Source organism: Drosophila simulans, chromosome 4 (assembly GCF_016746395.2).
Source record: "Drosophila simulans strain w501 chromosome 4, Prin_Dsim_3.1, whole genome shotgun sequence".
Taxonomy (NCBI): Eukaryota; Metazoa; Arthropoda; class Insecta; order Diptera; family Drosophilidae; genus Drosophila; species Drosophila simulans.
The window spans coordinates 1-115398 of NC_052524.2; the positions used below are offsets into that span (position 1 = coordinate 1).

At 33.0% G+C, this 115398-nt stretch overlaps 7 protein-coding genes and 1 long non-coding RNA gene across 47 annotated transcripts; 2 read left to right on the forward strand and 6 right to left on the reverse strand.

The window, feature by feature from the left end:
- Positions 1–1036: 1036 nt before the first annotated feature.
- LOC6724685 (plexin-B) lies at positions 1037–11412 on the reverse strand. Its single transcript, XM_039296147.2, has 5 exons — positions 10514–11412; positions 3222–7976; positions 2583–3166; positions 1422–1604; positions 1037–1356 (listed from the first exon to the last, which is right to left on the reverse strand). The coding sequence occupies exons 1-5, from the start codon at positions 11022–11024 to the stop codon at positions 1249–1251; spliced, it is 6141 nt and encodes a 2046-aa protein (XP_039152081.1). The 5' UTR covers positions 11025–11412; the 3' UTR covers positions 1037–1248.
- Positions 11413–14092: 2680 nt separating this feature from the next.
- Positions 14093–22030, reverse strand: LOC6740158 (transcriptional activator cubitus interruptus). Of its 3 annotated transcripts, none has more exons than XM_002077000.4 (6): positions 21536–22027; positions 18777–19150; positions 18065–18714; positions 17502–18008; positions 17273–17437; positions 14093–17218 (listed from the first exon to the last, which is right to left on the reverse strand). In XM_002077000.4, the coding sequence occupies exons 1-6, from the start codon at positions 21571–21573 to the stop codon at positions 14744–14746; spliced, it is 4209 nt and encodes a 1402-aa protein (XP_002077036.1). In that variant the 5' UTR covers positions 21574–22027; the 3' UTR covers positions 14093–14743. The 3 variants fall into 3 exon arrangements, with proteins under 3 accessions (XP_002077036.1, XP_039152088.1, XP_016037188.1); XM_039296154.2 differs by having other exon boundaries at positions 17058–17228; XM_016181115.3 differs by having other exon boundaries at positions 17158–17218; positions 17273–17370; positions 21536–22030.
- An 8911-nt stretch (positions 22031–30941) lies between these two features.
- LOC27208340 (40S ribosomal protein S3a) lies at positions 30942–31984 on the reverse strand. The gene is made up of 2 exons (XM_016183933.2): positions 31586–31984; positions 30942–31484 (listed from the first exon to the last, which is right to left on the reverse strand). Exons 1-2 carry the CDS (start codon positions 31924–31926, stop codon positions 31019–31021), a joined length of 807 nt encoding a protein of 268 aa, XP_016037190.1. The 5' UTR covers positions 31927–31984; the 3' UTR covers positions 30942–31018.
- Positions 31985–34249: 2265 nt separating this feature from the next.
- On the forward strand, positions 34250–81229 carry LOC6724686 (protein pangolin, isoforms A/H/I/S). 28 transcript variants are annotated; one of them, XM_039296160.2, is made up of 14 exons: positions 34250–34699; positions 34779–34938; positions 37496–37510; positions 37570–37760; positions 37984–38029; positions 39703–39800; positions 42019–42127; positions 45219–45306; positions 45360–45440; positions 46521–46667; positions 53944–54136; positions 54357–54522; positions 58531–58600; positions 68129–71485. In XM_039296160.2, the coding sequence occupies exons 3-14, from the start codon at positions 37498–37500 to the stop codon at positions 69216–69218; spliced, it is 2292 nt and encodes a 763-aa protein (XP_039152094.1). In that variant the 5' UTR covers positions 34250–34699; positions 34779–34938; positions 37496–37497; the 3' UTR covers positions 69219–71485. The 28 variants fall into 28 exon arrangements, with proteins under 28 accessions (XP_039152094.1, XP_039152096.1, XP_039152095.1 ...); XM_039296162.2 differs by having other exon boundaries at positions 34800–34938; XM_039296161.2 differs by having other exon boundaries at positions 34250–34695.
- On the reverse strand, positions 77609–97700 carry LOC27207714 (ankyrin-3). Of its 5 annotated transcripts, none has more exons than XR_006541997.1 (12): positions 97459–97567; positions 97118–97238; positions 88204–88311; positions 86816–87929; positions 86285–86388; positions 85288–86229; positions 83007–83331; positions 81564–81660; positions 81281–81505; positions 79561–81227; positions 79390–79490; positions 77609–78696 (listed from the first exon to the last, which is right to left on the reverse strand). XR_006541997.1 is itself a non-coding variant. In XM_039296148.2 (10 exons), the coding sequence occupies exons 2-10, from the start codon at positions 97220–97222 to the stop codon at positions 79610–79612; spliced, it is 4638 nt and encodes a 1545-aa protein (XP_039152082.1). In that variant the 5' UTR covers positions 97223–97238; positions 97459–97567; the 3' UTR covers positions 79558–79609. The 5 variants fall into 5 exon arrangements, 1 of the variants encoding a protein (XP_039152082.1); XR_005544448.2 differs by lacking the exons at positions 77609–78696; positions 97459–97567 and adding exons at positions 79126–79334; positions 97587–97700; XR_005544447.2 differs by lacking the exon at positions 77609–78696 and adding an exon at positions 79126–79334.
- A 2403-nt stretch (positions 97701–100103) lies between these two features.
- On the forward strand, positions 100104–111299 carry LOC6724687 (polyamine-transporting ATPase 13A3). 6 transcript variants are annotated; one of them, XM_044923510.1, is made up of 10 exons: positions 100104–100235; positions 101860–101987; positions 102079–103244; positions 104940–105228; positions 105285–105394; positions 105451–105812; positions 105866–106369; positions 106430–106630; positions 108398–110252; positions 110328–111299. In XM_044923510.1, the coding sequence occupies exons 3-10, from the start codon at positions 102800–102802 to the stop codon at positions 110921–110923; spliced, it is 4362 nt and encodes a 1453-aa protein (XP_044779445.1). In that variant the 5' UTR covers positions 100104–100235; positions 101860–101987; positions 102079–102799; the 3' UTR covers positions 110924–111299. The 6 variants fall into 6 exon arrangements, with proteins under 6 accessions (XP_044779445.1, XP_039152085.1, XP_039152084.1 ...); XM_039296150.2 differs by having other exon boundaries at positions 100227–100366; XM_039296151.2 differs by having other exon boundaries at positions 101860–103244.
- LOC120285213 lies at positions 100886–105019 on the reverse strand. The gene is made up of 3 exons (XR_005544453.2): positions 104930–105019; positions 101557–101737; positions 100886–101461 (listed from the first exon to the last, which is right to left on the reverse strand). It is a non-coding gene; the product is annotated as an uncharacterized LOC120285213 (long non-coding RNA).
- A 500-nt stretch (positions 111300–111799) lies between the features above and the next one.
- On the reverse strand, positions 111800–114216 carry LOC120285212 (probable cation-transporting ATPase W08D2.5). 2 transcript variants are annotated; one of them, XM_039296172.2, is made up of 4 exons: positions 113106–114216; positions 112723–113027; positions 112004–112371; positions 111800–111833 (listed from the first exon to the last, which is right to left on the reverse strand). In XM_039296172.2, exons 1-2 carry the CDS (start codon positions 114172–114174, stop codon positions 112819–112821), a joined length of 1278 nt encoding a protein of 425 aa, XP_039152106.1. In that variant the 5' UTR covers positions 114175–114216; the 3' UTR covers positions 111800–111833; positions 112004–112371; positions 112723–112818. The 2 variants fall into 2 exon arrangements, with proteins under 2 accessions (XP_039152106.1, XP_044779450.1); XM_044923515.1 differs by having other exon boundaries at positions 111800–112371.
- Between the last annotated feature and the right edge of the window lie 1182 nt (positions 114217–115398).

A 115398-nucleotide genomic window follows, 5' to 3' on the forward strand; every position in this document is an offset into this window, starting at 1 on the left:
AAACTGGCCACATCCTCACTTTTATAAAATATTTAGATTTTTCTTAGTTTTATTGTTTGTCTTCTCAATTTCTGTCGGTATACAAAACACACTTTGGCAAAGCCCCTCCTTACATATACAAAACCCCCAAACGGTCACGAACACACTTTTGAACATATATATTAATATCGCAGATAAATGATTATATGACTATGAGGGGGAGCTTGACTATAGCATTCTCTCTTGCTTTGACTTCAGCCCTGGTGTCTAATAGACTCATAAAACGGAAAAGCTGCTTTTATACCGCGATCAGAAAATAAATTAATATTCCGAAAACCGCATTGCATTTTACCTTAAAATACGCTTTAATTACTGATTTAATTATTGATTTTAAAAACAACAATGTTGATTATTTCAGGCAAACGCAGTGTCGGTTTTAAATGTAGGATTTGAATAGATGCCAAAAAACTTTTTGCCATGCCCACTCTAACGTCCTAAAGCCGTCAAACCGGTCACTCCCAAATTTTTGAACAATTTCAAAATTTTCCTCATTTTATTCCCCAATAAATACCTATATCCCAGAACAATGATGAAATTTCGCGTTCGCATTCATTTTCCTATTCTATTTTTTATTTCTATTAATTTTATTCTTGAAAAGTATTTTTTAATTTTTTGACAACAAATTTTGAATTTACTTGTTTGAAATCCCACTAGATAAGTGAAGGGTATAAAGAGTTCTCCCTTATTTTCATAATCTGTGGTCGCCAGTTATTCCGTCAGTTCTTCGCTAACGAAGTTCGCTGTTGGCTCGGTATCGACTGTGCAGTGTAGAGACTCCCTTCGATGGTCCTCCTGCTGCGTTTCGTCCTTGCTAAGGGCTTTGCCTTCGCGCTTCGTCAACCATGACCTGATCTGTATGGTTTATTTTGTTTTCATTTGAGGAAGTATAAATACATTTAGCTTGATGTTTATATTTTAGACAGCCGTAACGGATCATGAAATAACGCCTCCATACTCTAGATATAATTTTATCAACAAAGAAGAAGAATTAACCGTATATTGTAATTTGACAAAAATGTTGTATATTTTTCTTCGTAATAAGATCGATAGGGCATAGTTCTTATAATACAAAGCCGGCTTTTCTTACATACGTATAAGTCCTTACAATTTCTTAACTGAAATTTATAATTTTTTTGACAAGTGTAAATAAATTGTTATCTTGGCAAAAAGTAAAAGTTTTACAAAAATTCTAAAAAAATCATATTGATGTCAGCAATTAGATGTGCAATCACCATCTAGTGTAGCAGCAACATTTCCTAATTTTCGTGAAAGATGCATCTTTCGGCAATTAATATCAGTTTCAAGTGATTCCATAATCTTTAAACAAAGGTAAATAAGTTGATTATACACAAAATTACTAAAATTCAAATAATGCAGTTTACCTGATCCTTATATTTAGTTATATAAATGTATAACTCTTTTAATGCAGATATAGTATCAAACTCTTCGTTTTGCCTTACTGATAGCTGTTGCATAGCTGTACTCATTTCCTGGTCGCTTATTTGTGGGAGCCTTGACACATCGCGGTAAAACTCTTTGACCATAATTCTATAGTTTGGAATATCCTGCCATATAAACAAGTTAAATAAATATTAATGATTTTGTTAAAATATTATAATATATAATAATATATTTATTTATTTTTTCTTTATTATTTATAAATATAAAAATTTTTTAGTTATGTATAATTATTATAAAGGTAATCATCTAAGTAATATATATTACCAATATATATGTATATTCCAAAATTTAAAGGCTCACATTTGAAAAAAATGATAGGGAAAAGATGTTAAAGTCTAAATGTATAAAATGTTTTTGCTTTGTTTTATTGTCATTAGAAATAATGCCTCGTTAATAGGTTTTTTGGTTGATTAATTAATTTGATAGACTCCGTATTTACAAGAAAATAACAAAACAGAAGGTTTACCTGGTGCTCAGTTTATACGTTACTTCGGTAAAGCGAATGCGAGATAAATTTTTAAGCGTTGAAGAGGCCGTCTTGGTATTGTATCTTCCATGCTTAATCTCAACATTCTATATTTTCATACGGACGGACAGGGCCAGATCGACTCGGCTATTGGTGCTGATCAAAAATTTTTATAGTTTACATGTTCGGAAAAGCTTCCTTCTGCCTGTTACACACTTTTCAACTGATCTAATATTACCCTTTCCTCTACGAGTAGCGGGTATAATAATTTAAAACAAACATATTTAAAGACTAGCAAAACCCTATCTAAAGTACTACAATTTTATCACATTTTAAAATTTTTTTTGCATTCAAATCTTTGATAACGTTTCGTTAAATTCGGTGTTTCGACTGTTTTTAGAAAAGCTATCATCTGTCTATGTACCCTGAGAAGAGTTTCGATTTGTCATAAATTGAAAACTAAGATGAAACTAAACCCTGCCTTCATTCAAAGAATTTTTGAAGAGCTACATCTTCGAAATTAAAAAAAAAGCTTTCGACATTAGAGTATTGCTAGAATTAATATTCGCTTTGTTGTTTTTTTTCCAAACAAACATAATGGGTATTTTACACTCACCTTAGCAAACAGCAACTTATTCGACGGCGAATCTTTTCCAAGTCTATGCTCTGATGTTGAGCAAGCGTCCATAAATGTTTGTGCAATGACACTTAAACAGGAATCAACGCTGTATGTTTTATTTACATCAAATATAAAATCCGGATTTTTTATAAAATTAACCCAGAATCGAAGAGGCAAACAATTGGACTTCCAAGCGTGCACAATATCAGTATCAGCGATATCATGGCGTCGCGCAGCTTCATCAAGTAAGTCAAAGAGCCATTTAACGGCAGGTGGCAACTCCTCATTAACAGTTAAAATAATTGAGAAAAAATCATCAACAAATTTTTGTATAGTTCCTTTTGTGGCCAAAAGGCGTGTAAGGTAGACTTCTGGTATTGTTTTGTTCACCCTGTCATTACAATTATTTACGACATGCGATTGAAATGCTGGTGATCCTCCGGATAAAACGGAGTTTTTAATGTTCATATAATGATCAGGTATATTGGGCTTAACAAGATGGTAAAGCCGGGGCTGTTGCAAACCTGATTCGATATCATTGTTAATAATAATATGATTTTGCGAATTGTTTATAAAATAAACTGCAAAAAGGTAAAACTGTTAATTAAAATATTAAATATTGAGCTTAGTACTTACAATTGTGGTATGGTGCCGAATTTTGGTTTTTACTGTATGGTATATGATAATTATCATTTTGCCGTGCAATTAGTGACATTACTGCAGATTCTTTGACTCCATAATGAGCTAATGTGTTAAGGCGTTTCCATCCATTAACGGTTTTGGTTGTTAAGTCTTCATCTTGTAATGTAAGATGACCTCCTCGGCCGTGTCTCCATTCTAAGTCTACTTCGTGTACAGATGGCCTCATAGAGAAAGGAGTGTTTTTAAAAATCGCGTCAAGGATTTTAAGCTTAACTTGAGAAATGGTATCCCAATCGTTTACGCGACATTGGACTTTTTCATCAAGATCATCTTGTAAAATATGCAATATTACAACAGAATGGGTAACTTGTTCATGCAGAAGACGCTCTTCTGAAAGTGAGTAACGGGCATCGTTGGTTATTGCGTCCACTAAACCCTTTTCAATTTGATGCTTTATTGCTTTGAAAAGCAAAAATAAATTTGATCCGGCGTACTCTTTAAGGTAATCGTACATACAAATTGCTAGGTAGTTGGTTAACATTTTTTCAACAACGCTTTCAGTACGCCTTAGCATCAGCTGAGGATGTTTACTGGCAAGTGATTTATCTATTAAACGTAATAAAAGGGACTTCAAAATTTCCGTGGCATATTCCATCTTGTTCATTAAAACAACCATTATTAATGAGGCAACGTTAACTCGGTCTCGAATTGAAAATGATGAACGTTGAGCTTCTAATGTTTCTATGAACATTAATAAAAAATATTTATTGCCAATCAATTGTTCAAATTGTACCATAGCTGCGTCGTAGTTAGTCTGTGGGCTACCTTCACGAAATTTTGGAGAATTTAAAATAGGATGATCTGATACACCAGGGAAAAACACCTTCATAATATAGTTCACGTGATCTAAAGTTGGTATGCCTGTGCTCTCCAAATCTGCTGTTAGGTCGGTCATGTCCGTTTGGAGCTCAGCGAATGCCTGTTTACACTCAGAACGTACGTTGCTTTCTAATGTAATCATCTGTATCTGAATTCGTTTATACTCGCGTTCTGCTTGTGTTGATTTCCTTCTGAATATTATGAGTACAATTACAAAAACAACGACCAGAAGTGCTACCGTTAATATGCCGACTAACAAGGCATGGGAGAAAACATAGGGTTTATTTAAATCATACTTAAGATATCCTATTACAAAACGAAGATTTCGACCTACTTTAACGACAACAAGAGGTAAATCAGTCGATTGATCCACACCATTTTCATCAGTTGGAAGTGGTTGTTGCTCCGGCGGAATGCATAAAAGTTGGTTAAGTGCCAGGCTGGTAATATTGCATTGTGAAGTTCCAATAGTTACATTTACATCGTACTCATCAGCTGCCAAGTTTAAAAGCTCGCCTTCTATGACCAAGCTGTCACCCTTGTAGAGTTTAACTCCGTCGTTGGGAAATGGCAAATATTTGGGGTCTGCTAAATAGACAATAGTGCTCCTTATGTCATGAAAATATTTATTCAAGTTTCGAACTAGTTGTACATTGTCCATTACAAAACTTAGTTGTAAGTTTAGTTGAGTTTCATGAACCTTAACGAATGTGGTGTTAACAAAATAGTTGGCCGAAGATCCTTCATTTGTGTATAAGCGAAAGTTGTCTCCAAAGTTGGCTCGCCTCTTTTTTCTTTCATATTCATTTTTATACCTGGTTTCAGCTGGAATCGAAGAATTCTGTAAGTGCAATTCAGTATCCATCTTTCTGTTCGTCTTTTTAAACGTCTCAAATTTGTAATTTACTGGAGGAGATGGACATTCCATTTGATTAGAGTTGATCACCACACAAGATGTTTTATTTACTCGTTCATTGTCATAAAACACTTCTAGTTCAGGTTTTTGAATGGAATTAAGATATATTCCATGAACGGTGAGGACTCGACCACCACTTTTAAAACTACGCAATGGCTTAATTTGCATTATACGCGGGTCCTGTGTATAGTTAAAAATAGAGCAGGGTTGCCGGGGTGGTGAACGGAGATGATAAGAACCAAAACTACTTCGAGTCGGATTTGTATTGGTAATGCTTGGGGCTGAGATCTGACATTCTAACGTTCTGTTAGCACCATCAATAACTAGATGAAGGGACCGTATTGGTTCAGGTTGGGTAGCTTCTGATGTAGTACAACTAACTTGGGATGATGAAGCTTGTGTAACATCTATATGACACTCATACTCATCTAAAAATGCTCGCATAGTTGAGCCAATGTTCAAAAACTTTCCAATTAAAGACAATTGTGTCCCTCCCGACCTAGGGCCAATTGTGGGATATAAACCTGTTAACAGCACATTCTTAAAATGAAACTGAACACTTGATTCAGTAAACCCTGCATCATTTGCAACTTTTATGGGTGCAGACATTTCGTACAATGCTGCCCCAGTCCGGCATTCAATTTTTACCGATATTTGATAGTTTTCTAGTTCACAAGGCACAGAACCAATAAATATTTTGCCACGAACATCTTCCTCTCGTATGCCCAAATTACTTCCTTCAATTGTAATAAGAGTTCCACCCTCGATTGGCCCAGATAATGGTTTAATAATATCAATTCTTGGTAATGGGCACTCGTTTTCTATAGACGATTTAGATCCTGAGCTAATAGAAATTTTATCATCTGTGCATGTTTCATTATATACACATGAGTTGCTGCACCAAGCACATTTGTATTTTGGATCACGAGTTACGCACAAACTGCAATCAGCATGTTCCCGATGAGAGCCCAACACGTCACACTTGTATAATGTAACGATTGCGGTGTCCACATAATGCTGGAAGTTCCATGTAACTACAACCTTCGCCTGATATTCATGTGTATTAGTCTCGTAGAAATATGGTGTTTTTTCGCAAACTACAATTTTGTTTGACTCAACATGAGCAGGGAGTAGCATCTGAGCTGCTTCAATATGTATGGTACATAAAAAACCAGCATGTGCGCTCTTGGGTTTTGGTAAATTTTCAATCTCTAGCCTAATTTCTATTGGCACTCTCACAGGTAGAAGTATTTCCGGATGATTTTTTTTTAAGTGGGGGCAGTGACCAACAGTATTTACAGCATTTTCTATGTTACGGCATTGCAATGATTTGTGAACGCACTTATTGTCAAAAATACACCAGTTGCACCCCCAGGAACTTTGTAAACACTCCTGGCAATTTTCATGATGTGAGCAGTCAAAAAAAGCAAAATTCCTTGATACAAAATCCTTATTTGTCTCCGAACTTCTTACTGACAATGGCACCAAAATATGATCACTGTTTGTTGGTATTAATGGTCTTTCATCTAATGGGGGAGTAGCACATCCGAGTCCGTTTTCCAAAATTTCGGCATCAATGGGGGTGGAATTTCCAAAAACACATCGGTATTTTGCATTAAAAGGTTCGGGCAAAGTTCGAATTATTAAATGCAGGTGCGATAATTCGGAAATTGGTATTTTCTCTGGGATAATAGATTCAAATTCTATGCATTGCTGTCCACTACCTAATGAAAGCCACCTTGATGCAGATGTATCTCGCTGGCATGTTGATCGAACAGTGCACCGCTTCTCCAAGGAACACCATCCACAAAAAGGATCCCGAGACTCTAAGCAAGCGGAACAATTCGTGTAAACAGAACAGTGTTCAATTCTAAGCTTAGTTATTTTTCGTTGAGAAAGTACGTAAAGAAAATCATTTTTTGGCGACATCATTGTATTTGGTAGTATACGATTTCCAGCATCCACAACTATTTCCTCGTACTCGCCTGGACTTTGACCAGATAATAAAACTTTTTTGATCACTCCCATGTTCGTTCCAAGAAATGCAAGAGAATGCTGTTGATCAGTCGTTGAAGTTGCTGTGACTGAAGTAACTGAAACATTATCAAAATGAAAAAGTGCGTGTGCAGTGATTGGGGATACTCCGCTTATTTTAAGTCCCACAGAGCAAAAGTTGTAAATGTTACCGAGCGAACCAACTATTGGACATCTGCCATCATTAATGGTGCCGGATATATAGCCCAAATTTCGATCTTTTGTGGTTCCGTTAAAACACAGATGGATATTTTCAATAAACATGTCTTCAATATCTTTAATGCTATATATACACATAGCAGACATACTTTCTGGCTGATTACTTATTTCTTTTGAGGGAGAAAAAACGGTTATTAAGACATTATCGTCTTTTTTTATGCCCATTTTTTGCGCCAATTTGTGGCTGGCTGGGGTTACTTTCGCATCCCGCACAATATTGTAGTCAACATTGTTTTCAGTTGCAGTGCATTGAACAGTTATTTCAGTATAGCTGTCGTAATTAGGATCTGTAATGCAAATGCGTGCCAAGCGTGTTACATAACCGGCCTCATCAGCTAAATGTGATTTTTTTTGAACAATTATAAAGTACGCATACTCAGAAGAATTAAAGCCGTAAATATAATCGACTAGAAAATGATCCCGATATTTTACATCGATATTTATAATTGACTGCTGTATTGAGAATTCAGCATAGTTTAAATCATCCAGTCGGCGGGACGAAATGGCTGGCACGTCATGGCGATAATCACCAACATTCGTAAATGTTGTCCCCACATATAAAATATCCTCTTCTTTCCATGCATATCTCGCCGGACCTACAAATGCATATGTAGACGCGTTTTCATCGTTAGCAGCCAAAGGAACTGCGAAGAACTGGGGCGTTGCTGGAAAACGTGGCAGGCTATAAATTTCGCAGGCTCCTGAAAATAAAGATTATTTAATTATTATCGCGGAATTTTTTTAAACCTATTTTAAGGACAAAATATAACACCTAAGTCTAACTTGTAAAGTAAAAATGTATACTACATGTAGAAGGGAACGTTTCCGAACCTATAAAGTATTACAAATCTTTATCTTGATGACTAACCGAGTCGATCTACTCATGTCTGTCTGCCTGTCCGTCCATACGAACGCTGAGATCTCAAACTATAAAAGGTGAAAATTTTTGCCCACAAACCGCAGAAATATGTCAAGCCAACAATTTTCATTATACATACAAATATATTTCACATTGTTGCGGCCAGAATTCCACAGGGCGATTACGTAATTGGCGACCAGAAATTAGCTTACATAAATTTGAGACTTTTGATTCTCTTAGCTAGCCCATTTACAGCTGTGTTCAAAAAAATAGCAGTGCGATGGAAACTAAGAAACACAAATGTATTTCTCCATGTCCCTTTTTTGAATCCACTTTTTTTTCACTTATTTTTGTAAAATGGAATGTATAGATATAGAAAAAAAAGAAAATCCCGTCAGTTTTTCATGTTATCCTTTTTTTATTTACATTCTTGAGCAAATTCACCACTTTTAGGCTGTTCATAAGAATAGCAGTCTCTGGTTTTGTCCATCGTAAGGTCTCGAAATGATCAATATTTTCTAAAAAGTGAGTTTGGTTAAGTTAATTCGTATATTTTAAAGGGCAATAAATTAAAAAGAAATTTAAAAAATTGTATTTTAGTGGGTAGAGGACACCACTGCTCCCAGGAGAAAAGAATGTTAATTTTTAAGCTTAGAAAGGAAGGAAAAACATATAAGGACATTCAAAAAACCCTTGAATGCTCTGCCAAAATGGTATCCAATACCATTAAATATGAATGGAAGCCCGAAAACCGTGGTACCATACTTAAAACCACAGATATAGAGGATCGGCGCATAGTTCGTTACAGCAAAGTCTATCCTTTTGCATCCTTTGGGGACATAAAGTCTGAGCTGAACTTGGGAAAAAGCGACGTTACTATTCAGAGATGACTACTGAATCAAAATTTAAGTGCGAGGAGTCCACAAAAGGATCCCCTACTTAGCCCTAGGCACATTAAGGCAAGGTTAAGCTTCCCTAAAACCTACCTAATCTGGCCAGTTTCCAAATGGCATAATATCCTTTGGATTGATGGGTCAAAAGTAGTGCTATTTGGTAGAACTGGTTCACTACAGTATATCTGATGACTATGGCTCAGATTTGGCAAGTTGTGCCGGATGCATGGTCAAAAATACCCCCAAACGTTGCCAGGACCTGGTGGACTCCATGTCGCGTGGTTGTAAGCTGTACTGGCTAACAAAGGCTATCCAACCAAGTATTAGGCCCTAATTAACACATTAAAAAGAAAAACTAAGTTCGTTCTAATTCATGTTGATTTTTTTTTACCATTTTTTCATAGCACTGCTATTTTAGTGAACACCTGAATTTCTGCCTATTATGTTGTTTTGATCTATATTTTCGAAACTATTAAAGAAATGAAAGTGAAACATTTGCTAAATTGTTTGAAATTAAATACCTAACGATATTATAAAAAAAATTTGACCATTAAAATTGTAAATCATAGGAATTTTTTAACTTAAACTCGCAGGTCCCAAGCACTGCTATTTTTTTGAACACAGCTGTATATTTTTTTAGTCGTCAGATGCTATGGTCGTCCGTCATAATATCAGAGAAATCGTACCGAACTTATATTTATGATTATAAAGCCTCGGAGTTTGTGCAACAGTAGAGCGAAAACATTTGAAAAATGATTTAATCTTATTAATTTTATTTGTCTAGCCAATTTCTATATATATTTGTATTATTTGTTATACTTGTAGAGTAAGAGGGATTTGTTTAAAAGTATGTAAAATGCAGAATGAAACGATTTCGACCCTATAAGAATATAAACGTCCACACTTTTGAAAAATGATTAAATATTTTTTAATGATTTAAATGATTTTTTAATGATTTAATTTAAAGATTAAATGATTTAATCTTATTAATTTTATTTGTCTAGCCAATTTCTATATATATTTGTATTATTTGTTATACTTGTAGAGTAAGAGGGATTTGTTTAAAAGTATGTAAAATGCAGAATGAAACGATTTCGACCCTATAAGAATATAAACGTCCACACTTTTGAAAAATGATTAAATATTTTTTAATTTTGTATAAATCTAAATATTTATATATCTTGTACATTTTTTGTTACATATTATTACAGTTTTTCAAATTTCTATCGATATGCCAGAAAAATAATGAAATTGACGATGTTTCATATTTTTTATAATCATATTCCTTCCGCACTTTCGAATAATTACTCATTGTCGATGCTTTTTTATATGGAGCCCAAAAACACTGAGACATTGGTCTACAATGACTACAAATAATGACCAATAACTTCTATAAACCAATACAATATGTCAGGGGTTTCGGTTCCATACGAAGCCAGCGACTTAAGTCTCTTATTTTTATTTTGATATGTGTTTGCCATTTTACCTTGTCGAATGCTTCCACACGCTATGAGTATACCATCGTGCGCGTAGCTTACTACGAGAATTTTGTTGAAGTTATTGACAAGCGATGTCTCAATATCTTCCGGACAGCCTCCTGCGTGACATTGAGGGGAATCATGTAACGGCCCAGTAACAGCCTCAGCCAGCACTCGAAGGTTTTCGTTAAGTTTAAGTATTTTATTTGTAGCACCCGCAAACAAAACATTGTGCATAAAGTCGAAGCTCAAGTGTGTAAAGTAATTTTTAGATTGAGAGTCTATAACACGTTCTATATTGTTACCAATTGATCGATTGCCATAGCTGGAAGCTGTTGATTGAACTGGTATTGATGGCAAGTTAAACTGTGCGACTATGTCATTTAAGGGAGATAACACCTGAGCCGGCAATTCTTCAATGCAGCTAACGCAATAATGCTGAGGACCGAATATGATAATAATACACAGTACATGTAACACATGTATAATGTTTACACAAGACAATTCCTTTCGCAACATATTTATTTTTGGTTTTGTGAATGATCAGCTTGTAGTTGAGTTTGGGCATCAATTCCCCATTTGTCATTTTTATTATTATTTAGCACTACATTCTCTCTCCTTAATAATATAACTTTATAATATCGATTGAATTCAATGCGAATTAATTTTATGTGCCGCTGATTCACTGTTTGTGCATAAATATTTTTAAATTATAAATATCCATTTGGCTATTTTAGGTTTAGCTCATTTTTTTTTTTTAAGTTGTTTAACACAATTAGTCAATTAGTCGATTAGTCAATGTAAACAAATACTTATTAAAAAAAACTTCCTGAGCAACGCTCAAACGTTGTGTGTACACTATCAGTCCTAGAGCAGATTATCAGTATCGGCTGTATCGGCCTATCGAATACATATTGAACTATCGAGCTAGAGGGCATTGTAATGCTGTATTCACACGGAGCATATAAAAGGGAAGTTTACCATTAAAAACCTAGTAAGCATCCATGTAAATATGTAAGTTCCAGTTCCGAATCCACATCCAAGCAACTCACTAATGTTAGAAGAAAGAAAAAGATGAAGGAAGACACAGAAGCCAGCGATGGAGTCGAAGATGTTCCAGAAACATTTTGTTAAAATAATTTCAATGTGCCACAATACTCCGGTTGTTTTTTAGCCTTCTCATAGAGTTTTTCGCGCTGTGAACTATTTAGCAATTTTATAAGTTGCAGAAAATATATTGTTTTGTTTTGTTAAGTATTAAATTATAATATTATAAAATACATAAAACATTAAAATTGTAACTCGGAATAATAACTATTTATATAAAATATTCATTTATGGTATAGTAAATATAATCTCCAAAGAATCTAAATTGATCTCATCTGCTTCCATTCAACATTTGTAGTGCGCGATATTTTTATCTTTGTGTTGTTTTTGATTCGAGTGTTACACAGCCACCTCTCTACCCAAATGATTGGACACAATGACTAAAATGTTATAAAATTATTTTAAAAACTTAACATGTTTAATGTTAAATAATTTCAATGTGGGGTTCTCATGACATGAAGGCTGCAACACCACGTTTAGGACCAGACAATGCTTGAGAGTGTTTGGGAGTATTTAAGTATTAAATTATAATATTATAAAATACATAAAACATTAAAATTGTAACTCGGAATAATAACTATTTATATAAAATATTCATTTATGGTATAGTAAATATAATCTCCAAAGAATCTAAATTGATCTCATCTGCTTCCATTCAACATTTGGAGTGCGCGATATTTTTATCTTTGTGTTGTTTTTGATTCGAGTGTTACACAGCCACTTCTCTACCCAAATGATTGGACACAATGACTAAAATGTTATAAAATTATTTTAAAAACTTAACATGTTTAATGTTAAATAATTTCAATGTGGGGTTCTCATGACATGAAGGCTGCAACACCACGTTTAGGACCAGACAATGCTTGAGAGTGTTTGGGAGTATTTTTTCAACACTTAACTCAACATTACTATGATCAGCTCGTACTAGCTCGGTTTTAGGATATTGACCACTATAAAAATGCTTCATAAATCCATTTGTGTAGTCGCTTTGCAAGGGTTTACATCGATTAACAGACTAAATTTCAAAGCGGCAGTTAATAAAACGTATGCTGCTATCACATTATCTACTCTGGAAAGTCTTTGTGTCATTACTGAAGAACAATCGAGAACATAAATCTTGACAACATCGAATTCGTTTTGGTTTCACACGGAATATTTAGTTTACACATGACAACACATAAAAACTATATACGGGAAACTATGGTTAATCGGCAATATTTGCACTGTGCAATATATACAAGTACGTTAATAGAAACCAAAAAAGTCCCTGAAGCAAGCAAGTGGGACCTGTAATTTAGAAAAAATCGTTTGTACCTATTAGAGTTGGTTTACGTTTTTATCTCGTAATATTGATAGAATAAATCTATTACATCAACAATCCGTTAACAGCCAACGTGAACGAACGAAACTTAACCAGATCTGCCGCAGGAAATGCTATAAACCATCTTTTACCAAAAAGTTAGTTTAATTTGTTTAATCTGGTTGTTTGTTCTCAACCCAAAGGTCAAAAATAAAATATTATTTTCATATTTCAATTATTTTTTGAGGATAGTGTGTAAAATTAAACTTTATATAACCAAAAATCAAATGTAAACAACACATATAAAGACAAACATGGAAATTTTACTTCTCAAAAGATCAATTATGTAGGGCTCCTGCCTTCCACGCTTACATTACGAAAAAGGTTTATGGTAAGCTTAGGGAGTCGCAAACTCTTAAACCTCGCAAATATTTTCGTTTATGTGATAATAAAACAAAGGTCATGTTTAGTACGATATATTGATGTTCGCTGGTTTTAAAAATTGGAATCAATTGAAACCCATCAACTGCTAATACCACACGAGCTGTTGTAGTATTGTCTACCCCAAAATAGGAAAACAATTTAGTTATTCCAGTTATACCTGAAAACTTTTTTTTCCTAATAGTTCGTTCTATATCTCTAAATTTTATGTTACTTTGTAATCTTTTAATTTGTTTGATCAACTTCATTGTAATTAAATAGAGGTCTCATTATGTAACACAGTTTTGGATTAAAAATCGAACACACTAAAGAAATTAGATATTAATAAAAATTTTAGACAAAATAACTTTTATAAGTGAAAACTAAATTTAAAGATCAAGACGAAAAATGTGTTCTTATATTGCACATAATTATATTTATTTATTATAGTCCAATAACCAATATATTTACATTATGAAGAATGTAATAGAAACACAAAGCAATTTACATAGATCAAAATTAAATCGAAAAAAGGTGATTTGAAAACTAAACAACACTCTGACAAAAACCAATTATAATTAAAAAAGCAATGAAATATTAGCTAAATGTGTGCTCTTTTACTACAAATGAAACGTTTAATTGAGTTTTAAACCTTTTATTCTTTTGCTTAATTCCTTAAAAAATATTTCCAAAAATAAAATTAAAATACGCATTTAAAATATACAGGGGTCTCTAAAGGTAATTGAAACAGTAATTGATATATATGTGCCATTTAAGAAATATATTATTTATTAATTCATAATCCGAAATTTCGCCCTCTTACTCCTACTATCTGAGTAACGGATCTGATAGTCGAGGAAATAAGCTATAGCGTTCTGTCTTTTTAGGTTTCGGTAATTGATTGGAATTCTTTTAGAATCTGGAATTACCAATTTAGAATTTGGTTAACATGTTTGTACAAATATGTACGCCCCTTTACCGAATATATAAACCAATATTTTATAATTTTAATTATTCCATATAAATATAAGCCCACGAGTATGCAACGCCTTTTTTTGATGGTAGCGTCATAATTAATATTATTGTGAACCGGTATTAACGGGAAATAAACTCTGTCAAAAGAATTATTTAGTAAGATTATAATTTGCATTTTAATTTCTAAAATAGCTCGGAAGACATTATATTGTTACATGTATTTTAAATAAAATACTCGTTATTGTAGAATAAAATTAGCTCGATTAAAAAACATTTGTATAAAATATTACAGTGCTTAAATAGGATTTTACTGTAATTTTGTTCTGTAATTTTTTTTATTGCGTATATCCTATTGCCTAAAAGTAAATACAAACTAAAAAGAATAAAATAGTTTATTTTGACCTGTTTCTTGTCAGTTTCATCTAGATAACATTATTTACTGCATCATTTGAAGGTATCTATTTTCCTCGAGTAAGGAAGTAAGGGATGTTGTCATATCGTTGATAACCATATTTGTCCCATGATATGGATGTGTAGAGCTGCTAACATCAGGCCACAATGTAGTGTTTACCGGCATTCCCGGGAGGCTTTGTATTTGATTGGTAGATGTGTTGTTCGTCTCCATCCAGTTTTGACAACTTTGTACATATTCCAGAGTACGCTGATATGTGTCTAAATGCATGACTGAAGTATTACTCGCTTGGGTGTCACAAACTATTTTTTGTGGTTCAGGGGGAAATAATTTGGATATTGTTATTGGTTGCATATTTACGGTAGAAAACTGACCATCATTATTAAAATTAGTGGAAGGAGACATTTGAGATTGACTTATAATTCCGCATTGGATTTCATTATCATGCTCTCCGTGTACTTTAAATATATTTTCTGTTTCGTTTCGAGGATATATTGAATCTACATTAAGTTCCGGCAAACTAGTCATCGATGAGTCTATGATTTGATTATAATTTGATTTTTCTGTTTGCCGTTGATAGGCTGACGGTAATGTTGATTGCTGCTTGGAGCCAATGTCAGTGTTTATATATTTTTGAGAATGGTGATGGAAGCTTTCGCATTTGGCATGCCCATGTTCATTTGTTACAGTTAAGGTACTTGATTGTCTTTGACTGAATGAACCCCCGATCGCCGTCATTGCAAATTTGTCTTGTACTGTAGACATTGTTGTATTTGGTTGTATATCAACGTTTGAAGGCGGTGTTAAAATTTGTTTATTGGAGTAATATATATTTGATTGTTCTCGGTAGTGGTTTGAAGCTATAGTTTCGGATACATTTGACCACATAGGTAGAGCTTGATGTTCTTTTTCCAAATGATTTGTGTCGTCTTTTACCAAGTTTAAGTACTGAAGCATTTCATCGGGAAGTATAAGTTCTTCAACTTCGTCCAGATTTATTCTTTCATTTGGATGTTGGTCACCAGTCATTGCCATGTCAGCCTTAATTGAAACAGTGCACAGATCCTTTCTTAAGCTATCCTTATTAATTGACGATTCTATATTATTAGTCTTTCCAACATTAACATCAAAGCTATGCGGTGTTGTACTGAACCGAGGAATATTTGTTAATGGATCTAAGTTTAAGTTTGGCACTGGCTCAGTTTGACGTCGAAGTGTATTATTCGCTATTGCTTTATCAAATTCGTTTTCTCCGACTGGTTTGTTGTTTTTTATGTGTATAGAATGCATATAAGTAGGAATAGAAAATCGTCCGCTAGTGAAATTGTGATTTTCAGAATCTTTCCGCTGTAAGCGCTTCAAGTTTGTTGCAATTAGGTGAGACGATGGAGGCGGGGGTAGACTACTATTGTAAATTCCAACACCCTGAACCCCGAGATTCGGTTTACTAATACATGCATTCAAGCTTTTGTTCGATTCGTTGCTTAATATGGGTAGTCCTGATGTGGAAGTAAACGAATTGCAGTTAGCACCATTTGACATTTGGCTAGAGCGCCGGGAACACCCTGGTGAAATGGGATCATAAAAGGAAGCCGTAGTCGAGTTACACGAGGGTTTCGGTCGCATGGTAGGTATAGAAGACACCTGGGATGATTGACTGCTACGACGACTTTGCATGCTACCGTAATAAGTGCTTGCAGTGGAATTTTGACTATCGCGACGAGACTGCCCTTGCATCGATCCGGAAACAGCTCCCTGCTTATTCAATACTGTATTACGAAAACTTGTTTGGTTTTGTAAAGGGTCTTCCGGATATCCTCCTATGGTCGTATTTGGGGGCATTGGAATTTTAATTTCACGAGCAGCACCTGGCTCCATTTTCAGTTCTGTAATACGCTCATTAAGTTCGCTAATTCCAACAGTACGATTGCTTTCCGGAATGTTACAAAGCATAATCGTACTTGAATTTATACCTTTAGTTTGAAGACGACTTCTAAACCGTTGCCTAGCCAAAACAGCCCCTCCAATAGTCGAGGCGGACGCATTTCCGTTACCAATATTCACCATAGCACGTAACACAATTGGTAGGTCTGCGACGTCCACATCGTCGTCACAATTCCAGCCGTCATCCAAATTAAGATTTTCAGCATGATCATCAGGTGAATATGTTACCAAACTGTCAGATGCTCGAACTCCATTTACTAACTGATGGTTTGATGAGCTTATATCTGATTCAGATTTAATGCTAGGACTAGACGTGCCCAAAATTTTTCCCAAATGTGAGTCTTCACTGCAAGGGCTTGAGTCGATATTGTTCTCTTGAAGATTATGCCGACTGTTGTCTTGTTGTAACCGAGAGTTTGCGTCATTTAGAGGCAACCCCTTATGTTTTTTATTTGCATAAAATTCTGCACCATGGACTGTTTTTACATGTTTTCTCAAAGAGCTTGGGTCGGTGTAACGTTTTGTGCATCCAGGTGCTTTACAAATGTACGGTTTCTAAAAATAGCTATAACTGAAAAATATTATTTTTTATTTAGAGAAAAGACTTACCTCATTACTGTGTGTTCGATTTTGGTGTTTTGCGCGATCACTAGCATTACTAAAAGCTTTGCTACATCCCGGATACTCGCAAGTGTATGGTTTTTCTCCTGTGTGTGATCGTAAATGAGTTTTGAGGTTTTCCAAACGTGAATATGCCTTAAAGCAGCCTTCAAACTAATTTACACATGATTAAAAATGGAACTCATATAATATTTTTTATATAATTTATTAATCTTACCGTGCATTTGTGTGGCTTTTCACCGGTATGACGACGCATATGCACAACAAGCATATACTGCGCTTTAAATGGTTTTTCACCGCGTGTACAATCTTCCCATCGACAGACAAAAGCTTTCTTATTTGTTTGAATATGATCATTATTTATATGTTTAACAAGTTCATCTTGCGTAATAAACTCAATGCGACAGCTACGCCAATGACAATTTGTTTCAATGAAATCTCCAGGTTCATCCTTGATATCCGTTGTGTCAGCATTAGCACAATCATATTCATTTGACGGAATCGAAATTGATCCGCAGTACTCATCCAAACGGCTGTTTACTTTAACGTCACTAGGAACGCTTTTAATATTATTTACCACGCTGTTGTAACAACGGTCAGATAACTGTGAAGAGGCACTGTCGGCCTCTACTTGTGCTACGCCACCAGATGTCGATGAAGGCTGCTCGGGGACAACATCTTTAAAGGGTCCCTTTTTCTGTCTTGCATCATCTAAGTTTTTCAACTAGATAAACGATATATTATAATCATTTTTAATAATTTAAATAAGGTACCAATTACCGAGAATGCTGCAGCTGGGACCTGGCTTAAATCCTTTGTACCAAGCCTGGGACTTGGAGATGTTGTTATCTGGCTAGGTGAATCGCTTAGATTAAGATGTACGTCATTTACTCTCAAAGAAGCAGAGGTTGGCATATGCCCTATAGAAAATCCAGATGCAGCAACTTGTTGTGGTGTCATCGGATTTAACAGACCTGCACTTGCACGCAACAAATGAGCTTGTATCTGTTGCAGACGGGTTGAATGTACATGAGACATGGGATTTAGGGCGGTAGCAGAAATATGACCGTAAGAACCACTAGCCGCGCTGCTTCCTCGAGAACCGTTCATAATTGTGGCTAAAGAGTTTGGCGAAAACCGAATCATTGAATTAATATCAAATGAATCGGAATAAGGCGATGACGAAAGTGCTCGTTTGCGGCTTATGCTGGCACGTATACTTCCTCCTAGCGGTCGAGGGCTACCCAACCGCCTGTTTCCATCCACACTGAAGTGGAAATCAGTACTTGCGAGAGATCCAGCTGCTGCTGCTGCTACAGCCGCATTATGCAGTTCACCCAAAGAGCTCAAACCTCGGCTGCCCAAAAAATCAGCTGATCCCAAACCAAGTCCGGCAAGATGGAATGCTGATGCACAATTGACATAGGGATCTAACAAACAAAAATCCACACTTTTTAAGGTTACTTTTTTAAATATGCAATAAGGTAAATACCGTGATATGATGAAGCTGAATTAGTTCGTTGAAGAGAATACAACTGTTCCATATATCCGGGAATTCTATAGGCCGGGTGAAAGTCATGTGCATGTGGCTGCCCCGTAACATTTATATTGTGAATATGTTGAGGCTGATGATTGTGCTGGTGGCCAGCATTTCCATGAAGGTTGTTTTCATTGCATATTTGTGGTTGAATTGAAGTTTTTATTGAATCTGGTGGTCCACCCGATGGAATCATTGATGGAACTGTTATTGAGCTTGAAACGTCAGTTTGGTGATGTTGGTTTATGCATGGTGATCCTGGTGAAACAGTGGCCGCTGCAGCGACGGCAGCTGCTCTCCTGGACGCTAAAAACTGCAATTCAGAATACCTATAGAAAATAAAATACATTATTTGTTAAATTATTTTTATCATCTATAAGTATTATTTCAACATCTGAGTCTTTAACTTATATAAAGACACTTAAATATTATCAAATATCAAATGAAATAAATCGTCTCTAATCACCTAAAAATATCGTATTTAGGTATACATTTTTGTGGTCATAATTATTACTTAGGGAGAAAGAAACGTTTCAGACTTTTTAGAGTAGGTATCCTTCATCAGTCGATCTAGCCATGATCGTTTTTCCGGCCAAGACCTAAGGAACTATATATATATGCTAGAAGTTTAGATTAATCATGATTTTCTAGTGATGCCTAACCTGCTAAGTTTGTTTCAGAACGCTTCCACACCCAAAAGCCCAAAATAGCACAAAACAAAGAGAGAAAGCTATAGACGAGTTCCCCGACTATCAGATACCCGTTACTCAGCTTGTGTGAATGCGAACGCGAAAATTCATAATTTTTTTGGAATATCAATAGATTGGAGAACACAATGAGAAAATATTTAATAATTGTTCAAATTGTTCACGTGTGGGCGTAACCGGTTTGGCGGCTACAGTGGGCATGCCAAAAAGTTTTTTGGCAAATCGATAGAAATATAAGCGACTAATAAAATTATGAAAAAATATGAAAATAATTTTTCATTTTTTTTATTATGAACAGGGTAGTTATACCCTTTACTCGTAGAGTAAGAGGCAGAAGAAGCCGTTTTCGACTATATAAAGATATATATTCTCGATCAGGATCAAGAGCCGAGTCGATGTGGTCATGTCAGTCTGTTCGTATGGACCATGTTGCAACGCCCACTCTAACGCCCCTAAACCGTCCAAACTACCACGCCCTTACTTTTGCAAAATGTTTTGATTTTTATTAGTTGACTTGTTAGTCTTGTCAATTTGTTGTCCATTTTTATGGTATACCAAAAACACTTCGCCACTCCAACAATTACAAAACACCCAAAATGGCAACGCCCACAATTCTGTAAATTTTTTTATTTTTTCTCATTTTATTTCCCAATATCTATTGATACGTCAGAACAATTATGAAATTTTGGGTTCGCTCTTTCACTAGCTGAGTAACGGGTATGTGATAGTCGGGAAAATTGACTATAGCTGTCGCTCTTTTTTTTCATGTAGTCTTGTAAATTTCTATCTATTGCTATCTATCAAGTGACTTCTCGACCAACCAACAAAAAAATTAGGGTCTCATTTTTTAAAAGTATTTTAATGTATTTACTATTTATTATTAGCTGAGTAAACGCCAAGATAATTTTCTATTGCTAATAATTTCGATGTTAACTTTAGCATTGCCTTTGAATACAGCGTTTTAAATTCGAAAATAGATTACGACTTCTATCGATATTCCAAAAGCATTTTTTCAACGATCGCTCTTAACCGCAAAAACAGGTACGTTCCGCAATTTCACTATAGAGTGCTATAGTCGAGTTCCCCGACTATCAGATACCCGTTACTCAGCTAGCATGAATGCGAAATTGCATAATTTTTCTGGGATATCGATAGATATTTAGGAATAAAATGAGAAAAAATTAAAAAAAAAAATGTTGAAAAGTGTGTGAGTTCAAATCCATAGAAGCTTAAATTTCTAATGAACTAATTAAAAATAAAGTAATCAAATTATGAAAAAAAAATATCTCACAATTTTTTACAAATGTGGACGTAGCAGTTTTTGGGAGGATTTTAGGGCGTTAGAGTGGGCAAGGCAAAACGGTTTCTGCCAATTCGATAGAAATTTTCACGACTAATAAAATAAGGAAAAAATATCAACACATTTTGCAAAAGTGTGGGCATGCCAGTTTTGGACGGTTTTAGGGCGTTGGCAAAAAGTTTTTTTGCAAATCGATAAAAAATGTAAAAGACTAATAAAAATGTGAAAAAACAACACATTTTTGATAAGTGATAGTTTTGTGCTGTTTGTGGGCGTTAGAGTGGGCGTGGCAACATGCTTGCGCTGCTTTGTCTCTAGAATCTGTATGCTGAATCTCAATCTTCTAGATTTTTTTTCTGAGATCTCGACGTTCATACGGACAGACGGACTTAGCCAGATCGACTCGGCTATTGATCCTGATCAATAATATATGTATATACTTTGTGTCTGGTCTAAAACGCTTCCTTCTGCCTGTTACATACGTTTCAGCGATTCCTTTTACTCTACGAGCAACGGGTAAAAAAATGTTTATTATTTTTATTATTATTATAATTATTATAATTATTATAATTATATAATAATAATAGTAATTATAATAATAATAAACATTTTTATACACGTTACTCGTTATTACTATTACTTTTTTATAATTATTATTATTTATCTATTGTGAGGCTTACTTGTCGAATATGCAAATAAAAACTTACGCAAGGGGAAAATATGTTGGTAACGCGTAGGCGTCCATTTCATTAAAGTTAGTCCACAACTACGTCGTTTTATGAATTAAATTATCCTGTTAAATAATATTAACCGTCGGCGTGAACATTTTTGAAAGATTGGTTTTTCAATTAACGGCACGCATAAATTTCCACTTTTGATCAGCAACTTTAACAATTTTAAGGAAACTCTTTGATTAAACAGTTGGTTTTAATTTTAATATTCATATAACTTAAATATTATAATTGTGTGAGCTTATGCGCTCGGCTTCCTAAGTAATGAATGGTATCGCCAAATCTCACACGTATATTCATAAGATTTTCAGTCCCGAAGTAATATATTTATCACTAAATTTTAAGTAGCGAACAATGAAAATCAGTTTTGTAAGACAAGTCCATATTTTTTTAATGCTGCGTCTTATTCCTGCGTTTCTTACGAGTGGACTGAGCGACATTAACACTAGCTGTTGCAATGCTTCGTTAGTTTACATGGAGCAGTTCGGATCTCCTCTCACACACACCGTTGTCCAAACACAGATACTTGTACAGATTCTACATAGATACGTGTAGGTTCACAAACATAAATACAATACAGTAACAAGTGCATTGGTGATTTAAATGCCTATGTGTACCTACGGATCACGAACAGTCGGCGAAGGCGGGCAGATCGAAGATGGCCACACAATACATATACTCGTACGTGAGTCAAGATAATTTTCGGTGCCAGTGCTGTTAACCTAGATATTTTTACGCTAACATGCGATAAAGTGCCTTTCCTTCAGTTTGTGTCTCTCATGCGGGTAAATTTTTGTCCTCGGCTTCACGATATTATTTTTAAGCAAAAAACGCAAAAGCTATTGGCAACGCGTATCTATATATACACTCTCGGATTCAATCTTGATTTTGGCTATCTCCTTTCCATTTGTGGTTTTTGAGAGGCTTGCGTAGCCTTATGAATTAAACCATTTACCGATTATATTGAATATGGAATATCCATATATGTATATGTGTATACATTAAAATATAAACATGTATTTTTACGTTGGATTTATCTATTATTGCCTTGCCCTTGCGAAGAGCATTCTTAATCAAAACATACATAACTGTTTTATATTCTATCAAGACTGTTTTGGTAAGGTTCCAAAGTCCTTCTTTTTTCCAATGTTATTGGTATATTTAGTATACTAGTTAGAATAAATATTATATAATATTCATAGAGTAGTATACTCTATAATCTAAGAGCAAAAATGGATACTAAGTCAAAAATTAAAAAGTTCCCAACCCCATTAAGTATGTGGTAATAGCAATGTTGATGCTTAAATAAATGTTTCTTCTGACAGCGCTTAAACACTTGTTTATAACTTTTAAAATTAATATTTTGATTGCCACACTTCGCCCCTTGGTTCTGTATTCAACAACACTGTCTCGAACCAAATTTGCTTTTATAGTTTCCGAGACGAGAGAACGTACGGACATAACTAGATTGATTCGGCTAGGGTCAATCAATTCCATTTATCTGATATACAGCTTTAATCTAAAAGACATTTTGCGGTCTATAAAGCATGTGGGTGAGTATAACGACAATGTTCTAAACAAATTTATATAACAAAGTATATAAATTCATGTGAATCAATGTTCTACTTTAATGATGGAAAAGCGTCTAATTCCGAACTGTTAGTATTTTTGGCTGTGTTTAACGAAACAGGTATTTAATATTCAAGGCACACACTACTTTAAGAAAAATAAAATTTCTAAGAAATCTAAGAAAAACACGGCTTGAACAATTAAATAACATTTGGCCTAGTAGTCCATTTCAGTTCTGTATGTAGTGTTATATAGTCTACAAGGTAGCTTTGGAAAGCCAAAGTTTTGATAAAGATAATAATTAGTCGTCTAATTTAGTAAAATGTATCGAATTGAATAGAAAAAGAATAATTATTTTCCTTTTATGCCATTAATATTCAATGAATTTGGCTGTCCAAAATTATTCTTATGTACTTTCCGGTGGCATCTGTCGTTTCAGCCCATCATTTAAGGAGTTGGTGTTTTTGAAGAAATAAACTCTATATATATGTAATCCCAAAAAGACGTATTTTGGAAACCTCCAAGGGTTTTGTAATTTGTGATCGTTAGAAGTGGGTATCTGCCTGTTTTTGGTACATAACTTTTAAAAGTGTAGGTGTGACAGTCTTAGGCAGTTTTTGGCCGTTATATACTTTTCAACGTATATATTAATATTTCAATTATTATTATTTCATTATTACTTATTTTAATAATATTAATGCATTTAAAAAAAGTCACATCTTTACTTTTCAAAAATTTTTTAAAAAAGTCACATCCTTACTTTTCAAAAAAATTGTTTTTAATATAAGTATGTGTACAAAATATTATTTATAGCATTATGCGTACGCTCTTCGAATGCCTTTGAACGGTCCTGTATATGTATATACGTATATGTACGTATGTATGTATATCTTACCTACAATAAAATATAAATCTTTCGAAACGTTTTAAGCAAAGAGCTTTAATATGTACAGATGCATGTAAAAGACTTGGAAAGAAATTGCAGCTAACCTAAATTAATTAATAATAAGTCACCATGCTAGTGCTTACATATATATACATAAATATGTATATATGTGCATACATATGTATGTACATTTTGATCAGTCCATTGACGAACATGTATATACATACACGTATGCGCATATATGTCTATACGAAGAAATTTAGTTATTACAGTTACATGGATAACTGCGTTGTACCTGAATTTGCGATCTGAAATTTACATATTTGAAAAAGGGCAGTCAAAAATTTATATTTTACAACAACCGTTGATTAGTCTAGACAATGAATTTCCTAACGATAAAACTACTCTGTACATACATACATATGTAGATGTGTATGGTGTGTATCCTTGTCCGGCATTAAAACAAAAAAATAACATTTTTCCTGCAAGTGCACAGCAGGATTAAATCTGGTATCGTCAGATTCTTTTGATACCCATGCGTTTGTATGTATTTTATATGGATGTATATACATACGTGTGTATGTATGTGCCATGCCTTTTGTAATTTAACGTCTTACTCAAATCTCTCTATGAAAGAAGCGGACACATGCTGTGCTTCTACAGCTTACACATACAAACAAGTCTGTATGCTTGTTTAACGTGCATTTGTGTGATTTTCCAGACCCTTTATGAGTGTAGTATACATATGTGTGTATAAATATCCGCACAAAACAATCGTATTTGCAGGTACGCATGTACACTTCTTTAAGGGTATATATGCACCCATACATAAATGTACATACATACACACATACGTATGTATGTATGTTTGGTGGTCCCATTCCTTTTTTATAAAAACGTTTTGTCGATTCTTGGAAACTACAAAACCAGATATTTTATTATACATACTTGTGAACATAAATACATACATGTATATCTCTAAGTATTGTCATAAAAATAAATACACGTATTCTCAGTTACATATGTACATTTTCTCATCCAAACTCATGTATATGCATATGTACATACATATATGCATATGTACATACATATGTATGTATGTATGTACATACATATGTATGTACATTGTAAATAATTTCAAACAACTTTGCACATCTTCATAACTTGCACAAAACTACTGGATTATGCGTAGATTCGTAATAATACATTGTTACCACTCTATGTATATTTAGTTATGTATGTATTCAATATTTAGTTATGTATGTATTGAAGAAAGTACATAAATACATATGTATATATGTTTGTAGTCTTAAGAAATTCTTAGTGTTGTCTTCATGAATATACATGTACATATATGTATGTATATACAAATTTGATTTATAACTTATTATTTATTAATTAAGTATTATTTATTGGTTATTTGGTTTTAAGAAATTCTTAGTGTTGTCTTCATGAATATACGTGTACATATATGTATGTATATACATATTAGATTTATAACTTATTATTTATTATTTAATTATTATTATTTATTTATTTAATTTTTAAATTAATATACATAATTTATTAAAAAATTATTAAACAAATCGTTAAATATAAAATAGCTCTTCCTGTCTAAAAATAAAACTCAATGACTTTAAAACAGTAATATAAAAAAGGTTCAAAATAATTTTTAATATTTCATATATTTTCTACTTTTTGCTTGCCTGTTACAGCTCTTTAGTCATGCCGTGTACCCAATGACTTTATTATCCTCTTCTCTTTGGTTCAGTAAAAATTTTAAAGGCTTAATTAGTCAGCGGTTCGATGCCGAAAAGGGTGGAGAACGTTTGGTTAAAGCGGTATGCTCGCACACTTGTGTATACATATGTGTATACACACATTGGTCAGTGTTTATATCATATATCTACGTATATATACATATGTACGTACATATATACATTCAAGCCGTTAACGTATAATGTCTTCTTGAATCCAGTTTCTTTTTCGATTAAGACGGAGCAAGCAGGCAGATTGAAGCATCATCATTAGCAAGAAACTGAGCTGAGAAGACCTTTGGAATAATGTTGTCCGACGAAGACAAAAATACATACAAATTTGTACAAACATACCTATAAAAGAAAAACAGACAAAAAAAGGGGCAATAACAAAACAAAGGGAACGCTTTTTGGACCTTTATAGGTACAAATGTATAATATGTGTACATATATTGTATAAATTAGCTATCATTATATATATGTATGTAATGAAATTTAACAATTAAAAGAATTTGTACACTTGGAGCAAATGTTTCTAATATAGGCATTATTTTTTCAAGTATGGTATACATGTGTATGTACATAAAAGCCTTCTGGGTTTTGCCTTTAAACTGGATATTGCGTAGATTCATATGCACAAATGCCTATACAAATGTACGTACATTGTATGTATATTTTCACAAGCGTCAATACACAAACATATGTACGTCTGATAGTTGTATAAACATTTAGAAAAAAGATTCCCAAGAGGCTATGAATGCATACATATGCGTCTGTGAATTAGGGCGGACTTTGGCTATATTCAAAGTCCTGCAGTACCACCTCTTTTTTAATAAAGTAAGAACTTCCATCGATCATAAAAAGCGATATCAACCTTAAATGTACATACAATTTATTCCCGTAATTTGTTTAATTCTGAGGAAAGTAAAGAAATTTCAAATTGTGGCCATAGGTTTAGCGCCTTTACCGGTGGTCTTAGACATGTTACATTTTCGTTTCTTAATAAAGTTATACATTTTTTATTTTGTATATGGAAATAAATAAATATGGAAATAAATAAGTATTGTTAATCAATCACTCGTATCTATGCGCTATTTAATAAGACACGAAGTGTGCTACTCCCGTGGCCAGCACTGTAGATCGAAACAAACTAGAAGACTACGAAATGAAAATACAGTTAGAAAATGTCCTATCTTATTTACATGTTCTATTTAAGGTAGTTACAAAATAAATATTAATATTAATTTATGAGTTTTCATAATTGAAAATTATAAATGCAAAACGACTGTCTCCGTCACTGGGTTTATGGTCAATGAATTATAGTTACTTATAGAATTATCGGGTATACAAGATTCGTTTAAAAGTATCTAACAGATAAAGGGATTCGTATTGGACAATTTTAAGTATACATATTCTTAATCAGGATAAGAATAACTTTAACTTTTTAACTTTTTTTGTTAATAGAAAGGACTTTGTTTTTGGAAATTATTTACACACGTAAAAAAGAAAACAACACGAAAAAATTGAAAGTCCTTTAATTGTCATTCCGCATACTATAATATTATTTACATTTGACATTAAAACAATAACCGTTGCTGCTGCTTGTTAAACCTAAAAATAGTGATTTACTAGAAAAATAGCAATGACTTCATTATGGACTAAAAAGTAAATAAAAAGTTGCCTCTCCAAGTGGTATCCAAAAAAGTTAGGTTAAAGCTACGGAGGACATTCATATTAGTTGAAGCAGCAGGAAAGCTGCGACATCGCCTGTTTAAATGGCACAAGATGGCATTTACTTAATTTGAAGGCCCATTCAAGTGTGTTACATTGAATGGTTAACTAACTATTAAGTATCAACAAAATGTAACAAGACATTGTTATTTATAGGAATAAAAACCAAAACCAACTGCAGTTCGTAAAATAAAAAAGATTATTTTGATTATGAAATGATTATTTGGTTCATAACTTCCTGATCAGGATCACTGGCCGAGTCGATCTGGCCATGTCCATCTGTCCGTATCGCCCTGATCTCGTGAATTATAACAAACTGAGATTAAGCATGCAGATTGGAGAGTTTTGTTTCCAGCTTTTTACAGTTTGGAAAATTTTTTTTTTGATTATTGTCTTGGCGACATTAATCGGTATGCCAAATATTTTTTTGCCACACCCACACTGTAACTCCCAATATCTATCAATATATTAGCAGAATTTGGCACTTTCAACTTTAGTGAAAAAAAGTTATTTTAAAATTAATTTGATAAACTGAAATCATTGCATTCATTAAAATATTTATTTGTTCCTACGTACATTATTTACTGACATAATTAAAAATGGAGTTTTTTTTATCGAGCTATCACCACGGCCACAGCTCCCGCCCAAACGACCGGAGGGTCGCTGTCCGTGTATCGTACGGCTCGATACGCGTTTAGATGCGATACAGAAAGAAGAAAATGTATAAAATTAGTAAGATCTAATTAAGTGATAAAAAGTTAGAATTGATTTCTGTAAGAGCGGGAGAGTAACCACGAATAAGCTCACATATAGTTCTACGGTTAGCTAGAGAAGGTAAATTATTTAACATTAGTCTACTGGAATAGGAAATAAATGTACGTATTGTGGACTCCAAACAAGTGATCAATAATTAAGAAAAAAAACACTAGTGAAACGAATAAGCTTTTGGTCATGTAAGGATCGATCAAATGCCGTTGACCACCTTTTTATAAAACCAAGTTTCAATTGTCGTTGTCATTTTATCTCATGATACTGTAGTTTTCAAAATTAATTTTTTTATCGGTTTAAGAACGATCGAAATTTATAAAAGGTATCAATACCGAACACCGATACCGATGGTGCCGATACCAATAGTGGTTTTATTACAACCTTTCCGCACTAAACTAAAATTCATATTGAAGAAAACGTAAAATGGGAATTCACACTGTGTTAAGACTAATCTTCGAAAAAAAGCAACAAATTTACCGATGAGAAAATATCATTAAATACAATCTATTTGAGCGAACACACTATATTTGTAAATTCTTAAGAATTTTGACCATGTATATAGCTAAATTTTTGATGATAAATTGCAAACGTGAAAATCATACACGCTTTCTAAGTTCTGGCAATTTGTGCACAGGGGGTTGATGCAATCTGTTTTATATTGTAGTCTATTATTTCTATTATATTTATTATTTAATTGCAAAATATTTATCGTATTCTTTTATTTATATATATATTTTTAACACATCGTAAGGTGAGTTAATAGGTGGATACGAAATGATCTAACCCGGCAAAAGCTTTAGACGCAGGAAAAATTTATAATAATTTCTCAGTGTTAATTTTAATATTTGTGGCCCAATTTCATGAAAACATGCTATTAAGTATTTTCGAAAAGTTCACAGTAAAATCAGTGGTGTAAATACAAAAAAAAATAGGATCTAATAAAGTGCCGGTTATTGTGGCCCCCTCGGAATTCCTTGTTTGAAATTATCGCGCAGTTAATGAATTTGTAAAAGTGCTTTCGAGCACTATCCACTGGAATATTTTTAAACCTATAGATAGTTCAGGATAGTTGCAATGGGCTTGGGCATCTATTTGGCGTATCATTAGTGTTTCTAGCCCACACGGAAAATGGTAAATCAAAGAGAGGCTAGTTTTGAACAGACAGCCAAAGTCAAGAAAAGAGAGCAGGAACGGAAACATTTATTTACCTTAAACTCAATTTTCTATCAAAGCAGTTGAATCAACCAGTATAAACTTCAGAGGCTCTTAATAAAGTCCTATTGGACATATTTCAGAGGCTAAAACAACATATACCCGTCACTTAGCTAGTTAATTTTTTTAGTCAATTACAATCTTATGTGAATGTATCATATTTAAAAAATCCTCTTAGCGCCGATAAAAAATTAGGTCAGCGTGATCAATTTTAAGACGAATCTAACATATTTTATAAACATGTTTTAAAATTTCAAATACATAATACAAAACCATAGGCACCGCCTCGTCCGGGGCAATAATTTGCTAATAATGTTGCTTCATTCTTTTAAATGAAAATATGTTGTCCCTTCTGAATTTCTGTGCCCCCAAACGTTTACGACCGTACGATTTTATTCACATAAGTTAGCTTAACTACCTCTACACGGAGCACAGTCATTCGACAAATATAAACAGCTTTATTGTATTAATTTTTAGTGGGAAAATGTTCCTCACCTCATTTATTTTCAATTTTTAACTTTTAACAAAAAATCCTCTTGCGCCGATAAAAAGATTAAGTCTGCGTGATCAATTTTAATACGAGTAATCTTACATACATATGTAAACCAGATATTTTTTAAAATTTTGTTTTTTCTATCATTTGGATTAATTGGACAACCACGCTAATTTTAAATTTGCCTTGTATATATCGTAGTCGTCTTCACACCGTCTTCTGTAGTGTTGGAAATAGAATCCACCAAAGGTTTTGTAATGCTTACATAGTTGGGGTATAGATAGATTTTTATCCAATCGGCATACCTGCAAAATATCAAAGTTTTATAAGTAAAATTATTTCATTTAAAAATTATATTTAAACAAATGTATTTCAGCACTTTAGCTTTCATCATAAATGACAGAGACGAAAAATAACAACATCATATTAAATAATAAAAATGCAATAATATATGCAACAATTTCCTTTTTCTATATTTTGCAACGTTCTTTAAAACCAAGATATTTGTAAGATAAATCTAGTTACAGTTACGTCAAGTCGACTTATATGTAGCCTGTAATATAAAAATACTTTCGTAAAAAAAGGATTAATATTGTAAAGAAAATATAAAAAGTTGTTCTTAAATCTTTTCCAAAAAAAGCTAAAAATGTGTTTTCTTAAGCAAAGCACTCTAAATAATTTTAGTTTAAAGACAAAGAAATTATCAGAAATTGGCTTTTGTATTGCACGTTTCATTCTCATTGGAATTTAAAAATTGAATGTTGAACATACCTGTGAATTTCGCCTTTTTGCATTCACCTCGATAGTTAGGAAACGAAGCCTATATAAGATACAAGTAAGATGAGGCTTAGCACAGAAATATTAGATTTACATACCACATTCAGGACGAAGGGCTGGAACAAACATATGCCTAAAAGACTGAAGACTTCCCAGAGGCCCACAAACTAATATAACAAGCCAAGAAAATAGTTTATGCAATTTATACAGAAATGTATTTTATGTTTGAATGCAATACATTAAAAAATATGCATTTCATATTTAATTTAAACAGCTTCCTGTACTGGGGGCTCATAACCTTCAGGGCGGTCGATTACGGCTCCCTCGGAGGAAACAACGGCTTCCACGGATTTGCCACCGCCATCGCCATGCAATTCCAGAAGCTTTGAGACATCGAAGCGCGGTTTCTTCAATACCTTTACTTTACGAATGTAAACATCATGTAATGGGTAAATGCGCTGACAACTTTTTTCGATATCTTTTGCAATCGAGTCCAAGGCCAGTTTGTTAACAAGCTGCTTTAGATCGGCACCACTAACTTCGTTGGTAATAATGTCGGTCATGCGAGCACGAATCTTTCGGACTTGTGATTGCTGAGCATAACATGTTTTGCGCTGAGACTGCTGGTCCTTGGCAGTAAATCCGATACAAAACACTCGCAAGAGGTACCCATCTATAGTCTTTGCTTCGACAATGGCTTCAATTAGTGTTTGCCACTTTTTAACCATCGACCTAAGCAATATAGAAACGTTAATAAGAATTTACAATTATACATGCAAGTGTACTTATACTAATATAAAGTCGACACTTTTGCATTTTAGACGCTTACTAACCTGTACTTGTCCGTAGTCAAGTCCATGCCGTGAAAGTTACAGAGCACATTTCGGTCTTGAACATCTTCTGCAATAAGACGGAACTTGCGAAAAGAACGTTCTGGATCAATATCCTTTTGCAAGTCCGCTAACGACACTTCAAAAACGCGACCCTTCAAATAATCCGATGCTATTCTTTGACCCTGGGTGCGGTTTACAAGTGTTTTGCCGATTTGACGAGTTTGAAACATATTCGGAGCTTTGACATCGTACCAGTCCTTGCGAGAAAACGGGTCCACCACCTTCTTTTTGCCGCCCTTCTTGCCACCCTTGGAAAGACCTTTATTTTTGCCGACTGCCATGTTCAACGAATAAACCGGAAAAGGTCGAATCACGTTGACGACGTATGTGAATAGAAGGAAACCAGTGGTGGTAAACGCCAAAAGTGTCATTTTATAATTTGAGGCCCTTATGCAGTAAAAAAATGTGTTCGTGTTATATCGGTTTCCCAGGGTGATGCTTTCCGAAAATTTTTTGGCGCAGTGTAGACGTTTACTTTTAGTGAGCGAAAGGATATATCTACAACTTGTATGGGAAATACAACGTACGAAATGCTTGTAAAATATACCTTAAAGGAACAGTTACGCTTGTAGTTTAATAAAATATGAGCGGAAAAGATTAAATTATAATTTTTAGAATGAATTCTATTTTCTATATTATTGCTGAATCCATCCGTCATCAACAAATTTATACCTCTGTAATATATAACAGGAAATACAAAAGCATTAGCCATTTAAGCTTATTTTTGTAGTTTTTGGACTAGCTATTATTTCTATATTATTGGTTTAACTTATTCCTAACCTGGGGTTTTATTTTATTATATTTGACGCCTTGTTTTGTTATTTTTTGTATTGTTACTATTTCTGATACTCGTAATAAAAGAGAATACAAGTTGTATTTTATTATTGATATCGACTTCTCACAACTAATTTCCTTTATAGGCGGTAAAATTATATAAGAGATATATAAACGATGTAAAGTAATGTTTTGGGTAAATTCATGGTTGCATTTTATTAATTTTAATCCTCCATTCCAATTGTTGTATACAATGTACATCTCAATATCATGAAATTATTCGATACGAGCCAAGAAAATCATTTTGTAAAATGTTTTAATTTTGTTTTTTTTTACTATTTTAGCCAATATTTTCGAACCTGTTTATATTTCTTAATATCTTTTAAACGTGAATTTTTTCGGAAATGTGTAATTTTGCTATATTTTATTCGGAAAAACGCACCAAAGAGATTACACAAATCTACATATTTGCTTGGCAAGTTCTTATTTTTTTTAAACGCAGTTGAAAGCATAGAAAGTATTTTGAAATTACTAGCCCAAGGTAATCAGAAGTTATAGGCGTAAGAAATTGAGATATTTATTTATTATATTTTTAACAAATATTTTTAACAAACAGGTTTGACTATTTTCTATTGCCTACATTTTTAGAAGATTTCTGGTTAATGGATGGTTTTTTGGCATGCACACATTATAATCTTAGTAATTTTTCAGTTTAACCTAAATGTTTTATTTCTAATCAAAATCAGTATTACATAAAACTTTTAAACAATAATACAAATAAATTTCGTGAGAGCTATATTACCTTGAGCCAACTTTCAAATTATAGCTACATTTTGATCAAAATTTTATGTTACATTTTATTGTTAGCTTAAGAAATTTTAACTCTCAGCATTTGGTATTTCTATGATTTCGGAGATCTCGACGACGAGATCTGGCCGTGTTGCGGTCAGTTGTTTAGTTGGGTCAAAGGGAAATTTTTACAGTGTGCGTAGCATATGAGGGAAATTGTGTTCCATTATCAATAACATAACAATTAAATTGGAACAGGACATTTTAAATACATTTGTATAATCAAAATGAAGAAAGAGAGATAAATGTTTTTTCTTTTTGTATCGGGGCACCAAATACAAAAAAACTTTAAAAATTTTTGCGAGGATGATAGCCACTCACTAGTTCAGAAACGGTCTTGCATTTCAATTTCGATTATTTTACAAATGACATTTGGAGCGGAGAAATAGGCTTGGCAATGCTGGTAAAGCAATTGCAATGCTTGTTTAATGGGGACATACACATTTACATATCAAGAGTTGCCATCCTGGTTTTTGAACATCTAGGGAGGTGCCTTCTGATTTCTGCACATTTCGAAACCTACCATCCTGATATCTGTACATATCGGGAGCTGCTATACGATTAATGCACATATAGAGAGCTACCATCCTGAATTTTACATATACCGAAAGGTGGAATTTCAGAGTATCATTATGATTTCTGCACATATCAAGAGCAGCCATCTTGAGATGTAATTTGTACACTGTGCATTGACAACCAACATTTAAAATTAGGATGGCAACTCCCGATAAGTTTAAAAATAAATAAATAAATACGCTATTTTGTAATTGTATTGTATGGGTAAAAACTGCAATCTATTTTTAAGCTCAAACCGCTATTAAGAATTGAAATCGACTTTTTGCTTAAGCGAACCAAAATAATAAAAAATGTCATTATTGTGTTTTGACATCTAACAAACATTGAAAAGTTAAAATGAAAAATTTTTGTTTTGATTATTTGTAGATTTAATGCTAATCGAACCATTCGATATAACCAAAATATCGAGAATTGTCGCGGCAGAACATCGATGCACGTCTTCTTATCGACAGTTGCCATCGTCGTTATTCCAGCACTAATTTAAAAAAAATTCGATCAACGCAGACGTGGTACGGCATTTTAAATCTGATAACATTTTGAACCGGGAATTATTTTAGAGTACCATCCTTTATTTTGTGCCTGTTTTAATATAAATTAATTATGCGCCTGATGTAAAGTACAAAATGTGTAAAATGTGCCGTCGCGGGTGCACCCAATTGTGCTTTGATGAATAAACATACATATATACATAACTTCCTGTCTTAGTATAAGTGTATGTCAGCCAAAAACAAATATATATGAGTGTTTATCGGCATTCGTGTGCTGGCAGAGCAGCGATCAAAGCTGTGTTCTGTACTCGTTGACGGGCCCAAGAATGAATTCTCGTGCAAGTGTGTTGATAAAAAGTATACGTATGTATGTATGACATACAAGAATATTGTGTCTGATTAATTAATGCGTGTATGCCTTTAACTGTGAAACCTCTTTCAATTAGTATTTTTCTCACATATAATAGTCTAAAAGAAAAGTTGGCTGGAAATTTGTTAAAACTTAGAGTGCTGGCGGCTTTGTGGATAGCTTTTCAGTAAACTAACGTATAAAGGATTCAAATTTTACTACTCTAATCTCTCGGATTGTTTAACCAAAGTATCACTGTAAGTGCCCCTGCTTAAGTTCAATATAATAACATCAACAGCCATCGGTTAAGTTATACAACAAAGTCAAACGTGCACACTTTTTCGCTCTTCAGGAAACATTTTAATTTCAGATCCGATTTACTGTTTTAATACTTTAATATAAAGTTAACATCGCAATGTCGTGTTCATATAGATACTCATAAGATAGATATATGTATACGTATAACTATGCATGTATATGTAAACACGGGATCGGATCCTCTGCTTCGAATGCAGAGAGCCGACAGTACTCACACACACCCTGATGTTTGTTTATTTATTTGCTGAAAATACAGTTTTCTGTATTCTGTTTTACGCATATATTTTTGTTTAGACTCTGTCGTTTTCGTCTCTACCTGTTGATACACCACAATCTTGTTTTTAAATAGAAACTCGTTGTGTCATTAGTCTTGAGCCGATGCGTATTCTGCTTTGTTTTTGCTATTGCCGCTGTCGTCGTCGACAAAGTTGTTACCTTAAACTAGTATGTAGTTAGCTATTTGCCTCAGCCCGTATTGCCTACCTATCCGTTTAGTTCAAATCTCCGACGGCCCAGTCAGGTAACGAATAAATCGCCCTGCGTCCAAAGCCGAAATGTGACAAATTGCTATGTATGTATGTACATGTTTTCCTTTTTGCTAATCATTTAGTTCTGAGAAAAGTAGGAGAGAATTTGTCCTTGCAGGTCAATACAATAATTATTTTAAATAAAATGTAGGGACAAGGTTATTTTAAACGTTTGTTAAATGAAGACTACGCCATGCGAATCTAGTAACTACAGAAAAGGTGTGAACATGCAGAACACATAAAAAAATGTTTAAAGCCGTATATATATAACATTGTTATGTAAATTGCACAATCCCAAAGAATTAAAAAAAATAATATTATGACAATAACTACATTTTTTATATGTATAGTTATTAGAGTCTTATTAAAATTGTTGCATTACGTTTTTGAAGACACCAAAATTAGTATTCTAATACAACTTTTTCATTTAAAATAATCCGACCAATATTTCATGGTACAGTGTTTAAAATCCTTTAAATACATTGAAATATCCATCAGAATAAAAGTGCTGTTAAGATTGGACTTTAGAAATTGAGTCAAGAGAGGTATTATAACCTCTCTCATACAAGTACAAAAATATCGCACTCATAGATTCCTAGACCTCACCCTTCTGTTGCTATTAATTATCACTGTGCGCGTAATAATATCCACAAATTAATTCACTAATATAATATCCACAAATTTTAAAATGATGAACATGAACATCACTACTACTGGCATGACTTCTTTAGAATAAAAAAGATTAATGCTCTCGTGTTCACTCTGGGATTTCGTTGCTTCCCTATTTCCAAATCCAACTCAACCTCTAACCTATCAATATAATTCTTGTAAGGCTGTATTATATTATTATATATCCCTATTCAGGCTAGTAAGCCGTTGTGACAATGTCCGTGACCGCATGCCTGACCGTCATCGAGATATCGAGATATCAGGAACTATAAGAGCGAGAAAGTTGATCATTCAGATTCTGGAATCTCTCTGTGTTGCCACGCCCACTCTAACGTCAAAACTGCCACGCCCACACTTTTAAAAATGCTTTTTTATATCTTGCTAATTCTATCGTCATTGCGAAAAAGAAATTAATACTTCTAAAAGTATTTTTTTTGGCGTTTAACATTTTGATTTTTTGTTTGTTTTGCCAACTTCTATAGATAATGCCAAAAAAGTTGAAAATTTCGGGTATTTGATAGTCGAGGAACTCGACTATCTTGTTTTACATTATAACTTTTAATTTCTAATAGTCCAACTTAAACTATTTTTAGATCTTAACAAAAATATTGATAAGTGAAATAATTCAAGCGTGAACACGCCGAAATTGTTATATATTTCTTTTGCATATATACTCCCAAAAGGTGTCAATTGAAAATTTTTTAAAAGTTTTTTATTTCACTTTCAAATAAATATCTCCCTATGTTTCCCACTATCTGAGTAATGGATATCTGAAAGTCGTGGAAATCGATTTCGGCTTACCTAATCACCCTGTGGTGATTACCGCATTTGTCCTTTGTTATAATGCACAAACCGCTACATTGTTTAAGCAGTATTTATAAAAATGCAAGCAGCAAAGCTGCTGCATTCGAGATCTAACACGATCTTCACCCAGTGGCAATTAAGCATTTCTACAATTTGGTAGGGCTTACCAAATCTCATTTACAAAACTCTTTTATACATGAACAGATTTTAGTGTTTAGAGCGTTTGTGAGCGTTAAAATGGATGTGAAGACATGTAGTGCGTAGTCGTCACTGGAATACTAACGCTCTTTCTGCCCATGGCGTGCGCTCTGTTAGATTGGCGTGACTAGGAAAACACGGCTATTAAAACACACAAAAGGGATCATTAAAAATGTAAAGAATCTTATTTTCCATTTTAGTCTACGAATACCGGGTGTAATTAATATATACACTATTTTTCACTATTTAAGCTAACAGTTGGCATTTATTAAATTTTACATTTTTAATTTAATTTCAGATATGCTCTTATGGAGTATGGATTATTTTAATATTCTGCAGTGCAAAGAAGTTTATGTAACTTTTGCAATTTAGGTAAATACGACCTAAACGTCAAAAACATGCCTCATACACACAGCAGGCATGGATCATCAGGAGATGATTTATGCAGTACTGATGAAGTGAAGATTTTTAAAGACGAAGGAGATCGCGAGGATGAAAAAATATCGTCTGAGAACTTATTAGTTGAAGAAAAGTCTAGCTTAATAGATTTAACTGAAAGTGAGGTAACGAAAATATTTTAGTATTCATACAAAACTAAACAACTTTTCTTTTGGCTTTAATCAATATGTTTTTGGATTGAAAATGGTTTTTCATATTTGGAAAATATAATTTAAAATGTTTTCTATTAATAAATGTATAATTCCAAGATTTGAATATTGCTAATATGTGTGCTACGTCGTATATGAACATAAATATGGTTTAAATTTGTTTTTTCTTTGTGCATAGGAAAAGGGTCACAAAATTTCAAGGCCGGACCACAGCCCTGTTTTTAGTAAGTATATGTATATTGAGTATAATAGTTAAGACTATTAGGTAAATTTCTAATTAGGAAGAAATATTGATAAAACTTTCCTTTTCCTTTTGACTTCAACACATTTCAAAACGTAAAGGTATTTACATACTTAAAATTAAAAAAAAGGTTATAGATGAAATGTATGATAACATGGCATACTAAAGTTTTCATATAAACAGAGCTTATAAATGTTCGGCCATGCTTTGCTTTTATTACTTTGAGCAATGCATCCAAAGTATACCCGTTTGTCTTCATTTGACTGTGTTAAGGTGCAGAGCGAGCTAAAAGTTAACGTTAAAGAGAGTATGTTGGACTAAGGTAAGAGTGATTGGTAGATTGGTAGAGTATGGTTAAGGTAAGGAGGCGCGTCGGATAAATAACCGGCTTCGTTGACTTATCCTGGCAGCCACCGTTTCATGGTGCTAACAAGGTGATGAAGATCGTTCACCGGCACGCTACTTACCTTGTGTATTGTGTTTATATATGTATGTATATGTGTATGCGTAAAAAGTTCACAAAAACTCGAATATATATATATATATATATATATATATATATATATATATATATGTATGTACAGAATTACTACACAAAGTGTAATGAACCTCCGATAAAAAAATTGATTCCAATTGTACGGATTAAAATTGTTCTATCTGTCAAATTTTGCCCCATTATTTTGTTTGTTTTATCTCCTTCTGGAAAGAAGACTCGAAATTACACTTCGACTTTTCGGGTGTATTAATCGCCAATGGAATTATCACCAGTGAAGACTTTGGCATAGGAATGTCATTGGTATCAAGAAGATGATAAATCACCACAAAATCTTCAACTATAAAATAAAAAGATCGTGCGATAGAGAGAGATGCAGAGTCGGCAAAACCGTCTGTGGTGCAGCCTCATAGTGATAAAGTAGCTTTTACAGTGATCTAAAACAGTGATAAGTAGCGGATCTGCAGCCTATATTTAGATTTTTTCGAAATAATGACATTAATTATAATGGAATGACGTGTTTTTCAAAATACATTATCAAACAAAAAGCATACGAAAAATGTTTATTTTGAAAGTTTCTCTAAACTCTTGTTTTGGAATATTTAAACCTAGCGTCGGCTTTTTACAAGTATTGCACGCGTATTTTTGCTGTTCGTGCTGTTATTATATGTAAATGCACGTTTTGGAGTTGTTTCTTTTCTTATATCTTTATTAAAAAATATTTTAAAAAACTGTTCCTATCCTATGAAATTAATTAAAGCGTTAGCAAATGTTAGAGTAGATTAGTTTTTGTTTTTGCGTTTGCAGATAGACTGGTATGTCTAGATCGACTCTGCTGTTGATACCGAAAATAATACATACTACCTTGAAAACTTTAGAACAACATTACTAAAGTTTACCACAATAGAGTGAAATAATTTTAGAATAACATTAGGATAAATATTTTGAAACCTATAGGATAAATATTTCAAACTTAATAGCGAAAGAAGATGCTTTTGAATTGTTACTCAGCTAAGAGTGCGGGGTTGTTATGTGCGTATTATTACGTCAACCCCAAAGTTCATCAAATTGATTTATTTTCCGATTTAAAGCAGCGCTTCGGAAGAAAAATAGTATAGTTAAAAGTCTCTACATTTTTATAAGAATTTCGTTAAACATTTCAGATAAGCTGGACACCCACGCCCCTAGCTTTAACATGGGTTACTTAGTTTCTCCTTATTCGTATGCCAATGGTACTCCAAGTGGCTTACCGGTAACTATGGTAAGTACTTATATTTTGTATATTTGTATACATATGTATATATTTTTAGTGCATTATAAACTATGCCATCTTGTGTTTAGCAAATAGTATCCTAATAAATCACGATCTTCTAATATTCTTATAACATTGTCCTATACTTTTTATATTTTGTACATACTTTTACACTTTGCGCTTGTGAAATATTTCCGATAATGCCGTTAAAAACAAAAAAATAACATTTATAGTTTTATAGACAATAATCTTTGGATAGCAAAGCTTAAAACATACAAAATTATTATCCAGTATTTTACTCATTACCCGTAGAGTAGAAGGGTACTCCAGATTCTATGAACAGTATGGAACTGGTAAGACAAAGCGTTTCCGGCGCTATAAACTATAAATATTCTCGACTAGTGTCGAGCGATCTGGTCATGTCCTGACGTCTGTCTGTCCGTGTGAGCGCTGTGATAAAAGGTACAAAGCTAACATATACGAAGGGGAAATGCGTTTTAGAAGCAATGTTTTGTACGTAGTCGTATGAAGAAACACCTTTATAGCTCATATAGAAAAGCAGATGTACACGGTCAAATCAAAAAAGCAAGTGATCAGGATCATGAATATATTTTAAAGGTACGGAACGCTTATTTCCATCTGATACATACATTTCAACGAATTAAGTATATCCTCTTACTTTATGAGTAACGGGTGTACAAATTTGGGGTGGCTCTTGAGTATATAACAAAAGACTCTTGGTTTTAGCTTTGGTGGTTGTTCCTATTGTTTTCCTTTAGTTCTGCCATACTTTTCATTACTTAACACATTAAAGAAGCACAGAGAATATGTATATAAGTTATGAGTGCAGTAGAAATACCTGCACCAATTAAATTCTTTTATACGAGAAAAAGGAAGAACCAAATTAAAAACATTACGATTGTAAAAAAAATTCAATTTTTATAGAGACATAGAGTTAGGCATTGTCTTTTACTTAAATTGACATGTTCGCTGTTTTACCATGAACATGACTATAAAAACACAAAATATGAAAATAGCCTTTTCTATATCTGACTTTTTTGTACTTTTAATTAATATTTTGTAAATTGCGTACACGTAAAGTAATTGATAAATAACTACATTGGCGAGTCTTCCACAAATAATTAAATAATACTTAAAATGTTTGGCCTGATGCGAAAATAATAAAACAGCTTGCAAATGTGGGAAGAACTTAAACAAATATGCACCGTTCACATCTGTTTTACCAATGGGGGTAGAAACGCATATAGTGGCGGGCAGCACGTTCTATATACGTTTAGCAGCGGCGACATCAAAGAAATTTTCAGTTTCACTGAATTGTTTGCCGCTGTACTCATCGCAGCTCGTTATTATTATTGGTTGCGTGCTCCTTTAATTCGTCAACTCGTAATAGCACGGCTATTATCAGTGATCAATTGAAAGCCCACCTACACAATTTCAGTATATAAAACAGGGCCGGGGTGAATAATTTGATAGTATTTATTATTATTATTAATTATCCGTGTAAGTTTTGTCTACTATATAAATGAATTTTGAAAGTTTGTTGTGTAGCTAAGAAAACATTTCCAGGGAACTCAACATAGTCGTCGGTCTCTTTATATACCGAATTCAACCTTGGTTTTAACACTATAGAATTAAAATTATGCAATGCAGTTTATGTAAATTACTCTTATATGTAAATGTAAGTTATGAAAATTTTTTCTTTTTTATAATATCCTTGTTTCGTGATTTATGTTAAAAGCGCCCATTGCGTTTATACATTTTAGGGTTTTATTTTTTAAAATAAAAAAAATAAACCTGTGGAAATCGGGGTTTTCATTGAAATTTGTACACTTTAAATACTGTAGATTAAAAACAGTCAAGAATTAAAAATCCCAAGCTCAAAAAAGAAATATGGGATGCTTAATTTTTAAATAATACAAACATGACGGGTGACCAATATCAGTAAAAAATCGTAAAGTTAGTTTCAAAACTTAAACCAAATATCAAGTTTAAAAAATTTAATTAATGAACAATAGCTTAATACACTTTTTTTGAGTATGAGATTATATTTTTCTGAGTTCTTATTTGATCATGATCATAATCTAATAATGTTTTTGGGTACCTCTTGTTCAATGATTCATGTTACACAGAGATATTTTTCATGATTCATTGTCTTCTTTAATTACACTTGATTTATTTGTAGTATCTTTTTCTTTTTGTATACTAGGCCAACAAAATTGGACTGCCTCCGTTTTTTTGTCATAATGCTGATCCGTTATCAACACCACCACCAGCGCATTGCGGAATTCCTCCATATCAACTGGATCCTAAGATGGGTAAGTGCGTATTAATTCCCATAATATAATTATAAAACACGCTTTTGTGGGGTTCTACGATATTTTGGTTATATTTAATTATAACACAAGCCCCTTGTGTATTTTGTGTTGTTTTTAATGAAAAGGAACTGTTACGCATTTTTATTATTATTTATTTTTTTGTTCTATTTTTATTCTATAAAAAATATAAATAATATTCTATAAAAAAACAAATTTAAAAAAAAGCTGCTGCAATTTTTAAATTATTTATTATTTTATCCCTCCTGGTGAACGGTTGTCATAACACATAGAAACCAACAAGCAATACTTTTGAGTTTTATGTTCGCGGTTCGCCAGTGCTTTTGTTCTTTTTTTTATAATGTAACCTCACAAATTATTGACTTTCTCACCCTAGTTATCATAGAGTAAATTCACACAAATTATGAAGTAATAATTGCGTATGATGCGATTTCATTTGTATACATCGTTAATCCTATAGCAATGATTCTGCCAAATTTCCCTCGTTGTTTGTGCACTCTGAATAGAAATTGTGGTGGGTTGAAAGTGAACCCAAGGTAAGGTATAGGGCTGATTTAGTTTGCCGATCAAATGGGAACCAGCGGCGGAAATAAAAGGCGTGCACTTAAGAGGTCCAATGGATTACGCGGCGTTATGAACCTTTACAATGATCAAGTATTCATAATTGAATAATAAAAAAACATGAACGAGGCGGAAGATAGGGCAGAATCTTTCACGGGTATAGACTTACTTACTTGACTGAGTATATTATTTTTTTGGTGCAATGTTATGATGATTAATATTATTATTATTATTATTATTGTTATAATTGTTATTATTGTTATTATTGTTATTATTATTATTATTTTTATTATTATTATTATTATTATTATTATTATTATTATTATTATTATTATTATTATTTTATTATTATTATTATTATTATTATTATTATTATTATTATTGTTATTATTATTATTATTATTATTATTATTATTATTATTATTATTATTATTATTATTATTATTATTATTATTGTTATTATTATTATTATTATTATTATTATTATTATTATTATTATTTTTATTTTTTTTATTTTTAATTTTAATTTTAATTTTAATTTTAATTTTAATTTTAATTTTAATTTTAATTTTAATTTTTATTATTATTATTGTTATTTTTATTTATTTTATTATTTATTTCATTATTATTATTATTATATTTATTATTGTTATTTTTATTTTATCGTTATTGTTATTATTTTTATTCTTAATACTTTTTTTTATTATTTTTAATAGGATATGGTCCACTGTACATAAGCGGTTAATTGCTGAACTAATAGAACAACACAAATAGGGGCGTTTTCCTTTTTTAAGGACTACAGAGAGACCGCCTCTGAGTGAAGTGGTTAAAAGAACTTTGCACATGACCTAAACCTACCCCCATTAATCTTTTTATCAAGCTTTTATACTCCTCAAACCTTATATCAAAAGCTGCAGCGTATTTGGTATTGTCTGCTTTACACTTTACTGGAATCCACACTTTTTCTAAATTAAGAAGAAACTGTTTTTCTTATTTTTAAAGGTTAATTTACGGTTTTACAACTAGGAACATCTTACAAAAATTGAAAGCTCATAGCGCAATAGTAAAAACTCTATAAATGATAAAACTGCGTGTAACCTCTATTAAAATTAAGATACCCTATTTAACTATATAACTAGGGCTTGGTTTTAACAATAATATATGTATATGTATATATAATTTTGAGCGCAGAAGCTGGTTTGCCTTATTTTAATACATCACAAACATAACGTACTATGTAAGCGTATTATTCAGCGTAAGGCATTAGAGTGGTAGTGACAAAAAGTTTTTTCGCAAATCAATAACAAATTACAAGACTATTAAAAAATATAAAAAAAAAACTACAAAATTATTTAAAAGTGAGGGCGTGGCAGTTTTGGGTGGTCTGTGGGCGTGGCAAGATTTAGATAAAAACTTACTCTGCGTCTATGCATCTGAAATCTTCATGCCTAATCACAACTCTCTAGCTTTAATAGTTCCTGAGATCGAGGCGGTTATACGAACAGACGGACAGAGATGGTCAGATCAACTAGGCTGATCCTGATTAGATATAACGCCTTTTAAGGCGTTTTAATCGCTTCTATTACTTTTAGCTTTTAAAAAACTCGCTATAAAATGTCATGTGAAATGGTGTATTTATTGGTGATTGCTCTATCGAGATGTTGCATAGATTATGTTTAGTTAACGTAAGCTTTGTTCAATATACGGCATGATATAAGAGTATTGGCACTTAGAGCTCAAAAATGGTTTCCCTATTGAAATTGATAGTAGTTTGCAAATCCTTTTTAAGGGTTGCGTGACAAACGAGAACAAATTTTAGGGGAGGACATTGCTAATAGGGCATGACCCTTTCAATGGGATATTGTAAGGGAAAAACATAATGCTTAAAAACATGTTGCGCAACCACATAATAATGACATTTTTTCTGTCGATAGATTAATTCATGCTTGCCGTCGTTTTCTATGGGACGCGGTACAGCCCGCGGGTGATTGCAGTAACCGTGTCGTCACCCTTCTTGGTTGTGATTCCTGCTGCAACGCGTAACAATTAAACTTGAAAACGACAACAATAGAACATATTTTAGGGGCAAGAATAAGAGACAACAGTGAAGCATGAAATAGAAAGGCCAACAAAATTTCAATTAAAATAAAAGGTCTAGGGATAGAATCTGAAATTGTTTAATAATCCTATATTTACACATCTACTTTACGGTTGATTAGAGAGCAATTTCTTTTTTCTCCCCGCTGTACAAAATTTTTTAAAAGTCGAACAATGTTAGACAACATGAATTATCATTTTAAAAAGCTCGCAACATTTTTGAATATCATTTAAAAAAGCTTTGGATTAAAACAAAGGTATAATTTAACGCTTAACAAATTAACTTTGTCAGAAATAGCAAGATGAACTCATTGATCAATGTCAAATGAAAGGAATCAAAAATATAAAATTCTTTAAATGTGTTTGAGGAATTTAAAAACTTTTGGCTTATATAATAAAAAAACTTATATTTCAGGCTTAACTCGACCAGCGCTATACCCATTTGCGGGAGGTCAATATCCTTACCCAATGCTAAGTTCAGATATGTCTCAAGTGGCATCATGGTATGTTTTTTATATCGCTCTTTAAGTTGAAATTAATATACATTTATTTTTAGGCACACTCCTTCTGTTTACTCTGCATCTAGTTTTAGAACGCCTTATCCCTCCTCACTACCTATAAATACTACACTTGCAAGGTAATATTATGCTTTTGGGACATTACAAGTGTATTTAGCCACCCATGCTTCAATAAATCTAGGATATATGTCTAGGTTTGGGAAAAAGAGCTTATCCATTTTTTACATTTTGTTTTGATGCAACATACCTACTTGTTACGCTACATGTGGCTTGCTATAAAAACATTTTTATTTTTCCGCTCAACTGTGTCGATTTTTTTAAATTTAAATTTGTATTCCGAAACTATGATCAGATGACGAATTAATCTAGTCATGTACACTTGGAGTTCTTTTCCCAAAGAAACCAAATAGTAAATAAGAAATTATTCAAAAATTGTTTTGATTGTATAATTTCAGAAAAGTGTAATGATAGGAAATTCAGTTTTTTTAAGTTTGCTTTCATTTATTGAATCTTGTCGATAAGGATGTAACAAAAAATGTATAAAATAGGACCTACGATTTTTGTAGAGACTTAAGGATCAGGATTAAGGATTCTGCATTCTATACATTTGGCTCACATACTCTAACTACAAATGGGTATGCTACATCTATTGGAATGGTAGAAAGAAGCTTTTCCGACCACAAAATTTATATATATATATATAAAAGGGCATCATACCCACAGTTTTGATAAATGTTTTAATTTTTATTTGTGATTTATTTTTTTCCCATTGCAAATTATAATGTAACATAATAACGTTCAAAGTAAAGAATTCAAAAAAATTTGTTTAAAACCTATTGTTCCTTAGAAAACTTTATAAAGTATAAATTACAATAATATTTTGAAAAGTATCGGGCGTAGTTATAAAAACGAACAAGACACTTGAGTGTTTGAAATTTTTTTTAATGATAACTAAAGGTAAAACTAGTAAGTTTATGTCCTAAGATATTGTAATTTTTAAGTTAAAACCCGTTTCAACAATAGCTCCCTTAAAATACTTGAACTCGGCAGACCAACTTACGGAATAACCGATTTTCAACCCCTTAAATAAGCTTGTAACATTGTTGTGTGTGGTGGCTAAATTGGCTTTACGTGTCCCATTAAATGTTACATTTCCATAGAATAGAATAGAATACCTATTTTTTACACTTTATTTGCAGTGATTTTCCATTCCGTTTTTCACCCAGCCTTTTACCTTCAGTACATGCCACATCGCACCACGTTATAAATGCTCATACTGCTATTGTGGGGGTTAGCTCTAAACAAGAATGCGGTGTTCAGGACCCAACAACAAATAGATATCCAAGGTAAGCCACTTACAAATTAAAAAAATTAATTAATAGCTCTTTCTTAGAGTTTTATTAAAATTGTGTATAATGTCCAATATCTACGCACATTTACAACTGGTACATTAACAGCAATTTAATTATATAACCGATTGTTAGGCATACCCATTTTATTTGGTTGAAATTATATAAGATCATAAATAATTTAGATTTTGGTATCGAATTTTTTTTAATACGGCGCTTTAAAGTTTTTATTTAGTGGGTGGGAATATTACATCCGCCATCTTTAATTTCTCAATGGCTTTCTTCAATACATATACACACATAAGGTACGAATAGACAGACCTCTAACTATATATAAACTCTCTCATTGGTCCTCTCATGGATATAGCGCCTGCGCATTTACGACCAACCCCTAAAATGAATTTCGAATTTTATTACCCCTTTCTTTTAAAGTTCTGACTCATATAATTTAAAAAATTTACATAAACTTTTGTTACTTAAAGTGAACTAGCATAAAAATAATGTTGTTTTAATAGACAATTTAAAAATAAAGTACCGTATTTTTAATTAAATTAAATTACGCATTTTATTTGCCTTCTGAAAACAACTGCTCCTAAGAAAGTTACTTTTATACTTGAAGATTAGATAAATTATAATTTGAGTGAAACTCTTTCCATCGTTGTTACCTTTGTCTGAAATATACTTTAAGCAATAAACGTAAAACAAGAGCGAAGATACATAAATCGGATCATAGGTCTTTTAGTTGATTTGGTATTCCATTTACTGTTTTACGACATTTTTAAGATTGTGGGCTCAACTGCCCAAAACTTTCACTTCCATATCTTAGAAAAATGTGATCTTACCTATTTTATTTAGTAATTGTCTTGTCAATTTATATTGATATATCAAAAAAATATTGTCCACGCCCATTGCAACGTTCACATTTTTGACAAATGCTTTGAATAATTTCAATGTGTAGTGCGCAAAAATACATAGATCTGCTTAGAATGTTCGATCAGAACCAACTTGATCGAAACGTATGTTAAAACTCTAAAGTGTGTGTGGATGTCCCCTCCTACTAAATCTTAACTTTCATGATGTCACTTTTATTTCATTCAACCGCTTAAGCTAACATTTTTAAAAAATACGCAAGTTTAGTAGAAAGTCGACAACAAAAAGGTTAAGCTACGGAATAATCTATATCTGCTTTTAAAGGTTTTTTTTTTACTGTTTTTTGGCACGGTACCTTTATATAGTTTGTATACAATTTTGGAAATATTTATTAAATATTTATTATATATATTAAATCGATTTGGCTAATTTTTTACCCAGTCTCATATTGTTAATAGATGTTAATTTCAACAAAAAGTGTAACTATTATGATTTCGAAACCTAAAATTTCAAGTTTTTTTTAGTTCCCGGAACTACTCCGCTAGTGATCAGGATATATATATATATTCCTGAAAGGGTTGTAAAGGATTCCTTCTAGCTGTTGCATACTTCTATTTTTATTAATTTTCTTTTATAATATTTGATAATACAGTTTAGATATATATACTAGATTCGTTGAAAAGTATGTAACAGGCAGAAGAAAGCGTTTCCGACTATATAAAGTATATATATTCTTGATCAGGATCAATAGCCGAGTCGATCTAGCCATGCTCGTCTGTCCGTATGAACACCGAGATTTCAGGAACTATAAAAGCTTGAAGGTTGACGTTCAGCATACAGATTCTACAAAGACAGAGAAGCAGCGCATGTTTGTTAACCCATGCTGCCACGCCCACTCTAACGCCAACAAACCGCACAAAATGCCACGACAACACTTTTAAAAAACGTGTTGATATTTTTTCACATTTTTATTAGTCTTGTAAATTTCTATCGATTTTCAGAAAACTTTTTGCCACGCCTACTCTAACCGCCCAAAACTTAAGTTCAACTTTAAAATTATTCTTTGTTTTTTTATAAAATATTATATTTCTGGTATTTACGGTCCGGTATAATGAACATAATAAAAAAGAAAACATTTTCTTATCGGTATAAGTATTTAAATTTAATTTAATAAAATGAAAAAAAATTTTCAAACTTGTGGTCACAGTTACGACCGGCGTTTTGTAGGCATTAGAGTGGAAAAATATGTTTGGCAAATCGATAGAAATTTACAAGACTAATAAAAATATGAAAAATAATCAATCATTTTTCAGAAGCGTAACAAAAAGTTCTTTGGCATATATGTAGATAAAATGTTTCAAGAATACTACAAAAATCAAAAAATTAAAAAAAAACTACATTCTGAAAATACTTTGTTGACAACCGAAAATAAACTTTCTTCAAATACATAATAATATTAAAGAACATATGAATGTGCAAGTAAACAGTTGAAGTCGGCAATTAAGATTAGTGATACGAATTTGTACACATCTTTAAGTAAGAATCAAAATGAAAGTGAAACTTTTTCAACCGTTTAATTTTTAAAAAATAATTTTTTAAATCAAAATGTTAAATTGTTTGAATATAATTGAATCTAAATTGTCAAGTTTAAGATAACATTTTTTATTTTAATATAAATATAAAATTAAGCGTTATTAATATATATATTCAAAAAGTTACTGCATTCCGTTATTGCAGCCCGTATATATATATATATATATTCGTAGATATGATTTGAAAATACATGGCGCCATCTATATCTGAAGGCCCTTGAGTTTTGCATGTGTTATGTTGAAAGGTAAAATCCAAAAAATTTAACATATAAAATGGAAAAAATTAAAAAATGGGTTACTTTTATTTGGAATTATGGATAGAAAAAATTTAAAGGGAAGCAATGTTTACAAATTTTCTATTTATGCATCGAGACGACAGTAAAAGGGGCGTACCATCTTTGGATGCTATGAATATTGTCATGTAAAATATATGTAAAATATACATCATTTTGCGATTTTACTTGTAAAAATGTAAGCTTACGCAGCAGTACACATTACACATTATTACACAGTTCATACATATTTTATAAATATAGATTAAACCATTTTATTATTTCTTGGAAATTAAAAACAACAAATTTAATAGTATGTATAACTTTACAAATTCGTTACAAACAATAATATGTGCTCGATACAAAGTATGTGCGCAATGGTTCTCACGCAGTTATTTTCACTCGAGCCGATGGCTCGTCCTTGTCTCTCTTGTTCGGCTTCGTACACTTTTATCGTTAAGTTTTATTTTTAAAGACCGAAAGAGAGTAAACCAGACAATTGTTGTGGCAGTATATACAATTTTGCGAAAAATCTATCTAAAAGGAATCAATGCCTAAAAATAGTTGAAAAAATTTCGGAAAGAACAATCATATACATACATAATTTAAAAAATAATCTTTTTTCGATTTGTCCATTAGAACACAAGTATAATAATAAAACAAAGTGTATGATAAAATCGAGTGTTTAAACAATATTTATAAATTAAATATAAGTTTTAAAAATTGGATGGCATCTTTTGTTTCCATAATAATACTAATATAGTGTTGAACGATTTAGTCATATAAAGATGTCGAAATAAATGGAGATTGAGATAAATTATTGACCGTATTAACAGTGAACTAATAGTAAAATAATTTTGGTTTCCTCTAATACAATTAAAATTAATAAATCAATAAAACAAAAAAACTTATGGCCTTGCATTGCAACAGTCGAGCAACAGGGTGACGCTAATTAACACTGAGATTTCTATGATTATCAAAAAATAAAGCATAAACGATCAAAAAAAAAATTAAAAAATAAATAGAGCTATCTAAATGGCATTAATATTGCAAGAAAATTGTACAAACGACGAAAAAATTGTTGTACAATGTGTGCTTGAAAAATAAGTAATTTAATTAAATTTTAATCATCCAAGTGAACTAAGATTCTAAAAATTAACAGAAATGTTTAAAATATAGACAGATTAAAGAAAAAATTCTTTTTAAATACAATTTATCCAATAATTAATACACATAAAATATAAAACAAAAAGTTAACGAATGGTTGACACCGAACGGATTTTAACAGTAGGCTCCCACAAATTCCGATAATGCCACACTGTGGAACATCTAATACTGAAATTAATTTAAACTCAAACGAATTAATCAATTACCAGAAAAATAGGAGCAATGAGGATCTACAAAACAAGCACGATAAAAAATATTCAATCAATTTGAAAACGGGACAGGTCACTGATGGTGGGTGCAATGACCAATATACGCAATTAACTGACAACAAAATAGAACAATATAACTGCAATGATTTTGATAAAGTTTGTATTGTACCATCAAGTAGATCAGACGGAATGGAGGCATCGTTATCCGAACTCCTTTTAAGTCCGAATAAATCAATTTCCCAGCCTTGGCAAGCAGCAGAAGAAATAGAAAGTTGGCAAGATGACAGTTTTCGCCATCGAAATGAAATGTTTTCTTGTATATATACGAATAGTATGCTAAATCAGCAGCAATGCTCGCAGCAGCAGCTTTTGGCCACCCAACTTTTATATGCTCGGCTTCTTCGGTCTCAGTTAGCTGAACGGGAATCCCATTCGAATAAATTCAACATGGTTCATTATTCAGGATCTAAAAAGACCATGCTTCGACAAGATGAGCTTCTGTCAACCCCATCTTCGCAGGATAATAATAACAATATTAAGTTAATTCATGATATCGAAAACAGCTTAAGTTGTGTAGATCCCCCTTTGTTTGAATTTTCTAACATTCATCAAAGTCAAAGAGCAGAACAAAAAAATAAACAAGATGACAAAAACTGTTACTCACCAAAATTAAAATCGAACAAGGAAGCCCTAGATGGGTACGACTTACAACACACATGTGATTTTATCAGGGAGCAAAAAAACATTCTTATCGACGTTAAAAAAAAACTAGAAAATCTCTCAGATAGCTCAGGTAAATTTAGGAAAAGTTTAAGTGTGCGTCAAAGTCACATTGAAGTAAATAATGGCTCTAATTCAGCCCTTGAGGAAAGTGTAAGACGACAACTAAATGGAAATCGCAAGTCTATTGAAAACTTACTGGAAGAGGTAAAAAGATTATATAATCAATGGAGCAGCGCTGAGCTCTATTATGTTCGCAGCTTACAACGCTTAGGACTCCCATCAGAGGAAGATGGTGAATATACATCTACACCAACACATACTATTATGGCATTGGCTGCTATAGCTCTGTCTAATGAAAGTGATATTTTGCCACAGAAAACAACTGCAGTGCACTCTAAGATTCCAGATATTGAAAGTGAGTCCGATTTGTTTTTGACCTCAGCAAAACCTAAAACGTTGGTCGAAATAGAGGATATAATATTACAACTCGCATCAGCTGTTAATATGCATCAATCCAGCGCTGCTAGCACCACTCATGAATCCTACAGTGATAGTGTTAAAAGCGATTGCGAAGAATCAAACTCAGCACCCACTTGCATATGGCATTCGACAAGGCAAACCTTTCGCCGCAAAAAAGACGTTGAGCCTTGTAGCACTGCAGCTGAGATTATTTTAGAATATGCTTCATTGTCTTCATCTTCTCCCGCTGAAACCTCCCGCTTGCTTACATCTGCATCAAATTTTACAGATGTTACAGAAAATTATAATGTCACAACGCAATTGCCTATTGTGTTTAATTACAATCGAGAAAGTTCAGCTGTGTCAATCATTACCGATCCCCTAATTCTTCCTGAGTTTTCTACTGCACCTTCAACCCCATCGACTAGTAGTAATAGTGGATGCTCTACTGGAATGGTTACTGGAATTTTCGGGCTAAGTCAAAACCGAAGAAAACAAAGACTTGCAAGGCACATTGAAACTCTGCCTACGAATTCTTTTAAATCGAATGCAATAAGGGGAAATGGTGACAACGAAATCGCTAGTCAGCTAAAAACGTCGCCATCAATTACAGCATCGCCGACTGAAAATGTTTCCCATTTAATTACTAAGACATTGTCTTCGCCTAATGCATCTTTAACAGCGCAGGAACTTTCCATAACTAATCTGTTTAAAGAACGCCTATGCGCTTTACAGGGGAATGCCGGATCAATGAAGACTGAAATTTTTCCAATAATAGATGCCCCATACGACTTAAGTATTGGAAGCAAGACAAAACACATGTAATTTTATATAGCTTAACTTGGTAAAACCCTTTATTTCTTTGTAAAACTGTTGAAGTCGATGCTCACTCCTAATAGTATCTATTTTCTTTAATGAAGTGATGATTATTGCAAGCAACCTGTTGTTGTAAATTATACAAAAACTGTTGTAAGTTATAATAAATTGGTTTCGATTTTTTAAAGGCATAGAATCCACTTCAAAAAAATTATGTAAAACATTTTTTCCCGTTTATATGGAATGTTCAATGTGTAGTCTTTTTATTTTTCCCTCTCCACAGTACTTATACGCTTATATTTGAAAGGTTTTGATAACTACTGATATATTTAATTTTTATATTTAACTACTGAAAATTGAGTCTTTATTTTTGTCGCATAGTATTTAACAGTTTGGAGGAAGCGTTTCCAATGTATATAAATACCTTCTTGTGCAGGATTAAATTAGAGTCTATATAACTATTTCCGTTTGTCCGTCTTTCTTTCCGTATAAGCGTCTATATTATCGAGCATGCAAATAAATGGTCTTACTAAATTCAGTAAAGAGCATATTTGTATCAGGATCACGTATTAATGTCACGAATGTCGCTTACTCCCACGCCCGAAACCGTTTTAATTTTTTTTCATCACTGAGTGCAATAAATTCAACCGCCAAGTAGGAGTAGTGGGTAACCTTCAACCTTCCTCGCACTTTTTACCTGAGTTACGAATAACAGATTGTATTCTGTACATTAAAAAAATGCCATTATATAATGGAATATGCAAGTTTTTCCAAACCATTGTTAGAAAGCGATGCTTTTCCGTTTATGTGAGCTAAACTACTAAACGAAGATAGTATATTTCCACAAGTGTACGCACGTCTTCTCAGCATTCTTGGAAATAAGTGTCAGCGTAGTTTTTGCAGAATCAATTGTAAACAATGTATTTAAAATGAGTGTTGAGTTATCGTGGGTGGTTAAAAGCATGTAAAGATTTAGTAACTTATAACTTATACATTTTTGTAAAAAATAAAAGATTAATACCATGTTTAACAGACTAAAGTAGACCATGTGTTATTAACTACCAAGCAACGCAATTTAAAAATACAAAATTGATTGAAAACGAATTGTTTAGTTTTATAACACAGGGAATAATGATTACAATCATCATTTGGTATTACCTTTTAGGAACCTGGAAGCAAAACACCCATCAAATGCGCAATCAAATGAATCCAAGGAGGCAACAAATGATAAAAAAAAACCCCATATCAAGAAACCACTAAATGCCTTCATGCTCTATATGAAGGAAATGCGTGCTAAGGTTGTTGCCGAATGCACACTAAAGGAATCGGCTGCGATTAATCAGATTTTAGGAAGACGGGTAAGAAATTTAAAAAAAATTTTATTTTGCTTTTGTTGGGTTAGATTCCAATTCTTTCCGATTAGAAAAGTTGTGGGGCTTGTAAATTACCCTTTTCGAGAGGACGACAAATATTATATATTAAAATCATAACAGAGTAGAAATATACGATGCTTAGAAAAAGCATACAAAATATCAATCGTACTTCTAATGGATTAACTTATTAATAATACTTTTGTAGTGGCACGAACTTTCCCGCGAAGAACAAAGCAAATATTACGAAAAAGCTCGACAAGAGCGCCAATTGCATATGGAATTGTATCCGGGGTGGAGCGCACGAGATAACTATGGTTACGTGTCAAAAAAGAAAAAGCGAAAAAAAGACAGATCGACAACGGATTCGGGAGGTACTGCACAAAATTTTCAAAATATTAATCTTCTCTTCTTTTTATTGCATTTCACTTTTATATTATTTCATTTAATCACTAACATACAAAACGTATAGCACACATCTAACATAAACAACTAACCTATTAAAACTAGAAACAACAGTAAATTAAAAATACGTATTTGTAATTTGTGTACATACATAAAACAATAAAATATTGTATGGTTCACAACTAAAAAGAGTACACAAATAGTTCCTCACTTTGAAGTTATAAACTTTAATTTGTAGAATTAAAGATAACTTCGTTGTGTTTAATCATAGTTAGTCACTGTAAAATAGCTTGTAATCTTAAAATTCATATATATCGGCATTTCATCAATTTGATTTAAACTTAGTTAAACATTTAGTTAAGTTTTTACGCAATAAAAATATCGGAAATTTCTTCAGTGTGAGCTTTCTTACATTGCTAAACAATGTTTTTACGCATTGCTTATTAAACTAATATTTTATTTTTGTTTAAATGTTTAAATTGAGTGTTGGCTGAAGGGATGATAATATTAATCGATCAAGATTAGGTTTTTAGTATGACAATATATATATATAAGGACACAAACCACAAACACAATCAACAAATTAACTAATGGATAGTGTTTATTTGAAAAATTCATTATATATAACCAAAGTAAAAAGAGTTTTAACTTTGGTTTTAATTTTTTATTTCAAGTCTTAGTTACTTTCTTTAGAAATAAAATAAATAAATGGTCCCCAGAAGCTCAGATTAGTGTAATTCAATATATTATTTTTTTCTTTTTTCTTTTAAGATTGTAATTTTTATAAATATTTCTTATTAATATTTTTTAAATAGCAAACTACGATCGATTGGCTGTATAATGATGTAATTTTTTAACTAAAAACCAAGACAAACATGTATTTAAACTTAATATTTTCATATTTATTTAGACCAATTTGTTGCTGAATTTTAAAGCAATCAATTGTTAATTATCTTTCTAAGCTATGTGTGGCATCTAAAATAGAATTGGCGAAAGCATGCGCCCGAAACCGTATTAAAGATCGATCAGTCCAAGCTTTTCACATATTGTAAGATCGTCCAATTGCTGACAGCGATTTAAACGAACACATCACTTGGAACTATCCATCTAAGTTAGCATTGGTGTTGTGGAGGGGTGATGCAAGAGAAACTGTAGACAAAAGAAGCAAATGACACAGTAAACTTGTTCAAATAAAAGTAATATATATTTTAATAATTTTGTATATAAAGCAAACGTAACGTGCAATCTTTTTCATATAAAGCAAACGAAACGTGCAATCAAACATAAATCTATATTAGGCTTGTTTTTATTTCTATTTGTATATTGTGTGAGTTTTCGAGGAATGTCAGGATAATATCGCAGTTGTATTGAGGGCTTTTAGTTAAGACTTGCATATGGTTTTGGTTGATAAAATATACAAATTGTAGGGTGACAAGTGAACGATAAGTTTTTACGATCTGGAATACTTATAGAGCGGTCTAGTTTTTACGATCTGGAATACTTATAGAGCGGTCTATAAGAGATTGTTGTCTTTTATTAGGCTCGTGGACTTCTTTATATTGTAGATTTGGGCAAGCAACTTCGGTGCTTTTTGGGGGAAGTATTTAAAATGTAGATTGCGAGTTGATGTGTCAATGTTTGGATGATTGTTATGACCGGGAAACATAGCAAACTAGAGCAGATTACCCAGTAACTGGGACCCTTTTTTGTACCCTTGCAGATTTCTGTCAGAAGTGCGCAACGCAGAATATAATTATTGATTAGTAGTATAAGCTCGGGCGACAATATCAAAGCTATAATTGAAGTAATCAATAATAAGCGGAAAAAAGTACATTTATAGCTCTTGATCCTAAATGCTCTTATATTGTTCACACCAGTTCTTGACAATATAATTATAGCTGTCATACAAACAGTCAGAAAATTACAAATTAGAAGGCTAATTAATGAAAAATAAATAGTAATTTCGTTGTTGGAGAGTACAGAGGAGTAGATTGTCAAGAAACCGGTCTAAAAATGTACGGTTGACCTTACTGAAAGGATGGGCCGTTGAAAGACTATTGCTGCGATTATTTACATGTGTACAAGATGTCTGCATAACATCGTTTTTGATTTTATCGAACTTTACAAAGGAAAGATGTCGAAAAAAATGGGCTTGACTACAGTGGGCTTTGGTAACAGTAATAGCGAAACAAAATTTATTTTATTTAAAAAAATTGTGGGATCAAAAATAGGCAACACAGGCAACTATGTGCTTATTTTTTTTCTATATTATAACTTATTTCTTTTATAATACATATTCTGGAAAATAGCATATTTTTTTGGGATACTCAAGTTCTACTATTCCGTTTTTCGCATCACAGATAGATGGTGCTTAAATTCGTGGTTAAATATATATATGTATATATGTATACTTGAATACTGTTATTATATACTATTTTTCGCGATACATCGCGTTTATCCCACTCCCAGTGGCATGCCTTGGGGCGTGAGGAGCAGGCGAAGTATTACGAGTTGGCGCGAAGGGAGCGACAACTGCACATGCAAATGTATCCTGATTGGAGCTCTCGTACAAATGCCTCTCGTGGCAAAAAACGGAAGCGGAAGCAAGATACCAATGATGGAGGTTAGATACATTCTCTTAAACTAAGCTAAGAACTTAAATCAGTTTAAATGCAGCCAGAAATGATCAATTAAATATAAATTAAGGTCAAATATAAGAAAATTAATAAACTTCGTTAATACATTTAAAGCTTTTTAAATAGTTACAGCAACAATTGCATAAAAAATAAATATAAATATATATATGAATATATATATAAATATATATATGAATATATATATAAATATATATATGAATATATATATAAATATATATATGAATATATATATAAATATATATATGAATATATATATAAATATATATATAAATATATATAAAAATATATATATCAATATATATAAAAATATATATATCAATATATATAAAAATATGTATAAATATATATTAAATATATATACAAATATATATATAAATACATATACAATATACATAATATATATAATATATAATTAATTATATAAAAATAATAATAATAATAAAATAATTATAATGGTAATATATATATATATATTTTATATATATGTATTTACTAGTATCTATATTTATTATATATTTATATATATATTCATATTCATGTATCATACAGATTCAGGCATTCAGATCGGAATAAAATTGTGAAAATTGATTGGGTTAAAGCGATTGGCAAGCCATAAACATAAACAACAAAAATTTATTAAAAATAAATATAGATCTAATAAATTTTTCAATATTATAACATTCATTGACAAAATTTAAATGGCATGGAAAAATGAAAACTTTTTGTCCAAATTAAGTCAATTGCATGAAAGTATTCAAGTAAAAATATGTTCATTAAAATTAACATATTTCGAAGTAGTATATAAGTATTTGCATGAAATTATGATACGTTATTTTAATAAGAACAGTCAAATAATTTTATATACCCGTCACTAGTATATGGTATTCTTTCGAATGTTTGGAAAAGGTCCTTCCAACCGTATATATATATGATCTAGATGGGTCTCAACGACTGTCCGTTTTCTTGTCTGTCCGTCGATCCAAAAAATTTAAACATGCTTATTCTAAGGATACTTTTTTTTTAATTTTGCAACGCATACCTTTAATAATCAATATTTGTTGAAAAAATACAAATAAAAACTTGTAGGGGTTACTTTTACAAAGTAAAGTGCAGTGCGGGTATTAGAAATTTGAGACAGTCCACTATATGTTGTTTTTAAAAATATCGCCATAGATATTTTTTTTATTTATTCTGTAAACATGTATATTCCCATTACCTTTCTATCAACATATGTATATCTAACTAACAAACCATTAACAATGTTTTCAATAATACATATTTTATTAAGTTTGCTTATTATAATTGCCTCTTTTTCCTTAGGTAATAATATGAAAAAATGCCGCGCCCGTTTTGGACTAGATCAACAGAGTCAGTGGTGCAAACCGTGCAGGTATGTTTTACCCCTATTTTTGTTTACAATGCTTTACATTTTATTGCAAATGGATTTACAATATTCACGCAAGAAATTCCAAATTAATTGACAAAAAAATTTTAATTTAATTTTCGCTCTTTTCATAAAAACATTTAAAAAATCCGCGTGGCCCTAAAACATGGCTACTCTGTAACTAGTGAGAACTATATTTATAAGGCATTTTTTCGGTTTGTTTAAATTAATTATTTAAACAATATAGTTTTCTGAGCTATGATTGATGAAGAAGGGTGAAGGGTATAAGAAACCCTAGTTCGTTATCTATCGTAAAATACACTAACATATTCGATAACACGAACGGGGGTTTCTTCAACTATCTAAACAAATTTCGCAAAACTTTTCATCATAATATAAAAATAAATTTAGACAAATTAATTTCTTATGTGACAATCCAATAACAACTTTACATGGACACGAAAAAAAAAACGGTTGGAACATAAATTTTAACCAAAAAATCAAAAAAGGGTTTACGAGCAATTGCATATTTGATCGCAGAATGTAAATGTACACTCAACTCGGCTGTTGATACTGATCAAGAATATATAAATTTTATATGGTCGCAAAGGTTTTCTCTATTACGCTGCAGACTTCAGAATAAGTCAATATATAGTCAGGAAGGGTATGAAAATGTTTTATTTATAATGCAAAAGAATTAGTGGTTTAACAAGAGAGAATTCTATAGTCCAGTTCCCCGTTACTCAGCTAGTAAAAATGAGAGTTTGAAATTGCACAATTTCTCTGGGACATAGATAGATATTGGAAAATAAAATGAAAAACAAATTTTAAAATTTTCAAAAGTGTGGGAGGGACGGTTTCGGGCGTTTTGTAGGTGTAAGGTGGGCCGTGGCCGAATATGAAAAAATCTTTCAAATGTGTGGGCTTGTCGTTTTTGACCGGTTTGTGGGCGTTCGAGTTGGTGTGGTAACATGGGTCTCTAGAATCTGTATGCTAAATTTCAACCTTCTAGCTTTTATAGTTCCAGAGATCTCGACGTTCATACGGACGGAAATTTTTCCAAGCCGTTTGGACATGGCCTCGACTACGCTATTGATCCTGATCAAGAATATATATACTTTATATGGTCGGAAACGGTTCATTATGCCACTTACATACTTTTCAACGAATCTAGTATACCCTTTTACTTTACGAGAAACGGATATAAATATGCGCCCAGTTTAATGCAAAATTTCAAAATTTATTTCTTGAAGCACGACGTGCGGACAGAGACTTTCGAATAGATACTATACTAATAGATACTTTAATGACAATTATTCTAATATAGCAATTTCTAACATTTTTTTATGTGATGTACATGGATTCGGCTATTACTATTTCTATGCTATATTTAAATAATTATAACGTTAAGGCAATGCAAATCAAGAATTTTTTACATGATCAAAAATATTATAGATTTAAAGTTTAAGAAGTCGTAAAGCGTCAAATTTACAATGAACGAGCATATGTGTGCACAAATAACGTTTTCGAATGTCACTTTATGGGTAGAAAAAAAGCTGCTGGCTGTAGAGCTCTCCGCTTTCTGGCACTTGAACAAAAGTTCCGAGAGCTGGAGCCAGTTCTAGAGCCAGCACAAAACAAAGATAAATGTCACGTTAGAGAGCCAGCTGTGCTGTAGCTTGTATTGGGAACCTTAAACGGCTCAGGATAGCTGTATCCTCGGCAAATGTGGATACTGTCAGGCGACGTTGCTGTATAGATGAGGTATAAAGTAGGACCAAGAACGCTGCCTTTGGGGAGTCTAGCCTCAATTCTATGATCAGTGAATGTGGAAATGATGCACCGCACTGAAAAATTACTGTATGACTTAAGAAGTTTGTGAGTTTTTACTTTAAGCATTAGGTCGTCGAGTCAGACTGTCGAATGCTTGGGATACGTCAGTTCTTATTTCAGTTGTTATTCGATTGACCTTCGCAATGGTTCTGTGGCTTTCGTGAAAGCCAAATTGATGTGCCGTGATTTTGTTATGGGCTCTCAGGTGTATATTAAGTCGGGTTAGCAGGTATTTTTCGAATAGTTTTAAAAACATAAGAGTAGACCTATTGGTCTGTAAGATGATGAAACTGTGTGGTCCTTACCAGTCTTTTGAATCATTATGAAGATCGATCTTTTCCATCGGAAGAAACCATGTTTGGTGATGTAATTCAAAAGCTGGGGTATGTAGTGAACTTTAGAATGTGGGGCAGCTCGATGATCATTTTCAAATAACACAGCATATCGGGCTGAGATTGTCTTTCACTAAAAAGTTGCTTCAACATAAAAATTGAAAACAATATAAAAAAAACGCTCTGAACAATTTTGGTGGGTTTTAGTGAAAGTAACACATAAACTATTTTTTGTTGTTTTTTTATTAGGATTACTAGCGACAATATATTTATGTACATGTCCATAATTATTCGCACGGTCACATGGAACTTTTTGGCCAGGTCTCCCACTATTTTTTTTATGCATTTATCAATTTAAATTTTCTTATGCAATCTCAACTACCAAAACTGTTGTCGAAGTCGACTAAAACGTTGGAAAGACAATATTAAGTAACCTATGTTTGTTTGGGTATGCCAATATTTTGGCTTTGCCCACAATCCGTAGTATGTTTAACATTTTTTAATATATTTTTGTAAGATAAAAATATATATGCAGTGAGAGAGACATTTGTGACCATATGATGTATGTATTTTTAAGCAGTATGAACAAATCGATATATCCGTTACTTTCTGGCCGTCCGCCTGTTTCTACTCATGATTTCATCATAATCGAACGTCTATATAAAGTTAAAAGCTGTCATATGAACAATGGGAAAATTACTATATATTAATACATTAGTAATGAATTGTTGTTTTAAATAAAGCTTCATTTTTTATTTTAATAGCACATAAATTGATACCTTAAAATAATACTTAAAAAAAGAAATTAGTAAACAAATTATAAGTAGTTGGCTTTTCACGTATATTCATTCATTCATTATTAAACTTTCATATTACTTTACATTCATTTAAACATAGAACTACAATACCTTCTAAAAATGTGCCGAACCATATTATTTAAAACAAAGATATCCCCCCACTTTTAAAACAACAATTACCGTAATACTGCGATTTTTTATGTCTTGCGTGAATTTTGTTGATATTAACTGATAGATACTCTAATAAAAAAATGATTTTGCACCTGTTAGACCTATTATGAAATCCACATTAAAAAACACTGACCCAAAATCTCAGAAACACCCCATTACATTTACAATACAATGATTAAGTCTTAAAAAGGACTACTATTATTAACTGCACGATATGCAACTTATTTACGATTTATTAACTTATAAGACCGAAAAACTCATGTTTATTTATTATTTAGTTTTTACTTTTCTTAAATATTAGTTATGCGTTTTAAATTTGTGGGAGGCACATTAAATCTAGTTGTAAATATTATAAGTATAGTTTTATTTTAGTCATTTTTATGACATTGCTTTTAGCTTTATTTTCGTGGCACTAGAAAAGTTATTACAATGGCATGTGCTTATAACCAAAGACACTAGAATAACAAGATGCGTAACGGCCATACATTGGTTTGGCACTATGCAGCCACTTTTTTGGTGACGGCCAAAATTGCTCTCTGTCCGCTCGCTTATGCTGAGAGTGTCAGAAATCTAAAAATGGAATTTGCTTGTTTGTATGAGTAAAAACAAAAGACGCATAAATAATAAAAAAATATGTGTGCGTACTTGTGCTACAAGACGATTTTCGGGCCGAAATCAATTCTGATCGAAGAAACGAATTTAAGGCCATTACAATTGTAATGGGGTCCTATATTTATATGACCTTCGAGTTAATTTTGCACTACTTTAGTATTGCAACAATACGACTTAAATTGAATATAATCTCGGTTATATAGCGACAATTTGAAAAAATCGAGGAGCTCTGCGTATAGTCAACTTTAAGCAAACGGAGGGAAATTAAAAGAAAACTAAAAAGTTGGAGCGCTTTTCCTCCCACCGAAAATTGAGCACTTTTTAAAAATATCAAATTCGAATATAACAAAATAATTCAAATGAATCTAATTTGAATGTTAAATAATAAAACTGGACCATTTACATACATTATTATTAAGTCAAATCACTTAAGAAATATACTAAATAATTAAAGCAAATGCATAGGAAATTATTATAACTACTGTAATTTGAAACATAAATTTTCCAAATAGAAGTCATTACATTGAAAAAATATATTTCATTAAAATAAAACGTAGTAGAAAATAAAAATTTATAAAATAAATAAAAATATGAAAACTATTTATTGCAAAAGTCATATCTTAAGGCACGAAGTGCAACAATCATTGCCTTATTAATTTTTCACACGTCGCAAGCCGAATACTCTAATGACAAATATTCTAATATAGTCATTTGTGAAATTTATTTTGGTATATTATGTACATAGATTCGGCTATTACTATTTCTAAGCTATATTTAAATAATAATAATGTTAAGGCAATGCAAAACAAGAATTTTTTTACATTGTGCCAATTGATCAAAAATAATATAGATTTAAAGTCTAAGAACTTCTAAGGTGAAGCGCATATTTTGTTAAATTTACAATGCATGAGCATACGTGCGCACCATACAGTTGTCTGCTATCACTGCATGCGAAGAAAAGAGCTGTTTGCTCTAGCGCTCTTCACTCTCTCGCTCTTGAACAAAAATTCGAGAGAGCCTGGACCCACCTCTAGAGCCACGCCGAAAAAATCATGTGCCAAAAAAATCTTTTGACGTTACGCATCTTGTTATTCTAGTGTCTTTTTTACAAATATCAAAGTTTACGGAATTTACCGTAAAAACAAGAGAAAATGCTATAGTCGAGTTCCCCGACAATTAAACACCCGTTAATTGCCTAGTGCGAACCCGAAATTTCATCAGTTTTCTGGGTACCGATAGATAGTGGGGAATAAAATGAGGAAACAATTAAAAAAATGTTCATAAGTGTGGGCGTGACCGGCTTGTACAGTGGGCGTTTACAAGCCTAATAAAATTATGAAAAAATATCAAAACATTTTGCAAAAGAGATGGGCAGTTTTAGGGCGTTAGAGCGGGCGTGGCAAAAAGTTTTTTTTTGCAAATCTATGGAAATATATAAGACTAATAAAAATGCGAAAAAAATATCAACCGTGATAGTTTTGTGCGGTTTGTGGGCGTTAGAGTGGGCGTGTCTACAAACTTGCGCATCGTCTTTGTTTCTGAGTCTCAACCCTTTAGCTTTTATAGTTCCTGAGATCTCGACGTTCAAACGTACAGACGGAGACGTCAAGAATATATACACATTATAGGGTCGGAAACGCTTCCTTCTGCCTGTTACATACTTTTCAACGAATCTAGTATACTCTTTTACTCTACGAGTAACGGGTATAATTACCTTGTTAATCAAGCCAAAATGTATTTTATTTATTTTATTTAATCAAATAACAAGCCGCGTGAATGGATTATAAGAAAATATGCCTTTTCAGTACATGAATACAAAATACAAGACATGATCTTTTATTTAGGATTTGAGTATTTTTAATTCCAGTGTTAGAGAACGGGAACGTGGAACTTCATAATGGGTTTGTGCGTAGCTAATGGTCCCAATGAAAAGTGTATGTTTTCAGCAAATATAATTGTCAAACAGAGAACATTTTTTTTTGCAGATTTGGATTAATTATTGAACAGTGTTATTTTATACTTCACTAATCGGAAAGCAGATAAACATATCACTCCCTCGTATAGTAGACGCATAGAGCAAAGTTAGCTCATTAATATATGTTGATTTTTTTTTGTGTTTTTATAATTCACTGGCGGGAGCGTTAAAAATAAAGGTGTATTTTGTTGAGTAAAATAATTTATGTATTACCTAAATACATCGTATATTAATATAAAATATTAAATTCATTAATTACATATTTCCCCATTTTAATAATGACGGTTAATCACATTGTTTTTGACTTTTTATTGACTCTTACCTGACCAATATTTAAGTCCCAATTTGGGTGTCATTTCATCCGTAAGCAACAATGGCAGCAGCGTTGGCATCACCAGTAATGCAGCAGTCAACAGCATTGGTGTTGGCATGCTGGCACCTATTGTAAGTGGGGGTACGGTAATGTTGCCCAACTCGTCATCATCGTCCTCCTCATCATCATCCACCTCGTCTTCTCATACACATGTACAATTGATGGCTACCAATAATGGAAACGCAGTAGCATCTTTAAATGGAATAACAGTTACAGCTGGAGGAGGTGGTGGTGCAGCAAGCGCATGTTCACAGCAATTGTCCCCGCAGGCACCACCGACATATGTAAATCTATAGATCCAAATAAAAGAGTGCAGCAAAGGAACAATAACATCTGAAGCCCCAGGAAACAATAAACTAAAGCAATGATGACCAGTTTTTACATCTTAAAATTGCTTCAACATCCAAGCCCGTAAATAACAAATCAAACAATTAATATAAATGCATATCAGGGTTTTCAAAATAGCTCCTCTTTGTGTATATAAAGACCTATATACATTTACCTATTGCATGGTTATTTTTTCTGATTTAAATTAAAGATCGGCAATGAAAATACCCAATTTCATTCCATATATTGAAATATGAAAATAATTTACTTTTGTTTTCTGATAAACTATTAAAGCTAGTTAATGTAAATGTTGTCTGGTTCCTAAAATCCCATTCCAGTTTTCTTATAAAAGTATTTCAAGGATATAGGTAGAATTTTAAATGCAATACATTTTCATTAAATATAATATATTTGTATATTCAGTACTCTTAATCAACGTGTTGTACTGAAACAGATTAAAAAATGTTATCGAGTAACTCTAGCGGAGCTTTTCTGTTTGTCCGTTCATTTAAGTGTCGTTATTTATAACAACCTAGAAAAATTTAAAAACTTATCTGTGTTCCAACCGACATAGCAGAGGCACAAATATTGAAACATAGTGACTAGATTTACTGTTGTCAAAATAATTTATTTATTACATTTTTTAAAATGTTTAACTTTTTCGAGCTTTCGTAAGATAAGTTTTGTTAAACCCTGATATACGTTTTTAAAAAGGACTACATTGTTGTTTGTTCTATTTGATGTGTGAAATATACAAAATCATAGAATATTTCCTTTATTTGCTTCGTTATTTGTATTAAGTTTACTTGTTTTGTTTTTGGTGATGCACTTTTTTTGCTTTTCTTAGTGCAATAACCTCCTATTTCCTAATGTTGTAACAATTTTAATATTTAATTGCCATTAAAGATAAACTGCTTAAATTGTCGACTCAAACCTAAAAAAATATGGTATAATTCATCTCATACAAAGTTAAAGCACGAAATGTATATATTTTTGTTATGTTTTATTCCATTAAACATTAATCACAACAGATTTTTAACATATTTTAGAAATAAATAATTTCATATTCGTATTAGCTTGAAACTGAAAATAGAATGTAAATTCTCAATATGCATTTTGCCATACTCTGCTATTTCCTACAAGCACGGCCATCGTGATATATCTTTATTACTCACATTGGCAAGCTAATGCGAGAGGAAAATTGCTTTCGACTTTGTTTCAGTTTAAAAATATGCTGAACTGTTCAAAAACGATTTAATATATATAAAAGTGACTTTACAATTTTATTTTTTTTAACTGTAATAATATGAGGTTTTCTTTTGAAATATTTCTGTAACTTTTATGGTCTGCCCGCCGATTTTAACGTCAAAAATTATCATCAAAAACATTCGTATTTTCAAATACTATCTAATGATCTATAGGTAAAACTACATCTATGAAACATCACGGCAAAGTGTTTTATTGTTCGTTTAAATTGAATTCCATTAAACAATAAATAATTAGCATAGTTTAAATTTAAAAAGTATTACTTGTTTACGTTTACCTTTTCTTATGTATTTTTTTAATTTTCTATACATTTTTGTCTTCTATTTTGTACACCTCTACGGGTGGTATTCAAAAGATTGCAATAAAGGAATTTTTTGATTAGTATCAGCAGCCGTGTTGATATAGCCCGTCCGACAGTCCGTCCATCCGTCCCGCACTACTAGTCCCTCAGTTTTATTGATAGTCGTCACGACCTAACTGGGGTTTAGGGAATCGGAAGACTATATCATAATGCTATTATAGAAATTTTAATGAAATAGAAAAGAATTCACAGTGATATTATTACTGATGATTCGTTTATTGATTTTCGTTTGCTTAAGAAATTATGTAATGTATAAAAAATGTAAATGGTAATATAATATATATCCCGACAATATTAAATTTCCTCTTTGGTCAGTGGAATTTAAAAAAATTACTTTTCTAAAGCATAGAAAGGATTGTAAATGCATTTTTTCATAGTTTATGGACTTCGGAAATTGTAATATTTAAAAAGGTTGCAGAAAAAACCGAAAAAAAGTGTTCATATTAATTTTCCAAAACTTTGTTTTTGATATATCTTTTAACAATAATTAATTATTTGTTGTGGGTGAAGTTACTCTCTACCGGCCCCACCAGCACCAATTTTTTAAATTTGTTATTTTAAAATTTTCCGTGTTTACTCTTTCACCATATAAGACATATCTGCCTTATAAGTTGTTGTCTACCTTTCGATTGGTGTATAACTATCTGTTTTTCAGACAATTATTGAATTCTATTGCTTAGTCATAATTAATGGATTACAAACAAGAGTAAAAAAAGCACTGTAGACGAATGAGTCAACTTTTAACACACTGTTTCTTGTTCCACACAAATGCCACCTACAGTCGGTTACATTAATTAATTAAAACATATCAATTATCAGTCAGATTGGATACTTTTTTGAAATCAAAACCAACTTGCGCAGCGTAGACTTTAAAAAAAGTTGTATGCATCATTTTTGACACACGTACAGCTTAATATGAATACTGCTATTATGGTTATTTTATAATTTGATGTCAAATATGCATATATTCATATTTAAATACATATTTATCGGAGCGGACTATATAATGTACTATATAATGTAGTGCTCATAAGTATAATATTATATTATTGTATATTTTAAAATTTTTGGAAACTCCAAATTTTATATGCGTTTCTTACACCTTAACTATCCTCTTTTTCCCAAAACTTTTTCTCGTCTAATTAGTACTAAGTAATTTAAAATCGAACGCGAATCGAGCCGTCTCCACACGACTTTTAGGGTGTATGTGTCGTGGCAAAGCGTCAGCAAAGGAACTCACTGACTCGCGAGGCGGTAATAATGAAGAGAAATTTGCAATGGAATCGAAACCATATAGGCATGCTGTTTGTACGACAAAATTGTTGACCTGTTCTGAAACTCTTAGGACTGAGATCCTTGCTGCATGAATTTTAAAATATTTGTTTTTGTATCTTATGGAATGCAAATACTTGGCACACTTTGTTGTTTATATATAAATATAATTTTTAGATTTAACTCATAATTATGTGTTTTTCTTTTTTACATAGGCGCAAAAAGAAATGTATTCGTTATATGGAAGCCCTGAACGGCAATGGGCCTGCCGAGGATGGCAGTTGTTTTGATGAACACGGAAGTCAGCTAAGTGATGACGACGAAGATGACTACGATGATGATAAACTTGGCGGAAGTTGTGGAAGCGCCGACGAAACCAATAAAATAGAAGATGAGGACTCGGAATCCCTTAATCAATCTATGCCAAGCCCAGGCTGTCTTAGTGGATTGTCCAGTTTACAAAGCCCATCGACAACAATGAGCTTGGCAAGCCCACTTAACATGAATGCAAATTCAGCAACCAATGTTATATTTCCTGCTTCTTCTAATGCGGTTTTAATTGTCGGCGCAGACCAGTCGACAGTACAGCAACGGCCAACATTGGTGTCAACCTCGGGATCGAGCAGCGGTTCAACCAGTAGCATAAGTACAACCCCAAATACGTCAAGTACAGTTTCGCCAGTTACATGTATGACCGGTCCGTGTCCAGGTTCATCTCAGGAACGAGCCATGATGCTTGGAAATCGGTTCAGTCACTTGGGAATGGGGCTAAGTCCTCCAGTAGTTAGCACGAGCACTAGTAAATCTGAACCATTTTTTAAGCCTCATCCCACAGTTTCCAATAATCCTGTCTTTTCATTGCCGTCAATTGGTAATTGTAGTTTAAATATTTCTTCAATGCCAAACACATCCCGAAATCCTATTGGTGCTAACCCACGAGATATTAATAATCCCCTTAGCATCAATCAGCTGACTAAAAGACGTGATTATAAAAATGTTGACTTGATTGAAGCTAGTGAGTCAAAGACTATAGTTGCCCATGCCGCTTCATCCATTATTCAACACGTAGCAGTGAACGGCTATCATGCTAATCACTCGCTTTTAAATAGCAACTTAAGCCAACTTCATCACCAATTAAATAGTCGTACGGAAAAAGCTAATAGAAGTGAGCAGGCGATGCTGTCCGTAAGTAATCATTCTGTAAATAGCAATGAATGCCATAAAGAATCTGATTCGCAAGCTATTGTATCTAGCAATCCTCCAAACGCTGGGTCTTCCGATAACGGCGTTATTAGCGTTTCATAACTGATCGCCAGGGATTTGTAGAATTGATTAATTAAAATTTTAATGTTTATGTGTGAGAAAGTAATTAAAATAAAATCATACGTGCAATAATTATTATTCTCGCCAGTCCAAAGCCATCTTATGAAACAACAGGCCATCAAAACTAGTGCCACGACTCACATCGCAATATTTCGATTTTGTTTTTTTAATAAAAATAAACATAGAATTGGTGCACAAAAATCATTCGGAACGACTCCAACTGAGGCCAACCTTAAGGATTTCTATAAAGAAACACGAGTCAAATCTCAGGCTAGGCCGTGCCAAATAGAATAAACAGACAATACACACTAATACTTAGTTACATAAACATATATTTCATTAGACTCTATATATCAATGAAACCATTTTGTATAGTTTTCTTCTTATTTAGCTTTAACCTACCAAATTATGTATTTTATTTTAAAATTGGACACTTGCCAAAATCCATTAATTAATGCCTCGCCGGCACATATGTATTTGGTCATATTTGTTGTGAGTATAATTAGTTAAATGGTTTCTGCACTAAAGCTAGGAGAACAAAAAACATGGACTACGACGATTGTCGAATCACTTAGGCTCTTGTATCCTAAACTTGTTCGTGTGTGGTTGGTTGAGTGTTTCATCAAAGAACTTTTCAACGTCATAATCATAACGTCACACCATCCCGCCTGAAGAAAGTCTAGATTCAAGACTTAAATAAAATTTTTTAAATATATTTTAATATTTCAATATCCTGAAACATTTATATTATGTATAGAATGCTAGGAAAATGAGCGATTAATTAAGCTGAACAAAAATTACATTGTTATTTCCGGGGATATAACGATTACAGACAGGATACTCTATCTAAAGAGTGCGTGTGCGTTATGACACAAGGCGGTAGGATGTCCCCGGGCATGTTCCCATTCGCTTTAAAACGTTAAATTTAACCTTGTTAAAATGTAATATTTCAAGGTGTATGATTTAAGGAAACGGGTCATCATATTGTATGCCGAAGAAGTCGGTTCCATTCTGGTCTTGTTTATTTAATTTAAAAGGGATGCATAAATTTTACATCTAACACTAATACTAGCAGTCTGGCTAAACCAATATACCTTAAAATATTTCCGAATAGCCCTGAACATTTAACGTAATTACATAATCTTTTCATGGTTATAGAATATAACTATGCCAAACGAAATATGGAAAATATTATAAGTTCGATTCTATTTTCTTTAGTTAGGTTTCATAAGCATACTTTCATTATTACATACATACAAGAAAAATCACTTATAATTTATTTTGAATTCATCATTGAATAATTACCGAAATGTTATAAATATATATTTTATTATTTTGAATTAAATGTAAAATAATATATGTGTACAATATATATTACAAGCTAAATGTAAATATGTATTTTCTTACATAGAACGTACTGATAATCTTTACGAATTTATTGACCATAAGACCTGATAGCCTTTATTCCATTTAAACCGTAAAATCCACATCTATAAACTAAGAGATAATATTCTAGTATTAAGAAGTAGTTCATATTTAAAGAGTAAGTTTGGTCTGAGCATCCATATAATTAAATGCAGTTTTATACTAGTCTCCAATCAGTTATTAAACACTTAATTATTTAATGTACAAATGTATTTTAAACTTCAATATCGGGCTTGTCGTACACGGTTTAACATTTCACTATAATATTTGTTTTTAATGTGTTTGTTCGAAATGTTTTAGGTTTAATTATCTGAAAACTTTAAATCACTTATATTAGTTTATATATGTACACCGGTACTTAATATACATATCCTGATTTTCCGGAACGACAATCCTGTAGATCCTATAACACTAGAGCCCTATGTAATCCATCGTATTTAAAACATATTTCACAAGAACATATTAAGTAAAGTATAATGAGGCCAAACCTACAGGCTCTAAATTATTATACCGCTACTCGTAGAGTAGACATGCAGATTATAGTGGCAACTGAGCTAACACCCATAAACCGACGAAAGCTGATCCTCCCACACTTAACTATTTTTTTATTTTATTATTTGTCTTGCTTGAAATTGAAATTAAATCGTAATGCCAATAAAATTTTAAAATATCATCCTGTCACTATGGGCTGATTGACGTGTATCTAGTATTGGAGGAAATCAACTTTACTATAGTAACTATAATATTGTAAAATGGTAAACAAACTTTAAAACGTATCTCTTATTTTGTACTTTAAATTAGGAGTATTATAACTTTAAAATGTTGAAGACACAACATCTTAACTTGTTTGACCGTGCTAGAGTAAAGACATAAATGCGAGCAGAACTAAGGATTTTAAAAACCTTATTTTAAGTAAAATATTTACAGTATTGCCAAATGTTGTTGCGATATATATATATATATATATATATACATATATATATATATATATATATACATATATATATATATATATTTAATATTTAATAATATAAATAAAGTAATATTTTAAAAAAGGAAACCCTATAAAAGTATTGTGCATAAAATGTATTTTTATTTCTCTTTATTTTCTTTCCTTTTTATTAAGCCTTAACATTTGTAAATATTTTAGAATATTGTAATTCACATATATTTAAATAGGACATGATACATCTATTTTATTTTTATACATTTAATTTGCTAAATTTATAAAAAAAAGTTTTAAAAACGTTAACCATGTTCTTCCTGTTTTAAAAATAAGAGAAACTGAATTATTTACTGCCGTGTATTTTTCTTAAAAGTGAATATTTACTACTATTTTAAATATAAAATAAATATCGAATAAGTAATATGTTTTCTATAGCTTAGCTGGTCCGAAAATATTATTTTATAGAATATGTCTCAAGGGGTTTCACACTATTTCTTACACCCATTACTCGTAGAGGTTGACTCAATGAAAAGATTGTCCCCATTAATGATTAAGATCTCCATCCAAGTCTGTTCGTATTTCGCACTTTAAAAAAGTTTTTGGATTTTTTTTAACCGGTTCCAATGCATTTTTGGCACTATTTTAAGGATTTTAAAGGCGATAGATTTAGGCGCCGCTCGATGGGATTTGAAACATTCGCTTTTAACATAAGTCTAATGGGTGTGAAACTCGATTATATTGCCAACAATAATTTTCAATTAATTGTTTCTTTGGAAGTTTTTTATTTTCAAACTTCTTTCAATATAGTTGAAAAGTTTTCTTATATATTATGAAAACTGTATCACTTTTAACTTGGATAAACGATTGTAAATTTTCAAAATTTTATTTGATTTAAAATTGTAATTATTTTGTATAATTATAAGCAAAACTTAAAAATTGGTATATGAATACAATGCTAAAATGTGTTGTGTTGATAAATAAGATCATCCCTAGACGTAGGGATAGTGGCAGTTAGTAAGCTAATTCTGTTTTTATACCAGTTACTTGTAGGGTAAAGGGGTATACCACAATCGATAAAAATTATCTAATGTAGAAAATATCAGGATCGATAGCCGGTCGACATGTCCATGTCCGTCTGTCGGTATGAGCGTCGAGATCTCGGAAACAATTAAGGCCAGAAAGCTAGGTTAGATATGCAGGATTCTACTGACACCTGCGCTGCGTGGTCACGTCCACTCAGACTCCAACTTGAACTACCACGACCACACTTCTGTTTTATTATTTGTGTGGCCAATTTCTATCGGTTAAGCGATATGTGGGCGATATCGCTAAAACTGTCACGCCCAAAATTTATACTATAATTTGATTTTTTAATTGTCTTAATATTAATATAAATTTATATACATCCATTAATATAAATTTATATCGATTTGCAAAATAGCTTTTTGTTTAATTTTATCTATTTGCCAACAAAGATGTTTAAATTTCTTGTACTCACTACAGCTAGCATAGTAAGGGGTATCTTGGGGATACTCAAAAAAATGTCTATAATAGATTTTATATTTTACGAATTTTAAAATATTCTTAACATAATTGAGTTTTGACCTCACATATGCATGCACTTTATTTGATCAACATTTTAATCTTTACTTCGCATGCTGCAATTTTTTTGTTTTAATAAAAAACATTTATACTTAAAAATAGATAATTGTGCAATTTAAAAAAAATCATAATCATACATAATGCTTAATTAAGGCTTCACTTCCGAAACTGTAAAAGTTGTAATAATTACTAAAAAATGTACTACGATATTACGAAAAAAAAAAGTTTTAAAGAAATGAGTGTGTCATAAAAAATAATTATGATTACGCAATTCATACGCAATCTCATAAAGTAGAATAAAATGCTTTCAAAAAACCTATTAATGGGAGTAGTGCTTTCATTCTGGTTGCAGTAAAAATTTACCTTTTACCATTTATCCCCAACTGTTTTTAAGATTCATAACCAAACTCGGAATTTGTATGGTCCCAATAAATAAGTTTGGTGATATACAAATCCATCAATTAATGTCTTATGAACCTATATTATGAAACCAAAAAATGTTGCGAAATTAATAAAGATAATTGGACTTTAAATTTACATCAAGTTTGGAAATTCAACAAATATACTGCTGTGATAAATCTAATTGACGATTTATATAGGGCTCTAGTCACATAGGTACATAATATTATATGATTATAATTATATAATCATATATTATATATATATGTATATATATAAATATTATATAAATACATATACATGTACATACATTTATGTACACATATATATGTATCCATCGTAAACATAACATAAATTTATTAAGAATCTGCGTTACAATAGTTCGGTGGTCCTGATAACATAAACAAACGAACAAATCATATGTAATCAGAAGATGTATAAGGCCATTGCCAATTTAAAAGACTGTTTAACACAAATTGTATGCGTTTACTTCGAAGATTTGTCAGAACACAAAATTGCTGTAGTCATTAGGTTTAGTGCCAATCGTTATCTAAAATGTAATGTTAGTATAAAAATAAATAGCATAAGATTTATTACATTCTAGGGGATAAAATAATATTTTGCGATTCTATCGTGCTTCCATTGTTTGTGTTTCTGTAAAATATTGCTTTTTATTCAAACGACATCGCAACCTTATTTGGTTGTTTAATAAATTACTCATTATTTCATTTCTATAATTTTTGTAAAAATCAATTATGTAACACGAGTAATACACTGTAATAATAGCACCCCATCAAATCAATTTAGTGGATCCACAACGAATATATAAACGTATTTGTACATACATAAAATATACTATATAAATTAATTTCATAATGTTAAAAATGAGTATATTTGCTTTTTCGAAGCTATGATTAAATATAAAATTAATTTTCATTTTTAATACTGCAATATTCATTATTATGTATCGGTCGACTGATGTATTCTTAGTGTAAGATAAGGTTCAGATAGTAGAACGGGTTAACAATCTTATACTAAACCTAAACAGATATAAGGTTAAGATGATAGTAATCAGAACTATAAGTTTAATAAAATAGTATGAATACACATACATAGGTAATGAATAATGTTCGAAATATAGAAATAATGCAAACATACTGAATAATAATAAAAACATATTGAAACTATGAGCCTTTTATGTACCGACGAACGGCAGAATTATGGATAAAATTCTTAAATTCAATCCTCATACAACCAAAGGAAGGGCGACGCAGGGGTGCGTGTTATTGCCAAGTTAAAAAAAAAAGAAAATTATTACAAAATAAATGCGCAAAAAAAATGTTAACAAAATTTTACAACATAAATATTGCACACGCAAATGTCAATATATATATACATTAACTTCACTCAAATTATTTTAAAAGGTCACAGCTGCATTAAGCATTAAAGGTCAGGATACCCATGCGAAATGGAAGAAAACAACAATAAATAAGTCTTTTTCCGACTGTCAGATACACGTAACTCAGCCAGTGGGAGTGATTTGAAGATATTAAAAACCATTGTTTGCATAACTATAAGACTTGACAAAGAAAATACAAAATTTTTTTTTTTAATTGTTAAAATGAGTACCACACCTTTCGTCAACCTACCGAGTGCCGCTGTTGTACAAGATCGAGTAAATAAATTTTAAAACAAGAGAGAACGCTAAGGTCGAGTTTCACGAATATCAGTCCGTTATTCAGTTAGTCCAAGTTGGACCGAGAATTTTCAACATTTCTCAGGAATATCGGTAGAAATTGGGAAAAACTATTTTTAATGGTCCAAGGTGAGGGGGAATAGACTTTGGCGGTTTTTAGGGGTCAGAGTGGGCATGGACAAAAAGTTTTCGATATTTCGATAGAAATTAACAAAACAACTGACTTATTCGAAAATAATTAAATCATTTCTCTAAAGTGTTGACGTGGCAGTTTTGGGCGGTTTGTGGTCATTACAGTGGGCGTGCCAACATAGGTCAACAAACAAGCGCTGCGTCTATGTCTTTAGAATCTGTATGATTAATCTTAACCTTCTAGCTTTTATAGTTCCTGAGATCTCGTTTATACGGAAGGACAGACAGAGTAACGGGTATAATAAGGGCCGGAAAACTGGTCCATATCGTTTTTTTTTTTTTTCGCACGGGACCGAGGGGCTCTGCCGTGTATCGTACGGCTCGATTCACGAGAAGATATAGACGCGATATAAAAAAACAGAACAGGAACGAGGAAATTAATATAATGTAAAATAACTATGTTAGATATTAGTGTTAGTAGGATCTAATTATGTAATAGAAAAGATAAAATCGATTGCTTTAATAGCGGCAGAGATTCAAGATTACAGATAATAGGATAAAGTCTATTATAGTCAGAACATAAAACTCTGTAAGATCTTAGATCTTAATTAGATCTACAATGATTTAAGATAAGGGGTATATAGTTTCTAGTGAATCTAGTTGGAACCGAGAAGTTAAGCCGACTAATCAAGTCGGGACTCTCAACATCCCCACGAATAAGCTTACAAATAAAGACTGCTCCAAGCATAGTTCAACGGTTAGCTAGGGACGGTAAATTAATTAAAAGTAGTCTACTGGAATAAGGAGGTAATATACGGTTTGCATCCCAATTTAGGCGCCGCAAGGCAAAAAGTAAGAAGTTTTTTTGGGCCGATTCAATGCGATCCGAGTGGACTGCGTATTGTGGACTCCAAACAGGTGATCCGTACTCGAGAATCGGACGGACTAACGAAATAAATAAGGTTTTACCAAGCACACCCCTGGCCTTATTGACAATAGACGAAATATGGTCAGAAAATTGTAGTTTTGGGTCCAGAAAAACACCAAGATCATCAACTCGTGTTATTCTGTCCAAAGAGCACCCACTTAGAGTGTAAGTCGTGCGTATTGGGTTGGCACGACAATAGGTCATAACTTTACACTTGGAGCCATTTAAGTCTAATATGTTATCACGGCACCATATTTGAAATCGGTCTAGATCGGATTGTAAGTCCAAATGGCACGAAGTGTCCTTGTACTGGAGGCATAATTTAACATCGTCTGCGTACATAAGTACACGCGAATGTTTTATTATTAAGGGGAGGTCGTTAATAAATAAGGTAAAAATAAGCGGACCAAGATGGCTCCCTTGTGGGACACCGGATGTGACTCGGAGAATAGAAGATAACGAATTTTTAAAGAGGACTTGTTGTGTCCTGCCATTCAGATAGCTTGAAATCCAATTTAGAAGATCACCAGGGAAACCTATAAGGTCAAGTTTTTTTATTAGAAGGTAATGATTAACAGAGTCAAATGCTTTACTGAAGTCAGTGTAGATGACATCTGTTTGAAGATTATTTTTGAAAATGTATTGCGAAAGAAGTTAGCTCCAAGAGGTTAGTGGTTGTAGATCTGCGTTTCATAAAACCGTGTTGACACGGTGATATCATTGATCTACAAAGGTGCTGCAAATGAGGAGTGATAACATTTTCGAAAAGTTTTGGGATAGCCGACAATTTAGAGATTCCTCTGCTTTGAAACTCTATTTTGTGGAAAAATTAGCTCTGCCTGAAGTTTGTAAACATTTTTGTTAAAAAAATTGTTGTTTTGCTTCAACAAAGTATATAATTGCATTTGTTTACACGTAAGCTCCATCAATTAAAATACGGAGCGTGCTTAAATCTGATCAACCTTGTAGACCAGAAAACTACTGAAAGTAAACGCTGAAATGAGAAATCATGCAATTCAGCTGTTTTATGTGGGAACAAATTATATTTTTCTAAGACGACCCTTGCAGATATCTGAAATATTACGTATATATGTTAGTGACCTGGTCCTGAAAAGGCACTAGAACCGACGACGTTTTCGCGTCGTGGGATCATGGTAAGCCTCTTATTCTCCAACATATGGAATAAATATTAAAAGTGCTTAAAAAGTTATTAGATTTGTATGATTCGCCAGTAATCAGTCCTGCTCCACAAGCCTAACTTTCGCTTGATTGGAACGATCGTGAATGTTTTGGCCACATTCCCTCCCCATCACACACCCGAGTGCCAATTGGATCGTCGCAAGTCGCGCAATATGATCCCCCCCTTTTACCAAGGTTGTTATAAGTTATGTCATCATTTCTGACCAACAGCACCCTATAAAATGTTCTCATTCTATCGTATTTGCGTTCATAATTGACATGGGCAAAAAACAACTATTAAGATTTTGAAGAAACATTACTAGACAATAATTATTGTAGCGGACAGGATCGAATTCACCACCGGGAGACGGTGCACACGTCAACAATACTGCTAACTATTCAAGACTACAAGCGTCGCACTGAGGGTACTTGACGCTGAAAAGTTAACTTTAATTTTAATCTGTAAAATTGCCTTGCCTGGAAGAGGCTAAAAATAATATTTCGTTTATGATTAATACATTTTTTGGTTAACGTTCTTACGCGGCTATGTTATGCGCAAAAAGAAAGGATCTTGGTATGAGAATATATATACATTAAAAGATATTAAAGAAAATTCGGGAACTGTGGTGTTCCGTCAAACATACCTCAAACCCATCCTGGGCGATAAGATCTCGACGATCTGGATCATGGGCATGTCTACATATTATAATACCTCCAATATAATACAGATTAAAAACGTTATACAGATAAAAAAAAAAGTACCATCAAGCTGTTATTCTATATATATAAGTAAGAACGTTTGGTTTTTATTTTATATTGGTTAACAAAAATAACAACAAAATGCATGGGTTCATGTTTGTCACGGTTTACTTTTGGCTTTAATTATTGAATTCCATTTCCAGTTTAGGTTCGCGTCGCTGCATGATTTGCCGACTCCGTCTTTTGATGATATTTGCACATTTCGGATTTATTGCGGATACGATGGATGGCTAACACCATGACCGGAGTAGAATTTCCATGTGAACAATTGTGCCTGTTGGACTAGCTATTTGACGCTCGTTATTTGTCGAACTGGATTTTCTTTGTTACTATCACTCTGCACCCCTCCCTCTGTTTCAGATCCTTGTCTGCTCGGTGTGTGAATTTTTGAAGTCTTACGATCTCAATAAGATGGCGTACGTAACATAAATTTAGATCCATCAGGGGAATTCGAAAAAGTAAAAGGAAATATTTTGAAAGATAAAGAATCTTGTTTTCGATTTTATTTATTTATTTTATTTTTAATTATATTAAATTTATATTATTCCTTAGCTTGAGCTACCGTGGGACCTTTAATCTTATTAAAATCCACCCCTTGCCGGAAGCTTTTTTAATTGAGAACAACGAAAACTATGAATAAAGTGTGGTGTATTTTGAAGTCGTTTTTTAAGTGAACCTTCAACGATCATAAAATGCTTTCAACAAAACTGGAACAGAAAAGGTGCACATCAGATAACTTCAAAAATCAGTAGTTTTGCTGATGCTATATCTGACTATAAATACAAGCCACTTTAATCCTCTTTAATTAAATGAAGTTCAAAACTATAATTGATTCAACAATTTATTTAATTAGTACGATTTTTAACTCTAAATTATAACACTGTTAATATTGTTATATTATAAATTGCAAAGTAATACATTGAATAAAAGTTCTGATTGTCAATAGAATTTTATATTTTTAAAAAATGTAATGAATCGACTTTAGGTAAATTATTTACCGCTGATCAATTACTAAGGAAAATCGACATTTCTCTGAAATAAAATATTATTATTTTAATGACTTCATGTTGTTATACACTTTAATTACCTGGATTTCAAATATTATAACATGTTCCTCCTCTTTCTCATGTAACGTTCAAATGTTAAGTATTGCATTAGTATATATCAATTTACTCCTTTTAGTGACACCTGCGTTGAAGTACATGTATTTTATATTTTTTAATCATATATTACCATCTGCATTCAATACTAAACTTACCGTCTGCGTTTTTAGAAATATTTTGCTAAGGACCTGTAGACTTTGTAAATTACTGTTCATATTCGCAATTTTTTTCAATTCTGGCAGTCGGCAAAACTTTTTCCGGTTTAAGAGTGCCAAGCTCTGAATTTTTAAACCTTTTCTCCACAATATCTGAGCGGCCGATTTTGTAGAGGGCTTCAGCTAGTACATTGCCCGTCAATATGCCTCCATGTTCTAGCCATAGCTGTAACATTACCATGCTCTGCGTTACACTGTCATTTAACAAAAATTCTGTTTTAACAAGCTCGATATCGGTTTGGGAAACACCCAATTCTTTTGCAAGCAAAGGCCAGTCTCTTCCTAAATGGCTACAAATGTCGCCTAATATTACATCAGCCCCATGAATCAGTTCGATGTCACTTGACATAATACGAGCTTTAGTAATATCAATTTCTTTCATCTGTTGTTCCTTTACTCCAAATACAATATTTTCATTGTGATTTAATTTTCCATGCACATTTATACAATCGTTTAAACTATCTCTTTCGAGATGCTTTGTTATAAAATCCATTGAAATATTCAAGGTACAAAGCGGCTTCAGGGGCACTTCATCCGGTCCTACCATCGGGTAGGTCATAAAGCAGATGTGACCATGTGGCAATTCTTGATCTTTGATGTGAGCACTAAAGGAAAGCCGGTTTTCGCAAAAAGGTTGAAACTTGGTATACAGCTGTTCGCCTTTCTTTAAAATGGGAACAATGTTACCAGCGAATTCAAGATATACAATTTGATCCTGCAGCACTTCGATATCCCTGCTTTTTGCAACTTCTGTAAAATATTCTTGTTGCTCAAGGGTCTTATCCTCTTTATCATCAGTCATGCAAAACACGGAAAATTTTGCTTCCGTTTGGGAAATTCGTTTTGCAAATATTACAAACTTGACATAAAAAGGAACTTTGGCCAAATGACTATAAAGTTCTGTGGCCATTCGTCCTGCGTCTACGATATTACGGCAATCCATTAGCCAAAACCGGGCAGAAACAGTAGTGGTAAATGTTACACTGTCTCTAACAAATGACAACGGTGTTGATCCAGTAACATCTTCCCAAGTTGCTCGGGTTTGACCACCACTAATGGAACACAAAAGTCGAAGAGTAGGCGAACTTGAATTTCCATTGCCATAACATGCATTAACCATACTATTTGTACAAGCTTTTGGAGCTGGAATGCTTAATGTAATAGCTTTGTGAAATTTTCGTCGTCGTGGCTCCACAGTGACTACGGGTGAGACAGCAACCCCTTGACCGAGCAGCTTAGAACATTCGACCAGGTCTACTGGCTGCGCCTGAAGACCGACTCGAATTTTTTTAGTTAAAGCATGAGGCGGAAATATAGCTTTGACCTGGGGCACTACTGTAGAAAAAACAGTTCCACCATCAGGTCCAATAACGTGCACTTCCTGACGAACTCGCGAAACAACAGCAAAAAAGTGCGGAACATTTTGAGTAACGATCCGAACGATGCGATCAGAATGAAATTCCTCTGTTTGATTTATATCTTCTCCTATTATGTCTTTATATAAGTTATGCTCACGCCAACTTTCTCCATTGTCGGACCGGAGTATAATAATTTCGCGCTCGTTTTTTCTAAGGGTGCCATAGTGTGGAACTTCTAAAGTTATTGGGCTACAAGACAAAATAATTAACTATTAGTTTGGCAAAAGAACTCCCTAGTTTACCTTAAAAACATTCCGTCAACAGGTGACATTTCCAAAATGCGACTCACAAGTGCTTCACCCTCCATTAAAGGCGGAGGGTTGACTACTCTTTGCGGCTTAACATATCGACATGTTATTCGTGTGGGTTCAGCGCAGGCCTTTGGAGGTACGATAATACGCACACCATTGTGCCGATATCCGCGCATGGATCCACCACGTGCATCTACCAAGAACGACACCAGAAACCTAATAAAGGTAATAGATTACATGCGTTTATCCCTAAGAATTCCAGGTAAAAGCTTACCCTAAATGAACTTGGGATCGGGCAATAACGACGTTATCGGGTTTGTGCCGTCCCATTTCAGTTAATTCAATACAGCTCATGTCATTGGGTAGTATTTCTTGAATAAATAAAATAAGTTATTAGTTATATATCAAAACAAGGTAGAATGCTATAGTCGAGTTCCCCGACTCTCATATACCCGTTACTCAGCTAGTGCAAATGCGAACGCATTGACAAGACTAACAAATTAAACGAAGATAAAATCAAAACATTTCCCTAAAGAGTGGGCGTTCAAGTTTTGGGCGGGTTGTGGGAACTAGAGTGGGCACATTGTCACATTGTCAGCTTGCGACGTGTGAAAAATTAGAGACGATTACGATAATATTCACTTTTAACTATGGAAGTTTTTGTGTATATTTTTTAAATTGTATTACCTTTTTTTCGAAAATTAATGTTTTAAATTACATAAAGTATAATATCAATTCCAGATTGTAACTTTATTTAATTTATAAGTTAAAATAATGATGAACTTAATTTTAATGCTGTAAAAGATACTGGTTACAGTCCCCAGTTGAAGTATGTCGTCAGTTCCATTTTACATATTATTAATCAAAAACATTTAATTAAAAGCGCTTCTTTAATAATGAAGGCATTAGTTTAGTAAATAATTTGTAAATAATAATTTAGCAGATCATTTTGCAACGAAATTGACTAAAACTATCAATATGCAACTTAGTTTCTTGGATCAAAATTGATTTCGGACCTAAAATCGTCTTCTAGCACAAGCACGCACACGTAAACACTATCTCGATTATTCTTTTTACTCACACAAGCAAGCAAATTATATTTTTAAATTTGTAAGCTCTCAATTTTACGCGAGCGGAGAGAGTGAAATTTTTGTCCGTCACCAAAAAAGTGTCTGCATAGTGCAAAACATATGTATGGCCGTTACTCATCTTGTTATTCTAATGTCTTTGCTATTACTGTATGAGTAACGGGTATAATTATCTTAATATGTAAAATAAATCTAAACTGATTCAAGCTGTCACTTTTTTCATTTGTTTGGATCATACACATCAAGCAAATGAAAAGAGTGACAGCTTTTAGCCATTTCGATTACGCCCACACTTATATATATATATACATATTTTTTCGTTTTTATAGATATTACCGAGTTTTATCAATTTGAACCGACACCAAAGATGACCTATTGTGTTCCCTTCTATTTTTCTTAAAATTAATTTAGTTTCAGATCTGCGGTTGTGTATTTGGACACATAAAAATTAGAAATTAGGTTATTAAGCCTATCGGGTCTAAAGATAGTGATATATCGTGAAGTCAAAAGGAATACTAAATTTATTGAAATGTATTGACTTATGGTATCGACTAATATTTTCTCACTTTTTAGCGATGACTTTAAGTACTACATTTTTATAAGTGCCGTGTTAAATAAGGAAAATTTACCTTTCTCATTTAGTACTGGAACATCAGTAGGATCGTGGTCGGTGTTTGTAGTATCGAAGTTCTTGTGATCCTGGCCGTGGTTGGCTTTTAAATCATCAGTTGCCATGTATTTGTAATGGTTATGATCCAAAAGGTCATCACAAAATTCGTCATCGGAATCGGAAAGTAAGGTTTCATGCATAGCCTCTGGAGCCATTACCTTGCATTTTTCTTCAATCGCACCAATATTTGAATTAATAACGGATGTTGAAGTGACAATTTTAAGGGATTCCATTACAGTTACGTATCCAAAGTTACTTGCAATGTATAGAGCTGTGTTCCCGTCCTAAATTAAGGATTTGTATTGAATTTGTAGATAAAAAGCACGATAATATGTAATATATTTATATGGATATAACATAATCTATATAAACAAAACAAAGTTGGTGACTATAAGGACTCTAATAACTCGCCTTCCTGGCGACCGATTTGGATGGCTTTTTTCGGTTGGATTCGTATTGTCATGCGCTATGCAAAAATTCCGGAAAATATTTTGAAAAAAAAATCTTTTTCAGCTACAAACGTCAACACCGCGGTTGGCGATTAGGCCGAAATCTTTATTCGTTTAATATGAAACAATATTTCTGTGCTTTTTTTTTAAGAAATAAACGAGTTTTCTTAGTTAAAATCTAGAAAGGAAAGTTATTGCTTTTTTTTGGATTCGTGTTATATTTGTGTTATTATACGTGTGTATACGTAAATCGATTGCAAGTCGAAGTAGAACAGCACGGCGATTGGCAAATCTTAGGTAAAATATGACAGATGAGCAGCGTGAATTGCATCGAGAAGATATCCTTTCAAAGGTAACGAATTTACGCGCTGCACGCACACAAGACGAAAGTGAACGGAACACAATAATGTGCAAAGAGGTTCTGCTGCACGTGTTGATAAAGAAAATGAAAAAGGACGTGGGTGGCGCAGAATCAGGGAATAGAATAGAATCGAGATGCACTTAGCTATGGTGCTACAATAGATGGTACAATGCAATGCATTGATTTTAGTGCAATGGATGTCTTATGTCAGCATTGTAAAGCACGCAAATTCCCAAAAGAAACTCCAGGGTTGGGCAGATGGAAAAGTGGTTCTATCCTCAGCCAGAGCCATTGCAATCTCTGTCTGGCTAACATTCAGAAGTATATTGCTTTCAAATGACACCTTTTGGCGCTACCAATGTTATTGTAATTTCTATGTCGAATTGCTGCAATGGACGATCGTTACACACAAACATCAAACTCATATAACAACATCACATTTTCATCACGACAAAACAAATATTTTTTTTTATTCACTATTTATTTTTGGATGATAGCGGTTTGACAACAGTGCATTTGCCCTAATTTCAACAGATTCAAGGTCAAGTTGATCATGAAGTGGGTTCACTGTTTTCAGTCCCAAATTCGGATCATCGGTCTTCATAATTAAATACATTCGATTCGGTTCAATTGTCAAATTTTTAAATTTGGTGAGAAACATCAATCAGCCGCGTCTTTGCAACGGTACGCTACTGCCGAATGTTATTGATGCAACCTTCTTGAAAGGCATATATCAAGGCAAGGATGTATACATTTCAAGAATTCGTTCTACACGTTTGTGGAATTAATTTGGAATTTGATTGCAACTTTACGTTGCTTGTTCCAGTGTCGGGAGAAAATGAATTTAAAAGTTGTGTTTGGATTTTCATCTGTTCTGCTATCTGTTTAAATACAAATTTTGGGAGTGACAACCTCTGCCTGGCCAGCTAGTGTTAAATAACTCAGTAAATGTTTAATTAATTGATTTTTGTAACATTAGACGTTAGAATTTAATACTAATTGGACGAATAGTGTTTTCTTAATTGCAGTGTTATATATATTGTACTTCTTTCACATCTCTTTCTCCATGACCCCTTCACCTTTATAATGCTTGCTAAACAATCAGTAATAATCATCTCACGTTTTCGTAGCAAAAAAGCATGCAAGGCGATTTCATTCTGAAGTGAAACAAAAGAAACGACGGTCGGAGCAAAATACTTTCTTTTTCGTTCTTCAGCTCTGGCTCTTCAGCATTCTTCAGAGTGAGAGCGGTAGCAACAGCGAAGCGAAATACTACGGGAGTTGCGTAGCTTTTCGGCAATCACCACAAAACTATTATTTTTTCCATTATTTTTGACCAGGCTTGTTAAAAAAACGGTCCAAATATTACAATAGCTTTAAAAATGATTCTATATGACTTTCTTAAGATGATAATAAAATAAAATACTTACTTTTGTTAAAGCATTTGGATTCGCTTTATGGCGTAATAAAATATTAATAATCATTATGTGACCTTGCTGAGCGGCTTGATGAAGCGGGGTATACCCGATATTAGAAGACATCTCAATGTCAGCGTCGTTTTCAATAAAAAATTTTACAAGATCGAGGTGGCCATAATGGGCAGCCATATGAAGGGGAGTATAACCATTTTTAGTGCGCTCTGAAATGTTAGAACCGTTCTCCAGTAAAATCTGTGATACAAGAACGTGACCTTCCTGGGCAGCCACATGTAATGGTGTCAGGCCATTTTTTGCAGAGGAGCTGATAGCTCCATAATCTAGAAGTAGTTGGACCATATCAACGTTTCCCCCTTGAGCAGCCAAATGTAACGGAGAGAAGCCACTCTTGCTAATAATATTAACGTCTGCACCGTGTTGCAACAGCTGCATCGCAATTTCCAGATAATTTTTTTTGCAAGCTATGTGAATAGCACATTGACCATTTCGGGCACATAAATTTGGCGATGACCCATTTTTTAAAAGGAGTTCCACTATTGAGTGATTATTGTAGTGCGTGGCCACGTGTAATGGGGTCACATCATTTTTCCCCTGAAAATTGATAGAAGCTCCATTTTGTAGTAATATTTGAACCACATTCCGCTTTCCGTATTTGCAAGCTAAATGCAGTGGAGTAAACCCTTTTTTGGTAACAGCATTAATTTCCGCACCATTTTCCAATAACACTTGGACTATATTCTCTTGTCCTTCTTTTGCAGCAATATGCAGCGCCGAATATTTGTCTTTAGATTGAGCATTTATCTCTGCTCCATGCTGCAGTAATAACATAATTATATTAATATTTCCTAATCGTGAAGCTACATGAAGTGGCGTTTGGCCTTCACGGGCAATAGCATCCACTTTTGCGCTGCGAAGTAAAATTCGAATAATATCCGCCTAAAATAAATAAATTTATTAATATATTTTATGTTATTTATACTTAAATCAATACCTGATTAGCACGAGCGGCCAAGTGAAGTGGTGTTTCTCCGCGTATTGTTGGTAAATCCGCACTAGCTTCATGTTGTAGTAAATATATTACAATATTCATACATCCTGAAAGATTGAAATTTTGTATAATTTTTATACCCTATACCCTATATTCTCCGTTTATCCCGATTTAAATTTTTATAATAGTATACTATTATACTACATTTATTATTCATTATATATTATAATATTTTTTAATAACCTTTCTAATATCCTATTACCACATTCGCGATTTAAATTTTTATTTATACTATAATTTTATGTTTATTATATTATATATTATAACATTTTTTAATAAACATTCCTATATGCCATTTTCCTAAGCTTTTCTTTATTTTAAGGGAAAAGTCTAGCTGAATAATTCTATATGATTAACATATGAAAGTGAGATTGAAAGTTCGGAATGCTTATCAAAAAATTTACTTAACGAAACGAATTAACTTAATAAGGATCGCCTCAAGGATAACATACAAAATTTAATATTTTTACCTACCCATAAAACTAGCTACATGTAAAGGTGTTAAGCCAGATTCCGTGGTTGCGCCAATGTTAGCTCCGTGCTTAACGAGTAGTTCAACTATCTTAATACGATTTTTCTTGCACGCAATATGAAGAGGAGTGAAACCATTGAGCGCACGGGCATTTGGATTTGCCTTGTAATCAAGTAAAAGCTTAGCTACTTTAACATGACCACAGTGAGCAGCCACGTGAAGAGCTGTTAAGTAATCCACAGTAACTTCGTCTACTGGAGCCTTGTTGTCCAACAATAAATGAGCTGCTTCGTCGTGCTCACCCTGTGCAGCCATGTGGAGCGCAGACAGACCGTTCTTCGTTTTTGTCAGTATCGGCGCGTTTTGATACAACAAATGCTTAATAACCTCTACATGACCAGAGCGAGACGCACAGTGAAGTGGTGTAAGACCATCACGAGTCGCAGCATCTATTTTTGCTCCTCGGCACAGTAATAAACTACAAAGTGATAACTTTCCCCATTTACATGCCACATGTAAGGGAGAAATGTTATGTTTGGCTACATAGTTTACATCTGCTTTATTGTTCAAAAGCAAAGTGGCAATGTCCACGTTTCCATAATGAGCTGCTATGTGCAAAGGGGTGAATCCTGATTTGGAAACGATGTCAGCATTGGGATCATGTTGAAGTAATAACTTAGCTGCATTTACATCATTTTTTTTTGCAGCAATATGAAGAGCTGGTAGGCGAACCTTACCGCGCACGTCATTTTCAAGTAAGACAGCTACAATTTTGTCGTGTCCCTGCTGCATTGCTACCGCAAGTGGTGTGAAGCCATCTTCTGTAGATAATGACGGATTTGCCCCATTTGCCAATAGGATCCGACAACAATTGTCGTGGTTTTCTTGTGCTGCCATATAAAGCGGGGTGAAACCATTAAGAGACTGCACGTTCACATTAGCATTATATAAAATTAGCTGATTGATGACATCTTGTTGCCCCGCTAAAGACGCAATGTGCAAGGCTGTGTTTCCCTTTTTTGTGGCATTATCGATCTTTATGCCCCTTCTTAGCAACTCGCAGACTATATCCACATATCCGTCCTTTGCAGCTAAATGAAGTGCATTAAGACCGTTCTAAAATAAAAAATAAAATGCTAGTAATTAATATAAATAATTAATATAAATTGTTCCAAATTTAATGATTTAATGACGCAAACATCTTTTGCTAAGACACAGTGGTGGCCGGTAGGGCGTTTTTTACCTGATTCTTTGAAGTACAAAATTAGTCGTTTCTAAAACATTACATTTGGACTGATATCATAATATCATTTTTGCCACGAACACCACTAATTCTTGGTGGTTAATATTTATTTATTAGTATTTATTAATTAAACCATTACATACTTACTGCATTGCAATTATTTATGTCCGATATTTCTCCACAGTCCAAAAAATCCATCACCTTTTTAATGTCTCCGCTGCGAGCAGCACGTAAGAACGAAATGGTCGCGTCATTCTGAAAATATAATTTTGAGTTAATAACAGCAAAAAAAAGACACTGAAATAATTCCCATTTTTGAAACACCAAATCGCATTAGACTAAAAAAACACTTTTTGAAAACATCAATAGAAATTGGCAAGAAAACTAACAAAACAAAATAACAATTTTTTAAATGGTTGGCGTGACAGTTTGAGTGGGCATGGGCGAAATGATAAGTACAAATTAGTACATATAAGTACAAATTAGCACAACACATTTTTTACGAATCTGATATACTCTTCACCTCCTAAAATATTTCTCTGTTAAACAGCTTGCCATGAGAAACTTTAACACCTATAAATAGATAAATTTCCTTCGTACATAACTTCCAAACACATGGTCCCAGAGACGTGTACTATATGGCATTTATTTATTTATTTACGTAGAACAAATCGTTACCAAACATATTAAGTATACAAATATTCTTGATCAGGATCAATAGCCGAGTAGATCTGGTTTGTCTTTCCGTCCGTATGAACGTCAAGGTCTTTGGTACTATTAAAGATAGCAGGGTGAGATTAAGCATACCCAGAAGTTTGTTTACCCATGTTGCCGCGACACTTTTGGAAAATGTTTTTTTTTTCATATTTTTATTGGCCTTGTAAATTTCTATCGATTTTCCAAACAACTTTTTGCCACGCCCATTCAAACCCACGCTTTTGAAAAATGTTTTGATATTTTTTTGGATTTTGTATTAGTCTTGTATGGATATGCCAAAAAACACTCTAACAACCACAAACCGCGCCTACATTTTTGTAAAATGTTTTATATTTTTATTAGTCGTGTCATTCATTATGCGAAACCATTTTTGGATTACTTTTGCTGTAATGACCACAAACCTATACTAATAATCTTATTAGTCTTGTAAATTTCCATCCATTTGATAACCTATTTTATGCCACACGCACAAACCACCCATTTTTTCTTATTATATTCTCCAATATCTATCGATATGCCAGAAAAATTAGAATATTTCGCGATCTCACTTCCACTAGCTGAGTACTGGTATCTCTGTTGATATTTTCAAAAGCTTTTCATACTTTTCAAGCGTAAAGGATCTGAGGGCAGTACCATCTGCATTTGATTTTTATATGGGGATGCAATTTGGTAATGTCATTAAAGTACACTAATATGGAAACTTTTTTCCTTTAAAAATTTCGGATACCAAAGATAAACTCAGTCGGAAGTTCGAGAACGTATCGAGGAAAATAAGTATTACAGCGTTCTTCTTTTTCCACAGAACAACACAGAAATTTCCTTTTGCCACAATAAAGCTTGCTAAAAGCATTAAATGGAAGGCTTCCATGTCCATATTTGCATCTTTTTAATAATAATAATTATATGTTTAACATTTTTATTATTTTTTATCCCAACACTGTTACTCATATATTGTCTGGCAGATGTAGACTTGTAATCAAATAAAATTTAAAATAAAGTATTTATTAAATCAGGGCTCTGTTATTTATATTCTTTGGGTAGCACTCTTAAGAAGCACTCAATAGTTGACTTCCTGATATTGATTCTGGAATGTTCGCAAATTCTTCTCGAATACTTGTCTTGGAAAACATCCAAAAGACTTTACGCGAATGTTACAGAAGCCTTTAAGGGAGTGCTTTCAGATGCGTTCCACGCGATTTATGAGAGTCTCACGCCCGGCAAAAGAAATACTTATGAAAGACCGTGATCCGGAATAATTCCACTTTCGACTGAAAACACTTAGCGAGGTAAAAACAAGAGAGTTTCCCGTTACTCAGCTAGTGCGAATACCAACGTCAAATTTCATAATTTATCTGGTATGTCGATATATACGCTATTGGGGAATAAAATATAAAAAAAATTTTAATGTTTCAAAAGAGTGGGCAGGTCTGGTTTGGCGGCTTATGGCCGTTGAGTGGGCGTGGCAAAATTTTTTTTGGCAAATCGATAGCAATTTACACGACTAATAAAATTATGAAAAATATCAACACATTTTTTTTGTATACATGTAAGCAGAGAGAACGCTGTAGTCGAGTTCTCCGATTAACAAATACCCGATACGCAGCTAGTGGAAATGCGAACTCGAAATTTCATAATTTTTCCGGAATATGGATAGAAAATAGGGAATAGAATGAAAAAAAGTTAAAAAATTGTTATGTGTGAGGGTATGTAGGTGAAAGGAGGGGCGTGTCGACAGTGTTTTTGGTATACCGAAAAAAATTGGTAAGACAAACAATAAAACCAAGAAAAATGTAAACATTTTTCAAAAGTGGTGGTTTTAGGATGTTAGAGTGGGCGTGGCAAAAAGTTTTTTGGCAAATCGATAGAAATTTACAGGACCAATAAATATATGAAAATATGATCCTGATCAAGAATATATATTTTTTATATGTATGGCCGGAAACGCTTCGTTGTACCTCTTACATACTTTTCAATGAATCTAGTATACCCTTTTACTCTACAAGTAATGTGTATTAAATAAAAAGGTGATATGAACAAATAATGATTTTTTATTCAAATAAGAAAATACAATTTTAAAAGTGAAAACTGTAAAATTCGATAGAAAATGTACGAAATAGAGGTCTATGTTGTTATGCTTGGAATGCTAGTTCCCGAGATTACAGCTGTTATTTACGCCCATGGCCAGATCGACTCGGCTTAATGATCTAGACCATAAATATAACATACATACATGTTATAAAATAGTAAACGCTTCCTTCTTCCTGCTACTCTGCGAGTAACGGATATAATTGTTTTTTTCGTTCATAAAAATAGCAGTGCGAGGGAAACTAAGAAATACAAAGGTATTTTTCCATGTCCCTTTTCGGAATCGACTTTTTATTACACTTATTTTTGTAAAATGGAATGTGTAGATAGGGAAAAAAGAAAATTGCATGATAGCCTTTTTTTATTTACGTTCTTGACCACATTCACAACTTTTAAGCTGTTCATAAGAATAGCAGTCTGGTTTTGTCCAACGTAAAGTCCCGAAATTATCAATATTTTCTAAAAAGTGCTTGGTTAAGTTAATTTAAGTATATTTAAAAGGGCAATAAATTAAAAAATAAAATTTGTGGGTGCTGTCCTCTAGCACTGCTCCCAGGAGAAAATAATGTTAATTCTTAAGCTAAGAAAGGAAGGAAAAACATATAAGAACATTCAAAAAACCCTTGAATTTTCTACCAAAATAGTATCCAATGCCATTTAATATGAATGGAAGCCCGAAAACCGTAGAGCCATACGTAAAAAAACAAATATAGATCATCGACGCATAGTTCGTTACAGCAAAGTCAATCCTTTTGCATATTTTATAGACATAAAGTCTGAGCTGAACTTGGGAATCAGCGACGTTACAATTCGGAGACGACTACTGAATCTAAATTTAAGTGCAAGGAGTCCACGAAAGGTTCCCCTACTTAGCCCAAGGCATATAAAGGCAAGAACAAGCTTCGCTGAAACCTACATAAACCGGCCAGTCTCCAAATGGCGTAACATCCTTTGGACTTATGGGTCAAAAATAGTGCTATTTGGTGGAACTGGATCCCTACAGTATATCTGACGACCTCCAAACACGCAGTGCCACCCAAAACACGCACTGAAGACTTTCAACCCTGGAAGAAGACTTTCAACCCTATGGGCTTCTTTTTTTTTACAACGGTATGAGTCATTAACATATGATTTATGGTATTATAGACCAAAACGCATATGAAAATATACTTAGTGATGTCTTACTGTCATATGTTGAATGGAATGTGCCCTTAAAATGGACGTTCCAACAGGATAATGATCCGAAACACACAAGCAAATCGGCTAAGAATTGGTTGACCCAAAATAGAATAGATCAGTCTTCGACTAGCTCTTGTCGAACGCGGTTGTAAAAATTGAACGCTGCGATCGTTATCTTCTGTTCTCTCTGAGAACATTTTGGTGTACATTAGATATTTTCTGTTTTCTTCTTTAATTGTGATATTCGCAAAGGACTACAATCAAACGTTCAAGTGATGCAATTGGTGATGCTGAAGCATCTGCCGTTGAAAAAATGCGTACTAAAAGGAATAAACCACTAGTGGAGCGCCAGAACGAACGGGGCTCCAAGCAATTTACAAATTATTTTCGTCCACTACAAACTTTAGACGATGATAATGATGATAAACCTATTGAAACGGACACACTTGATGAAATAATAATCAAACCACCTCCTATAACATTAATTAAACAAAATACAAAATTTGTACACGAGCTAATGGCTAAAATTAAAACTGATGATTACTTTATTAAAACCATCTCAATTGGAATTAAAATATTTTTACCAAATATGGACTGTTTCAATGCAGCTTGTAACCAACTCAAGGAACATAACTGTGAGTTCTACACGTACGATACTAGATCAAACAAGCCATACAAAGCCATTTTATCCGGGCTGGATAAACTACCAATTGAAACTGTCAAATCCATGCTACAAAACCTAGGATTACAATGCACCGAAGTCAAAATTGTGGAAAAGAAAACTAAGTCTGATCATGAATTATTACTGTACATTGTTTATTTCGTAAACAAAAGTATCACAGTAAAGGAACTGCGCAAAAACTTTATGTATGTCAACCACACTAAAGTACGCTGGGAGTATAAAGTGAAATTGCAGAATAAAATTACTCAATGCTACAATTGCCAACTATTTGGACATGGATCAAATAATTGTTCAGTTAAAACATCATGTGCCCATTGTGCTGGATCACACCAGACTGCCGTATGTATGGACGTAAACAACAAAAAATGCGCTAACTGTAAAGGCGACCATCCATCGACAGAACTGACATGCCCATGCCGAATTTCTTATCTCAATTTACTTTCCAAACGCTCATCACAACGCATTGGAAGAAATAACTTGGAAGCTCATGGAATGAGGAATTCTAAGCAACACATCGCTCCATCTGCTCTCTTTGGAAATCAACCCCAGATCTCATTGCCTACTCAAACTAAGAGAGTGCAACAACCCAACTTTGGTAGCTATAGTAATGCACTCACCAATATTCATACTTTGCCTAATCCCAAAGCAAATATCACAAATGAAACTAATCTCTTTTCATGTGAAGAGATAAATTCTCTTTTGTCTGAATTAATAACAAGACTTAATGAATGCTCCAATAAGGGAGAGCAATTTCAAGTAATTTCTCAGTTAGCGATTAAGTATGTTTACACAAACAAATAATTTTATTGATAATTTGAATATTATGGCATGGAATGCTCGTGCCGTTAGAAACAAACGTATAGAACTGAGCAAGTTCTTAGAAAATAATCACATTCACATAGCACTTATAAATGAAACGTGGCTGACTCATAGTGACCGTTTTAATATACCCGAATACACTATATACAGAAATGACAGGAAGGAAAGTAGGGGAGGCGGCGTTGCCATTGCAGTTAGTAACACATTGATACATGAACAAATACCCTGCATTAAAAGTCATGTTATTGAAAATGTAGGTATACAAATCAACACTGACTCTAATTCCAGTCTAAAAATTTACTCTATTTACTTTGCTGGAAATACTTCAAAATGTATTCCTAGTTCATGTGATTTATCTTGGGACCATAATCATTTAAAAAGTTTGTATAGATCTGATCTCCTTAAGATCTCACAAATAAATGGAAATTTTCTAATTTGCGGGGACTTCAACTCGCGCCACAGAGCATGGAAGTGTACCCGAGCCAATGGTTGGGGCAAAATTCTCAATGAACTTTCAGATCTGGGAAAATTCAGTATTTTGTACCCTACGCAACCCACATATATTCCGCATAACCATAAAGCAAAAGCATCAACATTGGACCTATGCCTCACTAATATCCCTAACCAGCTGGCTAATCCAGCAGTAATGCAAGAGCTTTCCTCTGATCACCTACCAGTGGTTATTAAATACTCTACAAATTTTATGCGCAATGTAAAAACATATCCGATTTTGGGAAGGGCAAATTGGGCGCTTTTTAAGAGAATTATAAATGAAAGGCTGATGGTTGAAGAGGTGGTTGTCAACTGCTCACAGATATCGACTTTGGATATTGATAACTTAATCGGCTCTTTCACCAGAGTAATCAATTATGCCTTTCTTAAAGCAGTCCCTCATAAACCTATACATCACTCCAAGCTTACACTCCCTGTACATATAACTGAATTATTTAAAACAAGAAATATTATCCAAAGACAATGGTTTAGGTCACGTCATCCATTATTAAAATCAAGATGTGATCATTTAAATTACATCATACGAAAAGAGCTTTTCATTTATAATAATGCAAAATGGAACAATAAACTTCAAAAGCTGGATAAATGCAGCAAACCCTTTTGGAATATAACCAAAGCAATTAAAAAAAGAAAACAAATTGTTCCGTGTCTAAGTAAAGCTGATGAAATATACGCTTCTGGAAAAGAAAAAGCGAATATTCTTGCTGATGTCTTTCAACTGAAGCATAATCTGACACATTCATATTCAAACCAAAATACAATTGACCAAGTCAAAATATCTTTACAATCTATAGCTGAAACCCCAAACAACATCGCAGAAATTTGTAGAGTCACTTATCCAGAGGTTTTTTCAATTGTAAAAGCTCTCCATACTAGAAAATCTCCTGGAATTGATGGAATACCTAATATATCCTTGAAAAACCTTCCTACAAGCGCCATTAATCATATTGTTAACATTGCCAATCACTGTCTTCAGGCAGGCTATTTCCCACGGGATTGGAAGATAGCAAAAATAGTTCCAATTCTCAAACCAGGAAAACCTCCTGATAACCCTGAAAGCTACCGACCAATAAGCCTATTAAGCGGATTGTCCAAGATTCTGGAAAAATTAATTAAATTGAGATTGGTGAAATTTTTGGACATACACAACACACTACCAACGGTACAGTATGGTTTTAGAAATGGTCTAAATACCATACTGCCGACCTTAAAACTAAGAAATTATATTAAAGAAAGTATCCAATCCAAACAATCTGTAGGGCTGGTTACACTTGATATTGAGGCTGCATTTGATACTGTATGGCATGACGGACTGTTGCACAAACTAAAGATGATTGGAACTCCCATATACCTCATTAAAATAGTTCAAAATTTTTTGACACATCGATACTTTAGCGTTAATTTGGACAGTAGTCAATCTGCTAGACGAATTTTAAATGCAGGTGTGCCACAGGGTTCTGTCTTAGGACCTACATTGTTTAATATTTTTACACACGATATTCCACAAGCTACAAACTGTGTACTTTCACTGTTTGCTGACGACGCCGCTGTCTACAGTGCTGGTTTCTCGTACAGCGAGATAAATCAATCCATGCAGAGTTACTTAAATGAATTAGACATATATTACAAAAAATGGAAAATTAAAATTAACCCTAATAAAACGAATGCTATATTTTTTACAAAAAGAAGGAAACCTCGTTATCTTCCTGATAGACAGTTGCGAATACTAGACTCTCCAATACAATGGGTTGACAACATTCGATATTTGGGTATAATTTTTGATAAAAAACTAACATTTAAATACCACATCAACAACACAATTATGAAAGTTAATAAAATTATTTGCACACTGTACCCTCTAATAAATCGTAAATCTAAATTATCAATATCCAATAAGATCATAATTTTTAAAACAATTTTTAATCCAATATTAATGTATGGGTCACCTGTTTGGGGTAGATGTGCTCAAACTCATATCAAAAAACTTCAAATATGCCAAAACAAGCTGTTAAAATTAATAATGAACTTACCTTATTACACAAACACTAAGTACCTACATATAAAAGTAGGTGTACAAAAAGTTCAACAAAAAATACAATATTAACAATCTTTTGTTTCAAGTCTTAGTTTTTTAAGTTAGTTGTAAGTCAATTAAGGTTTTTCTTCTCCCTTGTTTTCCTTAATAAATAATAAATATTGTTATACAAAAAACTAAAAACAGGTCAACTAGACATAATTAATAAATATTTCAGATGAAAGCCTTAGCTAAACACTGTAAATACCTAATTATACCATTAGCTTTAATGAAATGTACATATATATATAAGGGATAAAGCACAAATAAATTAAATTAAATTAAAAATAGAATAGAGGTAATGCCGTGGGCAGCATCATCTTCCGATTTAAACCCTATAGAAAACCTGTGGGGGACATTAAAAAATATGTGTCGAAGAACTCCCCGACGTCTAAGGCTCAGATTTGGCAAGTTGTGCAGGATGCATGGTCAAAAATTCGCCCCAAACGTTCACAGAACCTAGTGGACTCCATGCCGCGTAAGTGTAAGACTGTGCTGGCTAACAAATGCTATTCAACAAAGTATTAGGCCCAAATTAACACATAAAAAAGAAAAACTAAGTTCGTTCTAAGTCAATATAAGTCACCAGAATTTCTGTCTATTATGTTGTTTCAATCTATATTATCGAAACTATTGAAGAAATATATGTGAAACATTTGTTGAATTGTTTGAATTTAAATATTATTACGAAATGATATTATAAAAAAAAATTGACAATTACATTTTTTATTTTAAGGGTCCCAAGCACTACTATTTTTATGAACACGGCTGTATGTGCATATGCAAATAAATATATACATATGTAAAAATTAGTTTATATACATATATATATGTATGGCATCTGCCAATTGTTTTGGCAATGAGTATTAATTTACTGGAAACGCCCATATACGAATGTAAGTACATATGTACATACATATACGTACATCATGAAATTTATCTTAAAGAATGTATTTTTACAACGTATAATAATAGTAAGCCGCATATATTACCTGTTTTATGTTTCCATTCTTGTTGTCTAAAGCCATTCCATTAAGAGCACAAGTTACACTTCTTGTTTGTATTTTGTTCTCAACTCGTACATCACCAAGCGTCATAATTTAATATTAAGCCCTAAATTAAAAAAAAAAATGGTTTCATAGAAATAAAAAAAATTTTACAGGTATATAAAATTCACGCAATTAGTATATAAAATATATATGCAGATATATATTCTCTCAAGCCTAATATAATCATCGTTTCATATTTTCTCTGTATTATTATTTTAAAAGAACATATTAAAACAGAAAAGAATCAAGAAAAGTTTATCTTAGTAAACAGAAATAAATATTACTCAGATGTTGACCAATTATTAAAAATTTTTATAAATAGACAGTGTTGAATGTATTGACATAAAATGTTCAGACGGTCTATTACCAAAAATAGTTCGATAAGTATAAACTTTTTATATCATGTTCCTACCATAGCAAAATTCCTTTTCCGGAACCAGTGCTGTGCGTCTGGTCTGTTTTGCATCAATATCTCGGCTACGGGCATGCTCCGGTAATCGATTTCGTAAGACTTTTACGATTTCGATTTGATATCGCAAAGTCTGTGCTCCGGTTTTCGAATTTGCAAAGTTTTTTCGATTTGTTAATCGGGCACTTTTGTCTGGCCGAAATCAAAAGTAAATGCCTATTTTATATCAAAGCATATAAATAGTTTGCTCAGTCTATTGATCTATTGATGTTTATGCCACATCACAACAAGATCACTCTGTCACACAGTTATTTCAAAAAAATGTATTTCTGACCACGACTCAGATGTGACAAGCAAAACTTTGACGTCGGCAACAACAATTTTTGATATGGCAAGGCGTTGATATTAAGGTCGCAGAAAGTTTTCGGGAAGATTTCCATACTGTTAGTGAAACGAAACAGGCAGGTAAAAATACTTATAAAATATAAAAGAATTCATTAATTAATTTAAGGGGGGCCAAAATTAATGTTTGTTCGTTTTAATCTTATTACATATATGGTTAAAGTGCATTAAAAATGTAAGTAAAACAGTTTAAACAGCGTTTCACTATTTAAGAAAGATTCCGATAGCAAACATTTTGCCAAAACCAGAGAACCCCGAAATCGAAAGATTTTGGCCAAATCGAAATCGAAAAAATTATTACATGTGCATGCTTTATAATTTTAGATCCTATTAGTCGGCTTATAGGAATTCCCCTCATTAGTATTGTTAAATATTAAAAATTTCTAAAAGAAAATAAGTTAAGACTATCAGATACCAGTTACTCAGCTAGTCCAAGTGATACTGACAATTTTCAACATTTTTGAGGATTATCGATAGAAATTGGGGAAAGAATTAATTTTAATGCTCTAAGGTGTGGACGACTGTTGTGTGTGTGTTTGGTGTTGGTGTTTGGGCTGTTGTTAGGCCAGGTCAGAGTGGGCATGGACATGTTTTTAACATTTCGATGGAAATTGCAAAAAAAATTAAATCATTTCTTAAAATTGTGGGCGTGGCAATTTTGGGTGGTTTTAGAGCGTTAATGCTAACGCGTGGCAAAAAGTTTTTGACAAATCGATAAAAATTTACAAGACTGGCAATATGAAAAAATATCTAAAACTTTTTAAAATATTTGGGCGGGGCAGTTTTGGGTGGCTTAAGGGCGCTAGAGTGGACTTGGCGAAAAGTTTATTGTCATAGAAATGTACAAGACTAATAATAATATAAAAAAATAGCATAACATTGTGCAAAAGTGTGAGCGTGGCAATTTTGGGTTGTTTGTAGCCCTCAGAGTGTGCGTTGCAAAAAGTTTTAAGGCAAATCGATAGAAATTTACAAGACTAAGAAAATTATGCAAATATTTCTCAAAAGTTGGTGTGGCAAAATTGGGTCAACATACTTGCGCTGCGTCTTTGTCTCTAGAATCTTTATGCTTTATCTCAACATTCTAGCTTCTATAGTTCCTGAGATCAAGGCGTTCATATTATTCCTAACATAGTCCCACAGAGCACATTTTTGTAAGTCGTAATTCAACAATGGTAATCTCGTGTCGTAGCCCGTAAAAATCTGATTCTGCCCTGTAACATCGGCTTTTGACTGTCATAACTGTCATGACTGTCATAATATTATAACAATATCGCGATATGAAAATGCCTGAAGCGGAGAGTGCTATATTGAATTCAACCCGATATACACGAGCTACACTATAATCTCTTCTTTGTCATAAAGCTTGGTTTACATAATAATGAATTGCAGCTGGAGCGTTGAAGCTGGCTTTGGATGACTTGGATCAATTGTGTCTATGCTTATATTTTTTTAATTTTTTCCACCTATCTCAGGAAAACCATAATTAATCTACTAAATTGAGTATATATATAGATGGTCATTAGTATTTCTTCTCGTAGTGAATTTGAATGGTATCAAAAAAAAAGAATTTTCCTCTTTTTATAATATGTATCAACTGCGGAATTTTCGACAAGAAATGAAAGTTAAATTATTACAGATACAGCTTTATTTCATTTTTATGACAATGGGCAAATAAAGTATATATATTTGTACCTACAATATGTCAAGGAACTGTTTACACACTGCGAAATAAGTTGAATTTTTGACTTTAAAGGTAAAATTAAAGGGTTCTGTGCTTAATTAAAGGCAATTTTTTTTAAATATAGTTAAACAATATTTATTTTACTTATAAATTAAAAAACAATATAAAAAATTAATTATACAAGAAAATAAACAACAAAATCCAGGCTTACACACTTTTGGAACTGTCAAGAAACTCTTCACACAAAACACTAAATCGAAGTTTAATCCTAAATTTTTAAATTAATTTATTTTATTTAAAATTATTTTATTAATATTTTAAAAGTTTTAGTATGTATGTAAAGGATTCTGACCACCACAGCGGGGAATAATAAATACCATCGTCCCAAAACTCTCCCATCTGCCATAACGCTACCTTGGCGTACAAAATAAATCGTTAGTGTAAATAAACTATTTGAATATTTTATTCCAAATGTCGATGCTTTTGGGTGCATTTAAACATTGTTTTAAATCCATCGATAAAGGGATGTGAATAGGCAGATTTATAGTGACACCAGCAGAGGAATTGTAATTATTGTGAACACATCAACTTTGCCGTAGTATTGTGCGTTTTAAGACGTACAAATAAAACATGTGGAGTTACTATAAACTGATGTCCTAGTGAATGTGTTGTAAATTTAGCAGGCGCCTATTACATAGTATGGCTTTAAAATAATGTTTATATACATAAAAATATATATTTTAGAATCTAGATACTATATATATACAATATCCTTTCATACACATGTATGACATGTTTCGACTGCAAGATTTTATATTATGTCACGATATATAAAAGACTTGATGAAGTTTTGATGACAATGATGTCATTTTACTAAGTGAAGTTATTTAAATAATTTAATCTGAAATACTTATTTTCTTTAGCTAAGTGAAGTATCTTATAGTACAAGCGTCTCATTTACCAAATAAAGTTATCTATTCATATATTTTTTTTTTTGAGTTATTTATTTTTTTGACTGCACCGGTATTTCTAATGGCAGTGAAATATAATATGATTGGTTGTCCATGAAGTTGTTTTTTGTAAGTTTGTATATTAGTTAAACAAACCCACATAAATCTGATGTATGTGACTAGTTTGTATTGTAGCATTCAATGTCGATGTATATTAAAATACCAGAGTCGATCTGGCCATGCAACGCCAATTTGTATTGGTTGGATTTTTTATTAGAATTTTTTTTATTATGTTTAATTTCATGTACAAAAGAGTGTTATCAACTAATTTCTTCATGTATAGCTCACATTTTATGCGTTAGTTTAATGTTTTTACGAATTTTCAGAGTGCTTTGTCCACTCTTTAGTGTCCATTGCCAATTTAACTACTTCTTTCTAATAATAATCAGAAATGAATTATGAGATGAATATGAATGAATATGAGATTGAATAACAATAACTTGATGCAAATCACTTTGCAGAACTGGTCATTTATGGATTTACACTTTAGCATTAAACATTGTTTTGATCTGCTGGACCTGCATATGTATGTACATATGCATATGAATGTAGCTATAATTAGGGAAAAACTCTTACCGAGACAACCATGACTAGAGGAACTGTCATGCGACTACTCTCTTTGCTGCCTTAGTGCAGGTTGATAGCAATCATTGCATTTTGTGTACATTAAGAGTCCTACTGTGTGTAATACTAAATAACCTCGGCATTTTTAGATCCTTGCTATATTTTAATATTGGAACAGTGTTTCTATTTTAATTTCCATAGAATAGAGACAGTAATACCTGTAAAATAATAGATGTGGTAGAAAGGAGCATTAAAAATATTAACCCTTATTTTTGGGAAATATGACAAGGTTCATAATGTTTTTTAAACTCACGTTATTAAAACTAATGGCAGAAACTCAGTAATTCTACCTTAATTTCTTTGATTCTAGAGTCGTAGATGCCGCACTGGTTTGTCTAGTTTATTGTTTTTTCCTTTGTCTATCCAATTTTTATAAGCACGCCAAAAAATATTTGTAACACGCCGTTCAACATTTTTAATTGTCTTTCCAATTTCTGTCGATTTGACAAAGAATTATTATTAGTTAACATATTACGATTGGGAAATAAGCTTAAAGTTTAATATTAAAAAACGTTATAAGATAAGATTACATATTACAATTTATCTTCCATTTCAGAAATTTACCATCACTTAGTCAAACAAGAAGAAGGACTCACTAAAGAAATTAAACTAAAACCTGCTTTTGCTTGGGTACCTATTAATGTGCCACTGAACGGTGTTATTATTAAAATGATTGAAATTGAGGTATATAAAAAATTGTATCGAATATAAAAAATAGTTATGTTCCCTACGTGGCATTTCATTTTTAATTTTAAATCGATACTTTTTTGCACAGACTACTAAAGTTCATCATTCTTAATTACCATTGCCAAGCAATTCGCACCTGTCATACTAAGAATTTAATCCGAGGGATTGTATCGTAATGAATTCATATCAAGGTGTTATAAAGAAGAAACTGGAAAAAAGTAAGATATTATACAGAAATGTGCTCAACGCGTGCTTTGGTGTATGTGTATTCACATTACCACTTAACAAGTTAAATGGTGTCCTGCCCAAAGGAACCAGATTAAGCTTGAAGATTTTACAAAAGGAGTACATCAAGCAATTCTTTTTTGAGAAGCGTGTGGGAAGCGGAGGAGCAGGTTTCAATTTTATTACGTTTTTTGGATGATTAATAAAGAACCGGAGAAGAAGCATAGCAACAAAATATCACAGCCTAAATCCTGCAGGTCCACAGGTGCAATTTTCATTTAAGCGACGGCAGCTAAAATTATTGCACTTTAAATTATTAGCCAATAATCACGTGCCATTTAACTTAAATATCCAACCTCGTCAAATATTTTTGAGCAGGGTAGGCAGATCGAACTGCTCTTCAATGATGTTACAAATTTTGTTCGCTTGTTTGCTATGTTGTTTAAGAGAGACCTTTTACAAAGATGACAGGTGTAGCTGACATTAAAATTGGCATAATTGCATAAGTCTTAGAACCAAGAAGTATATTCAAACTGTCGCAGAATTCATAATTGCCTGCACTTGTAATTTTAAATTGTCCAGAAATGTTCGCAAGTCAGAGCAAGGCTTGTGAGATTAATAATTCTCGAAGTGAGACAGTGCAGCTACAACCCTTACCAAATCATATTGAAGATCTAAAATTTAGAAATTCGGACGTTGAAACGGATGATGATCATCACTTCCCTGGAATTGCAGCTAAAAATAAAATCTTGAAGCTTAGCTGGTGGCATTCTCCTGTTGATATGCATTATGTTGCGACAGAATTAGTGCAACCAAAAAAAAGTGATAAAGTACCGAGCAATAAAATAAAAAAAGTTGAGAACAATAATACTTTAGTTAATGGTTGTAGTAAAACTTCAGCAAGATCGGTTCCGTTACTCCAATATAATCGTCCAGACCAGGATGGGGACAGCGACGAAAACATACCAAGCGTTCTTGAGCCAAACGTTGATGAACTCTATCCTAAAGACTCAGAACGGCTTGTGGATGGTAAGTTATATTTTTAGCTCGTTAATTACTGTTGACCTTTTTTTATTTTATTCTCTACTCGCGAAGAAGAATGTCGTTAGACACATTCCTTAATGGGGGATACGAGCGGCAATTGAACGCAAACGAGTTCATTTCTTTTCGCCGCGCAGTGATTTTTGAATTTTATGTTATGTAGATTTATTTTTAGCATCAATTTAGCATTTAGCATCAAAGCATTAAGAAATATATTTTCTGTTAAGATTCACTTGTGAAATTCACAGATCCAAGTGACAAAAGTCGACACTATGACTTATAAACAATTATTTTTTGACGAAGCATTCAGGGCTACTATGTAAATCGGTTCGGATCTAAGAAACAGCGAACGTGTGATCCGCAAGAATATCTGTGGTATTTTAAATAGCTTCAAAAACCAGCAAGCGTTCAATGGTGTCATATTATTCGAGTCTAGATTTCAAACCCAGAGGAAGGGATGCGACATTGTTAATAATACACGTTACTCGTACTCGGGTACACTAGAATCGTTGAAAAGTGTGTAACATCTAGAAGGAGGCGTGTTTAACCATATAAAGTATATTTTCTATATACATACGTATATTCTTGTTTTTATTAATTTTCGCGTCGACATTTAGTCTGCCAGCTGAATGCTTGGCGGAAAGCTTCAGTACGTTTTTTCGGCAGTTAAAGGATTTGATGGCTTCAAATAATTTACATATCTATATACATATGTATGTATCGAAATTTCTCAGATATGATAACTGAATGCATTTTAAATTACCTACGTAATTAAAAATTTAAATGGGTGAATATTGTATGTTCATATTTGTAAGTAAATATGTATATGCATATGTATGTATATGAAGCAACGAATCTTTTTGACAGTGTTGCTGTATTAGTATATGCATACATACATGTATTGTCAGCACATGCCAGCTGCAAAAATGTTAATGAATATATGTACGGTACATGTGTATGCATTAATTGATGAAGATCGTTTCTTATTGTATTCGTTATGATGAATTATGTTTTCATTTTGTATGTTCATATGTTTGTGTGCAAAGCTTCATACATATATCAGTGAATTATTAGGTGTAACGCACAATATTTCTATTAAATACTTTTCCTGTTGGCAACAGTGTCCCAATTACGTACAATTGAAAAGCCACATAATCATATAAGCGAATAAAAAACGGGTACGAAAAGAAAAGTGTGAGTGCTCTAGCGAACAAACAATATCAAGTTTGCGCTTTGGATTCTTATCACTTGTCTTTTATCTATTGATGTTGCCTTTTCGATTAGGCGTTTAACTAGCTGTTCGTGGCAACAACTTTTTCTTTAAATGTGTTTTGATTTTTTTGGTAAAAGGTCACAGTTAATTACCTTAACAATATTAGTTTCAAGATATTGACGGATTAAATAAATTTTAGCTATGCAATTTGAACAAATTTGTTGTTTCACCTATGGGAGTGTTATTGATTTTACTTTAATGTTTTTATAATTTTACAAAATAAAACAGCGAGTGGAAGCTAAAGTAGACGTACTTACATACATACATAGATAGAAAAAAAAATTATGACACCCCACAATAATTCAAAAGGTATGCACTCTAACATAGTACGCGAATTTAAATTATATAACACGCCATCGTTCTATTACATTATTGCTATTAGTATTTAAAGCTTGATTACTTATTTGTAGTTTCAAAACCATGTACTGGACTATTAAATCCAGATCAGGAGGATCAAATGAAAGTATGCGGTTATCGTCGTTCTCTTATGCGAACTGGTTTTTGTTGGGCATGTATCTTCTTAACTGGAGGTCTGTTGCGCCTCGTGTTACATTGGTGGCGTCATTTATATTTATATGCCACTTGCTCTAAATGTTCATTGGAGGAGGCAGAACAGGTTTTGGTAACAGAGGATTATCAAGGAAAGCACAAAATGTACCATGTAAAGAAAATTCAAGTCCTAACGTCAAGCAACCTTAAGTAAGTACACACCAATTGTGACAAAAAGAAAAAAATTAAAAGATTACATTCATCAGGACACTCTTGGAAAAGGAACAGCAGTCCATAGAAAGCACTCATATAGAATGCGATCATGTAGAAAACGTCTTGCAACTGTCAGTTCATTTTAACTCGGCCCAATTTAAAAGTACGTTCAATACAAACATAATAAGATGCACCAATTTGCAAAATCATTTTTTTTAGAATGCTCATCAATACGAATTTTTCGCTGCAAGCAATTGGTTTATGCTTGGAACAATAATATAAATAGTTTTCAAAGGATAAATGGACTCGACCTAAATATTCCGTGTTCATATTATCACCAACAGCGTGGATTAACTGTACATGAACAGATTTCAAGGCGAATTGTTTTCGGAGACAATGAGATATCTGTACCATTGCGAGATTTCAAGACATTGCTGTTCTTAGAAGTACTTAATCCTTTTTACGTTTTTCAATTATTTTCTGTAATTCTGTGGTTTACATATGATTACTATTACTATGCTTGCGTAATACTCTTGATGTCCATTTTTGGTATAACAGTGTCTGTTTTGCAAACGAAAAAGGTAAGTTATCAATAAGAAGAACTTTATAAAATATAATTCCTATATATTTTTAGAATCAGGATTTGCTCCAAAAAACAGTATATAACACTGGTAATGCTTGGGTTGTTGATCATAAAGGACTGTCTAAAGAGCTTCCAACGCGAGCGATAGTACCTGGGGACATCATTGAAATACCGTCATCAGGCTGTACCCTGCATTGCGATGCAATCTTAATATCAGGAAACTGCATTCTAGATGAGTCTATGCTTACTGGTGAAAGTGTGCCAGTAACCAAAACTCCTCTACCGTCGAAACGTGACATGATTTTTGATAAAACAGAGCATGCCAGACATACTCTTTTTTGTGGCACAAAGGTCATTCAGACTCGTTATATTGGCTCGAAAAAAGTATTGGCATTTGTAATAAACACTGGAAACATAACGGCAAAAGGAGAACTTATACGTTCTATTCTTTACCCCCCCCCTGTTGACTACAAGTTTGAACAAGATTCGTACAAATTTATCCAGTTTCTGGCAATAATAGCATGTGTAGGATTTATTTATACGCTTGTAACTAAAGTAAGTTGTGTACTTTTTAAGCAAATATAATTAAATGATAATATAATTTATTACGTACAGATCTTGCGTGGAACGGATCCTGTTAAAATAGCAGTTGAATCACTGGACCTTATCACAATTGTAGTCCCACCAGCACTTCCAGCTGCAATGACAGTCGGTCGATTTTATGCACAAAAGCGGCTAAAGACTAGTGAAATATTTTGCATATCTCCTAGGTCTATAAATGTGGCAGGAAGTATAAATTGTTGTTGCTTTGACAAGGTTCGTATTATTAATAAAGTTTGTTCGGTATTGATTTAGGTTGATTAAATGGTTTGTTTCCAATTTCATCTACAAACAAATATGTCGCATTTTATTTTAATTTGTTATTTAAACAATATAGTCAAATCTATTTACATTATTATTATTATGGTTCTAATATAATATATATTTTTACATTTTTATATATAATTATTTTACCACTTCTTTTTATACCCGTTACTCTTAAAAAAGGGTATATATATTCGTTTAAAAGTTTTTAATTCTTGTAGAAGGAAACGTTTTCGACCATAATAAGTATATATATTCTTTATCAGGAATAGCCGAGTCGATCTAACCAAGATACTAGAATAACAAGATGCGTAACGCCATACGATTTTCTTGCACACGATTTTTTCAGGCTGGTGACTCTAGAGCTCTCCAAGCTTCCAAGCTCTCTGAGAGAGCGGACAGCTCTACAGCCAGCACCTCTCTTCTACGCATACAGTGACAGCCGACAACTGTATGTGTGCACACGTATGGTCGTGCTTTGTATGCCCTCCACTTAACAAAATCTTAGACTTTAAATCTATATTATCTTTGATTGATTGGCACCATGTAAAAATTCTTGTTTGCATTGCCTTAACGATATAAATATTTAAATATAGCTTAGCTTAGAAATAGTACTAGTCGAAAACATATACATAATACCACAAAATAAATATGACTTTATATTAGAAAATTTGTCATTAAGTATTCAGCTTGCGACGTGTGAAAAATTAGAGTAGGCATTTCTAGTAGACATCGATTCTGACCGCACGGTCGTGCCTATATAAAGTATAAAGATCAGGATCAACAGCCAGTCAAGATTTCAGGAAATATAAAAGCAAGAACGTTGAGATTAAGCATACATATTTTAGTGACATAGACGCAGCGCAAATTTTACCACGCTCACTCTAACGCCCAGACTGCCATGCTCACACATTTGAAAAATTTGTTTAAATTTTGTCATAATTTGATTTGTCTTGTATATTTCTATATACTAACACGCCGACACTTTGAACAATTTTAAAATTTTTTCTCTTTTTGTTTACTAATATCTAGCGATATCTCAGAAAAATTATGAAATTTCGCGTTCGCATACATTTCCCCTACCTGTGTAACGGGTATCTTATGGTCGGGGGAGTCAACTATAGCATCCTCTCTATTTTTTAAATAATAGACCATTTTGCAACGAAATTGACCAGAACTCTAAATACCTAATTTTGTATATAATCCAGAAAATCGTCTTCTTCTTCTTCTTTTGGTTTTACTCACACAAGCAAGCAAATACTATTTTTATATTTATAAGCACTTAATTTTACGCGAGCGGAGATAGAGCAATATTGGCCGTCACCAAAAAGGTGAAGAACAATGGTATGGCCGTTACGCATTTTCTTATAAATAATAAAAATACTTTATAAAATAATATAAAACACGTTAAGGGAAACCTGGTTATAATAAAAAATATATATTTATAGAAGAGTACAGAACAAGTACAGTATAGTACAGAACAACCCAATAAAGAATATATATAAGATTAAATGAGAAGATTTCTATTATGTCCGCCTGTTCGTACGGACGTCATGATCCTGGGAACTATAAAAGCTAGAAATGTACTCGCTTATAGATATTTCATAAAATAATTAATAATTAAATAATTTAAAAAATTATTTATTTCCATAAACAATATATCCTTTATTAAAATGAACGTCACGAACTTATAGACCTTAAATTGTATCTTTATTTCAGACTGGTACTCTTACGGAAGATGGACTTGATATGTGGGGGGTTGTGCCCAAATCATCAACTAATCAATTTCAAATTCCTTTAAAAAGTATTGATCGATTGCCATTTGATCACTTCCTTTTCGGTATGGTAACGTGTCATTCTATAACAATATTGAACGGCAAAATGATGGGCGACCCATTGGATTTAAAAATGTTCCAGTCTACAGGATGGGAACTAGAAGATTCAAATAACATACCTGATACTGAAAAATATGGTATTCTTTATCCAACAATTTTAAGACAGCCAAGAGTTGGCCTTTCCGGTATGGCTGAACCAGATTGTGGATCTAAGAATGAAATTAAGCGGCAATCCTCTGTAGACGATTTACTAGCCACTGTTGGAATCTCGCCATCACAAAAGAATTTTGATCATGGTATCGTTCGAGAATTTCCATTTACTTCAGCTCTTCAGCGGATGTCTGTTGTTACTCGTTGCCTTAGTGACCAAGTATTTAATGTTTACTGCAAAGGTTCTCCCGAGATGTTGAAAAAACTTTGTACGCCACAAAGTTTACCAGATAATTATTCGCAACAACTATCGGAATTCGCAAAAAAAGGATACCGAATCATTGCCATTGCTTTTAAAGCTCTTTCCCACAAGATGAACTATACAAAAGTACAGCGTTTATCTCGAGAAGAGGTTGAAAACAACATGGAATTTTTGGGTTTTGTTATACTTGAGAATCGCCTTAAACCAGATACTGCTAAAGTAATAAATGCGCTAAACACAGCCAAAATTCGAACTATAATGATAACAGGCGATAATATTTTAACTGCAATAAGCGTTGCTCGGGATTGTGGCATAGTAAGTCCCTCGCAAGCAGTTATAACTGTGCATGCAGATCCAATTGGCGACAGTGCAAACTTCCAAACTAATACCGGTACAGAGTGTAATTTTGATAATAGTTCAGATAAACACTACAAGTTGCACTACACCTTAGATTTTGGTAGCAAGACGTCTCGGGCATATCTATTTAAATCAAGCTTTAATAGTAACCTTTTTGACCGGGATACACCTGAATTCACGGCCCACGTTGGAAAAACTATTTTTCATATGGAGTCGACGAATTCATTAGTTAACGAATCGAGTTCTAGTTACGCAGAGAGTGGTTTGCCGACAAGCGATAGTTTGGCCAGTGTAAAAACTATAGACACTTGGACCCACAATGATGCTGAGCTTGGTATAAAACACACACCAGACGAAAGCTGGCGGCAAGAATGTATATTTGCAATGGATGGTAAGACTTGGCAAATTGTAAAAGATCACTTTCCAGAGGAAATGGAAATTCTATTGACACGGGGTTCTATTTACGCCCGAATGTCACCCGATCAGAAACAGGCACTAGTTATAGAACTTCAAAACTTGGATTATTGCGTTGCCATGTGCGGTGATGGAGCCAATGACTGTGGTGCACTGAAGGTGGCTCACGCTGGTATTTCCTTAAGCGAGACTGAAGCATCCATAGCATCGCCATTTACTTCACGAAATCCCACAATTTCGGCGGTTTTAAAAGTTATTAAGGAAGGACGCGCTGCATTGGTCACATCGTTTGGTATTTTCAAGTATATGGCAGCCTATTCGCTGGTTCAGTTCATATCTGTTATGATTTTGTATTCCATCGACTCAAATTTGACGGATAAGCAGTATCTATATGTCGATCTTGGACTTATATCAATATTTGCCTTCTTTTTTGGTAAAACCGAATCATTTGATGGAAAGCTGGTGGAACAAGTTCCGCTTAGTTCATTAATATCCTACACGCCATTAGCTTCCCTTTTACTACATCTTACTGTTGTAACAGCATTTCAGGTGACTTGTAAGTATATATATATATATGTAAATGTAAATTTAGTAAACATAACGTAATCCTTTTTTTTTAATTCCATTATAGGTTGGATTCATCTGCATCAACAGCCGTGGTTTAAACCTTTCGAGCCTGCGGGTGAAGATCATTTAGGTTGCTATGAAAACTATACAATGTTCTGCATATCTAGTTTCCAGTATATTATTCTAGCTTTTGTTTTCTCAAAGGGTGCGCCATACAGAAAACCACTGTGGTCGAATTGGCCACTGTGTCTAGCATTTATTGTAAATTTGTGCATTATTGTATATTTGGTTCTTTACCCCTGCGATTGGGTAGCCACCTTTTTTCAGCTTATTGTACCTCCTTCCATGAGGTTTCGATACGTGATGCTTGCATACGGAGCAGCATCATTTATGTGTCATATTTTTGTCGAGTCATTTTTGGTTGAATATCTAGTGTTCAAAAAATACCAAGTACAGCGAGAGAAAAACTGGGTCACATCGAAGCAAAAATACATGCGTCTAGAGCATGATATATCAAATATAAAAAACTGGCCACCTATAACTGAAGTTTATGAACCAAATAATTTAACAGACTGGGAAACAGAACAGCCCACATATGTAAGTTTGCACGCTGAACAAAACCATGATACGCAGCTTGGAAAATTTCCTGGATTTTGTTAGAAAATTAAAACAAAAATGTAGCCAAAAAATTTAGAGCAAATAATCCTTGTCGAATTCTATGTAAATTGTACTGTAACCTAAGGAATTTCCATTATTAATAAAGTAGGGAATGTAGAAAAAAATATTTAGTTCCTATTTAGTTTTATTAGTAATCTTTGTATTTCTAATTGTACTTACATCAAAGATAACTTTGTATTAACTATGAACACTTTTGTCTTACTATGTTTAAAACGGCGTTGTTTCTTGATTATAATTAAGTGTTTGATGTTTATATACATAAGTTAAAATTCATATAGGCTGTATAATAAGCATTCGAGTAACTTTAATTCATTGGATTTTTAAGCATACATAAAATAAAAAATAATAATCACAATAATTGTATCTCTGTTTTAGAGGGTGCTTACAATGGAATGGCGTTTCTCGGATTTGGGCAAACGGAATTATATACTCGTTACTCGATTAGAAAAAGGGTATATTAGATTCGTTGAAAAGGAAGGTTTAAGAAAGCGTTTCCGACCATATGAAAAATATATTCTTGATCAGATTTAATAGCCGAGGCGATCTTGTCCTGTCCGTCTGTCCGTATGAACGTCTCGATCTCAGGAACTCCCATAAACCGCCCAAAAAGCCACACACAAACTTTTGCAAAATATTTTGATTTGTTAAATTTTTTATTAGTCTTGTAAGTTTCTATCGATTTGATAAAATAACAACTTCCGCTTTAACGACCACAAAGCATCCATTTGTATTCCCGTTACTCGTAGAATAAAAAGATTCATGCCACTGGAAGTTGGGCAAGCTGCGATTGAAGTCTAATGTATGCACGTGTCGGTGTTTTTGGTCTTCTCGCTCTTGTTGTTGCTGTCAGTTGTTTTGGTTTGGATGAGACCTCCCCGTTTCACGATGTGTACTATATACATATGAAATAATAAATTTGATTCGGTTTCTGTAACTCCCGATGCTTGTTTCTTGTGTGTGTCCTATGTGGTGCTTTCGCTCAGTGAAGTGTTGCTCTGATGTTTGTTGTTCAGGCTGTTGTTGTTGTTGAAGTTGTTTTCAAGTTGTTGGGGTGGCTGTTACCTCTAGCAGGGGCGGCGGACTCGCTGAGCTGCCCATGGACGAGATGCTGGCCCCCGGAGTCATTCCATCGATGTCGAAGTCGGACGTGGTGTCCGAATCACTAAGGCGCGACATGGTGCTCGGCGGTGATAAATGATCTGTCGGTTTCAGTATCAGGCCGTCCACATCGCTGCCCTTGTCACGTAACTGTTTTCGTTGTTGGTTGTTTAGTTGGTTGGTTGTTGTCATAAATTTTGCGTCGCAATGTTGTATAGATATCGCACGTGTTGTTGTTTTTGATGATGGTATTGTTGTTGTAGTTGGCAATGGTGGGTGGTGATTTTTTTTTTTGGGTGGTGATGTATTGGCGGGTGCACCAAAAAAAAAACCTACGAAAAAATAAACAGATTATGACAATGAGGAGTTAATAATTTTGTTCAAGCCGGGCAGCTGCTGCGGGGGGGCTGAGCGGGGTGGGTAAAGGACATTACCAGGTTGATTCTGACCTTCACTTTCATCCATTTACATTTTAAATCTTACGATCTTAAGAAACAAAGCTATTAGGAAGTTTTAGATTCTGAGCTGGGAAAGTGAAGAACAAATCCACCTAAACATCGAGCTTTGAAAACAAATGAACAAAAACAAATAATTGTAATCAAACAATAACATTTTCCATTTGACTTTTAGCCAGATTTGTGTTAGGTTTTTAACTCGCCGAAACTTCGTTCGTGGAACTGAACCTGAACTCTGTGTGTTTCCATCGATTTCATTTCATATTCTTTTCAAGTGTTTACCAACACCTCTTTAAGGACTCCACTCGACGGTCCAACGCCCGTCTAGATTCGCGGTGTAGCAAGGCGTCTCAACCTAGCTGTGCCTTGTCTTAACGGTATGTATGGCGCACCCTTGGAGAAAACAAAAGCTAGAATAATATACTGGAAACTAGATATGCAGAACATTGTATAGTTTTCATAGCAACCTAAATGATCTTCACCCGCAGGCTCGAAAGGTTTAAACCACGGCTGTTGATGCAGATGAATCCAACCTATAATGGAATTAAAAAAAAAAGGATTACGTTATGTTTACTAAATTTACATTTACTTATATATATATATATACTTACAAGTCACCTGAAATGCTGTTACAACAGTAAGATGTAGTAAAAGGGAAGCTAATGGCGTGTAGGATATTAATGAACTAAGCGGAACTTGTTCCACCAGCTTTCCATCAAATGATTCGGTTTTACCAAAAAAGAAGGCAAATATTGATATAAGTCCAAGATCGACATATAGATACTGCTTATCCGTCAAATTTGAGTCGATGGAATACAAAATCATAACAGATATGAACTGAACCAGCGAATAGGCTGCCATATACTTGAAAATACCAAACGATGTGACCAATGCAGCGCGTCCTTCCTTAATAACTTTTAAAACCGCCGAAATTGTGGGATTTCGTGAAGTAAATGGCGATGCTATGGATGCTTCAGTCTCGCTTAAGGAAATACCAGCGTGAGCCACCTTCAGTGCACCACAGTCATTGGCTCCATCACCGCACATGGCAACGCAATAATCCAAGTTTTGAAGTTCTATAACTAGTGCCTGTTTCTGATCGGGTGACATTCGGGCGTAAATAGAACCCCGTGTCAATAGAATTTCCATTTCCTCTGGAAAGTGATCTTTTACAATTTGCCAAGTCTTACCATCCATTGCAAATATACATTCTTGCCGCCAGCTTTCGTCTGGTGTGTGTTTTATACCAAGCTCAGCATCATTGTGGGTCCAAGTGTCTATAGTTTTTACACTGGCCAAACTATCGCTTGTCGGCAAACCACTCTCTGCGTAACTAGAACTCGATTCGTTAACTAATGAATTCGTCGACTCCATATGAAAAATAGTTTTTCCAACGTGGGCCGTGAATTCAGGTGTATCCCGGTCAAAAAGGTTACTATTAAAGCTTGATTTAAATAGATATGCCCGAGACGTCTTGCTACCAAAATCTAAGGTGTAGTGCAACTTGTAGTGTTTATCTGAACTATTATCAAAATTACACTCTGTACCGGTATTAGTTTGGAAGTTTGCACTGTCGCCAATTGGATCTGCATGCACAGTTATAACTGCTTGCGAGGGACTTACTATGCCACAATCCCGAGCAACGCTTATTGCAGTTAAAATATTATCGCCTGTTATCATTATAGTTCGAATTTTGGCTGTGTTCAGCGCATTTATTACTTTAGCAGTATCTGGTTTAAGGCGATTCTCAAGTATAACAAAACCCAAAAATTCCTTTTCTCGAGATAAACGCTGTACTTTATACAATCGAAACCGTGTGGGAATGGTTGGCTGGGAAGGTATAAGAGGGTTGTAAACAATACCATTTCACTCAAGAGGAATCGATCATCGGAATAAAACTCGGTTGGTCAACGATTACTTTGGATTACATCCAAAAAATATGATTCACTTCCCAGACTAATGTGTGAAGTCATTAAAAACAAAGGATAATCAACTCATTATTAATTTCCTTTAAAAATATTCTAATTTAAATGTTTAAAAGTTAATCATCTAGATTTTTTTTTGAATTGAATCGAAAATACTTAAATTATCGTTGGGGGGGATATCCTGATGAACCGATATTGATTCATCCATTTATGGATTGTTTTTCTTTCTTATTTAAATAAAATTCTTAAAGCAAACAGACTTTTTATTTATAGAATTGTTAAACTCTCGAGGGGAAAAAATTTCCAAAGCTCTCGCTTTAACAGTTTTCTAAATATCTTACATCAAAGATTTTTACTAAAGGGGCGCTAACCTGGTGAGTGTACCATCAAGCGGCTTTCCCAGGCACTGCTAAATCTACGTTGACTCTTCTTTAATTCAAAGGCCACAGGCCGCTGATGCGGTGCCAAACCGTATAAAAAGAATCCAACTATTTATCACCTGAATTGGGAAGGGGTAGAATGGCAACTCTGTACAATCTGAAAATGCAGTTGCAATGGACTGATGTAGAGCCGTTGACGGGCGCAGACGGTCATCACTTGTCTGATGATACTGATGGAGACTATACACCAGTCGGCATAAGTATTTTGACAAAATAAACGCTTTTGATAGGGTAGTTTTAATTTTTTGTATGTTAGTAAGTAATTAATTTATTATACATCATTTAAATGGTCGCATGGTTACTGCTCTACAAACTTTAAAAAGCAATCAGTATATCGAAAATATCCAAAATTTTTTTTCAAAATGCGGGATTGGCCGTTTTGGATGGTTTTAGGGTGTTAGAGTGAGAGTGGCAATTTTTTTTTTGCAAATCGATAGAAATTTACAAGAGTAATAAAAATAAAAAATAATAAAAATATAAAACAACATCAAAAAAATTTTCAGAAGTGAGCGCGTGTTAGTTTTGGACGGTTTGTGGGC

Excerpts from the sequence above, each read along its gene's own strand:
- LOC6724687 (XM_039296151.2), top strand. The coding sequence starts at position 102,800 with ATGTTCGCAAGTCAGAGCAAGGCTTGTGAGATTAATAATTCTCGAAGT. Across the intron at positions 106,631-108,397 it reads ATTGTTGTTGCTTTGACAAG|ACTGGTACTCTTACGGAAGA; the intron begins GTTCGTATTATT and ends TCTTTATTTCAG. Across the intron at positions 110,253-110,327 it reads AACAGCATTTCAGGTGACTT|GTTGGATTCATCTGCATCAA; the intron begins GTAAGTATATAT and ends ATTCCATTATAG.
- LOC120285212 (XM_039296172.2), bottom strand. The coding sequence starts at position 114,174 with ATGATAACAGGCGATAATATTTTAACTGCAATAAGCGTTGCTCGGGAT. Across the intron at positions 113,028-113,105 it reads AACAGCATTTCAGGTGACTT|GTTGGATTCATCTGCATCAA; the intron begins GTAAGTATATAT and ends ATTCCATTATAG.
- LOC6724685 (XM_039296147.2), bottom strand. The coding sequence starts at position 11,024 with ATGTTGCGAAAGGAATTGTCTTGTGTAAACATTATACATGTGTTACAT. Across the intron at positions 3,167-3,221 it reads TTCGGCACCATACCACAATT|TTTATTTTATAAACAATTCG; the intron begins GTAAGTACTAAG and ends ACCTTTTTGCAG. Across the intron at positions 1,357-1,421 it reads TAACTAAATATAAGGATCAG|ATTATGGAATCACTTGAAAC; the intron begins GTAAACTGCATT and ends CTTTGTTTAAAG.
- LOC27208340 (XM_016183933.2), bottom strand. The coding sequence starts at position 31,926 with ATGGCAGTCGGCAAAAATAAAGGTCTTTCCAAGGGTGGCAAGAAGGGC. Across the intron at positions 31,485-31,585 it reads TTGACTACGGACAAGTACAG|GTCGATGGTTAAAAAGTGGC; the intron begins GTTAGTAAGCGT and ends TATATTGCTTAG.
- LOC6724686 (XM_039296155.1), top strand. The coding sequence starts at position 50,715 with ATGCCACACTGTGGAACATCTAATACTGAAATTAATTTAAACTCAAAC. Across the intron at positions 54,137-54,356 it reads ATCAGATTTTAGGAAGACGG|TGGCACGAACTTTCCCGCGA; the intron begins GTAAGAAATTTA and ends ATACTTTTGTAG. Across the intron at positions 58,601-68,128 it reads CAGTGGTGCAAACCGTGCAG|GCGCAAAAAGAAATGTATTC; the intron begins GTATGTTTTACC and ends TTTTTTACATAG.
- LOC27207714 (XM_039296148.2), bottom strand. The coding sequence starts at position 97,222 with ATGACGCTTGGTGATGTACGAGTTGAGAACAAAATACAAACAAGAAGT. Across the intron at positions 83,332-85,287 it reads ATCCAAATGCTTTAACAAAA|GACGGGAACACAGCTCTATA; the intron begins GTAAGTATTTTA and ends TCCTTAATTTAG. Across the intron at positions 81,506-81,563 it reads CGATCCCAAGTTCATTTAGG|GTTTCTGGTGTCGTTCTTGG; the intron begins GTAAGCTTTTAC and ends TACCTTTATTAG.
- LOC6740158 (XM_002077000.4), bottom strand. The coding sequence starts at position 21,573 with ATGGACGCCTACGCGTTACCAACATATTTTCCCCTTGC. Across the intron at positions 19,151-21,535 it reads CCAACATATTTTCCCCTTGC|GTATTCTGAATTGCAGTTTT; the intron begins GTAAGTTTTTAT and ends TATTTTCTATAG. Across the intron at positions 18,715-18,776 it reads TTCAGCTTCATCATATCACG|ATCCCTATGTCAATTGTGCA; the intron begins GTATTTACCTTA and ends TTTGTTTGTTAG.